Source organism: Seriola lalandi, unplaced genomic scaffold, assembly GCF_002814215.2.
Source record: "Seriola lalandi dorsalis isolate HSWRI2012SDOR001 ecotype SW California unplaced genomic scaffold, Sedor1 jcf7180002054579, whole genome shotgun sequence".
Taxonomy (NCBI): domain Eukaryota; kingdom Metazoa; phylum Chordata; class Actinopteri; order Carangiformes; family Carangidae; genus Seriola; species Seriola lalandi.
The window spans coordinates 2,030,848-2,172,914 of record NW_019525132.1 but is presented as its reverse complement, the minus strand read 5'-3'; the positions used below and the strand labels follow the sequence as shown (position 1 = coordinate 2,172,914).

The 142,067-nt window shown below is 40.8% G+C and overlaps 10 protein-coding genes across 20 annotated transcripts in view; 5 read left to right on the top strand and 5 right to left on the bottom strand.

Moving 5' to 3' along the window:
- tfec (transcription factor EC) overlaps positions 1-26,868 on the bottom strand; it is a 46,555-nt gene extending 19,687 nt beyond the window's left edge. For all 4 annotated transcript variants that reach the window (XM_087177056.1, XM_023417926.2, XM_087177057.1 and 1 more), the window contains exons 1-2: positions 26,745-26,868; positions 20,261-20,501 (exon numbers count right to left, since the gene is read on the bottom strand). In XM_087177056.1, coding sequence (XP_087033182.1) covers positions 20,261-20,488 — 228 coding nt within the window. In that variant the 5' untranslated portion in view covers positions 20,489-20,501; positions 26,745-26,868. The remainder of the gene's footprint in view (positions 1-20,260; positions 20,502-26,744) is intronic.
- Positions 26,040-37,786, top strand: LOC111663697 (aldo-keto reductase family 1 member B1-like). Of its 2 annotated transcripts, none has more exons than XM_087177062.1 (10): positions 26,040-26,129; positions 33,126-33,293; positions 33,473-33,589; positions 33,800-33,877; positions 33,981-34,103; positions 35,627-35,733; positions 36,038-36,119; positions 36,415-36,498; positions 36,610-36,692; positions 36,791-37,786. In XM_087177062.1, the coding sequence occupies exons 1-10, from the start codon at positions 26,055-26,057 to the stop codon at positions 36,831-36,833; spliced, it is 960 nt and encodes a 319-aa protein (XP_087033188.1). In that variant the 5' UTR covers positions 26,040-26,054; the 3' UTR covers positions 36,834-37,786. The 2 variants fall into 2 exon arrangements, with proteins under 2 accessions (XP_087033188.1, XP_023273774.1); XM_023418006.2 differs by lacking the exon at positions 26,040-26,129 and adding an exon at positions 32,113-32,272.
- akr1b1.1 (aldo-keto reductase family 1, member B1 (aldose reductase), tandem duplicate 1) lies at positions 37,782-42,252 on the bottom strand. 2 transcript variants are annotated; one of them, XM_087177063.1, is made up of 10 exons: positions 42,068-42,252; positions 41,368-41,535; positions 41,064-41,180; positions 40,784-40,861; positions 40,571-40,693; positions 40,374-40,480; positions 40,185-40,263; positions 39,573-39,656; positions 39,269-39,351; positions 37,782-37,916 (listed from the first exon to the last, which is right to left on the bottom strand). In XM_087177063.1, coding segments are annotated over exons 1-10 (906 nt in total). In that variant the 5' UTR covers positions 42,134-42,252; the 3' UTR covers positions 37,782-37,915. The 2 variants fall into 2 exon arrangements, with proteins under 2 accessions (XP_087033189.1, XP_023273663.1); XM_023417895.2 differs by lacking the exon at positions 37,782-37,916 and adding an exon at positions 38,311-39,175 and having other exon boundaries at positions 42,068-42,250.
- LOC111663634 (THAP domain-containing protein 5) lies at positions 40,224-50,696 on the top strand. Of its 4 annotated transcripts, none has more exons than XM_087177060.1 (5): positions 40,224-40,277; positions 40,377-40,462; positions 43,065-43,161; positions 48,410-48,596; positions 48,967-50,696. In XM_087177060.1, the coding sequence occupies exons 4-5, from the start codon at positions 48,456-48,458 to the stop codon at positions 49,729-49,731; spliced, it is 906 nt and encodes a 301-aa protein (XP_087033186.1). In that variant the 5' UTR covers positions 40,224-40,277; positions 40,377-40,462; positions 43,065-43,161; positions 48,410-48,455; the 3' UTR covers positions 49,732-50,696. The 4 variants fall into 4 exon arrangements, with proteins under 4 accessions (XP_087033186.1, XP_087033187.1, XP_023273672.1 ...); XM_087177061.1 differs by having other exon boundaries at positions 43,060-43,161; XM_023417904.2 differs by lacking the exons at positions 40,224-40,277; positions 40,377-40,462; positions 43,065-43,161 and adding an exon at positions 47,583-47,685.
- Positions 44,634-47,501, bottom strand: LOC111663708 (dnaJ homolog subfamily B member 9-like). The gene is made up of 3 exons (XM_023418019.2): positions 47,370-47,501; positions 46,777-47,018; positions 44,634-46,299 (listed from the first exon to the last, which is right to left on the bottom strand). The coding sequence occupies exons 2-3, from the start codon at positions 46,991-46,993 to the stop codon at positions 45,806-45,808; spliced, it is 711 nt and encodes a 236-aa protein (XP_023273787.1). The 5' UTR covers positions 46,994-47,018; positions 47,370-47,501; the 3' UTR covers positions 44,634-45,805.
- Positions 50,697-51,518: 822 nt separating the features above from the next.
- Positions 51,519-53,316, bottom strand: avpr2l (arginine vasopressin receptor 2, like). The gene is made up of 2 exons (XM_023417905.2): positions 52,341-53,316; positions 51,519-52,217 (listed from the first exon to the last, which is right to left on the bottom strand). Exons 1-2 carry the CDS (start codon positions 53,161-53,163, stop codon positions 52,138-52,140), a joined length of 903 nt encoding a protein of 300 aa, XP_023273673.1. The 5' UTR covers positions 53,164-53,316; the 3' UTR covers positions 51,519-52,137.
- A 1,667-nt stretch (positions 53,317-54,983) lies between these two features.
- On the top strand, positions 54,984-64,497 carry pnpla8 (patatin-like phospholipase domain containing 8). 2 transcript variants are annotated; one of them, XM_023418012.2, is made up of 10 exons: positions 54,984-55,099; positions 56,326-57,483; positions 57,722-57,871; positions 57,991-58,142; positions 58,497-58,591; positions 58,725-58,896; positions 59,036-59,093; positions 59,354-59,548; positions 62,841-63,036; positions 63,222-64,497. In XM_023418012.2, the coding sequence occupies exons 2-10, from the start codon at positions 56,509-56,511 to the stop codon at positions 63,494-63,496; spliced, it is 2,268 nt and encodes a 755-aa protein (XP_023273780.1). In that variant the 5' UTR covers positions 54,984-55,099; positions 56,326-56,508; the 3' UTR covers positions 63,497-64,497. The 2 variants fall into 2 exon arrangements, with proteins under 2 accessions (XP_023273780.1, XP_023273781.1); XM_023418013.2 differs by having other exon boundaries at positions 55,003-55,099; positions 56,498-57,483.
- akap14 (A-kinase anchoring protein 14) lies at positions 55,098-56,108 on the bottom strand. Its single transcript, XM_023418014.2, has one exon. It carries the CDS (start codon positions 56,106-56,108, stop codon positions 55,587-55,589), a length of 522 nt encoding a protein of 173 aa, XP_023273782.1. The 3' UTR covers positions 55,098-55,586.
- Positions 64,498-69,237: 4,740 nt separating the features above from the next.
- Positions 69,238-121,891, top strand: nrcama (neuronal cell adhesion molecule a). The gene is made up of 29 exons (XM_087177076.1): positions 69,238-69,454; positions 88,926-88,977; positions 102,216-102,384; positions 103,321-103,426; positions 103,987-104,180; positions 104,377-104,499; positions 104,940-105,110; positions 106,685-106,796; positions 107,001-107,185; positions 107,930-108,061; positions 108,400-108,543; positions 108,666-108,777; positions 108,861-109,027; positions 109,175-109,322; positions 109,446-109,570; positions 109,967-109,996; positions 110,737-110,838; positions 111,081-111,278; positions 111,384-111,454; positions 111,614-111,839; positions 112,069-112,184; positions 113,522-113,744; positions 113,812-113,822; positions 114,608-114,770; positions 115,607-115,729; positions 115,923-116,078; positions 116,520-116,651; positions 116,747-116,825; positions 118,475-121,891. Exons 3-29 carry the CDS (start codon positions 102,276-102,278, stop codon positions 118,707-118,709), a joined length of 3,693 nt encoding a protein of 1,230 aa, XP_087033202.1. The 5' UTR covers positions 69,238-69,454; positions 88,926-88,977; positions 102,216-102,275; the 3' UTR covers positions 118,710-121,891.
- A 1,048-nt stretch (positions 121,892-122,939) lies between these two features.
- On the top strand, positions 122,940-135,331 carry cntn1b (contactin 1b). 2 transcript variants are annotated; one of them, XM_023417991.1, is made up of 24 exons: positions 122,940-123,036; positions 126,586-126,729; positions 126,888-126,923; positions 127,052-127,178; positions 127,312-127,493; positions 128,140-128,235; positions 128,521-128,733; positions 128,820-128,919; positions 129,098-129,282; positions 129,566-129,690; positions 129,815-129,932; positions 130,089-130,239; positions 130,364-130,491; positions 130,614-130,786; positions 130,952-131,075; positions 131,326-131,493; positions 131,689-131,838; positions 131,929-131,999; positions 132,116-132,368; positions 132,490-132,611; positions 133,404-133,593; positions 133,703-133,824; positions 133,957-134,113; positions 134,210-135,331. In XM_023417991.1, the coding sequence occupies exons 2-24, from the start codon at positions 126,675-126,677 to the stop codon at positions 134,290-134,292; spliced, it is 3,129 nt and encodes a 1,042-aa protein (XP_023273759.1). In that variant the 5' UTR covers positions 122,940-123,036; positions 126,586-126,674; the 3' UTR covers positions 134,293-135,331. The 2 variants fall into 2 exon arrangements, with proteins under 2 accessions (XP_023273759.1, XP_087033181.1); XM_087177055.1 differs by lacking the exon at positions 122,940-123,036 and adding an exon at positions 125,835-125,925.
- Positions 135,332-142,067: the final 6,736 nt, after the last annotated feature.

Sequence of the window (142,067 nt, the reverse complement as noted above, 5' to 3'; positions counted from 1 at the left end):
GATATAACAGTATCTAAGATAAGCAAACAGGTGACAGGTCAGTTTGTGCAGGCTGAAGACACCATTATGGAAACATAATCAAATTAGAAAATAAGTAAGAAAAAGGTCAAACTACTAATCTTGTTAGTCACCATCAAATACAGTAAGCTAGAACAAAACAGAGTGGAAGACAGTGTGGAAGAAATGATGACACACATGAGCTAACCAGAGTAAGGCCAAGACGACTGTAGATTTAGCAATAAGATAGGATGTCATGCCTGCTGATTTCTGCTCTGCTATGAGCCAACAGCCATATCCAATGTTTTGACTCTATTTCCGCTTTGCAGACATTTATGAGAGTAAATGATTCAGCTCAGTAAAACATCAGCACTACACTTAGTGATGTATGACAAATAACTGTCAGTAATTAAGGACTTTGAGGTAAAAAAACCTTGGGTCTAATTGTACTTTTTATGAAATATTTCTGTTAATTGTTCTAACACAACATAACATAACATAACATAACATAACATAACATGATGTCACACAAGACTTTAGTAAATTGCAATTATAAAGGGTGCTTCTGTCATTAATGGGCTTTGACAATATCATTAAAAAACACTACTGGTTCTGACGTGAAATACAGTTCTTAGATAAAACCATTTATTGTAAAGTAAATACCATCTGAAGCAGATAATACGGCATGCATTAATAAAGGGTCAATAAAAGAGATGAGGTGGCCAAAAATGATCACAATAATATAACAGTGTCAGAGAGGAGAGAGATTTTCAAACAAAAAAAAATGTGGGAAAATTACCTTTTTCCAAACTCTTTAATTTAGTCCTGGGCAACTTATTAGAAACTGATCAAGTTAGACTCTAGTAAGTCAATATAAAAATATTAGACTACATGATGTAACAAGTAAGTGGATTATTGGACTATTATTGCAGATGTCTGAAGATAGCAGTCTACCGGTCTACCATTATTCTGTGTTTGGTAATTTGAGTCAATTTTCTTTATCGACATGTATATAGATTAAGGCTTTGTATTTCCTGTCTGATATGTAGCTGTTCTGTTTGAAAGAAGTCGCTGTCAGCAGTACATGAAGTGCTTCCTACTATTTTCTTTATGTTACAACTTAGTTTTAGCATTACTAAAACCGTGTCTGGGATTATCTGTTATTCACCACTCTGTATGAAGTGAATTATATGTTTATCTATATGCATAATTGTGAAACAGGTAGCAAAATCTGTTTCACAGACATTCACAAACTGTTTCAGACGTCCATGTCATTTCTTGCGACTATGGAAGTTGTTTAAATGTGCCTTAGTGCTAGCATTGTTGTGATCCTTTATACATTTTAGTCTCTTTTAAATCCACACAAAGCCACAGAATGGCAGTGCAGTTCACTACAGCAACCATTTATCCAGTACTTTTAGTTATCTATTTCAACTATTCATCCACTATTTTTTAATTACTTCAACCGTTTAGCCATTACTTTAAGCCATTTCAGCTGTTCATCCATTTAGTGTCCAGGTGTTACAGCTGACTCAATATGCGGACATATTTTATAATCAAATTATATTTTGTATTTTCTAAATGAATTAAGCTACAATGTTTCTATTTAGTCCCTGGTAACTGTCACACTACCCCATGGGGTACAAGAACCCCTGTTTGAGAATCACTGGGTTAAAATTCTATAGTGAATACAGTGTTTACATTTCCCAAAACCTACTTATCTCCGTGCATATCTTAAGAGAACTACAAAGAAAAATAGTTTTGATTAAGTTTTGATTTGATTTAACATAACTCAGGTCTCTGGCAACTCCACAGAGTGAAGATCAAAATCAGAAATATTTCAATGCAGCTCCTCTGACCTTTGAAGCTTAACATGGCATCAAAAAGAGGATAAAGTGCATTTGTGGGCTAAATTTGCAATCCACTGTTCAAAAGCTTTTGCTGGAGATATATTGATTACTCCCCCCTCCTTTAACTTGATTGTGGGAAATTAAATAATGCAATAGCTGTTTAATGAGAACTAAGGAGAAAATTAAATCAACTTTGACCTTAGCCGAACTAATGATTTGTGCTGTGGACAAAGAGCTGTTTGTTTGCTCTGTTCGGCTATCTTTGTGTCCCTGCTGTTTGAACGAGTAGGAGTGCCAGTGCTCCTCTTCCCAGAAGAGGAAGACCAAGAATGAAAGCAAGGGGAGTGAAAGCTAAACGCCAGAAGAAATCAGGTTTCTTATTACATGCAGGTCTGATCGGTTTTTATACTGACCTGTATTTAGATCATGTTGTTGGTGGGATTGCTGTATGTTCCTCTAAGCCCAAAAATGTTTATTATTCTTCCGTTCACCTAGCTAGTCCCGCACCATTTGTCATAGAAAAACATGTGGCTTGGTTGGGAGATGATTTAAATTACTTTTCTCAGCGATATGTCTCAATAATGTCTAAAATATTCAACATTGTGTCTGCAATTTTTTTTTTATTCATAGAAATTAATGTTAACTAGAGTGGATGACATTACAAACAGAGGTGGAGAAGGTGTTAAACTGTTTGGAAAATTATCCATTTATCCAGAGAAAGTTCAGAAAGGAAACGGCACACTTAGAATCATTTCCTGTATCTTTGTCACATGGATTTTGCCACTGCCCCACCCCTTTAGGAGACTAGTGGCAGGTCCTGAGTCCATTCACTCAAATGGGAGACATGAACATGAGCACCAATTATGACAGATTCTTCCATCCCGTAATATCACCCAAGTGAACACCTGACCAATTTTTCACAGGCCACATCTCTTTCATATATTCTGAAACTAAAATGGCATTTCGCAAGATCTGGCAACACATATCTCTTCTCTCTGTTGGTTCTGGTCTGGTTTCACTGCAGTGCTGCCAATGTCACTTTCCAACTGGATAAACTGAAATTTAAATACTGTATGTGAAACCATGAATGAAAGTTAAAACTGAACTGTTTTTGGAGGGAAAAAAAGAGAGAATATTATTAGACTAGCAGATAAAAACAAGCGGCAAAATAGGCGTAAATTTGTACTGTATCGAGAGTTTATTATTTTGTGATGTTGTATTGTTTTGACACGGACAAGCAATAGTCCATCAGTGAGTGTTGGCTGTATTATCAGGACAATGCAGCTTTCTTTTCCAAAGGATGCAGACAGGTAAATAATAAATTAGCTATTGCACTGCTATTGTCACATTTCATATCAGCTGACCATGCCCACTTAAGAGACAGGAAATGTATACCATTTCATACAATTGCTGCAGCTTGTAATGGGTCATCATCTTTACAGAGCATCTTTTGTTTAACTCATTCTAACGGCCACAAATTTCACTCTTCACACATTACTGAGGTCTTCTTTCACACTATGTAACTAAGCAAACGGTCTCACACATTATGTTCCATGAGCCTCTGAGTGACAGAAGTACCATCCACCTGTGACATAGACTTCAATACAAATTCTGGACTGGATTATCAGAGGAAAACAGAAACAAGCTCACTCAATTTTCCAAATTTTTGACACCACAGACAAATACTTTACATCACTGCACACAGTCTCCAGTCTCTCACATGGGAGTTACAGTCCTTGACTTAATTTGAGAGGTCACCAACATCTGAGTGCAGTTGGCCACAAACAGCTGATTCAGATCAGTTGCTTAGACTCTGATGTTTGTTGTGTTTATCAAACACTTGACTGACATTTCTGTCACCCTGCTAGATACATGGGTTTACACACATTGCAACAGTTTTCACTGTCAGTACTCTTTTAGTACAGTTTTAATCTTTTCCAGAAGCCATCAATCCCACCGTAATTTCTTCAGAAATGTTTTAGTTACTTTGGAAAATGCCTTCTACTTCAAATGTACTTCTTTCCGTAAGCTTGAATCTATTGTCTTTTGGGCATTATTGTGGTTACATTTTTCCAAAACTGTAACTCCAAATAAATCCAATGTTTTATAAATATCATGTGCAACTTGAAACATTCTAACTTATTTGTTATTTTTATGCTTTTTGGGTTATCTGTCTGTCTGATCCGTGTGTCCCATTCTCGTTAATGTGATATCTCAGAAAGGCCTTGAAGGAATTTCTTCACATTTGGCACAGATCGAATCTTTTTCTTTTTTGTTAATATAATCAATATACATTTTTCAAAATTTCTGTATTTATTTTCCAGCCCCTTTATTGGATCATCTTACTCCACCAGCCATCTTCTCATCACTCCAGCTGCCAGTCTCGGGTAGATTGAGTAATTAGCTGAGCCTGAGTTCAATTTATTTTCTCTATCATTTAGTCACTGCCAGTTCCAAGTGTGCTACAGACTCTCCGCCCATTCCTCCATTACAGACTACCATGTGCCACCTCTATTGAACATTTCACCAAATAAGGCTCACCAAAACTAAAAGGCACCACAAATCAACCCGTAGCTCATAATTCACCAACTTGAGACAAGGAATGGCTTGAACCTGCAATTGCTTTTAACCACCAACCAAGACGAAGCAACTACATATCACCTACACATTCATAAAGGCAAAGTGCTTTGTATGCCCATCCATCTACCTCAGCCTCTTTCCTCAGCATCAGGATAATGACTATGATCCTTTTAAAAGTCAGTGTTTAGGCTTATGCAGAAAAAGTGTGGACTATTATACTGTTATAACACAGCATCATGACATGCCAGTTATGTTTCTCTTTTAAAGATTTCCTGCAGACATGTTTAAATTTAATTTTAATCAAATTCAATTATTTTGTTAATTGGTTTGAATGATTAAATTTTTATTTCCCTCCGGGGATTTATAAAGTCAGCTGTATGAGATATATGCTTTACTCTTCTCTGAGTCTTTCCACAAAAAAAGTTATTATGTAGCAAAAAATGACTAAGACTCTATAGTCGTATTGAAATATCCAGAATCCAGAAAACCGCGTGACGTATCCTATTTCACTGAAAAAGTCCACTCTCAGTATACGACCAAACTAGTTGTGATGTCACAAAATCATATTGTATGAGTATGTATTAAGGTGAGATTCAAGGTGAGCTCAGGGAAAGTTTCTCCCCTAAGCAGATAAATGTCTTCTGGTATGAGACTCTGCACATACTACAGAGAAGGTCAAACATCCAAGTGAAGTAACATTAAGCAAAACACATATTTCAATGGACAGTACAGCACAGCACAGATGTTTCTGACTAAGCCCAACTCAAGCTTTCTGAGCACTGCACACTCTCCAGTGTCAGTGTTTAAGCATGCATTGCATTTATTCTACTTATGCGTTGATAATGAATGCATGAACTAAAACGAATGCTGCTTTACTGTTTTTCTTCCCTGCAGTCCGTGAAGCTTTCACGATGACCACAAGATCTAATCAGCAAACCGAAAACGACCATGAAACTGTTGTAATTCTATAATTAATGATCATGTCTGATCACTTTCATCTCAGTATTTGTGAGCGGAACAATCCAAAGTGTGCACAGTTTGCAACAGTGCAAATGCATTAGGGATTAAGGGGCCTTGCTTCTTGTTGTGTATGTTTAGCCTGTTAAATACATACTGTGTATGCTTAACATTACAGCTGACCATTTTCTGAAGCATACTGCAAGTTTTTAGATTGATTTAAACAGCCATTGGTCTCAGTCTGGTAATCCATACACAGAACATCCATCTGTCTATTTAACTCAAAGTAATATAATCATTATGGACTAATGTCTTTCTGAGTACGAAATCTGCTCCATCAGTCCTTAGCAATGCAAGAAAAAAGCCTTTTTTTTTTTCTTTTTTAGTTTTTGTTCCTGGATTACAATTTTTTCACGACATACTGTAGCTTTTGATTGTAATGCACTGAGATCTTGAATGTCAGACTGTCCTTGAACACACCACCAAGCAAGAATTCTCAAAATGCTGCTGGTCCACCCCCTTATCTGCAGTACAACATGATGATAATGTAAGTGCGTTAAAATGTTAACTCTGGTTATATATGGAAACCAGTGGCTGCCTGAAAGGCAGGAAATCAATCTAAACTTTTTTGAAATGTTGTAGTATACGTATGTCAGTATACGCATATGTATACATGTTTACGTATATGCAGATGTAAACATGATTTGTAGTTTCTGATCTAAAATATGATAATCCTTTAATCCTATATGCATTTGAGCTGTGAACAGTGTGAGTGGAGTTAGCCCACATTAACACCCCTCTTTGTTTGTGTGTGTGTGTGTGTGTGTGTGTGTGTGTGAGTGTGTGTGTTCGCGTGCGTGCAAGCGAGCATGTGTGTGCAGCATTATGAACTATGCAGAGATCTATCTATCTATCTATCTATCTATCTTTTACAACATTCTCTCTCTGTCTCTCTTTATCTATATCAGTCTCTCTCTCCATCTCTGATTATGGTAATGATCTGATGTGCAGGCAGAGAAGGCACCTGTGCGAGGCTAACGTGAGACGACACCAATCTTTTCATCACAATGGGGAGCCCCAGAGACGAAAAGACTCACTTAAAAGGCGTATTTCAGGGTATTAATTGCTTGACATGGCTCACCCAGGTATGGGAAACCTTTCGTGTGGCAATTAAAGGACGAGAGGGGGGAAAAAACTGTGCTGTAGTCGGCCAAGAGGATGGCTGAAATATTTCAGAGTGTGTAACAAGTGGTGAAGTATTTCTAACAAAATCACGTGTCGTGAGCAGACAAAGTTACGGTAATTGAGTTAACCACCCCTCCTTACCCGTCGTTCTTTCATGGTGTGTCTGGTTCTGTATGTGAGTGGGAGTAATTTCACATGACCTGGAGTTTTCGCTCCAAAACTGCACTCTTTGGCTTTGACACTAATCAGTAAATGAAGTTTGTGAGAAAAGACAAAAGAGTGAGAGCCACAGAAAGATAAAGAGAGAGACTTGGAACTTAAACAGGCGCTCTGGAGCAAACTGAACGTGAATCATAGTCATAAAGAAGTACTACACTCACAAGAAATGGCCACCTGAGTTTGTGGTGGCATTGTAACATAGCGTGAACACATGAATCTACCTGACATGGTGCTTCACAGAAAACGCCATCTGTAGGTGTGAAAAGGTGAACTCTACCAATGCCATGGAAAAGACATAGTGTAGACAAAAGTGTAGACATTATCTACACTCTGACATGTACAACAGTAAGAAATACTGTTGAGTGTTGTGCTTTGTGATTCATAAAATTTTTAGGTATCTAAAATATTCTAAAATTTTACAATAACAGCTACATTTTTGTTTCTTTAAAGTTCTCAGTTCGTATAAATCTAGGTCTTATTTGAAGAGTCTGTTTGTCTGTTAAATTTTTCTTATGATTTTCTATATTGCCCCTGAGGGAATTACACACATTTAACACTCGCAATGTGTGAAAACCATGCACTTCCAAAATGTCATCTGATCATTAACCAAGAAAAAAACCCCATCCCCATTTTCAGTGGAGTGAGAATGACTTGTCAGATAAAGTTTAGATAAAGTTTCTGAAAAGTTTCTTTACCTTAAAAAATAGAAATTTCACAGCTCATTATCATCAAATTTGGAGATTATTTTGACTGGACATCAAAAAAATTAATTTAATTAATTAATTAAAAGGCACTTTTTTTAAAGTATTTTTTGTAGTTTTAGTGACATTTTACTTAAGTTTCAAAAGTCTGTACCAATACAGACATTTAGCAAGGACAGTAATGAGTGTATATTTTTCTGTGCTCCTTACGTCATCAAACTTAGTGCCTCTGCTATGTTTTAATCAAGTCATATTCCGTTCACATTTGTGGTACAGTGCTGTGCTTTGACTCTGTTTATTTTGATATTACCATTCCAAAAGGGTTGAATTGATTTAATACCACCTTCAATTTGATTAAGTGTAATGCCATTTAAATCCACATTATTCAGCTTTATTCAAAGTTTGACCCAGGTGCCTCTTTTTATTTTATTGTCATATGAAACTGAGTTGTCACAGTCCTGCCGCGGCGATCTGAAACAAGGCCTCTCTTTATCTGCAGCATTCAAACAGGCACATGACACAAACATATTGTTTGAAAATTTGATTTTTAAGTAACGTGAATGTAGTTTGAAGTCTGTGATATCAGAAAATGATTTGATTAAGTTACATTGAATGCTGTGCATCATATCACCATCACTGATGACGGCCAGCAGTACTAATATTGTTTCATAGTATGCTACAATATTATTACTTCACTTAAGCAACTCAGATGCCATAGCACAGATTCACTACATTCAGTATCAGTCGGTTACATCAGCACTCAATTTACTTCTGAAAGCATCAGCACAGCAGTAGGTGTGTCAGTTTCACTTACCTGTCCGTACCAGTTATATTCCAGCATTGTGACGACACTTGTGGCATTCACAAACAGACACAATAAAAGCTGTGCGTGTAAGTTCTTGGCACAACCAAAAAATAAATAAAACCTGTGGCCTGTTGCTCTCTTCTCTTCTCAACACAACTATACAACCCTTACTTTCCCCTGTGTGGAAGTGATGTCGTCAGGACTTTGGGGGGCCAGGCAAAAGCTAAGCCATTACACACATTTTTGTACACACGCATTGGCAAGCATACACACACACACACCCCTGAATCTCCTGTTGAATTTTGGCACTCCCAGGGCTTACGACCTGTTGATAATGAACCTGAACCCATTATTTTGAGTCAATGAATTGAAAGAAATAGGGCAAAGAATGAAAGCCACAGGGCCAATTAACGGCATTCTTTGATGTATTACCCTCGCTCGCCACTCAACCAGACCGCTCTGCGCCTTTTGTCTTTATCCCCTCTGTTATTCATTAATTATTCTGAGCGGGGTCAGAGTTCGTGTGGCTAATTGTGCAGACCGTCTCTCTTTGAGGATGGCAAAAGATTCGCCCAACACTGACACTCCCCCTAACTGTGCCCAGCCACCTTGAATTATGCCAATTATTCCAATTCTTTGATTTTTTTTCCCCTCCTTCTCTCTGTTCTATCATTGTACTAAGCTGTACCCCCGCCCCCCCTTTCTGACTTTTCATAGTTCAGTCTCCATCACTGGAATCTCTCACACACATACACACACACACACACACACACACACACACACACACACACACACACACACACACAGAGAAACAAATACATAGTATTTTGGCAAGGATCTTGGGTATCTGAGGTGGACTCAGGACAGGTAGGGTCTTGTCAGGTTAAAGTAGCTAATCACTGTCAGGTCACCTCAGACCACTTCTTCACATTAAGAATTATCTTTTACACTCAGTTCTACACTTTGTCGCACTGTGCATCTCTAATGTTGTTATGAAGCTACTAAAAACATTAAAACAGCCTTACTACACCGCATTTATCCATTACAAGGAGTTATAAAAACACAGTTTTACTTTGTAAGGTCTTGCCTTTAAGGTCTTCACCTTTTTGACGAGAGTTAGAAGAGTTACATGAGAACACAGATGCCACTTTCATGTTTCCACACTAAATATGAAGCTATAGCATTCAGCTGATGGTTTAAACGTAGGCTAGTTCTGCATATAAGCCCCATGAAAAATACAACTTATCATTGTTACTCTTTAGTTGCTTGCACAGAATAAACAAACAAAATTTCATGTGTTAATTGGTGAGCCTATGAGGTCCTGGTAGGTTTTTTATTTTTTTTTAACCTTTTGACCTTTTGAGGTAGGTGTTTTCAATGGTTATGCTAAGATAACAGCTGCTGACTGTTGCATCATATTTAGACATGAGAGATAGCATCAGTCTTGTCATCTAACTCTCATCAAGAATACAAATAAGCATATTTCCCAAAAAGTCAAACTATGCCTTTTGCAAAAAAGTTTGATATTTGGAAAACCTCTTCTTTTTTTCAGAAACACACTCCTTTTAAAACATATGTCTTCAAACTGAATGAGGTCTTGTTTCCCATAACTGCTGAAAAGAGTTTGTGCCTCTGGATTTTTCACAGTCTGAGCCACTTGTAACGGGCCATTGGAAACGCATTACTTAGTTAAGGATGAAAATTAACTATTGTGAGTCACATCACTGTTCTTAGCTCCATTTTTACAGAATACCCAGCTCTTATCTCTAATGGAGTAGGGAATAGGTGCAGGAAATACAAAACATGGCTTTTTAATTTAGGCATATACTGTACTGTATATTCTCATTTCAGTTATGTGTCTTTTACTTTCCGTGGAAAATAACTAGTTGTGTGTCTGCTACAGAGGAAAAACACAGGAAAATACAGGAAACAAAGGCAATGCCATTCTGCAAGTGATATCAGAGGAAAATGGGCGATTAGGTAATTAGATTAGGAAAAGTCTATGAAGAAAACCCCTCTTTAACATGATTAGGAGAACTGACAGCATATAATGGTTTAATTATCTGTCAGGCAGTTTATAAGTCCCTTTATCTGAATGAATATGGAGGATTGTATCACAGATGTTTTTAAAAGGTCTCCTGAAGCAGACTCCACAGTATACTACACTGTCAAAACCAGCAAGAAAACTTACTATTGAAATACTTTTTTAAAAAAGTAAAAAATGTCACTGGTTATTTTCTTGACTGAAACTGAAGTATCATTCTCATCTCTTCATGATTCAAGAAAATGACTTGAGTAACTTATTAAAGTGGGCTTTTTTTTTTTTGTTATTTCATCTGAAGATTTATGGTCTAAATGTCTCCCAATCAACTTTCCTACAGAACAAGCTTTTTTTTTACCTGCAAGATCTTAAATAACTTTAAAACTCAAAGTGATTTATCTTAGAGCATTTGACCTTTTCTCTCTTAATTGTTGTGTTTAAGAATTCCATGAAAAATGTACATGACTGATGATAATATATACTTCAGTTAGAAATGAATAAGATGGCGCTCGCGTTATATTGGCTGACATGTATGTAGATATGTACTGTACTGATTTAATTTGTAACGTAACACACCTGCAGTTGTAATGCAGCCCACTCCATAGTACACAATACTCTTTGGCTATCATCTGTTTCTGTCCACAAAAATACTTTTTGATATTTCTTGACAACAAACGACCAAACTACATTAAAAGTAACATTTTAAAATTGATAACTATGAGCAAATTTTTCACAATTTTCATCAACTGATAAAAACAAAAAGAAAGATGGATTAATGGACCAATGAAGTAATTACTGTTTTAATACAAAGTTATATATGCATCTGTATGCATCTGCAGAATCACACATTGCATATAGAGACTAAAGCTTTACTGACAATGACTAAAATATCAAATCAAATCAAATATAAAAATATATATCAGTCTCATATAATAATAAAACCATGATTAATCTGTTAACTCAGTGCTACTACTTTAAAAACCTAGATGACATCTGCTTTGTCATTTCCAGTTAGATATCAACTGTCTCTTCAGTACCTTGGTTGCCTATTTGTCTTTCAAGAAAGGGGGCCATGTAAGATCACTGAAAGCCTATGCTAACCTTTTGTCTCTCAAACCCCTTTGGATGTGTTTTCTTCAAAGGGAGTCCCATGTAGCACCGCTGGCTATGGGCAGCCATGAAAGGTTAGGTCCTCAGGCCATGTCTGTGTCACTGACGCCACTGGCTAAACACTGTGTCCCACTCTGACCTCCTTAAATTGATGTGCGTGTGTGACTGTGTGAAGCTTTGCCTATCACAACAGCTCATCTTGTCTTTCAGCAGGGAACCAAAGGGGGGAGAGACGTTAACAAAGGGCCTCGATAAGATCATGTATTAGCCACAAGCCAAAAACAAGAAGGATTCAATGACATGACAAGCTTTTTGATTTATTTTAGGGCCTAGCCTTGCATTTCCTACTGTCTTTTGGCATGAGAACATTTCACTGTAGATCATATCTTGTGGTTGCCTTTCTTAACAGGAAGTTTTTGATGGAAGTACAGATATCTGTAAAGCAATTGAGACTGAAAGTGCTGGTTTGGCTTTCTTATGTCCCATAAAAAGTTAAGGAACGTTAGATATATTTGCAGTGCACACTATTACTACTACATTTTGTGTGTATCTGCAGTATGAAATTTCAAATTCAAAACAGCTCAGCTGCATTCCTTCCTTCATTTTACGATGACAATTTCATTGCAAAAAAAATCAGATTACCCCTGATATGCTTAATGAGTATACTATATCCCTCTAGTTTGACTATCTCAAATCCACTGCACGTGCTGACATTCAGATGAATCACAAATACATTTAAACCTCAACATTTTTGTGGGTGGTGATGAAATCAGCCCAGTCCTGGATCTTACACACGGCACGCTCTTATGTGCAACCCAAATGACAGGCACACAGGGAGGGCCAGTAGAGAGACTGACACAACAGGGCTTTGGATAGTCAATTGGCCATTTGGACTATGAAGGGTGTTGCTGTACCTGGGTGGTGGGTGGCAGTCAGAATGAATATGGCAGGAGATAATAAAAATCTATCTAACTCGATGATAGCGAGTTAAATCTACCGCTCTCTCTTCTCTTTCTTTTTTCTTCTATCTCTGCCTCCATCGCACCTCGGCCAAGTTGCAACTTCTTTCCACTTTATCCATTGTTTCAAATTAAAAGCCCTAGGCAGACTCATGTAATTGCAACATTATGACATTTTATGTATGTATATAAGGGAAACAATGGTTTATTACACATTGATCATAAACACCTACAGACACACAAACACACTAGGGGTTCCTGAATACCAATTATGTTGTTCTTGTTACCCCCTCTGAGCTTATCTAGCCTCCGGGGAGACCTCCAGCCCACCCCCTCCCTCTTCCTTAAACACAGAACCCCAAACCCAGTGGGAAACCTCCACTGGTCCCAACACACAGTCCCTGTTTACCTGCTCCCTGATACACCCTGTGCCCTTCCCCAGACACACACTAACACTACTACTCTCGACACATTGTACCTTTTTTTGCCCCCTTTTGAATCCTATTAGTGCGTGAACTTAGTTTAACTGAAAAAGACTGTCGACTTCACTCAATTAGGCCTAATAGGATTAGGTTGCTGGTATGGGCCTGGAGGTTTAAATAGGAATGGAATTTTGGCAGACACCTGTTCCATCCATTGCATTAATCTTATAAAGGCTATGGCGTATGCAGGGGCCCCGTTGATGCCCGGGGTTGAATGATTGGATGAATGGCTGAACTAGGTGCATGGTTTTCAATCCTGATGGTATTAGTACGAGAGGAAGTGTGGCCCAGTGGTGAAAGAGGACATCACTGAATCAAAAGGTTGCAGGTCTTGAAGCCAATATGTTGGTAGTTGAAATAGGCACTAAATCTACTTTAAAACACACTGTCATGATGTTCTATAAAAGTAAATACAATATTATTTAATATTATTTTAATACAATTTAGTGTCGTCATTTGACTTATTGTGCATGTTTTTGGACTGTGGGAGGAAGCCAGAGTACCTGGAGAGAACCTACGCAGGCACAGGGAGAACATGCAAACTCCACACAGAAAGGCTCCAGGCCCGGGATTCGAACTGCCAACATCTTGATGATCATCTTATATATGATTTTGCCTACATTTGGTATAGTTCTATGTATATAAATATGAGATCAATATCCTTATTGATATTGTAATATTGATTTCATTCAATCATCCAGCCCGAGCTTGGATAGGGAACATTTGCACTTTTTAAGAGGATTCAATATTTTCATTTGTCTTACTGTATGAGTATAATGCCATGTTCCCATGTATCGCACAGACTGGACAACAATAATTACCCATTAACAGATCATTACAAATACTGTATCTATTTTAGGCTTAAAATTCCATTTATCTGCTGTGACTACACAGCTGGAAATGGAGATAACCATTTTGGGATAATGTGTCAACACTCCCAAGGTGGAAAAATGTGAGGTTTCCCCATTCTTCCTATTCTGCTGAATTGTCATGAATGCAGCATTAGCTTCCATTTTTGTCAGTGATTCATAGCAGAAACACTTTATCCATACAGTCACCCTAGTCCGATGAACCTCTGTGAAAACTGTCAGAATTGCTTAAGATATAATGGTCAAAAACACTGCCACAGGACACAAACCATTTCTGAAGATGTTTAGGATGGTGGCGGAAGGGAAGGAAGGCGTAAACGTAAAGAGATGGGGACAGATAAGAGCGGGGGTAGAGAGTAGAGGGCTTGATGAGGCCTATGTTGTTAAGATAATTACTAACAGTCATTGTCTCTTAATACAGAGAGACGAATGGTCTTTTACCATGGCACTGATTTCTTTACTGCTTGATCTTGGCCTAATCACTTGAGCGCGTATCCCATCCACTTATTTGAGATATGAATAAACATTTTGGATTGTAATTTTAGGTTTTTATCCTTGTATAAAGCAGGTACGCAACTGAATATGATGGTGTATACAGACTGTATAAGTTAATATAGCATTAAAAGAATTGAGTTGCCTAACACATCATAAAAACAACAGAACAGAACAACATAAAATAGCTTAAGGAAGGTAAAAACATGAGGACAGTAAGTCTATAGAAGTGACATTAGAGAGTGGTCAAGAACAAAAAGAAAAAAGAAAAACATCCTGAAGTAATTACAAAATCTGGAAGCACTAATGGCAAAGGTGCGATCAAGTTTTCAGTCTAAACTTGGAAAATTCAATTAGGGGCCAATCTGAGGCCCCAGACAGGCTGCTGAGGTAAAAATAGTTTGTACCGCCATCTTTCCCATCTACTCAAGGTGAGGTGAAATCATGTAACAATCACTGGCCTCCACTGCCTGTGTCTATACCAACCAGAGAAGATAAGATGCAGATAATGAATCAGAATTAGGCATCAGAAAACCTCGCTCAACTTTTGCCACATTGCAAAGGGGTATCGTAAGGCGAGGAGGTGCATTTGCCAATCAAATACAAGCCAGCATGCATTGTAACATGAACACCATATTTCTAGTGTTTTCCCGGCAATCTCCCCGATGAAAGATAAAAGTTGCTGCCAGAATACTTTCCAGAGTTGTAAAATTCTGTCTCGTAGCACAACCCTGTCTCCAAGAAATTACTTTTTTATAAAGAACTAAAATAGTTTTTTCCAAATTACACTGTGGTGACAAATGCAACTGTTTTTGAGTGAAGGAAGACCTACATTTATGTACTGCACCACACTTGCTATGAGGTGGTCGGGGTTGGCGATGGCACATAAAGCACAGGACTATGACTCTAGAGCCTGTGGTTTGCTTCCAGAGAAAAAGAAACAAAAGCATTGTGGTTAAGGTTAAGATCGTGGTTAATAAACACAGTTTGTCTCAAGTCACTGTTTACATTTTCTGTATTAAACCAGACCACAATCTTTTCCAAATGCTGCCAGATCCTAATAATAAATAGTTGTTATGAGCGGATATTGTATTGCAAGACCAGATATTTAAACAAAATAAATACATTGTCAGTGAACATTTTACCGATGTGTTCGGATCTGTTAATTTCCTCATTATGTAAATAGCGAATATAATCCAGTCAGCATCACGTTTCCCTCAAAACATATTTGCTTTTGCAAATTAGTTATACTATGAATGTATTCTCTAGGAGACAGCATTGCAAAGCGTTTTAAACCGCTGTGCTGTGTGTTGGTAAAATTGGGCTGGAAAATAGTGCTGTTAAGGAAGCCATCCTTAATATTTTGTATGACTGGTGTACATCTTTCCCAAATACTTCCTTTCTACAGCAAAGAGCAGAAGAGTCAGAATCATATTTTAAATATAGAGAAGGACTGCTCATCTGTCTGCACAGGTGTAATTTTAAGATGTTCATGTGGCTGTTTTGCTCTGTATTTGTGTTATAACCTCAACATGTCAGTTTCAAACTCAGCTACAGATAGGAATTTGGATTGACCCATGAGATGTTTTAGTATATCTTCTCCAAAGTATAATTCCAGTGGCAACATGAACAAGCTAGTTTCTAAAATGCAACATCTTTACCTGTTCTCTACCATCAGCACAACCAAAAAGCATTATGGTATGCATATGTTTCCAAATGTATTACCAGATTTTAACAAATGCCCGTGAGTGTAGTCAATCCTCTTCGTTACTAATTACCATTCTTCCCAGGGGTGTCATACCAAGTCTCATACCAACACCTCACAATGTCTTTCCCGGAGGTCTCTCCATGTCGTGTTGTTTAGTGAATAGCTATCTTGGTGGCCTTGAACCCCCCCCCCCTCTAGTGCCCCCACCTCAAGGGATTATGATATGTTTTATCCAGAAGTAGTCTGTGTTCTTGTTCTGTGTGTCAATTATGGGGACAGTCTAATGGCTTTATCTCTGCTGTTGTGAGGACAATCGGCATAGGGAGGGGTCAGGGGTGAGCTGGAGGGCCGGCGGTGTCTGTGTGTATGTGTGTGTTGTGAGGATGGAGTTATGTCCAGTGTGAGGCACTAAAGAATTTAACATGAAGCATTAAGAGGGCTATTCTGTCTAATCCTATTAGTGTCCTAGATAACCCTTTCATATCAGAAGAGGTCAGGGGAAAGACCTCTGTGAAAAATCTCCCTGAAACCAGCAATTCCATCATCCAATCATATGAAAAAAAGATGACATCTCTATCTTTCTGACATCAAAAGGTAGTTGCAGATCTCTAAGTATGTATTAGGCCAGGTTCCATAAAGATACTTAGACATAGAAATCTAGCCATTAAAATAGCGATAGCATCACTTTTCACTTTTTTTAATATAGTTTTTTTTTTTTTTCTGAAAATTTAGGTTTCATTTCATTTTAAGTCGAGCATGAAGATTCCAGCACACTGTATCGGTTCTGAGCTCTACTAAAATAAAAGACTATTAGAGTATAACAAACCAATGTTTCCTTTATACATGTTAACGTCAGTTCCAAGCCAACAGCTTTTAAAAAGAAAAAAAAAAGCTGTATTCATTAGCTTCCTAACTGCAGTACATTACCTATATGTAGTTCTTCTTATATTATTAATGTTTCTAGCACATTGTTCCATCTTTCTGAATTATTACACAGGACTTCTGTCTGTCTCTATTCCTTCATTCATGCATGCACCCAGTCCAGCAGGCAAACAGCAGTCCAGCCAGCCCAGGCGCTCAGCCAGTCCAGATGGGTGGTCCAAACCAATCATCACTGCTCTCCCATGCTTTGGCCTGCTAGTGTCCCTGCTGCCCTGACACCCTCCTTCTTTTCTTTGCTCCCTCCCTGTCTCATGCATTCCTCTTATTTCCTCTCCTCTTTTTCTTCACATCAGTCCTGGCTCCTTCCCTTTTCCTTGCTGGCTGTTTTCTCTGCCACATTTTCCCTCCTCAATATGTTTTCAATCTTCCTCCTTTTGTCTTTAATTTATTCCCCTTAATATCTCAGGTTCTATTTTTCCATTTCCACCCGTGCGTTAGCAACAACATTAGCTCCTCTTCCTCACCTGTCTGTCACTGAGCTGGAGTTGACCTTGTGGATGGGCCGAGAAAGAGTTTTCCGATGTGAATCAGTCATTTGATCACGATGTTTCGTTGTAACAGGAATGAGAACAAGACAGGCAAAGTGCGCTTGTCAAACCACTGCTTTTGTCTTTGATTGCCACAGTGAGTACAAGCTGGCCAGTTCAATTTATGGAAATTTTCGCAACAGCACAGTGAAGTTATGAGTCTGTTTCCACTATGACTCACAGGCTCTGCCATGGATATTAGACAAACAAACCTTGAGTTGTAGTGTGTAAAGAGCCATTTACCCACAGTGTTGTATTTGACAGCAGTTTCAGAACACACCAGATTTAGTTTGGAACATACTACGGGTCTAACTCAACACTGTTTGTGCAACTCAAAAGAATAGACTGAAGATATTATCGACTCAAAGCAAGTTTCATCATAAAGAACCTTCAGAATATATAAGTAACTTTTCCTATGATCCTCCACAGAAAGTCATTTCAGCATTTTGAAACACTGTGGTTTTTTATCACCATATTAGGTCAATTATGAACTAAATTAATTCTCAGGAAATGGATAGGACATAGGTAGTTTAATATGCATCATTTATAGTCTGGGAAGATATGAAATTAGTATGTGAAATCTGGAGTTCAGTCATAATAGCACCAGAGAGGTAATTCTCCAGGCAAAAGTAGAGTGCCATAGTCCTTTGGGGAAGGACTCTACCCCCAACATCTCCACTTGCATCCACCTAGCCACTCTTCCTCTTGCCTTGAAGGGGGGCAGCTCATACCTCGAGGCAGATATCGACTCACAAACACTCACACGCATTTGCACATGCACACAAACACACACATCACACACAAGGCCAACTTTAGCACATGAAAGGCCTCCTACAGAAGTGAAAAACATACTGCAACAATGCTTTGAAGTCTATCAGTCATCCAACTAATGTGGGGATGTTTTCTGTTCCTCCTCCTCTAAAAGTCTGATTCATATCTCCCTTCCAGAAATTCCCTCCCTAAAGCCTAAGAGACATCCGATCTGGGAGTTATTTGGCTCTTTTCACAATAGCCCCGACGTATCCCAAACATACAAAATTCAGTCTCACTTTTGCATCAAAGCAATGCAGGAAAATAGATGTGATTTTTTTAAATCCCAAATGAGGCCTGCAATCTTTGTGAAATCTAAAAAAAAAAAAAAAAAAAAAGAACTCAACCACAAGAGAATGCAACAGTATGCATACATTGAATGGTATACAGTAATTGCAGTAGCCAGTTATGGCTCAGTGATCTGTCAGCACATTGTGTGTGTGGGGTGTTTTAGTTGCCTGGACAATAGTGCTAAAATCCCCAGAGACAGAATTCCAAAGAAATGACCCCTAAAACACAGAGTTCATTCAAATGGTTCCTGACGCATGTGAACAACAGCGATATGGTCACAATCAGGCTAGTATGTATGTAGTGGCAGATGGTTACACATATACTGTAAGAAGACATGTGTTTCCATTGTAAGCAGCATTTAAAAAGAATAATACAAATAAAATATGTAGTTTTCTAAAGCAGTGATCTCACCCCTGTTGCGTTTTTTTTTTTTTTTTTTTTTTCAAAGGCCTCTAAACAGCTGTGATGAATAGACTACACAGTATGTCATTGATGTTGTTTACAGGCGACAAGCTGGAGGAGGGTCAGCAGAGGAGGCCTGCTGAGTTTACGACCTGGTTGGGTTTCATATTTATGACAGCTGATGCATTTGATGGAGCTCTGTAATTAAACTTTTTTTTTTTAACCTGACAGTTCAGTAATTACTTGTGGTGATATACAATTTGGGCTATTAGGGGAAGCGCAGGGGCAAGAGAAAACTCACATTAACCGTGGAAAACTCACATTAACCGTGGATCTTTTAAACTGGAGCAAACTGGACAAAGATCACAGCTCTTTGTCTGCTCGCCATATAAGTGTAATGTGAAAAGATTGAGAGGAACAAAGGGAGTTTAATGCACCAAAAACAGACACAGGACATACCAGCAACAGGCATGTGGAAATATATCAAAATAAGGATTTGTTCTGATCTTTATAAAAGTGGAATTTGAATATAACATAGATGGAAACCTATATTGGTGAACCATTTATGCAAAGCCCTGAAACAAAATATGGTTAGTTATAACAGAAGTATCTGAAATGGCCCCTTTAAGTTTTGTCTTATGATATGTTACACGTCACTGTTATAAATGTTCATTTTTAGCTATGTGGCAAGGCTGCAGGGATCAGTGAGTCATCCCACCCACCTTGGTCCTGAAATATCTCAACAAATATTTGATGGCTTTTATTGATATTTTTGTTCAGATGATCATGTTCCCCGAAGGATGATTGCTACTGATTTTAGTGACCCCTTGCCTTTCCCTCTAGTGCCACCATGAGGTTGACATTTTCTGATTTTTAGTGGAATGTCTCAATAAAACCCGATTCGCACATTCATGTTCCCCTCAGGATGAATTGTACCGACTTTGATAATCCTTTCTGTATTCATCTACCACCATCATCAGAATAGAACAGTAGTAAAATAATAAAATAATATTTGCAAAACTAATGCCATTCTTATCAGCCTCAGCTGTACCTTGTGTTTAGTGCTAGTTAGCAAATGAGAGCCTGTTAACATACAAAACTAATGTAAATGAAAATGTGAACATTACATTTGCTAAGTAATAGCATGTCAGTATTGTGATAGAACGCTCTGTGCCTGCAAACAGCCACACATATCTGCTAGCATGGCTGTAGAGTCTGAGTCTTGTTCAGACATAATTAAGTTACCAATAATGGTTTGAATCTGATTTATTAATTAACTTTCAACACTCTGATTAGGACAGTGTTACCATGATGTTCTGTTGTGTCTACCTACCGTCCATGTGTTTTGGGATTGGTACCAAGCGGGGTGTTGTGCTCTGGTGTAGGCTCCACCGTAGGGACCCTGGGAGCGAGAATAATGAAGGGTGCCGCTGGGACGAGGGGGGTGGAACTCAGGCCAGCTATGTGGATGTGGTTCAGAGTTATATAATTCCTGTATGTCTCTCTGACTAATCACCCACTGGTTGTTTGGACCGGAGCACGACTGGAACATTTCTGACATCCCGAAACTGTATCTAAGCAAAAAAAAAAAAAAAAAGGAAATAACAATTAGTCAGTAAATTAACCAATTATGTAATGAAATTGTTATATTATCCTTATTAAATCATGATTTATTCTTGAATTTCTCAGTGGATAACTTATTTAGGAGAGGGAAACGAGAGGGCAGAAGGGAGATGCACGGGTGGATGTGGTTGTGTGTGTGTTTGTGCATTTGCCAGTTTGCATGCATTTCTGATCATGAGTAAAAACTGTGTTCCACTGAGTGTAACAATGGATGCCATAGTTTCCCTGGTTGCTAATCTTGAAAGCTGGACAGTTTCCTATTACAACATTAAAGGAAAACTTTGCAGCACACATCAGCACATATTAGTCACAGGGTGGTATGTGGTGGTCTGTCATGTCCACAATACACTAATGTTCTCTGAAGCCATTTAAAGCAGAATCCTTTTCTTCTGCATCCAACTGGCTTGGGCCTATTTACCATCAATGGATACCCAAAGAAGTACATTAACTGTATTGACTATGCCTTAGCTCCTATTGGAACTTTGTGCTTGGGAGCTTCACCATCTGCTGTCAAAAAATTTGAGAACTTTAAGAAATTATCAACTTTCCAAAGGAATCTTGCCCAGAACTGCAGGGGATAGGGAGAAGTCATCGACAGCCAGTGGTCCCAAGGGGAGCCAAGGGCACAAGTATGAAAGTAAGTAAGTACTTCATATCTAAATTACAATATTTGAGTGCAAATTAGCTGTCACTGCCAGTGGAGTACTAATGGAGAATACATGCAAAATAGGAGACTCATACATTTGCTACAATGCAGAACTGATTGAACACATAGAGAAGGTAGCTTAAAAAAGAAGAATGTGTGTGATTATAATCTTGGTGTCTAGTTTCTGCCTCTCTCTCTCTCCTTTCTCCTTCTCCCTCCTCAAGTGAGAGGTTAATTGGCAAGGCATATGGCCGCCTGGCTGTCCAAGCACAGTGCAAACAGCGTTTAATTGCCTTTATTCTGTCACCAACATTGCAGAATACCTCCGCTGCAGAGTTTGCCAGGCAGTTCTAGGCACTGTGTAAAAATGTGTAGATGACGTGGACCGGGCCTGAGAAAACAGGTTTTTGTAAAACGTAGAGACGGGGTTTTGTTCACCTAGCTGCATTCCTACAAGAACGGTCATTTGGAACAACTGGTTTGTTTGTGTGGGTTTAGCCTGAGTCTTTGTCTGTGATTTGTGAGCTTCACTGTTAACCCATGGGCAAGGCATCTTTCTTAAATAACAATTAACTGGCTTAACACATGGAGAGTGTTTTATGGGTTTGGGAATGTCACTCAACCAGGCTTTTGTCACCCAGTTACCCCTCCGCCATTATTAACCCATAATGGGTGTAGTCCGGTCAAATGGTTCAGGGTCAGGAATAAAATACACACCTTCAGGGATTATATTTGAATGTCCTACATTTAAATTTTACTGCCCATCCAGAACTTAATTTAGAATCGTTATTTTATTAACTGTATCAATGCAGATTTTTAGCTGTAATTTAAATTAAATTATATTCTAAATTTTCTTATTTTCGGGAGGCATAAGGGACTCTGATTGGAATAATATGACCACTGGCAATGGAGAGCAGCAAACTTCCCTGACATATGGTTTGTGGATAACTGAACACTTTTCCCTACCTGGGTTTAAGACCAGTCTGAGCTTTTGTTATGAACAATGAACACTGGTTTTTCTAATAACTCCAGGTTTAACTACTTCCTATCATTTATCATCTTCAGTGTAAAACATTGCAGTTTACTTTGGTTAACAGTTAACAGTCACATATTAACCCCAAACCAACAGTCCAGTGTGAACAGCTAAATGCAGATTGTAAACTGAACCTGTATTCATGATCTCAAGTCCTACACAGGGTTTGTGTGTGAAAGTGTTATAAGTGAGGAATGTTAATCCACTGTTGGCAGCACTGGATGAGGCAGCTGCCTTCCAACTGTCATTCAGCAAATAAAAATCCTCTTTCGTAAAATGTGTGCCTCTGGAATTTTCAAATTACAAGTTCAGTTCCTAAAATTCAGATTTTTAATCTGAATTTCACCTTATTTAGTTGTTCAATATTCACATGACACATTTAAATACAGTTTCCATTTATGCGTTAATCCTCTTGCATTTAGCTCTTCCCTGTTTGTGATCTCAACATTCCTTACACAGAATGTAAAAGTAATCCACTAGAGAGTCCGATTAATACTCTTATACTTTACTGATCAGCATAGTACTTGTAACTCGTATACTTGTAACATTTTCTTTGTGTGTGTGTGTGTGTGTGTGTGTGTGTGTGTGTGTGTGTATGTGTGTGTTTTCACTAGCGTGCTTGAGAATGTGTTTGTTTCTATTTCCATTGTTTTGTCTGTCTTTACTTCTCCATTTCCACCGAACTATAGAAGTACTACTACTAGAAGTCTGTGAAGTGTTCCTTTAATGAGCATCCTCAGGCCACGGCAGCATTGTCTCTCATTACTAAGGACTAACATTGGTTGTTGCAGTTAATCTCATTTAATTTATTCACTAATCAACATTTGGGAAGCCACTTTTTAAGACATGATCTAGATCATTTTCACATCTGGTTTAATGTAAATCTTGACCAACTCTGGTGTTCTCCTCTCCTCCTTAATTAGCTCACCTTATCCACAGTGGGTCATTATTTATTGTCCGCTGAATGACCACGTAATGCTATAAACAGTGTGACTGTGATGTCCTGAACTCAAGATACCAACACCTTATGATCACCTGGTTGTTCAACAAATGGTCCCCCTGTTTGACTTCCTTTTATTCCAACTGAGAACTGACGGTTAACTGAAGGCCTCCTGCTGCTCTGGATGTTTACAGATACACAAAGCCTTGTTGTTGCTGAAAGACAACAGACAACAGTGCTGCACTGCTTATGCTCCAGGCCTGGTTCCAGTCTCCAGTTCACCCACCTACCCACCCACCTACCTACCTACCTACCTACCTACCTTCCTACCTACCTGCCCACCTACCTACATACCCATCTTACAGACTTACAGACTTACACAAATCCTCACCCACCCACGTGGAGACAGGAAGTTTGGAGTATCATTGCTGAGGATTTTCTCAGTGTCTGTGTCACAGCTGAGAAAACACACACACACACACACACACACACACTGACGTTTGCCTCATTAAAACCTTTCCCATAGATGTACTACTTTGTACAGCTCTCCACTCATCATCACCTCCAATCCGCTCAACCCTTGCCTCCTTTTGAGCTCCACTATTTATTTTCATCAAGGCCTCTCTCTCTCTCCTTCCTTCTCTCTATGTCTCTCGCTCTCCCTCTCATCCACAGTGGACTTTGTTGCTGGGCTGTCATGTATTGAAGCACCTATTTATTTGCTTTTTTCACCGCTAATTCTCTCGTATTGTCCCTCCCGGCGTCCCATCGCGTCGGGAACAAGGCCGCGGCAAGAGTTTTGCTCCCTGCGCTGAAGACATGAGTCAGTGAGCCAAGATAATGATGAAGAGCTCAGACACACAGGAGATCCAGCCTCTATCACTGATCACACCGGCAAAGTCCTCTTAGCATACACCCCCTCACACAAGGTCATTATTCCAGAGAGTATTGGGTTCGCGTGAAGAGCTGAGGTCACCATTTAGAGCTGTGTTTCAAAACCTGCGTGGTTCAGCTGTTTCTCAACTGTTTGCTCTCATTCCTGCAACTAAAATACAACTTTGACACTATAACTTGTTAAAGAAGCCATGCAAAATGCGTGTGAGAAAAATCTAACGTAGATGCTCACAGGACAAACTTGTATATTAATGCTTATAGTTTCTTGACGCTTGCAAGGTCTGTTTAATGTCCATGTGGTCCACTGGTGCAAGCTGGTATGAAATGGCATCTCAAAAAGGGAAGCTATAGCTTTTACATGACATTTGAAGCATCTCTACAGCAGATATTATCTACATCAACAATAGAAACATTCACTTTTAATTCAATAATTTTCCTCATCACTAAGCAAGTAATATATTTGCTTGCTATAATATATTTAATTTAAAATTTGAGTGCCCCAACCTGAACTGTAAAATACAAGTGCGTATGATCATATAAGTTCATAATATATGAAACATCTTGCCCCTGTCCTGTCACATAAAGACCAAAGATCATTTATCATGTTGTTGGAAACCAATCTGTACAAAGGAGAGGCAGCACAGAGGAGCTTTTGTCTTTATGCTTAAAATATGGACGAAAACACTGATGTTGTTGTGTGTGCATGGACGAATACAATAACAATACAATACAATACAATAACTCTCTCTGGACGAGGAAAACTGAGAGATTCTATATGTGTCTACTTCACAAGTCCATCAGATCCGTTCTGTGACTTCAAAGACTGGTTTCAGGAAGAGGCTGTAGACCGTGGATGAACATTCACTTTCACTTTTCATTGGTCAAGGGTGTGTGCCACCGCTGAGAGGAGGTTACCACAGCCTGACTTTGAAGTCAGTCCTCAGAGCAGACAATGTTTACATTCTTCCAGCACATTACACCCCCCTGCCCGCAGCTTCTTCCACACATCTCTCTATTGGACTGTGCAAATGCTAAATGAAAAATGAATTAATTAGTTTTCATCTTTGTTTTTATTATTATCATTAGTAGTAGTAGTATCAAAAGCCCAGTTATTTCTTTTTAAATAATAAATGCACTTCTTTGGAAATTAGTCAAATCCTAGTTGTCGTTTCCAGGTCAACCACAAGATGGCGTTGTTTGCACCGTTCAGCTTCTTAAGAAAGACTTTTTCATTATTTCTTTCTTTGAAACTGAAACTTAAGCCCCTGCAGAAGTATGAAAAAAAGACTCCTCAATTATTTGAGAAGGCGGGTGTGTGTCATCAGCTGTTTCCAAATGACATTCCTGTCAAGTCGTGACTCAGACATGAATGATCTCTCAAAGTTGCAAAACTCTTGAAGTGCCCTGTGCATAAGCTTTAAAGGTCAAAATAATACTGCACACCTCCATCATGCTGCACATTACACTGAGTTTGCACCCCATCCTCTGAACATAGAACCAGCTCTGTGACACTGCACACGTCTCTGCTACTGCACACCAGCACCCCACAAAAAACTCAAACCCTCAACTCAGCACCTTTTGCTTTCTAGGATTATTTCTGACAGATATTTGGTTCAAAATACAATGAGAGAAAAATACTGCTTAGTCATCTTGTTGTGACTCATCGTCCCATGAGGCCTTTACACACGTCCACCTACTTTGCCTTATAGCTCAATCTGGCCACACGGTTTTCCCCCTCCCCAGCCCTGAACCTGCACACGCACAGCTCTGAAAACAACATTCCCGTGATGTAAGATTGGAGAAGTTCACAGGGTTTTTTTTTTTTTAACATTTTGTAAATAATATCAGGTGACTAAAATTGAGGAAGTTCCCCATGAGGAACTTTAAAGATTTTCCCGCTGTGTCATTATGCTGCATCAAAGCTGCACTCAAACCCAAATACAACATGCCCACGCTAGGACAAGTGATGCGAGCAAACATCAAGACCTATAATGCGGCATGACAATCTTTTACAAAGGCAATTTCATGAAATAATAAGAGCACGGAGAGGAGTAAAGGTTTTACATGTAAGTACATTTTATAATCATGCAGATAAAAATTTAGAGAAATTACATGGCAATTATTGTTTGAGAAAAAGCATGTTAGAAAAAGAAAAATAATGCAGTTACAATAATTAAAAACATTTATTTCAGATGTTTGAGAGTATACAGTAACAAAATAACAGTGTTGTTTGGTTATTTAAACATAATTATAACCAACAAACTATAACCTGGGCAAGTTATTATAGTAACATTCTCCAAAATCAACATCTCAGGAACCTAGTGTGTGTGTACCTTAAAAATTGTCCTCAGCTACACAAAGTATATATATAAATATATGTGTATATATATATTATATCTACATAACTATGAACAAGACATATATGTATTTAAGAGCCAAAAAGTAGTTATTTATATCCAAAAACATTCCAACCTGGCACTAACGAACTTCCTGTTCAAACAGGATGTTGCTTGTGATGAAGTGAGGTGATGGGCTTTTTACCATCCCTTGTAAATATCAGCAAGGGCAGCTTTTATAAACTACACATTAAGCCACATTATAGCACACCTTCAGCTACAAAGCAATATTATTTGCATGTCAAAAAAAAAAAAGAGAAAAAAAAGTGTCAAATTCTCAATTACCTGTAGTTTGGAGGTTAAGGAAGAGAGGTCCTCTTTGAACAGTAGATATCTGGTTATTTACTCCAAAGCTCACTTTCAAATGAACTTGCTTGTTGATCGACCTACTGATGTTTAATAAATTCTGGAAGCACAGACTAGTGAAAGGGCCCCACATTTAAACCAAATTGTGTTTCCTCTTTTCTAGCAGCCAGGAGCGGGGTGCAAAGGGAAGCTTTTGTGTCAGCCGCCCCACATCCAAGACAGAAATAATCGCAGATTCTTGCAAGTCATTGTGTTGCATAATCGCGCATAGTCGCCCATTAATTAATCAGATAGATTCAAAAATGGGAAAAAAAAAAAACGTCAGTATTACAATTCTGTCTGTTGTATGTAACTTAAGGGGTTTTTTTCAGGTTTTCTGCAAATTCTCAACACAATCATGGTATAACCTGGTAAATTACAAGATACTTGAGATGATCATGCAGCATTCACACTTTGATATTGTTGTCAAGGTCGATACTAAAAATAAAGGCTTGACGTTCAAGTGCAGACTGAAGGCTGTTAATTTCATATTCTTGAGACAGTTTGTCCATAACTGATCAGTGCTGCTCAACTTGTAAGAACAAAACACACAAGTGTTTTTGGTCAGCTTTACAGAACGGTGACATTTCATTCCAGAGGAAAAGGGCTCGGATATTGCATTCACGGTCACACTGTAATCTGCATAATGACAATGATGAACAACCCATCAGTGACGATTTGAGAGAAAAAGCCTCCAAATTCCCCTTCAGATGCATGTTGATTGTGTTTATTCATGGCAGTTAGGTTGATGAGGGAGCAATATGGAGGAGGCTGGATGGACACTTGTTACATGTTACCGTTAAAATAGCAGACATCTCTTGACGAAGAACAAACAGCAGAGGCAGACTGAAATCAAGGCGTCTGCGAAAGCTCTCAGGAATGCAAATTCAAAAGCACTTCATTACTTGCTTTTTCCCTGAAATCTCGTGTCTGAGAGACTGAACTAAGTGGTTAATCAAGCCAAAAACCAAACCATGTCTGAGGGGCCAGAGAGGAGACCTCTGCTCACAGACAAGGCCAACACTGTGTGTGTGTGTGTGTGTGTGTGTGTGTGTGTGTGTGTGTGTGTGTGTGTGTGTGTGTGTGTGTGTGTGTGCATGCATGCGTGCATGTGTGTTCACAGGATATATGTAAGAGCATGAGAAAATACACGTGTGTGTTCTGAGTCTATACCACACCAGGAAGATCTACATAGCTTGAAGATAAATTCCCACTCATTGTTAATGATTGTGAATTAATCACAATCACTTGTTATGATTTGGACCATACGAAGCTTCATCACAGTATGGACTCACTAGAGCAGAAAACTAAAGATACAAAGTTTCGTTCAACTTTTGAAAATGAAAGTATAACAATCCTGATGTCATGATGTCAAGTTACCTGTTAGTTACTTGCTCATTTTGTGAACCACAACAGCCAGTTAGTGACAAAAAGAATTATTTTAATAAAATCTTAACATCCGTCAGAATGTTACAGTTCATCCGGAGGAGTATATGGATCTCTGGTGTGGATTTCATGGAAATCCATCCAAAATTTGTTGAGATATTTCAGTATGGCTTAAAATCCCTGCTGATTTGCCAAATATTGGGGGCATCTCCCAGGAAATCATTTGTAACCCTTTTTTGCACAGTTCCAGTTTTTTTTTAACACTTGAAAAACTTTCTCCAAATAAAACACATGTGGAGTTTCAGCGAGTATTGATAGTGGAGTATTTCAGTTTGCTCATAGTGCGATATTCAAGAGCAGTTTGACAAGACACCAGATTTTATTGTGTACTGTGTTATTCTATAACTTCTGTTTCGTGCATTCAGGATCTGACAGCTGAGGGGAGGCACTTGAAATGCTAAGAGGAAGAAACTAGCACAAACTCCAAACATGCTGAAGGGTTTAGTTAATTTAGAGGCTGTTACACACATACAGTCTGTAACAATAATTGTCTGCATTATTCTGGTGGAGGCAGCATCTTCTCCTAACCTTTCTTTATCACATTAGCAAGGCCTGAACACAATTTGAACGCTAGGTGACCATTCACACACCAACACCAACACCATTAAAGTCCTGTGTTGTCTGTTGTTGATGGATTTCACATCTGAGTGTGCTGGTGTTGTGCATGCTTGTAGTGGCGACGCTGTTCTTCACATAAAAAGTTCATCAGAAATGTTATATTGTCCAAATTGCCTTAACTGACTTAGTGGCATAGAAACATTAGATTCAATTTCAGTAAAATGCCATAAAATTACAGTGACAGAATGGAATGAAGTCTGTCTCGTGAACTGATATTGTAATTGTGAACACGTGCCACTGCAAATAGCGGCACAAGATAAATATGTACAGTATATGTTCCACTGCAGCTAACCATTATTTTCACTCTTGATGAAATGACTGACTATATAATGTTACAAAATAATGAAAGTTTTACAGCACACCCTCTCAGAACTCAAGGTAACATTTTCGGACTGGTTTGTTTGATAAACCAAATCCCAAAAATATTAAATTTACTATTGTAGAAGATAGAAAAACTTACTTTATTGTTACTTTACTCACGATTGTTCAATTGTCAAAATTGTTGCAGATGATTGTTACCAATCAACTGATGAATGAATAGTTTTAGCTCTAAACTGTCTACCTCATCCAGATGTCAGTGGGATTATTGTAGGTTTTAAAGGATTATTTTCCATCATGTCTGCACGGCTCAAATCAGCCTGAATGATCTCCCTTGCATCAAGAACACGTAATGCACTTGACAAATGACCATGATCTACTCATGACGTAGGGATTTCTCTCCCTGATCGTGTTATTGTTCGATAGACAGAATGTGCGGAATGCAAGTGTGTGAGTGAACTCAGCAGGAGCTGACACTCGACATTAGATTTATGAGTGGAGATTATGACCCAGGGCACTCTGGAAGAAACAGAGAAAAAGACAGCAGAGCCGAGGCCAATGGGAGAGACAAGAGGTAGAGAGAGAGAGAGAGAGAGAGAGAGAGAGAGAGAGAGAGAGAGAGAGAGAGAGAGAGAGAGAGAGAGAGGCAGGGAGAATAGAGCAAAGGCCATGAAATGAAATGAGATGTTTGATCTCCCCAGGACAGGTGAGGTATTACTGGTGGAGCGTCTGATCTGATGTACAGCCTATGAAAGAATGGACACCACCAGCTGCACTGTGCATTCATTGTGGCTACACATAATGGAAAAGGAGACAGTAACTCATTGTGATCTATATATTTATTTGTCATACCACCATCCTCTCTCCCTCTGTCTGGAACCTATGAATATTTCCCCCTTTTTTTCTTCAGAGTTCTTTGAGAAACACACTCTGAAACCTCACCTAAGTCTACACTCTTTATCCAAAAGTTTCCCTGAGAGGCACTTGGTTTTACTCTGGGCCTCTGTTGTATCTTCAAATGCCTGGTCGTCTCTCTTTTCCTTCATGCTAATCGATGCACTCAGTACAGTGAAACGGTACCCGCCTGCAGACGCAAAATAAGAGTCTCTGAAATGAAAACTTTCCCCCCCTCCTCTTTTAGATGGCAATTGTATGTGGCTGTGTCTTCGTCTGGTTTACCTGTGGGTCTTTGATCATGACAGCATGCGACAGTGTTTGATTCCTGGGGTACTTTGACAGTTTGCAGGCTGGCAAAAGGCCCTCCAGTGTCTGAAGTCAGATCAGAGGAGACAGGGCCTGAAAAGCAGGAGTCCAGCTGGGAGAAGATCAGAAGAGACACAAACTTTAGCGAGAGCCATTGTGAGGTACACAGTGACTGCTGGCTCCTATAACTTTTCCCTTTGTATGTTTTTTATATCGCTCTCTTCTCCCTCTCTTATCTTCTGCTCAGAGTGTTGAATGGCTCAGTTAAAGGTCTGTCAGGTTTTATCTGATTTTGACGAAAAAAAAAAAGAAATAAAATAAGACACCTTGTATTTGTTCCCTGTCCCTCGGGGTTTAAGGCTGGTCTTTGTGTGCTCGCTCACATCAGTGCACATCTCCTTTACAGTGGAGGCATTATGCCACAGGGAATTTGTAGTTAATGTAATAAAGACTAATTAAAAAGAATGTAATAACCTACATTACATGCCACATGCTGAACCATGACCTGATGCTCAAAAGGCATGGATAAAATTAAATCAAATATTGGATGTGTTTTTGGGAGCCTTAAGTGAAATGAACAGTACTGATCAATCATTTCAGTCACTGTAATAACTGGCCAAATTAATTAATGTATGTAATTATGTTACTTTGGAGCCTGAGTTGGGCGATATGAAGAGATGCTCTCAGGTTTAGTAAGTGTGGTAAGGGTGCCCTCTGGTGGTTCAAATCTAACAAGACTAACCACACCTGAGCAAGCACACAGACCAGCCCCAGACCCCAAGGACAAGCTGAAAGAGGAAACAGATCAAACACCTGGTAGAACCAACAAAGACCTGGTGGTTCTGCCAGGTGTGTGACCTGTTTCCTCTTTCAGCTTGTCCTTGGGGTTTGGGGCTGGTCTGTGTGCTTGCTCAGGTGTGGTTAGTCTGGGAACTATTCTTTCGTCCTTGGAAACTGTCTCGGGGTCATATCACTTTACTTGCACATAGACTTTTAAAAAAACATTTAAAACAACCAACCAAAGTTATCTTTATCATGCACACTGCAGTTCTGTAATGCACAAGAGTGGAACATAATTCATTGCATTAAACGTTCTGATATTTTCATTATTGTATAGGCTCATGTGATTTTGCATGTTTATCAGTATTGTAAAATCAATATCATATTGATTTCTAACATATCACCCAGCTGTAACGTGGACTCGTTCTTATGTGGACAAGGTGTTAAAAATGGCTTAAAAATGTCTTTAAAAGCACTTCGTTTGACTCAAAAAGGTACAGAAACCAAGCGCACAACTGTGCAGTAGTTGAGTAAATGTACTTTTCATTAGCTGGGCTACAGCCATGACTATCAGCAGTCTTCTTAATACCAGTAGTAGAATACACAAAGTACATTTACCCAAGTGTTGCATTTAAGTGTATGCATGTGTTACTTGTATTTCATTTTACTTTGTACATCACATTTTAGAGGACAATATTGCATTTTTCCCTTTTCTGCTTTTTTCTTTTAGACATAAGTAGTGGCAAATTTGTTCATTAACATTTTACACAAAACATATAGTTAACAAATAAAATATGACGCGTAATTATTGATTAAACCAGCTATTTACATCTTGGACAGCCTGTCATTAGATTAAACCCAGACTGCCGGCAGTGCGTGACTCTTGCTTGTCTATGGCCTCAATTCACCTAAATAAAATAAATAAGACATGATTAATCGATTGACGATGCCAGCGCTCTGCCTGTGCTGAGCTCGGTATCTGTTGTCTCTGCTCGGCTGTACGGACCGCTCTCAGGCTCCGCTCGTCCTTTGATGAAATGGCAACAACAGTGAAACTGAACACCGGGGCACAAATCCCCATTGTGGGACTTGGGACATGGAAGGTGCGTTTTTGTTTTCACTCTGCTATCCTACCTAGCATCATTTAACAGTTAACTTGCTCAATGAGCTAGTTAGCTTGACGTGCCAACAGAAAGTATGGCTGCAGACTGCAACAAACACGCGTCGTGACAACTAGCTTTCTTTGAAACAACTGCTGATATTTTCCAACATAGATTCGCATGTAATTGCATTGTGTTTGACACATGACTGCTGGTTGACGTTTTGGTCTACGTGGCCATGTAGCACCACCCTGTAGGATTTAGTGTAATGGACTTTCCAGAAACATGACTGTCATGTGCAGTCAAGTTACGGCGGGTAGACTATGTGCACTTCATTGTTGACGGATTTCATTCACTTATAATCCACTAAAGTCACAGATACTTTAGGCTGCTGTTTGTTTAAGGCACCAATTGTGAATTGTAACCTAATCCTTATGTGCTTGCTTTGCTTTTATCAGCCGTCCTCAGGTGCTCCATTGCATATATCATTTGCTCTTGAATAGTTAAAATGGCTCAAATGCAGAGTACACATCACCCAGGGACAATGTTAAAGTGTAACCTAACTAACCTAACAGCCACCTTCAAATTTATTGTCCCAGGAACTGAAGTCAAACTTAAACTGCCTTTCAGACAAAGGACAGTTACAATTTGTAGCAGTAAAAACATACATAATGTTTAACCATTCATTATCTGTATATTGACATCACAAGAGTACAAATAAATAAGTATTTATTGTGATGTTATTGTGCTACAGTTCCTCCAGAGGACATGGAGTATGCTACAAGGTGTATAAATGTAACCGGTACTAATCAATAGCAGTTACACAGTGTATGAGTAACCGGTCCTGTCTCCTTAGTCTGCCCCTGGTAAGGTCACAGAAGCAGTGAAAGCAGCCATCTCAGCAGGTTACAGGCACATCGATGGAGCGTACATCTACCACAACGAGACGGAGGTGGGAGAAGGTGTTCAGGCCATGATCAAGGACGGCGTGGTGAAGAGAGAAGATCTTTTCATAGTGAGCAAGGTGAGTTGTTTACCTCATGTACATGTTGTTATTGTTATTTCTCCCACACACAAAAAAATCCCATTGAAACTGATGCTGCCTGTCTATAGAGCTGTACTATTTGCAAACTGTTTTTGATAATATGGGTTTCCTGAACATGCTCACTTGCTTACCATTGACTCTGTCCTTTCATCTCATAGCTGTGGTGCACTTTCCATGACAAGTCCCAGGTGAGGAAAGGCTGTGAAAAGACTCTCAGTGATCTTAAACTGGACTACGTAGACCTCTATCTAGTGCACTGGCCCATGGGTTTCCAGGTAAGTAAACTATGGCCTCTTCTTAGCCAGAGTGTCTGTGTTGTGTGTGTGTGTGTGTGTGTGTGTGTGTGTGTGTGTGTGTGTGTGTCTCAGTGTGGGCAGTTGCTATGTTAAATGCCCTTGTACTATGCTATCCGTCCTCATATTTTTGATGAAGTATGAAGTTGATTGCAACAGCCTTAGCTATTATATTCTTTTGTCATGTCACAGGCTGGCGGTGAGGACTTTCCCTTGGACAGTGCAGGAGAGACGATCGGTGATAACACTCACTTCTTGGAGACGTGGGAGGTGAGTTAAACACTCACATATCAGATGGAAGGTTCATTCTGGTAAAACAAACTGAACTCAGCCAAGGGAAACCATGTGTTTTTTTTATGGTCAATGTCCTCAGGGGATGGAAGAGCTGATGGACGCTGGTTTGGTCAAAGCTATCGGTGTGTCCAACTTCAACAAGGAGCAGATTGAAGCCATTCTCAACAAGCCAGGCCTCAAATACAAGCCTGCCAACAACCAGGTACGTTAAAGGACTTGTTTACCCGAGTAATGTCACCTCACAGTGACATTCTTGCCTCCTACACATTAGTAGAAGAAAGAGATAACACTATTTCAACTGGTAACTAGTAACGACCAAATGAAGCTTATGGTCCACTGGTTCGTCAAGAGATTGATTACTCGAAGTTTCATTCAACAACATTCACTAGTGACATCCATGGCTGAAGGTGTAGCCGCCAAATCATTCACAAGCCCTTTAATATAAAGAACAGTATAGCTCTGTTCATTCTTCTATTACTGCTGTGTTCATTGTGTCACTGACTCATTACTCATTAGATTAAATATCAGGGCTGTTAACAAAGAAGAATGACGGGATGAAATTTGTGTGGAGGGGGATGTTCTTTTTATTAAAAAACAGAACAGGCTTGAGATGGTTCCTCTTCTTACTACTACTACTATTCCTAGGAATAAGAATAATAAATACTCCGCAAAAAACTCTAGTGCAGACTGTGGTACACTTGCAACATGTGAATCAAACTACCACCGACATCCCCCAAATGATGTGCCAAGTGTTTAAGATGCTTTTATCCTAAAACTGGTGTCATGCCCCGTGCAACGCGAAGCCTGGTTCGTCATAGGTCAAGTGGTTTTCCGCAAAACGACACGAGCCACAAAGTGGGGCTTCATCTCATACACCCCTTCTTACTCAGTACACACCTTGAAGGCTTGCCTTTAGACGTCCCTCCATTACTGGCCACTATACAGACTGTGTACAATTGCAGCCATTTTGGATGTGTAATATGTCTGAGTCTTTGCTACTGAGAAGCAAGAAAACAGACCCATTACAAGAGCTCTGTTCTTAAAGGGCAAGAGGCCGTAATGGCATTATCTGTCCCCTGATATCAGGTCTAAGAAATAAATGTCATGTTTAATTGTAATGGGCCACAGCAGCTTCCCCTCAGGGTGGAACAATTAGCTGAGGAGACTTTATATTTTTGCTGTTTCTCAGAACCATCATTCACCATTAATGTCTTGTTTTGTCTGGTTGTGTTGTATATTAGATTACAGCCCTTTGTCACTGTACACACCAAATATGGAACAAAAGAGCTGAACATCGGTGAATTTGTCCCTGAAAATGATGCCAAATAAGTAAAGCAACAATACAAATGTCCTCTTGTGCTTCGTTTATGAGCCCTCTGTGGATAATCTGACACTATATTTTCCAAATCCGTTTTTTGCACTACGCAGGAAGTAATAGATTAGTGAGAATTGAAAAATTGAATTTTGGTATTATAACAATAAAGTATAAAGTGAAAAAATAGACAGGCTTTGAACAAGACACTGAACAGTGAGTTTAGATATAGAAACATATCAATAGCCTGACAGTTACACTCAGTTAAAGCACCACTGTGCCTTGACTTGTACAAAGCAAAATCATCTTTGCCCATGTTTGCATGTTGTGCAAATGTGTACCCCGCTTGGTATTTGTGATCACTCCATGGTCTCCGCGGTGCTTCTCCAAGATCTGTGTGCTTGTCTCACTAGGTGGAGTGCCACCCGTACCTGACCCAGGAGAAGCTGATCAACTACTGCCACTCTCAGGGCATCTCAGTGACGGCCTACAGCCCGCTGGGCTCCCCTGACAGACCCTGGTCCGTAAGCACGACTATCAGATTTGTCACAAAATAACAAACAATATTTTCTATAACATGTGCTCTGCTACAAAGTGGTCAATGGTCATCGCTTTGGTCAGTTTCGACTTGTGACTGTTGTTCCTCTTTATCTCTGTGTGGCACATCGTGTCATGTTTTTGACATTTTAGTACATATTTCATAACTGCCCACCTTTTGTGGCAGTGTTATTCAGATCGCTTTTCTAAAGTGTTTCCATTAGTTTGTATACTTTTGCAGAAGAATACAATGTTTGAGTCCTGTAAATTCTGTTTTTGAATTGCAGGGCTAAACCGGAAGACCCATCACTTCTACAGGATCCCAACATTAAGGCTATTGCAGAAAAGTACAAGAAGACAGCTGCTCAGGTACAGCACTCGCACTAAGCTCGAACATATTTAAAAATGTAACTGGACTGAACAAAGCTTTAAAGAAAAGCAATCCTTGCTTCGCTTCTGTCTTAAAGTAGGACATGCGTAGGTAATCAGACTTTTACTCTCAGCCATAGTAGTAGGCATTAACAGGGATGCCAGGGAGAAAAGTGTGGTTGATTTAAATACCATTCGCATGGTCCCAGCTGTTATTACACTTCAAATTGTGACCTCTGATCACGTTCACATGTTTATTCCCTTCCTCCTCCTCCTCCTCCTCCTCCCCTGCCAGGTCCTGATCCGCTTCCACATCCAGAGGAACGTGATCGCCATCCCCAAGTCCATCACGCCTCAGCGCATTCAGGAGAATTTCCAAGTAATTAGCCGTCAAATTGTTGAGATATTTTCTGGGATTATCCCTCAGCCTGCTTTACTTACTTTCCCTTTTTGGCTTGTGCATGAAAACTGTTTTTTTAAATCATTGCAGGTGTTTGACTTTGAACTTTCTGACGAGGAAATGAAAACTGTATTAGGATTCAACAGGAACTGGAGAGTCTGTCCCATGCAGTGGTGAGACAGTATATCATTGTGCACTTTTTGTGTGTTTTGTTACACTGCTCAAAAGATGATGTGTTTCAGGCAACCATTTGTTCCCTCTCTCTTTACAGGAGCACGAAGCACAAGGACTATCCCTTCAATGCTGAATTCTGAAAAGGAACGCGCTGATTCTCCACAGGTTTAAAGTGGGAGCTGGGTTTTTGCTTCTCTGCCTTCTAGACTGATTGCTTCCTGTTGTTTAGAGCAGTTGGAACTCTTGGTGTGACCTTGCAGCAGATTTTTGTTGTCATGTTACAGTTCTCAGGAAACAAAAACACAACTTCCTTTGTTACTAGTCTTGTCTCCATACAGTTTTTACACACACACCCCAAAGATGTATTTACACTCGAGAGGCTCAGTTGTCTCCATTCTGGATTTTGAGCTTTGCACAAATACAATTGACTGTTAATGTCTTTTCCTTACATGGTCATTTTCTGTTCTGTCAGTTACATAGTTTGCTTGGAAACAAGAATTGAATTGCTTTGTGTCTTAATGCAGAGTAGATTTTACTGTTTTAATTTGTGGCGTTTAAAGTTACTGAATAACTATTCGTGCCATATCCAGATTTAATATTTTCAACACTAGTAACAGTTCCGAGTTAGGTCTCAGAACAGAAGGAATAAATTACAAAGGTATCGGCCTGAGTTAGTTTTGCGTTACATGTAAGAGGAATTAACCACCTACAGTAAATTCTCATTTCAAAATATATTTTTGTAGCACATTGGTGATACATCCAATGATGTATCATACATCCAAACACTTCTCATTTATCTAAATGTTTCCTCCTAATTTCCGCCTATTTTCTGTCATAGCAGTTTTTTTAGTTTCATCACAGGGAATAGTGCCTTAGGATATAAATTGATTACAAAATTCACAGTGTTGTCTCACTAATGCAGAACATGCTTCCTCAGCTAGGATGACAAACTGTTTTCCACTATTATCTGTGAGTCATATGTGGCACATTGTGATCATGTGTGTTGATTGCGTTACAAAATAATCACTTGCACTTCCCATATCAGCTGCTTTTGTAATGTGTTACAATAAAGGCCTGTGAGAGGAAATAAAAAGGAGGCGGCGCTTGTTTTCTGCAGAGCTGAGTGGTGACGGTTCCTCTCACTTCCACTAGAGGTCAGAAAAGCTAACAGTGGGTCTGAGGGGGCTGAGTGAATGAGCTGCTGGAGCCTTCAGTGGTGTAATCTACATGACACACAGGTATACACACACACAGACACACACACATGCACACAAATAGCCACAATTAAATCATTCAGTTCAGTTTTATTTTTTGGTCCTTCATTAAATGCTCCATTTTTTAAGGGACATTAAAATCAGCCTGTATTAGCCTTCTAGTTAATGTTTAAAATGACGTGCCAAAAGCGTCCTGTACTGAACATATGAACCTTATCTAACAGTCATCTAGATGAGACTGTCCATGTTTATGACAAGCATGACTTGTAAACAGCAGTGAATCTTTATTACCCTCCTGTCCAGCAGGAAATTGAGTTTGTCCTCAAAGACAAAGCTAAAACAAACTTGTGTGCGAGTCAGCAGAAAGATCTGACATTCAAGCTAATGTCATAAAGACAATGGATTCACATTATAGGCAGGTTTATTTTATAGCAAATTTCATACAGAAAGTCAGTGTATTACACAAGGAATTAAAAATAAAAAGAGATGCATGTATAAGTAGAGGGGTTAAACACTATAATTACATAATTAAAAAGGGGCTACGAGCATAAACGTGGACTGAAATTAGGTTGAGTACCAGTATTATTTACTGTATCTGTATCTGTATTTTGTTACAGTGAGTTAGCTTTCCACTACAATGGGTTATACCATAATAACATTGTAATTGTGACTGCCATCTTTACATATAAGTATAAGTATAGTATATATAAGTTTTCTAACTGTCTTTTTAGCCAGTTTTTCTGGGCTCTAATTTATCATTTGTCTGTCAACTCTTTGCCTTCTATAGTCTCAAGGCTACATGGATGTAGATTACGTGACAGGTCCACATCCTAAAAAATATTTCTCCTGCCTATTTAGCATAGTGTAATAAAAACTTGCAGAACTGGTTTGAAATTGTGTGTAATAACCCGCCCAACGTCTGTGCGCAGAACATCACGTGACCTTTGTAAAATTACTTTGTCACACCATCAGCCCGCTGAAGTAGTTCCTTAGCATTTTTTAGTGATCACTTTCACTCCCATTTATTCCATGTGATCTCAATTATATTTGAGTAAAACAGGAGATACTCAACCTCCAGCAAACGCTTAATAATTAGAAGTCACGCCTCTGCCTCAGTCTTGATAAGCACATTAATCGGGTAGTTGTTTTAATAACACAACATGTGGAATTTGAAGAAAATAAGTGGCTGCAAAGCAGAAACTGAGAAAGTTTGTCATCTGAAGAGTTAGTATTCAGTGTTCAGGGGGAAGTCTTTGTGTTTTGAGGCCCTTGAAGGAAAAGAAGAAAGGTTAAGATGTTTAACTCATAATGACAATGTAATCTATTTCTCTCTTTTCGCAACCGTCTTCCCGTCTACTCACCAATGCATTGTGAATCCTCTCCAATTCTTGTTCAAGCTCAGCAAGGTCTTCATGTCTTCTTCACTCAACTCAAAGTCAAACAACTGAAAGAGAAAGAACAGCTAAGCGACTCACAGCCACAGAAGCCGCCTTGTGTTCCACATGGATGGAGCCCGACAAGTATCACCCACACACAAAAAAATAACGAATGTTGAAATGGAAGTATAAAGCGCATAATCAGAATTTCAAAAAGCTAAGAACCACTAGATCTGAATTATCCAGTATGAGAACACAGATCCTGCTTCTGAGATTGAGATCGATATACCTGGAAATTTTCCTTGATCCGATGGGGTGTTATTGACTTTGCAATGACAATCACATTCCTCTGGATGTGGAACCTGATGAGAACCTGTTAAGAAAACCAAAACCTTATTTAACTGTTATTCAGCCATCCTCCTGAACATAGTTGCGTGACCACATTTTTGGTGGATCATCAAACACAAGTACAATACTGTACTGTTTAATTTCCCATGTTCAGAGTTTTATAACAAACCCTTTCATCCACCACATGACGGTACTGACTTTCTCCTTGCGGACTTCTGTTATATAAGCAGTCCATAATTTCGGACAAAGCCATTATGTCAATATTGGATGTTTCCTGTGTGCACCCACTGGCCGAAACAAATATCACGACAATGCAACATCTGTTTGTTCACTAGTTTTTGCTGTGCACTCGTGCTGCTGCTGTCCGGTATGTAATCTACAACTAACCAATATAAGTATACTGTATTTAAACTTAAAGGTGCATATACTATGTGCTCACATATGACATATCATGCTTTGTAGTTATGAGAATGAAATACAATGTTAAAGTGAAGTAAATTAACCTCTTTGAAAAGACATGACAAAGATGTTTTTGTTTTTTTGTTTTTTTTACTTGTGCTGGAGTCTTGTACTTTTCAGCGATGGCCTTGATCTTAGGTTCCTCCAGCAGAGAGGGTTCATCAGATGAAGCCCTTTTTTAAAATAGGTACAGAAATAAATCAGTGACAGTTGAAATATAAAGGTGCCAACACTTTTCTATGAGCACTGTGTGTAATATGTGATATGTGACATTTCCTCTCACCAGGGTCTGTCAGGGGAGCCCAGAGGGCTGTAGGCCGTCACTGAGATGCCCTTTGAGTGGCAGTAGTTGATGAGCTTCTCCTGGGTCAGGTACGGGTGGCACTCAATCTGGGAAACACGTGCAGATGCTTTTATTTTCTTCTTGTGCTATTTTACAGTAGGTATACAACGATGCATGTTGGAAATCTTGCTTCGCACCTGGTTGGTGACGGGCTTGTACTTGAGGCCCGGCTTGTTGAGTACGGCGTCAATCTGATCTTTGTTGAAGTTAGAGATGCCGATGGCCTTGACCAACCCAGCATCCACCAGCTGTTCCATGACCTTTCAAACACATTACATACTGGTATTAGTGATGGCTTTGTTAGATCACAAGGATTGTCAGTTTAAAATTTAGCACGTCACTTAAATTACCTCCCAAGTGTCCAAGAAGTTGCTGCCGTCAGAAATGACCTGGCCATGCTCATCTACAGGAAAAATGTCATCACCTGGCTGCAGTTAAAAAAAAATGTAAAAAATGTTGAAGTCAGAACATGAAGTTGGATGGAAATGTTAAATGGGGAAACACGTCAGTCTGAATTCAGAGAGGTTCCAACATTTAACTGTTGCCTCATTCTCTCAGACAGATAAAATAGGCCAAAGGTGAGTGAGTTTGCTCTCCTCTATGGCCAGCACCGGACAGTGGCTTCCAAACCTTGGTTCCTATAGGGAAGTGCATGAGGTAGAGGTCCAGGTAGTCCAGTTTCAGGTCACTGAGAGTCTTCTCACATGCTCCCCTCACCAGAGATGGAAGGTGGAAGGTGCACCACAGCTGTTAAAAAAACAGAGTTGATGTGGGTGTGATGGTGGTGATGTTGTAGTGTTAGTCATGGATCAAATAATACATTTTAACCTGGAACAACCAAACCACAAGTTTACATACATTACACACACACACGTAGGTTATTTCTAGTGTTTAAAAAGCCCCTATGGGTGCATTGACTTCGGCTGCAGCTTACCTTACTGACGATGAATAGATCCTCCCTCTTGACCACTCCTTGATCAATCATGGCACGAACCCCGGCTCCAACCTCTTGTTCATTCTGGTACACATAAGCACCATCGATGTGTCTGTAACCAACGCTTATAGCCTCTTTCACAGCCTCAGTGACCTTCCCTGGATCTGCCTGCAGAGGTGGGGTGATACAAAGAAAGGAAATTGCAGATGAGTTACGAAATAGATAAGACACAGTGGTAGTGATGGGTGTCTGTTGTGTGTTGCTGCGGCTTCATATCAGTGAAAAGTTCTTTTTATTTAATAGTTAATGGTGAGACATGGATATAGAGGCCATGTTGTCATTGGCAGTGCAACCAGTATAACTGCTCCTACACTAATCTTTTCAGGCCTGTGGGCGGTAACGTAAATATCCATTCTCCTGGAGAGAGGAGATAATGTTGATGTCAGTCAGTGAAATTAAGCACGTCATTGTGCTGCAGTTGCAATACTTCAATACAGACATCTCTGAACTGTTGAACCTACTCTGCAAGTACGGTGGATTCAGGCAGCAAGGCAGTTGATTCAACACACAGTGCAGTTGATGCAGAGCTAAAGCTAAAATACAAAGTCCATCCAGCTGGATTTTCTGGCACATTTGGTGAGAGGCAGGGTCAACCCTTCTGCCACAGAGCTGCTTGAACGCATAACATGTTCAGCCTTACCCTCCATGTTCCCAGACCCACAATAGGCATCTTTGCTCCATTGTTAAGTGTAACTGCAGGTATCATGTTGAAGATCTTTGCAGTTCTCAGTCTTGCATGATCAATCCAAGCAGCCGTTCGTGCAAGCAGACTCTTACTGCACTACACTGAGAGAGGAGGCAGCCTGTTGTTTAAAAGAGGAGGGGTCAATGGGCAGAAAGAACGTCCTTCTGGGTTTGATTAGTCATGCCTTCTTTGAAGAACATGTGTTCAGATCATAGAGAGATTTTAGTTAGTGAGATTTTAAGAGGCACCAAGGGGGTCAGCACAGTTGGTGTGATTATATTTGTTTGTACAGCATGAAATCTGTGCAAGAGTTTCTACGAATTGGAAAATAACTGCTTTCATATTCTCAGCAGGAGTCTGACCAGTCGGAAACAAGGTTTAATCAGTTGTTGGGGCTTCTGTCTTGTGTGCAAAAGGAGGGACTTTTTTTGTTTTGTGTTGTGAATTATGTAAAACAGACACAATACATCATTACATCTATGTTTTTTATTTCAGGTTTGTTTTGTATTTTACAAATTGCACCTTTGTTGCTAAAGTTATTGTATAATTTCTGAGAGAGGAAAAAAGAAACGTTCCCCTCGTCTTACAAATGAAAAACTAGTCACTGATCTCTGCCTTAGAAAGTAAACAGTGTATGGTCAATGGTCAAACATTTGAGGTCCAAGTTAATTGCAAATCTCAGCGACTCAGTGCATGATATGACAGCTCAGGAGACACTGGATGAAACACAAGATACAGTGACGATCAATATTAGCACATATGTATAAAACATTAATGGGCCTGTGTGTTGTGTGTGTGTGTGTGTGTGTGGGGGGGGGTGACTAGGAGATCACCGACACATTGTCAAATAGAGAGGAAAAGTCATACAAAAAACAGGCATCATGTAGTGTCATAAATAAATCTTAATGTTTGTTTGATATGTTCATATCACTGTATCAATCTCTCAGTGCAGGTGTGCTCGCACCCTCACTGGATGGAACTGGACGAAAGCTCTGCTGTGGATCCTCTACCGTTGATTGAAATGGCCAAAATCCTGCAAGAACAAAGAGGCAAGTTGTGATATTGTTGTTCTGGATTGCATGAGCCTCACGTCTGTTGAGGGACGGTGTGGCATTGCAGCTTGGCAGGCCCACAGCTGGTCACATCTTAATCTTTGGACATTTAACTGTGTTAGTGATACTGCCATGAGGGACACAACACAGGGAGATACTAATCAACCAGTAACCTAGTGCTACAGTTTCTGTGCTTGATGAATGTTTGGGGTCACATCTCATAGCTAATCTGATGTATTGCTCTTGGAAAAATGTATCATCCTCTTGAGTCATGTGCTGTTTCTTAAAATGTATTTGAAAGCTGCCTAGTTGAGACACTATAAGTGAATCTATCAGGTTACACTCAAGTCTTAACTTGTTTTGAGTGTAGAAATGATTTTAAGAAAATACATATCTATCATTTTTCACGCCTTGTTACAGCAATTATCTTCAAGCACGTGTGGTTTTATTTGCCCTTTAACACTGGCACAGATGACAATGACAGTTACTGAAGAGGGCCACACATACACTGTAATACAAGCTGATTGTTTTATTTGCCTGAAACTCAGGCTCCGGTAGGGACTTCATCATGTCCTACAGAAAAAGATTGATGTCCTAATGCAATTGTATTATTGCATTTTCATTTTTACTTATTATTATAATGTTCCACATATAAATGTGTTATCTATCATGGGATTACATTTTCACGTTTAAATTATTATTCTAATAAAGTCCCCTTTTGGCTTCCATACGATGTGTACTAGTTGAAATTTATTCTCTAACTGATTTGATCAGGTTTAAGTGTGAAAAAAAAAGGAAATGATAAGTGTTTAAATAACTAACTTTTTACGTGCTTCCTACAAGTAGATATAATGAACAAACTCCCACTGCCACGTCCCAACTCATTTAGGTTCTTTTTAAAAAATATTTTTTCTTATGTTTGTCAAGTTAGTTTCTTCTCCATCATTTCCTTTTCCCTTTGCCAAGTTGTTGCGGTTACTGTTCTAAACCCTGCCCTCCTCTGTTAGGAAAGTACGCACTCTACTGGATGTTAACTTGAACAACAACTTTCTAGATTATCTCGTGGCTCTATAGTGACGAACATTGTTGTGTCTCATTGATGTGGTGCTGACAAAATAACAGGAACTTTTACTTCTTGGCATGATTCATTCAGTCCTGCAAAAAGCTGTGAACTGTTCACACTGTCAGCGACTGATTATATTATTTTATATACAGTATATTCAATATATACTGTGGTTTGAAAATTTAGAAAACTCCTACAACACCTATTTTAATGTGCTAGAAGCATGTTACCTACCTGTCTGATACTAAATTTGCATTATGGCCCAAATCTAGATATCATTCTGTTATTTACTCCTGACAATATTCTAATTTACAGGTAAACATATATTTAAAATAATATTAACATTACTTGAAACAATAAATTATATTTCTTATTGCACCAAATTCTCCAAATCAAAACAAATGGATTTGCTCATGTAACTTTTTATTCATTATTCAAACATTATGCAACCAATCAACATTCAGGGCACTCTCACTGTGCAGACACACACACACACACACACACACACACACACACACACACACACACACACACACACACACACAAAGTGCAGACATCAGACAATGACATTAACATAGCACTGTCTCTGAAAGATAGGCAACATGAAGAGCAAAGGTGCTAAATATTGCACATTATGATCAGTTCAGGAAACGTAACTTCTCAGTCCGTTCAGCTTCACTGGCAGACGACCCCAGGTTCTTTTGTAAGCATCAAAACAACTGGTTACAAAACAGCTGAGAGAACACACAAACATTCTCCGTAGCTAAGTTTACCAGTCTTTGTCATAGGCCTGATGTTATTTTCCTACCCTGACTGGGTGAAGGTAGATGCAACTCTGTAGAAAGAAATTAAAACGAGGTAACAGTTGATAATGGCCAACTCGCACACATCACAGGATGTGACGCTCCATTTTCACAGCAAAATTTGATGCAAGTGCTTTCGATCCAAATTTGTATTACTTCAGCTTTACTTGTGATTGAATCTTTTAAGCTAATGAGTAAAAACCAAGAAACAAAATGTACAAATCTAGCAGTACACAATGTTAAGCTCAGCATAGCCTGGTTTTATATTAGCGAAAAGGTTCATATTGTTGAGAGCACAATAATAGTATGGCCTAATTAGCTGCAGAATGAATGTTTCGCAATGTTACAGCTGATGTTTGAGAAATCTTATTGCCTCACTGCTCACAAGAGAAAAAATAACCTTTTTCATTCAAATGATCTGTTAGCTTTAGGCCATACCTGAGTCTAGTTAGTAGATTGTACCATCATAAAAAATGAACACAAGTAAACATAATGAACCTGGAAAGCTAAATAATGGGGAGGTATCTGAATGACTTACTACTGTGCTATGAGCAATAATGTGAGTGAGTTATTGCTTGGAAGCAGCCGTTTATCAGGCCAGCTTGGATATTTGTTCCTAGACGGAATTACACACAGAAAATTACAAAAAGCCACACAAAAACAATTTTCTATTCCACCAAGTGATAAATTAGCGATCAATTCCAAAACCACACTTAAAAGCCTAGCTGTGTCCTAAGCAGCTGCCCTCCGTAGAGCACCCATTTTTCTGCTTGTCTCAGGAACAGTCAGTGAAGGTTGTCACCATGTTGCCCCTACGCTGGGTCACTGTCCTGCACTGTTGCTTTCCCGAGCTCTGGAATCTGCTTTCAGTCCTGGAACCGTGCGAGTTAAAGGAGAACATCTTCTCCAAGTCCTCAAACATGTCATCAAAGAGTCCTCCACTAAACTGTCTCTGCTTGTTCATTGCCTCCCGGTGAGCCTTGAAGTGGCTGTCAAAGTGTCTCTTTTGATGGGCCTGACTTTGAGAATGGGAATGGGAGTGGGTGTGGGAGTGGGAGTGAAAGTGGTGTTGGTGTCGTTGTTGACCAAAAGTGTCATAGTCTTTGAAGATGTCATCAAAGTTGAAGTTGAAGGACTGGTAGTGCTGATTGAAGTTATAGTTGCCACCTCCACCTCCACCTCCTCCTCTACGGCCCTCCCCTGTTAATAGGCCATGGCCAAACTGGTCATACTCTTGCCTCATCTTATCGTCTGATAACGTCTCATATGCTGCAAGAGACAAGGAAGCATTTCATTACTTATTGTGTCGGTTGCTATGACAATGCCACACAAACATATCTGAATATTTCTACTTTAAGCAACGTGGCAATGTTTCTTGTCTACGTATTGTCAATAGTAGACAACATAAGTTTCCATTTCACATACATAAGATTAAATGTTTGACTTTTCCAGTGCAATTTTCTTTTAAGAAAGACCCATTATGTGAGAGTGTGCCTATAAATAGTTCCTTATACATCCAGTTTCACTTTTGGCTGTTGTCTTAATGGTATCACATGACAACACAAAACAGGTTATTAGCAGTAGGCTATTACTCTTAGGAATGTCTTTAACAGAAGGAACCAAAATCATAAAATGTTTTGGTTAAAAAACCTTCTGACACAGAAAAGACCTGATCTAAAAAAGAATATTGAGTCTACATTGTTACTGCTAGTCCTCTATTGTAGAAAGACACAATGACTAACTTACCCTCTGCTATTTCTCTGAACTTGGCTTCGGCGTCAGGGCCTTTGTTTCGGTCAGGGTGGTACTTCAGGGCCAGCTTATGGAAGGCCTTCTTGATCTGGCGATCAGTGACATCTTTGGTCACCCCCAGCATGTCATAGTAGTCTCTCTTGGCCAGGATGAACTCTGAGATCAGCAGAACATGCACTGCAAGCAGCAACACAGACTGTGCTGTGGCCATACTGCTGGTTTTGGCACCTTTGCGGCTGTGAAGAGAGAGAGGACAGTTTGACAGCTGCGTTAGCGACGTTTTTCACACCCCTGAGACACAGGAAGACTTTCTCAACGGTTATAAATTACAAGATTCTTGTACCAACTCTTCAAACAATTGCCAGAATAAAGCATATATAGCGTTGTTAAATAACTGTACTTTTTGCTAGCTAGTTTCAACGGAGAGACGTTAGGCTCAAGAAAATGACAACTCACTCTTAGTGGAATAAGGGAGAAGAATAAATAAGCTCTGCCTTCTTAATGACACTCTATTGTCTGTTGTGGGTTCTAGATTAACCACCCAAGACAAAAAAAACCGTTAATGCGTCGTGGAGAAGAGAGCTTACCTGGAGACAGGGTGACACAGCCGTGGGACAACTTCTATCAGCTGCCGACACCTCCAGCTGATGCGAAACGAAATCTAGCAATTGTTGACGAACTGCATTCCTAAGCTGTAACACCACGACTCGCAACACTATTGGTTCATTTCTTAACTCAGTGACTCAGTTCGCTCTGATTGGCGGAAACAGTGCGCACGTGGAGAATGTTGCATAGCCCGAAGAGACTACAACCGAAGCAAGAGGTTGAACCGCGCACCGCTCCGTTTTCGCTTAATCGATTGAGCTGTGAGATCTAAACATGTTTTCAGCCGACTAAATAAAAGTATGTTTTATATAATTTTATTCTGCATTATTTTATTATTCTCTTCTCATATAAAATAGATGCTGAATCCTTAAAGGTCACGTGTCTTAATTTATTTAATTACTTCCATATAGTTGTGCAACCGTTTGTAGTCGTGGAAGGTACGTTTACTGTCTTGAAAACAAACGTCACTTCCGCTAGGAGAACTACAACCCGGAAGTGACACTTTTACGAGCTGTTTTGTGTTGTCAAAACATTTTAACTGCAAACGTGTCTCAGTGAAGCGTTTTCATGTAGTCTCACTGCAGACATGCCACGGTACTGCGCTGTAAAAGCTTGCAGAAACCGCGGAGGAAGTGCTTCCAGACAAGACAACAAGAGAATTAGCTTCTACCCGTATGTTTTCTGTTTGCTTTCTGGAGTGGCTCCAAGTTGAAATTTCTGTTGGTTTGGCTGCAAGTGCTTATATTCTGTTAATTGTAGCATCTTAATCAATCTTAATATTGGTTATATAGGAATTGAGAAGTTAGCATTAATGTTATATTAGTGGTATACAATGTATGTCATGTTAACCTGTTTGTAGTAGTACAGGTAGAGACTGTGAGACCATTGGAATGAATGAGATGTAATGATAATGTTAGAAATGATGAGACATTCAAGTGAGACTGATGCTCCCCTACTGAAACCTGCCTGTAGTTTCAGCTTCAAAAACAGCCATTTACATTTCCCTCTCTTTACCCCTAAGGTTTCCCTTGCAAGACAAGCCCAGGCTTCAGAAATGGGTGGACAACATGAAGCGAGAGGAGTGGACCCCGAGTCGGCATCAGTGCCTATGCAGCGAGCACTTCACAGAGGACTGCTTCGATATTCGATGGGGCATCCGCTACCTGAAGAACACAGCCATCCCGACCATTTTTCCCTCCAATGAGGATGTATGTGTCTGTGTTGTTTTCCTGTCTGTCACAGTTCCATCATGAAGAAAGGGCTTGCTGGACTCCGCAAATTAGCTGTGGACCAACTTAGACATTTTTCTGCAAGAGTAAGAGCACAAGCCAAATGCCAAAAGGTGCAAGATCACATTTTCTTGCAGTAAAAGCAAAGACGTTTTGGTTTGCAGCAAGCCTGTTCTTAATGTTTTATTCTTTTCACCCATATCAATTATATTGCTCTGCGGGGAATTTCTGATTTCTTGTCCATCACAGTTCCTTTATAGACATGCAGCTTGTTACAGTATTGTGCTTTCACTTGCACTGACTTTTGCGTAATCTCATTAAATAAACATTCCTTTCCTTTTTATCTCAGGATGGTGAGAAAAAAGGGACCATCATTAAAAGGAGCCCCAAGGCCAAACCCAGGACATTAGAGATTGACATTGAGCCCACAGGATTTGACTGTCCCCTCGGTAAGAGGCCACTCATCTTAAGCAGAACATGCGAAAAGTTCCATTCAAGCACATCAAACAACACTGTTGCTGAACACACAGAGATGGTATTTGAACTGCCTCTGGTGTCAGACACTGGCATCTCCTGTCACGGGAACCAGTCAGACATACAGAGTGCTGCTTGTGAGGTACCAGGTGACAGCGGAATGCCAACAGCGTCCTGCCTCGCACTGTCCCCATGCACTGAGCCCTATTCTGAAGAGCTCGCTGACTCCACTGTGACTGTGATGTGCTGTGAATCGCTGGGCCCTTTCTCAGATGGAGAGGCCATTGTGGATGCAGCTGCCCTCCAAGCAGCACTGGGCCAGGCTATTCACCTTGTTCCTGTGGAAATGGTTAAGGACGAACCCACAGGCTGCTTTCTTGGGGAGGGGGTACCCAGTGAGGGAGAGCACATTTCTGTTTACGAGCACTCGTACTGCAGACCGGACACAGACAAAGATCAGCTTTGGAGTAAGATCTTGAGTTTGCATTCGAAGATATTGGAACTGGATCACAGAGAGGAGAGCACGGTGGCTAAAATCCATGCTCTTGAGACTGAGATAGCCCTCCTGAAGAGGGATGGGGCTGTTTTTAAAGAGAAACAGAAAGTTTTAGAAGATTATATATCATCCATGTTGCTCTGATTTTGGACCAATATTGTGGATGTGGTTGTATTTTAATTGTTACCATTGAGTCACTTTTGCAAACATCTTGCACATGCTTCTATAGATGCCATACATAAAACACAGAAATAATAATTGTGCCTGATTTTACACAACTTAATTGGTACTTGGTGTTCTCAATATTGCTCTCACATTTCCATATTACAACTGTATGTCTTCTTATGTCCACACGGTGCCACTGTACAACCATTTTTATTGGCAGCACAGATTTTCAATGGTTTGTTGCTATGCATTTTTGATAGATATTCAAGATTTTCTGTTCCATTGTGTCATCAATACCATATGCTAACTTATTAACAGCTCTTTTGCTGTTTTTATTATACAATGCCATCTGCCTGTTATGATGTTTAATCATCTGGTCAGTGTTTGACAGTTGTCTTTGTTACTCTATAATCTCTGTTGTTACTGTATAATTTAATGGAGTTGTTTGTTGTTTCACCAGAGTCAGAATTCATGATTTCATTCATGTAGTCATTCTTATTTTCTGTCTATTTACATATGAATAGGATTTGAGCTCATTTTATGATTCATGATGACGAGGGTTCAGAGAAGCAACAGGTCATGCCATGTTTTGCACGGACACATGCAGTTTGTTCTTCAATCCGCGCTTTTACTTTTGAGTTACAAGAAAGGTCCTCTTAGCGCCCTGCTGCTAAAGTGCTGTATTTTTGTTATAATTAAGTCGTCAGTTTATTTCAGCCCGGTGCTTGATTTCCAGTAGCACACTGTCATTCTACGCGATCTTCTGCAAAATGTTCAACTCTACAGAAAAATGAGCAATGGATTTACTTTGAAGTAGGGTGAGGTGTTCTTTGAATGTTTTTCTTAAAGCATGTGTGCCTCTGGGGGCTGTGGTTTTTGATTTAATCAAGCAAAGCATTCAGAAGTGCATTACATAATTGGACTAAAAAGGCAGTATACATCCATGATGTTGGCATGATGGAGTTTCTGCTTGTTCTTGCTTGTCATGGTAAATGCTATTTGATTTGATGTACTTTCGTTCTCCAAACCAGCTGTGTAGCAGAGAGAATAAGAGAGGGGCAGAGGAGAGGCTAAATTGGTTTTTGAATTAATTACAAAATGACTGATTGCATATATGAAAGGATGTGGAAAGTGCAATTTCAAATGACTCCAGGGTGTTACAAGATGACACATTTCCCTGCTCAAGAGTGATACTGGTCCCTGCCGCACCAGCAGTGAATAAGAGAATGGATTATTGAAATTAGTAATGAAATGACATTGTTGTAATCCTATTGCACCTAATCACGGAGGGAAGACAAAACGCCATCTCACTGAGATCTCCTGGCAACAAAGGAGCAAGGAACAAATCCTATAGAAGCAAGTGCAGGCCTTGATCTCAGTGTATAGTGGAATAATATTACTAATCTTTTTTCATTGTGAAAGGAGAAACGGAAATGAACAACTGATGATCAATAAAATAGGACTCAGGATAAAATTTTTTATAATAAAATAAGTATAGTAACATCAGTACATAACAGACTGACAATAAGATTAAATAAGCAAAGGCCTCATGATAAAAGTCCATTTTCAAAATTGAAAATTAAAGCTAAATCTCTTTGTGTTAATCTGTTTAGATAATGACAATGTTAAAATTCCAACAGGTGATTTACGTCTATGCTACAGAATCAGATTCAGGTTTAACTGTCAGCTGCAGGTAAACTAAAGAGGGTGACATCAGTGCCGTAAATAGTAAGTTATCATTTAATTTTTGTATTGAATATCAGGAACAGTATTTTCAGTGTTTATTTGTGATCATGCAGGAAGCAGTTTAAAAAACAGAGAGATTCAAATAGCTCGTGTGTACAGTTCACAACACCCAGCAAAGAAAACATTACAGTACATGAAATAGTTAAATATGGATGGTGTATGCTCCGTTTATCTGTACAGTCTGTATAGAATGCCTTGATTGTTTTTGAGATTGTGTTAATATTCGTCTCAGCGTCCTCCGGCACTGAATGAAAGATAGTATTGTATTATGTGCAAACATTGTTACTCCTGTTCTAAACTTATGCTTGCATACTTTTAATATGCAGTAAGTACTGTGTGTGTCATCTTGGTTCACAACTGCAAACTATTCTGCTAAAACGTGAAATATGTGTTTTTCTGTTATTCATGATGAAACGTGACAACTGACAAAATACTGTAAGATGCAAACAGAGATCAACAGAAATCCAGTCTACAAGCATGCATTGGCAGAAACTACAGATTAAAAAAAAAAAAAACAGGATCCATGATGGATTTTTAGTTCTCTGGATGTCAGATATCCTGATGAGATACTCAGGTCAGGCGTGTATCAGCTCTTGATATTAAATGTCTCACAGTTTTGGCACATGCAGGTCAACCATTTTAGCTGTAGTAGATATAAATCCAGGGGTTGGTGCAGCTGTTGAGACTGGCCAGCAGCATGATGATAGCAAACACGGGACCTGAAAGAGAAAGGATAGATGACGTATGGGCCTTCAACAAAGTGACAGTAATTACCAATTGGATATATTTGGTCCTTCAGGTTTGGGGATCTACTTTTCTTTTTTTTTTCCAAATAGACCAACCTTGACTAGGCGCACTGCTTGGACTCCATGCAGACCATAACTGTGCAACAAAAAATGGGCTCCAACACACGGTGTATGCCATTATAATAACAAATGTCATCTTCACAGTCTTGAGCATCGCGTTGGACACCCCCTTCGTGTCTGCGCGCCCTGCCTGCAGCGCCTTTCTCTTCATGTTGAAGTAGATTGTTGTGCATATTCTTATTTGACAATAGAGTAAAATGACGGCAGGTATGGCAAACACTGATAGGGTGATCCAGCTGATGTAAACCCTGCTCCCCCACGGTTCAATAAATGTCGCCCAGCAGTCGTACTGGTTCTCCCCCACCTCTTGGAGAGAGAAGATGAAGAACTGAGGAGCGCTGAAGGCGAGCGAGAGCAGCCACGCTGCGCCTATGGAGAGATATCTCCTAAATGAGCCGTTCAAGAAGGAAACCATCGGTTTGCAAACCGCATGGTACCGGTCTAAAGTCATAGCCACTATCATGTACGCGGAGGCAAACATCCCAACCACCTGCAAGTATTTTACCAACCGACACAGGAAGTCTGTGCCTCGGAACCTGTGCGTAATTTCAATGGAAAACTGCGGCAGGACTTGGAAGAAAGCCACCACCAGATCAGCCAAACACAGGTGCAAGAGGAAAAGCTGGGTCCTTGAGTTTCTTTTTCGCTTCTTCCAAAGTGTGCCTAAGAAAAAAAGATTACCAGCCGTTGCCAGCACAAAAACCAAACCCAAAATTCCTGCTCGGATGAGCGCAAAATGTTCATACACCTCTCCATCCATATCTAGTGCCATTTCAGAGATGTTGCTGCTGGAATCCATTCTAGCACGAATTCCTGATGTTTCCCGCAAGACTCGTAACTTCAAGGTTCAATCGACATTTCGGCGCATTATCAAGGTGTTGGAATATTGACAAGTTGGCGCGGGAACATCTCCACATTCTCCTCCTTTGGTGCACCACGATGCAAAGTGACTGCGGGGGCTGCGAGGAGCGAATCCATCGACTTGAAGGGGAGAGAGGGGTCAAAGTTGTCAGTGTTGACTGAATGTCAATATGATAATTGTGACATTCATATGCACACAAATATAGAAATCTAGGAAATGACTAGAATTGACCAATGTCATTTTTTAATCCTTGGACCCATAACCTAAAAATGCACTGTGAAATGGAAATCTTTTCCCCCCTGAACTGTTTAAATGTATTATTAATCTTTATTAACCTGTAACTCCTCAGAACTGACTGACTGTCTTAAGCGGTCCTCAAGGCTAAAATGTTTGTATTCTGTTATAGATTACGCTTAATCTTTTGAGTTTTTCAGATCCAGAGATTGTTTTCAGTGAGAGTGTAAGTGCATCAGGAGTACATACTGTATACCTTCCAGATGCTCAGGTGCATTACTGATGTAGCAACTGATTTAGTATTAATGCCATAATGTTTTTGCATCTTACTTGCATTGCAAATATCTGGTTTTGAAAGAGCAGCTGAGAAAACCATTGCATCAGTGGTGAAACGAAAACATTGCTATACTCCACTGATAATAGAGGCAGGCTGGACAGTAATTCACTTGGAGTTTCCATAAAAGCTCTGAAATTGAGACTGAAGAGACAGACAGGCAGAGACAGAGATGATATTGTCCTCCACAGAATACAAATGTCACAATATACAGAAGCATGAAAATTCATAAAAATGTCATGTTATATTTAAGCTTAAAAAGTCATAAAAACTACATAGTATGGCAAGGCATAAAACGTCAAAGTATAGTAATGCATGAAAAGGCATGAAAATGGACCAAGTAAATGCCTGATTCTGAGGTATAGTGAATAAAAGGTTTAAGTATAGATCCATCAGGTCATAGACACATTTTTTTTTCTCTGACCTGATTTTACTTTTTATACACACACACACCATTAGTGTTTCATTCCTCTTCATGTGAACAAGATCTTCTTGAAAAGACACCTCCACATGTATTAACCTTTAACAGGGCAGCAATCTGCCTGGATCTATCAGATAGTAGGCCTATTATTATAATTACTGACTAACACATCAATCTTCAGCCATTGTTTCACACTGTACATGATCCAACCCTCTAGGCCTCCAAGCAGTGAAACACCATGAAAATCAGGCCCACAAAAGCCATGTGATGTTATAACACAGCTCTCGCTGGCTTTGATTCACTGTTTCATTTTGACTGCAAGACATTCAGAATGTGAACTATTATTTTCAAAAAACACTGTTGCCCCACTGATTTTAAAACCGTTATGAACAATAAGTGATTGGCAACTATGTGTGCATGTTAATCTAGAAAAAGAGAGATTGGTTATTGATAGAACTTCCAAGAATGTAATTACCTCTAATATTTAATCACTGATTACTTCAAGCCAAGTACAACCCTGCCTGAAGGGCGTAAAGATTTTTTTAGGCACACATTCAGCTGTTTTCTGTTCAAGACACAAATGGTCACAGTGATAGTTAAACATGTGTTATAGTGTTGTCAGTGCATCAAAATGTCTGAAATCGATTGCATAATTCTTAACACCTGTATTTGTAATTTCTCAGTTCAGTTTTTGCAATGAAAATATTTGTTCTTTTTATTATGACGACGTTTTGTCGATATCTAGTGGCAGAAATACAGCACTGCACAATAATATAGGCCAAGTGCGTCACTTCCTCTCTTCTTCCTGTTTAGTTTTTCTAACCAGCACCACCACGTAGAATGAAACATTTCGGCGACACATTTAACGGTCTGTGTTTTGTAAGGTAAGAAGAAAACAATTTATTATGTGACATTGTGTCAAAGTGGAAAAACTGACAATACGCCGTTCATTCATTAACGTGGCTAGCAGCAGCTAATAGGTTGTAGCTAGTAAACGTTTTGCAATGTACACAGCTGTCTGCTTAGCAAGCTAGCTTTCAAACATCATGCTCATGAGGTGTTTATTCCTTTGAATAAATATATAATATAACATAAATAGTGTCGCAGTCTTGAATACGTCTGAATCAGTTTTGAACCTGGCTAACATTTAGCGTTGCAGCAACTGTGAGGTCCAACAAAACAGACAATTCAGAAGCAGTGAATGAGGACTGGCAACTAGCTTGTCATTTTCGTTTCGAGCTATTTTATTGCGAAGTGGCTAGGGTAGCAGAAAATTCAAAGCCACAATGTGGGATCTAATGACAACACTGGTATTTTTGCAAGGATTCGGGAATCTTCCGGGTGGTTCTGTGGTGTCTAATGACAGTCGATTCAAAACTGCACCGCATTTCGGAGCAAAGTCTTGCTCTCAATAACGTCCGCCAGCCACTTCTCTCTGAATCTGGTCCTCCCCGGCGTGTGTACCAGCCTATTTGACTCCACCACGAAGTGCACCTCCACGGGCAGAGTTTGGTCTCTGACTTTAGAGGTGTCCATGATGAAGTAGACACAAGCCGTCCCCTGAATAGGCTTCCGCGGTGTCGGGGTGCTAAAGCGTGCCCGGTAGTGGTAGAAGGTGTGATGCTCCTCCTCGGTCGTGAAGAGAAAATCCAGACTGTAAAGCCAGCATGGCTGCACATCCCATGTTTGAATGTATTCCCCAATCTGCTGTTTCCCCACTTCCATCGTGAAGTCTTTGTTTGCAACCCACTTAATATTCTTCAACTCACTCTCAGGAGAGTTTCCCTCCTGCTCCTTCGTGATAGTGTGGCGGTGTTTCTCCAGCAGGGTTTTTACAAGTTGAGCTGACTCCGCTGTGAGATTGACATTAGGTGAAGGTCCGTGAGTTTCCATATTGTCCCTGTAACACTGGTCAATATACAGGAAACCTATTTTGCAAAAGCTGCTGTCAGCATCTGTTGTTGTTCGAGGTGTTGCTATGGTTACCAAGGCCCTCTGTTGGCCCAGTTTTTACTTGCAGTGTTGACTCCTGCCATATAGATGGTGTTTTGTTTTACATTTTTTGTGCACACTGTCTCTTGAGATTATTTCTATTTCATCCTTTTTCCAGGAAATTGTGGAACTAGCAACATTGATACTTTCCCTTCCAAAATGGATTTTCCACAGAATCCACTGTAGTTTGTTGCAGGCAGCCCACCAGGATGCTGCATTATTTCACACAGACATTAAAGCATTATCCAGTTGCCTGATTGACTTAAATTTCCCCCCGCTACTGTTCCCAGTGAGCAGACGCATGTCGCGGATCAGGACCACGCTCGACAGTGTCACCAAGGCAGTAGGCAGCACAGACCTAATTTCCAAGTTCTCCCGTCTGAAGCCTGGCAGCTCTGCAGTCGACAGCACCCATGTGGAAAAAGCCCTGGTCAAAGCAGAGACCGTAAACTCAAACAACATAGCTACTCCGTCACCACCTGAAACCACCATGAAAGAAGACGAAGAAGGTGAGAGGAACACAGCAGAGGAAGAGTCAGAAAAGCAATTGCACAAAGTTACAGAAAAGCCTTTTGTTGTCACCAAGAAGTCAACATCCAGTTTAGCTTCAGCGGCAAGTGTGCCTGGCCCGAGCTCGTCCTCAACTGTGGCAAAACAAACTATGCAGCTGTTTCACCCAGCAGCTCTTTCAACCAATATGGATGAGACCCACAAAACTCTGGCTCAGCACATCAATAATTACTTTGGCACCAACACACAGGTAGAAGATGGAGAGAACAGGCCACTGCAGCAGCACAGAGGAGGGGATGATCCTGCTTGTGAGCCTGTTCCTCACCTTACCCCTCAGAGAACAGGGGAATACATTCCTATTTTGTCTCCAGTGGCAGAGTCTAAGAGTATTGAAGTGCCAGCTACCTCTCCTGTCCCTCCTTCACCATCAGAAAAGCTCAGTCCTCCAGTAGGAACGCCCTCTTCTGACACCCCTGCAACAGAAAATGCAGCTCAGTCCATCCCTGTACCCACTACCTCAACTAAAAAAGGCTTCACCCACTATCTATCCTACCCTCGTCCCAGCGTTCAGGCTTTTGTTGGTAGTTACATAGCTCCACTGGTCCCCAAATTCAGAGGTGACTCCAAAAGCATCGCACCTGAGAAGGAGAAGGAGAAGGCAGTCGCTGGGGAAGAGCCCACTGCAGACAAAGCAGGAGAGAAGACAGACAGTGAAGAGGAGAAAGTCGATAAAGTGAAGCAACAGCAGTTGACTCAAAGGCAGAAGGTAAAGTGCTCAGTATTGCTCTAAGGATCATTGAATGCTCAAGGGAGTCCAAAAAGCAAAATGAGAAAAAACATCAATGTTGTCAAATGAATATGTTTTCTGTGTTTTCTGCCAGTATTATATAAAACTGCATTACTAGGTTGTTAAATTTCAACATAGATCAAAAGACCTTTAAAAAGACCTTATATTTTATTAGACGGTTCTAATTTTTTGTTCCTGCTGCCTATTTGTCATGCAGATAATAGCCAGGGTGAGTGTGGACAATAGGACCAGAGCTCTGGTGAAAGGCCTGCAGAGGGTCACTGATGTCAAACTTCTTGCTTCTCGAGTGGAGGAGCTCAGCTATCACCTCCTGGAGTTCCCAGAGACCCGAGGTGTCGCTATCAAGGTTAGTGGGTTTTTTGTTTGTTTTTTGTTTTTAAGTTAGAGGAGTCGCACAGTCCTTAAATGTTTTTGTATCTGGGAAATGTAGTAGTCAGTATGTTTGTGTGTAATTGTGACCTTTAGGAGAGTGTGCTGCCCTGCCTGCTTCGTTTGCGCCAGGCCAGAGACCTTCCTCTTCAAGCCGCTGTGAGAGAAGCGCTGGCCCTGGTTGGCTACACCGAACCTGTCAAAGGAAGAGGAATTCGGGTCCTGGCCATAGATGGAGGGGGAACACGGTACAGTTTTTAAGGAAATGTGATATTTTCTGTATTAAAAAAACAGCTCTCTGCTGATTAATATAAAATGATACAACCTGCTTTTTGCTGTTCTTACAAGCAAATGTTACTGTGGCTAAAGAAAGGAGTCATACTGACAGAAACTACAGTTCTCAGTACTTGCTCCACTGTTTGACTGACAACTAACAAAATATTAAAACTAATTTAGTTAAATTGCACCAGAGAAAAATATAAACAAAAAACTACTATGACAGGCCAAATGGCTATGACTATCTTTATATGTTTAGTGATTTAAATACAATAAGCTGCATTTTTTACTAGTCTAGCTGTGTAAGGTTTGTGACTTTGTTACAGGGGACTGTTGGCCCTGCAGACTCTCCATAAATTGCAGACCCTGACTGGGAAACGAGTCCACCAGCTCTTTGACTACATCTGTGGAGTCAGCACAGGTACATTGTTACCACTTTTTAGTGTTAGTCATTTGTTGTCCTTCAACTCTTCTGTAAGCTTGACTGTCATTGATTCCACATTTGATTTTATGTAAACTGCCCTTTTCACATCATTCTTGTTCCTTTGCTTTAGGTGCCATCTTGGCTTTCATGTTGGGGATTTTTCAAATCCCCCTAGAAGAGTGCGAGGAGATGTACAGGAAGTTGGGCTCAGATGTGTTCAAACAGAATGTCATCGTTGGAACTGTCAAGATGGGCTGGAGCCATGCTTTCTATGACAGCGAAATCTGGGAAAACATCCTCAAGTTAGTCTGCGCGACTCTTTCATCCTTTGTTTTTCATATAATCATATCTCCTCCCTCCTGCCCACCAATTGAATTAAAGACCGGTGCAGAGGTAATTTAATTTGTCCTTTCCTTAAATCCATTTTTGTGTTTCCTCCAGGGAACGGATGGGTGAGGGATGTATGATTGAGAGTGCCAGGGACCCACACTGTCCTAAAGTTAGTCACATCCTTATATGTGTGTACTGTTAATAATACTGCACCTATTTGTGCATGGGTTAATTCTATTTGTATATGTATAAATGCACATACAGAGACACAAAAATGCTCATATTTCAGATGACAAAATGTGTTGTTTTATTTAAGTTTTCCTTCATTACAGAAAAGTGGGAAGAAAAAGACCAAAGTCAAAGTGTTGTAAAAATTATGACTAGGCATGCTTTTATTTACATAACCTTTTTTTTTTTTATGTCCACCAGGTGTCAGCAGTGAGCACTATTGTGAACAGGGGTTTACCTCTGAAGGCCTATGTGTTCAGGAACTACAGACTCATGCCAGGAGTGAGATCCCACTACCCTGGAGACTGCCATCACAAAATGTGGCAGGCTATCAGGGCCTCGTCTGCCGCCCCAGGCTACTTCCAGGAATTTGTCCTGGGAAAAGACCTTCATCAGGTATGACATGAAACCAAGAGAGCTGGGAGAGGCATCGCCAGGTTTAGATCAGTTCAGTTTAGTTTAGTTAGTTGAATTTAAATATTTGAGGCTTTGAATGAATGAGTAATATATAAAAATAGATAAAAAGCAGTGTAGCAACATGGTTTTTAATGGTCTGAAATTGCCATGCACACCGCCTTGGTAATGTACAAAGTCACAGCTCTCTGAGAGCCCTAGATTAGTGCGAGAGGGTCATTTCCTTGAAATCTTACCAATCAATACACTTCCGCTACGATGCTGCATCTCTTAAAAGACTGGTGCCAAGGACAGAGGCGCTGTGGACTGTACTGTACTCTGTGTGAGTGTTCATTAAGGATGTGTGTGTAGATTTGTGTCACTCTTCCAAACGCATAACCTTGAAGGTGGTCCCCTAATTGATTCATCTTCTCTTCTGGCTGTCAAGTGTCTGAGGATTAGAGAGAAAGTGAACAGAATGAGATGGAGGTAGAGAGAGAGAGAGAGTTAGAGGTAGAGAGAGAGTCCGGTCTGTGCCCCGAAACATCAAAAGGCCTTGTCCTCTGACTTAAGCCTGCTGTCCTACAGGGAAATGGAAAGAGGTTTTGATCCCTCATGAAAGACAAAATTTAACAGGGCTCCTGTCCGCCACCATTAGTGTCTGAGAGGATCTTCAAGGTCCAAAATGGGGAAAAATACACTCAATATAATGAGCTTCACATCACTCCTTTGCATCCTCACACTGAGTAATGACTGATTATTACTTAGCTCTTTTTCCTCTTGAGTCACAGACAGACAGGAATAGTGGAGAGGATAAAGTATTAGGTTCCTGAATGGTAGATCAAGTTTAAGTAGCAGGTCAGTGACTGAAAATCAGACCGTTAAGCTTCCTGTACAGTCGCAGTGATTATAAGTCATTCTAGATAAAAGGCATCTGATAAATGACTAGAATGTAGGAAGTTTTTAATGCCTTTTATTGACGACCACTGCGATCTTTTATACTGCTTGGTTGTGCCTTTTGGGTGCTGTTCAAATAGAGTTGTTTAACGTGTTATTTCATGAAATTTGATTATTAGGCCAGATATCTTTAGATGTCTTTATGGGCAGCAATTATGCTCAGGGCTTAGCTTCATTTTGATAACCTACTTAGGCAAAATTAGTCTTATCCCTGCTTCTAACAAGTATTTCTCTCCCCTGCCATTTGCTAATGTAAGACCCATGGTAGACAGGCCTTTACTATGTTTTAAACAATAACACATCCTAATCTAAGCTTTGATTCTCTGAGGCATTTTTAATTAAACCAAATGACCTACTGGTCTTTTTTTTTTTTTGTCTAAAATGCCAATAAGTTTAGTAATGCAACCATTGTGAATGCAACTCCAGAAATCCATGTGACCTTTTCTAGTTTTGATTCTGTGTTAAGCAGACTGTAATGTTCTTTGATTAGTAAGCTAACTAACAAGCCGATATTGTCTGTGCATGATCAGTTTTCCAGCTATAATGTTGTTCCAGACAGCGAGAGATTGGAGTCATTCTTTTAGAAATCAATCAGCTGAGGACCTCTTTCTCCTCACCTCTAACATTGTGATGATAATATGTATTTTTGATTATTTCCATTTTCTTGTATAACAGGCTTTTGTCTGTGTGTTTGTGCTTATACTCCCGCTGACATCTCTGCAGAAAGTATGACAGCAGGGATGGAAAGATGGAGAGTGAATGAGTTGTGTGTGTGTGTGAGTTGTTCTCCACATTCCTCTTGGAGCTGCATAGTTTTTTTTATTATTTTTTTTTATCCACAGTTTGAGGTACCGTTGCCACCCACCGGTCTCACTCCTACTCTAGTTTTCAGCACTAGCAGCGGTATTTCTCAGGAGAATTCTGTCATTGCACAGCATCAAAAATATGTACACACACACACACACATTGAAGAGACACATTAACACAATCAAAGGTAAAATGTAAAGGTAAAACCTAAATATTTCCCCTTGAGCTGCAGGTATTTGTTATACCACTTAACTGTTATTAAACTATACACTAATACCCAATGATTTTCCAGCATTTGGTTGTTGAATTGTATCAGTGTTTTGTTTATGTGCTCATTCAGTTAGGTGAGACCCATGGGTGAGAGGTTGAGGGTCAGAGCTGAGGAGCAGCTGTGTAATTAACCTTCTGTCTCAAGAGTGCAAACTGTGCTCCACTGTTTCAATAGCTCACACCTGAGGGTAAACAGCTTCATAATCAGGCTCAGAATGATGTTTAATTTATGTATTGTCACATATTAATAATGAGACCAGGGCAGCAGAGTGCACCGAAGGAAAGCACCAGTCACTCATAGACGGGTATTTGAATCCAAAATAATTTTTTTAGAGCTATTCAGGTATTTTTTTTTTTTTTAGCTAGGTTAGGTTAAGAATACAAGTTTGAGTTTGAGTGTTTTTATTGTATTGGTTGTTGGTGACTGATATTTACTAACTAAGTTTTTTTTAAAAAATACCTTTCTACTGCCCACCCCCTCTAGAAGCGTGGAAATGACCTTTACCCCTGCTCTGCTAGGGAGTATCGGACCTCTTGTGTGCCACACTCTCCGTCTCTATTAATCCTTGCCAAAAGCACTTCAGTGGTTGGATAAAGTCCAGGACTGGACTAGGGGAAAGACTTAGAAAGAGTGTTCAGCACTAAATCGGTCCAGGCAGCCATTCAGCCTGATTGTCTCTCTTTCTCTTATTGTCGGCATCATTTAGGTCAGCAGCTCTTTCATGAAGCTGGTAACATTATTTAGTGAAAGTGACAACACATGCCTCTTGAAAAAGCAGGGAAATAATTAATGATTAGCTTCTAAATGAACTCAGTCAGGTTTAGAATACTAAAAATGCAACATTATGCATCACTCATGCTAAATTCAGTATTCAATACTAATAATACAATACTAATCATGTATTGCAGCCATTAGACTCATTATATAGGTCAATTCTAGTCCAAATGACAAAGAATTGCTTATTTTAGCTGCTGATAGCTGCTAAAAACTATTTTTCCTACTTGTTTACCTCTGAATAAACAGTGCTGTTTGCCAGTGCAGCACGTCTCTGACGCAGGAGCTTCTTTTTCTTCAGCTTAAAGCTGTGTAGCTCTGGGACAGCTTGTCCTCCTCACCTCATTTGTCCCCTACCGGCTGTCACATCAAATATATTCAAACTAGAGGTACATGTCAGAGATACAAAGTTTCCTTTATGTGATTTTGAGTAAACATATTTGACTGCAGAGATGCTGACTGTGTCTCTCCTCTCTTCTCCTTTAGGATGGAGGACTTCTGATAAACAACCCCACAGCGCTGGCCATCCATGAGTGTAAGTGTCTGTGGCCAAACACACCTCTGCAGTGTGTGTTGTCTCTTGGCACTGGACGGTATGAGGCGGCGGGCAAGAACAGCACGACCTACACAAGCCTGAAGACCAAGCTCACCAACGTCATCAGCAGTGCCACAGACACCGAGGGTAGGACAAGACAAAATGTTGTTCGTATATATCTGATGTCCCACATTGCTTATAAACCACAGATGAGAGGTGTGCGATGCACTGCAGTTCTTCTCGATTTCAGTTGAAATCAAAATCAAAGATGAAAATGTAAAATTGCCTGCAGCTAGCATCAGATTTTGATTCCTTCTCCATCCTTGTTTCAGAGGTGCACACCATGCTGGACGCCCTGCTGCCCCCTGACACCTACTTCCGCTTCAACCCCTACATGAGCGAGGACATCCCATTGAACGAGAGCCGCGTGGAGAAGCTGAACTTCCTCAAGAGCGAGGGGGAGCGCTACCTGGAGCGCAACGAGGCCAAGCTGAGGAAGGCTGCTAGCGTGCTGGGCCAGGAGAAGAGCACCATCCAAAGACTGGCCGAGTGGGCCAAGCTCAAGGCCGACATGTACGAGGGTCTTCCCTTTGTCTCCAAGCTGTAGATGTTAGCCTGGTAACAGTGTGACCACGAAGAGGTTGTTAAGGTAAGAAGGGAACAAACTGGACACATTTTTTAAGCATCTAGGGAAGCGATACTAAATGTTTACATGGTTTGGTCATCATCCATCTAACACTGAAGGATGATTATTCATAAAAAAAGACAGTACTATAAATATTAGTATGAAATTACAAATGTGATGTAATTTATTCTTTGTGAGATAATATGTCGGATGGAGACTGAAAGAATTCAGCAGGTTTTGATACGAGGTTGAGATCAATCACTTGACTGATCAGACAAAGGAAGTAAATGTAAATGTATGAATTTTAAACTGGCTGAAAGCCTTGGTTTGCTGATTGGTGTTGACCGTACTACAAAAACGGTATTAAGAATGAATGCCAACATGATAGGATAACTGTGTAACAGACATGTACAGACATAAGACTGATGTTCTTTTGCATTTTCGGTAACTTGAATACATTAAAATATAATAAATACATGATTGCTTAGTGAGAGCATAAACATGACTGCCTATTTCTAACACTGTACAGGAGAAAGACCTCATGCACTTTGTAAAATAGAATTCTTAACTGAGAATATGTAAATAATATTTGAAGTACAAATTATCTCTTTGAGTGTTATTGCCAGAATTTAGAAATGAGATAAAAGAAATACACTATACTACACTATATACTGGTACCCACACTGACATCTGTTCTCATACTTAAAATAAAGTATTAGAATGTGATCAGCGTTATCCTTGTGGTACAAAGCATGTTCTTTTTTGTTCCTCTGAATTGTGGCCCATTAGTTAGTGTGAAACTTTTGCCTTTAACCTCACTTAAGCCTGAATTCCTCGGCCCCGGCTTTTGTTGCTTTTCAATTTATAAATCTGACATTTCTCATTATCCCCTGATTCCTCCCTTCCTCATTCATTTGTGGAATGCGAAAATTAAGAAAGTGTCATGAAATAATAAAACTTGGTTTTCAAAACCTTGATATAAACTCTGTTCTTTTGACCTTTGACCTCTGGATGACTTATTTGAAATTCCGCTCTTATAAAATGGATGATTATACATACCACAGATATATATGTCATGTTATTTGATTTTAATGATGTTTATCTGTTTTTCCATTCTGCTGCCTCATACTTAACACAAACACACACACACACACACACACACACACACACACATCACAAAGAGCCCCACATAGGCTTGCTACAAAGGAATGCCAAGTGTCTTCCTATGATGAATTGCTTTTTTTCTCCCAATTGTACACATTGATTTTCTGCTTTATTGTTTTGATCCCATTTAACATCAACTGAAATTCCATAGTGTCATTCCTCCCAGTCACACTGTCGTTACCCCAATCAACATGAACAATAAGCCACAAGGATTCATGCATGTGAGCCTCCACAACAATGACACATGCCAGAAACAAAAGAAATAATATGTCACGTATTTCACTTGACTGATACCTCATTCCTGTCAATCTTATAACTGATTTGACTGATAGATTGATGGCCCATTTTTTTATTTTTTCCCCAAATGCCAGATTTAGCTTCACCATGGTACATTTCATGCCGACATCAAGGCCTGATTTATGGTTGTGTTGCCTACATTTGGCCTTGCTCTAGAAGGGTCTTTCCAGTGGGTAAGCAGATCCTACAAGAATATCTGTGCTAAAACCTGGCAGTATGGCTAAAAATGTGTTGTCATCTCAGTTTATTGTTACTTCTTAGAGAGAGATGGGACTGCTATAAAAATCATGGTAGTTTATGAAATTGTAAAAAAAAATCTCCAAATATCTAATTTTCCATAAAAACCGCTGCTGATGAATGACTGAATTCCCTAAAAAGTCTGGACACACTGTCAAGTACAAATATTAAGCCTTTATTATAGTGATTATGTGATTAAAAACGAGGCTTGCTGGAGCACACTACTCTTTAAAAACATATTTACCCAACCCTGCTACCAATTTCTATGCTTGATCAACTAGCAGCACAATACAAGTTCCCTTCACCTCTATTATTTTGGGTGGTGTAAGACGTTTCACAGGTGGATACATCAGAACCTATGTACATAAGACTATTTACACCCTTAGATTCCACTTGGAGTTAACAGGAAATGTTTTTTTGTGCTTTGAGTGAACTGACCCCCCAGTTTTGTCTACTATGATACATACACCAATGCATAATCATATCAACAGTTTTCAAATGTGTGCCCGAGCAGCCTGACAGACAGAGTTGTTCCAGTCAAGATGTATTCCAGTTATATATTCCATGTTTTGATTTAAATTACAAAACAAATATTGCTAGAAAATGCCACTTTTAATTTGTGTGTTTCGATAGCGGACCTGACTTAATGTTCATCTGCGACTCTGAAAGCTTCGAATGCAGAGGTTCTGTTGATATCTGCGAGAGTCCACCGTCAAACACGGCACAGAGTATTATTCAAGTCTCCTGTCAGACTGTGTGGAGACCGAGTGTCATGGACAAGACAGACAAATGAGGTGAACATGAGATTAACACACTGTGGCGATGTTCATCCTGCTGGCAACTTCCTTGAGTATGAAGTAGGGCGGAGTGCCAAAGTAAAGTGAAGTCTGCCAGACTCTGTTTACGTGAAGGAGTGGAAAACATATATTATTATAGTTCATACCAATACTATTGTGTTATTATCCTATGTTGCTTATTGTGGCAGGAGCTGTCCGTCTCCCCTCCTCCTCAAACTCGATTGGATTGTTTGGCCTTATGTTGTTCCCTAGCAACCGTTATAGTTCCCCTTCTCATTTACAGACTGCTCAATGTATGTGTGCCCACGTTTGCCTAAATTTGTCCCTGATCTTGCAGACATGTTACACAATCGGCCTCTTTTATTTTGCTGATATAAGAAGGGTTTTGTGGATAAAAAAAAAGTGATCACATTTAAGTTTGCTATCAATATCCAGTGCTGCGCTCTTTTCCTTCTCTTGTCTTCAAGCTCCCACAGCTGACACATACTGTCTATCAGCCTGACGTCTGTCATTATCTTACACAAACAGTGCAGCATGTGAGAAGAAGTTTGTACAAGGTGTCTTACCTTGTTTTGTCATGGCTGTGCTTCATATTTCTAGTATCTGCCCCCTGCCGTATGGGTTGTAGCCGCAAATGTATAAACACGATTACATAACAAGAGCCATCCAATGTGTTATCACAATCTATGGGTTTACAGTGGCTCCAACAATGCAAGTGAAGCAACAAATAGGCCCCCGAGGGGTTAGAAGTGTGTGCGTGAAGGCCACACAGGAATAGAAATGAGGTAGAAGGGATTGATTCATGCATCCAATCTGTCGCTGCAGAGGGCAAAAATCACCCAAAGGGCTTGAGGAGGATTCATATACAGTCACTTATACTCATCCCCACCTGGGTCGTCTCAGGATAAGGAGTGTGAGGAAGCTTGTACATATCAGTGAGAGGAAGACCCCAGCAGCTTCACATCAGTGTTTGTCAGATGTAGCTCAGTGACCAAGTTAGGAAGGCTGCTATGTAAACAGTATGGAAGCAGGTACCTGGTAGCTGTCAGAGACATTGTCTCAGTATAATATATCCTAGCCTGTATAAACTGATTTTAAATTACACAGTGCACCAGAGAGGCTTTGGAGAGGATCCTAAAAATGTAAACTGTTACTTGCAAATGATTTTTAGCACAAATCTAATCCAAAAAAAAAAAAAAAAAAAATTTTAAATGATGCTTGTTATTCAGTTTTCAGAGCTGTTTGTTTTCATACAGAGAGACAGTAAACTCGCAGTTCGAGAGACGTTAATGAAAATGTTGAAAGCGCAGGAGTATTTCACACTCGGCAGTGGCATGTCAATAATGTCACACTGTAAAAAAAAAAAAGAAAAGGAAAAAAATCTGTCGTCATGTCTCATTGAAAAGAAACGGCAGAGCAGTTTACACAGTGGTGTTGCTCTCCACATGGCTTTGCCAGTCGGTTAGCGTGAGGACACACCTACACACACATCCTATTTGTCCAACAGCTCTGCATGGATGTCTGTGTCTGTGCAACGGCAGTCCAGTGAAAACTAAATCCTCTGTGTCAACATTAATCACCTTGACTGTTTTCTAGGTCACACCCATGGAGAGTAATTTTGCATTTAAAATAAGTGAGATGGTGCATAACTTTGGTTGGTGCAAACCCATGTACAGAAACACCAACTCATTCATGAGCAGAGTTCCATTGCTAAAACGCCTCTTTGTTTTGGTCCCAGCCTCCCCCCAGGACATGTCACCATTATTATAGTAGAAACAGCACATGATTCAGTTGTGAATGCTTATGCCCCTCGGCCTGGATGAGTGTTACTGCATGCGTTTGTCATGTGAAGAAGCTGTACATGTATACCCACACAGTGCTGATGAACCTGTACATGCTTTACAGTGAGCTACACGTGAGTAAACCATGGCTGTGAGAGCCCAGCTCACAGGTTTGACTTTTATTTTTTTTACACTTATTCATTAAAAATAATGGTGAAAATGTGCGGCCACTGTTTAACCATGAGTCAAGTTAAGTGAAACAACAGTGTGGTCATTACTGATATTGATGACAAGGTCTTAATGGTTGTGAGACATGCCTGGTCTGTCCCAGGTTGGAATTGAGTGATGTGGGAGGGGGTTCGCGTACACACACACACACACACACACACACACACACACACACACACACACACACACACACACAGCTGTCATGTGAGAAGAAGGATCTGCAGTTCAAATTGTGATGCAGATAGGTGGGCCAGTAATGATAATGTAAATGTGCAGTCAGGTGTGTGACACCAGCGCTGCTGTGTGTGTGTGTGTGTGTGTGTGTGTGTGTTTGTGTGTGTGTGTGTGTGTACACATAGGCCACCTGTCCTGTGCTCATGGCAGAGACACCTGTGCCCTACATTATCATTGAGAAACATCTAGAACTACCTATAACAAATTAATGGAAGTGCAAGTGATTAAGCTACTAAATAATAAAATACAATTCTAGCAATCAAATAAGTGAAGTACAAAATTATATCAGTAGTATCAAAAAAACCTAGGATAACCTATTTTTTTAAATAACAAATTAAACTTAAAGATATTTACCACATGCTAGAAGTTCCTTTTATTTTGTTAATATAATTGGATTTTTATTTTATTTGACACAATAAGATGCTAACAGTGCTCTGCAGGGTTATTGTTTATCTCTCTGTCTGCAGGTCTCTCTGCTGCCGCTCATTAAAACGGGGTCGCTGCAGCTGGGATTTTTTTCTTTCCTTTCTTCCTGCACATTGGCAGCCAGAAGATAGTAGATGGAAAACGAAGAGGTCTCACTCTGATATGATCCATTCTTAGAAATATCCTTATATAGTTCTAGAGCTGTAATGAATTGTTGATTTTATTAAACACAGAAAGTAAGTCGACAATTATTTCGTTTGTCGGTTTTAGTTATTTAAAAGCAAAGATGCCGAAGGGTCACTGATTTCAGCATCTCAAATGTGTTGCAATTATTTGTCATAACACAGCAAAGTGAATATCTTTGGTTTTTTAAAGGTTTTCATGCCAAACATATCTGCAAGCCATTGAAGACAGCGCATGCGTAGGGGTTAAGGACGCCCACGCTCGCAGAGCTGGAGGATAGACCAGGTTTTCCGCGGGTGAGTGTGTCCTCTTTTCGAAAGCATAGGCGATCTTCGGACGCTGCTGGTTTTTGACAGCAGCGGGGGAGCTGGTGAGGAGGAGAGCGGAGGATCCGTGCGGACCACAGCTTGCTGCTGCAGCGGCTGAGGGGGACGGACACACACATACCCTACATACAGTCATTGGCCGGGCACGGTCCCTCAACCACACACACGCACACGCACGCACGCAAACATACACATACACATCATTTTCTACAGCATCACCTCACACACTCACAGCCGGGGGAGGAAACAGGAGCCGGATTGCAGACGGTGAGTTTGAATATACCTCTCTGTCTCTCTCTCATTTTTCTTTCTCTTTATGAAGACGGGGATAGTTATCTTCAGTGTCATCGTATGTGGCTTGAGAATAATGGTGCAGTGCATGTGTCAAATCGGAGCTTCTTTTTTTTCATCTACCACGGCATCCCGGTGATGCTGGTTGACTAGGATGACCAGGTGCAAATAATATAGCAATATGGAGGCGCCTGACGCCGACTGTCGTTTTTTTTTTCTTCTTCTTCTTCTCTTTTTTTAAAATAAATCTGGATTCTGCTGAGCTTCAAAGGCAGACCATTGCAGTCTGTGCACTCACCGCACTGCATGCGCTGCATCTTGAGGAGGAACCATCAAAGCAAGCAGAGGGGAGGGAAAGCAATGTGTTGATCGGCCGTTGTGTTGAATGAATTTATTCAGCGGTGGTTGCAGCAGCAGCAGCAGCAGCGCGGTTATTGTTGCTGGTGCCGGCCGGTGCAGGCAGGCCCTTCAGCGCTGAGAGGATTATTTGATGTCTGCCAGTGATGCTGCCAGCTGTAAGCTCAGCTCCTCTAACTAACCTTTCAAAAGGTTTGGGAGCAAGCCCACTAAGGCCTTGTTTTCACGTATCAGATTTAGAGATGTAGATAGGCCAGTCAGCAGGTGACTATTGATCAACAGGAAACCAGCAGCCTCCCATTCTTTATTATTGATCAACATTTCTCATTGATTTTTACATAAAAATAAAACTCAGGGCTCCATGAATGAGAGTTATTGGTGTTATTTGCACTGGGGTTTCCCCCCCCCCTCAAAGTGTTGCCAAATGCTCAACAGCTGTTTGTCACAGAATGGAAAATATGTGTACTGATGTACAGACAGTATGACAAGAGATTCAGTTGACTTTCGATTGGTCACATTCAGTGGAAGAAGACAAATGTTATAGGTGAATTGACTGATTTCAGGACTATTAATAAAAGAGCTAATTTAAATCCTGTTTGTAAAGGATTTAATTATAAGCCTCATGAGGTCAGGAAGAGAGCTAAAATAATTCTTCTATTAATGGATTAATCAATCTGACAATAAATCTAATCACTGATGAAACATTTCAGTTGATTTTCTAAGCAAATGTGCCACCTGTTCTCTCGTTTTTGCTTCTTTAATGTGAGGATTTCCTGCTTTTCCTTGTCACATACGATAGTGATATGGACATTTTTCCCATCTTCAGACATTTGAGGCAAAATGATGAGTCGAATAATTGAGCAAATAACGTGCAGATGGAGCAGCCACAGTCAAGATTACAGTGAGCTGTATGCATCCTCATATGAATGATGTGTGATAAATGGAAAAACAGGGTGATTGTATCTGATATGATGCTATCTACAGTATGGTGGAGATGTTGAAATTCTTTGTGTGTGTCTGTGTGTCTGCGAGGGAAGATAGGTGATCAACATTTTCACATGTCTGGATTTGAGGTGAGAAAATGTGTTCGTAGTGCAGCTATTCCAGTGTCTTACTCCCCTATTGCTGAATAACAAGCTCTTTTAAAAGGCCTTTATTGTTGCCACATTGTGATTTCAGTGAAATGATGGATGCAGAGTTGTCCTGTGTAGCCCGTGTTATTTTGTTGCAAGGATCTTTGCATATATATCACGTTGTATGAATGGTGATACATACAACAGATGCCTTGTAATAATGTTTGCAGTATTCAGTATGTAACCAGTGGGTATCACACCTGACAACACGACAAGCCACGAGTAGGAAGAGTCATTGTGATGATAATACGAGTGTGAGTTATTTCATGCACATCTGCTGTTGTTGTAACACAGGATGGGGTGAGTTCAGTCTGAGCCTCAACCATACGTCATGCCCCATACAGAGATCTTGTATGGATCTTGTATTTTCCATGTAAATTCCAAGTCAAGTTTTGCTGTGGATCTGCAAGCTCTGTCATCGTTTGGTGAATGTAATCAGTTGCTGTGAATTGGAAAGCCTGTACTGTTGTACTCTGCAAACCTGAAGCTGCACCAGAATGCTAATATCAGCCTGTTAACCTACATTTCGAAAGCTCTAGTCAGCATTTCATACTGTATTCTTGTGTTCAGCGACATAGTGAGAGCTGAGGCAATAGACTATGTCCCAGTGTCTCCCTCTTATTTCTGTGTTGTCCTCTCTGAATAACTGCCAACCCTCAGCAACATGCGACAGTGAAACTCCACAGTAAAACAGGCCTTTTTAACAGTGCACATGTTGACACTTGACAGTGGGGAGAGAACAGGTTTAAAACAATGAAATTAAATGATGGCCACTTGTTCCATTAATTCGAGCATCATTTATCAGATACAAAAATACAAAACTTAATCTTTCCACATATTTAAAATATTGAACATCTGGCTTGTTAAAGTGATCATTTTGTCAAGTATGCTACCATGTAGCTGTGGCATGTCATGGCCTGGCAGGTACTGTGTGTGGGCACCAATAACCACTGTTGCAAGATCTCCCCCCTTGAGACATGACTTGAGTTTCCTGCGACACCCCCCCCCCGCCATTACTCATGGTGGACGGGGTGTCGCCGTCGCTCTCCCGTTTATCCATGGCCCATTAGACACGAGTCAGGTAATGGAGCTCATGGCTGCTTTAGGTGCATTGTCATTCAAGTGATGACACAATATTGAGACGAGGGAGATGCATAATATTGTTTTCAGGCTGATTGGGGATCAGGGTTCAGGTCAGCTCCCTTTCATTTCACTCAGGTGAGACTCAAACTGACTTGTGAGGGTTATAGCTTTTATTCTCTATACCTTTTTTTTTAATATGGATTATAGCTTTTAACAGTTGAATAGTTTCTGTTGATTTTATATAAATTAAGATGGCCAATATCAGCATTAAAAACATGATCAATATCAATCTAATTCAATTTTTACTGCCGATATTTGACTGTTGCATCCCTAATATTCTGAGGAAATGTTTGCGCATCCACATCTGTCCAGCTGCATAATGTTGCTTATATTTTGTGTTTCTGTAACTGCATGCTATACTGCAGTGATGCCTTGGATTCTTGGTCCCTGCACTGCTTCAGGCTCTGCCACAACAAGAAAACAATGCTTCTTTAAAAAAAAAAAAAAAAAAGAATTCTCTGAGGCTACATAAGCAGCCGCCAGAGAAGTATGCAGGTGCACATGTTATGAAATCCTAGCAGGAGCATCCTGATGTCTCAACATCTATGAGACTGTGAGCCAATGAATACAGTTAGCACTATGGATTCTTCCGTATGCTTTGAGTTAATAGCATCAGCAGCACCCTGCAGCGATGATGGTGCCCCCCCGCCCCCCCACCCCCCACCCAGACATATATAGATACACACACACACACACACACACACACACCCTTGGCTCACAGCTGGACATGTTTGGGTGGCTGTTTTCATTAAGGTACGGGACACATTAAATTAGCATGACTGGCTAAAGATTGATGAATTGGAAAATGGGGGAGAGTTAAAGCCGGGGCTGGAGTGTGTGACATTCTGCTGCTGCTGGTGGATTTCTCAGAGAGCAGATGCTGTTGTTTCTCCCTGCTTTCCTCAGAAGACAGATGGTTTTTTTGTTGTGTGTGTGTTTGTCTGTGTGTATTTTTCCTTTTTTGGAGGATGGTGTTATAGTTGGAAGATGGGAGACACCCAGTTCTTTGCACAGTGAAACACTGTGAGAAATCTTGCGTAAGTCAAACAAGTCTGATTTCAGACAGTTTAATCTCAGGTGTCACATCATCCTGGTACTTTCCTACATCACAGCCACTTAGGTGATACCGTATTCCAGTTTACTATGAATAAACACACTCAGTGCATTATTCTGGGAAGAGGTCTGCTACCAGTGATGTGATTTCTTAAACACTAAGCTTGGACGATTAGTTGATTAGTCGATCACAGTTTATTTGATTAATGAGTTTTAACCTGTTTGACCTGAGCAATTTAAATGTCACTTTGGACTCTGGGAAATAAAGCTATTTTTAATTTTTAATTTTAATTTTGTAGACATAATGATGATTCAGAAAATAATTGCCACTTTAATTGATAATGAAAATAATTGTTATTTGCAGGCCAGCACAAATCAACTCACACAGTGTATCACGTGAGAGCACAGAGGGAGAAGGAAGGGGAGGAAAGGAGAGGAGAGGAGAGGAAAGGATAGAAGAGAAGAGAAGAGGAGAGAAAGAAGACTGAGCAGAACTGGGGGAAGAGAGCAGTGGCGAGAAACACAATGTTGGAGAGCAGACAAGGGGAATGAGTTAGTAGGAGGAAACTAGATCTGCAGTGAATAGTGGAGAGGAGAGGAGAGGAGAGGAGCGAGGTGCTGCTGTGATCACCAGCTGTGCAAGGCCACATCTTCAGTGCAGCAAGACACTTGAGATTAACAAAAGGAGACATAGCATGCCGCTCCTGCGCAGGCACGCACGCATGCACATAAATAAGCTTAAAGGCTCAGTAATGACACTTTTATCCATCAGACATTCATCTTTTGTCTTCTATTTTTTTTTTATTAAAAACGTCACCTGTAGGTTTGAGTCTGCTCGGAGGCTGCAGGTGATGTTGTTTGTGTGGATCAGGTGGGCAACAGATGGGAGAGTGGGTGAGAGCACAGAAGTTGCCAGACTGATGGCGGCTGTCATTTCGCTGAGTGTGAAGACACATCGGCATCTCTGTCTGAACAGCCGATTTCATTACATACACCGAGCCATATGCAGGCGAGGATTATCTGTGTCTCGCTGCAGGTGCATTGGACGTTTGCGACACAGTTGTTTCACAGCCTCGTCAGGTTTTCTCTTTGGAGGAGAAAATCATATCTATACGCATATGGTCATGTACAGTATATCCTCTTTTTTTTTTTAGCTAGTGTTAGGGAAACAAAGATGTATGTTCAAATCCCAGCGGTGGGAGCTTAATTCATTGTACAGTAGGCTTAAAAATAATATTACCCCCATCCACCAGAATCTTTGTCACAGCTCTAAAATGATTAGTGAGGATTTAGGTCAAAGAAGCCATTAAAGAGCTCCTCTTATCACACCAGACATCCAATTGGTTCAAGGCACCGGCATCACATGGTGGGTGTGAACCAACGAGCCTTAACAATGATTATTAAAGTTGTTTTTACAGGGTATAATTGAATCTGTTGGCTATGAGTGATTTTTTTTTTTTTTTTTTTTTTAAGATTTATATGCTGCTTTGGAAAACTGCATCATTACTTTATATGGGAGGATGAATGTTTGAGCTTGTTTTCTCATACGTATCTTTTCTTACCCCCAGCACCGAGGAGAGATTAGTTTAATGGGAAATGTATCTTAGGGGCCTTCACACATGATTTGTAGAGTGTGTAATTATGTATTGCTCTTTTTAGGCCAGAAGCTGACAATGTTCACACTACACCTACACAGGAGCCTAATACTCCACCTTATGGTAAATCGCTAAAGAACATTCTGCTAACATTTGTAAGAAAAAATACTTAACAAGTACGAGCCCAGTCGGTCAGTAGATATTTTAGGCTGAGCATCTGCTTATCATCAATATGTGTATGGTGTGGGAAAGGCGGCTCCGGTTCAATGGAGCCTGCATGTGTCCTCGATCCTACTCGTCTGACCCCCCGAGAGAAGGCCTTTCTGTGGCCAGCCCGCCTTCAATGAGAGCCCTCCGCTCGCACTGAAAGAATGCCTTTGTAGAAAAAGATAAACTGTCCAGAAAGCTGAGGAGCATGGAGAACAGAAGCGGTTCTCAGTGTGGAAAAGTCATCTATCAGTTTAAGATGCATCTGCTAACTGATAAACTAATTAAAAGCGGACAGATGCCGCGTTTATGGGCCTTGAAGAGAGAATGGGAGACACATAACATCTGCCTTGTTAATCATGTTTAATACTTTGTTTATTGCAACTTTTAATTTCATTTGAACTGTGTGATCCACATGCCCCCAACTGTGGAAAACCCCCATATGAAACAACTCATATCTCCGGCCGTCAACACCATAACACACATAAGAGCATTTTAATTTGTAGCAAAACTACACACACTTCACATTTTATCGGTCATGCCATTTGGGAAAATGTGTCAGATTTATGTGTCAGATTTTGACAGCCACTGGGTTGGTGGATAATGACACATTCTGGATGAGAATGACAGAAATTACAAGTTTTCTATCCGCTGATTTGATGATAATTTGCCCCTCAGTTGTAAACAGCACATAAACCTATTTAAATGTGGTCTCATCACATGTCCATGTCAACAGACCTGACGCAGACCGGGCTGTTGGGACTATGATTTAAGAGTAAGTCATTTCCTGTTGGTTCTTACTCAGCATCATTTGATGCTTCTGAATGTCGGCCCATAAAAGTCAATGCAGTTTCACATCAGTGATAACACCCCACCCTGTCACTCTAGCTCTGTCCTCTCTCACTCTCTCTTTCACCCTTAAATCTGCTGAGCTGGCTGGTTTTTAGGCTGCCAGATACTCTGCATTGTCCGATCAGAGCCGTGCTGCTTTACTCACCTTGCCTTTTCGCTCCCTGACATAGCTCAACCGTGGCTGCCGCTGCTGCTCTAGCACTTTAGTTTATTGCAGTTGGATGTGAGATATTCTAACCACCCTTCAGAAGAAGAGCACTCCTCTGTAGTTTTGCACTTGTGTGCAACAGGAACTCTTTTCATCTACTCGAGTTGATTGTTCTCATTAAAGATAATTCATATCGGCGGAAAGTTTCGGTGATTCTCTGTGGCTGGTTCACATCAAACAGAGAAACAGATAGTGGTCAGGCCTTTTTCTGCCAAATTAGCCGCTCTAGCGGCCTGACTGGTCTCTGTTCTGACGGGAAGAGATAACCCTGATGTCCCTGCTCAGATTGCTAAGATACACAGTGATGATACACAGACTGCAAGACTGAAATCAGACAGACTCCCTGCACAAAGAGAGATGTAGAGCCATAGAGGATTTCATTTCTGACACATACTGTATATTCAGTTAAAAAAAGATGATAAATAAAGAAGATGCTGAGAAAAATGAACATCTTTTTTGTGATTATGGATCAGTTCAAAACATATAATGGATATTTCTAAAATAATAATAAAACGTATATGTCATTATGCATACTGTATTATTAAGAGCTATTAATCTTTTGGATGACGAATAATCATTTATCACCAGAAAGCAAAAACTTTACGGCGCTTCAAAATCTCAATTAATGTTGCAATCCATAATGCAAAAATGAACCGTCTCTCTTACTAAAGATGTTCTACTTAACCTTTTTCTAGATGATAATAGAACAGTTTCCTGGCGGCACACTGATGATTAACTGTTTTAATGACTTGGCTGGGAGCCAGTAGATGAAGTTTTGGCGAGAAGGCCATATGTTTCAATGATGAATGTGCAGTGTTGTTCCTCCTCTCGTTGAAGAGGTGTGTTATGCTATGAAATGTCTTATCGACATTTTTGCCCCTCCGATATCACCATGATTACCTTTTGGCACATGATATTTGAAAAGCAAGCATTTCTTTGCTAATTGTTTCACATGGAAAAGCTCGTTGTGCCATAAAATCACATGATGAAACATGACATTTGAACACATCCACGTTTTTTAAAATTGTAATCACTTCCATGCCTGCGAGGGCTACACACAGCTTTGCTCCCACTTCGCCTGTTTGCCCAGTTTTTTTTTTTTTTCCCACCCTGTGTCTTCCCAGCATTTTCCCACCATATGCACACTGCTGGTATTGACCCTCAACCCACTCCATCTCTCCTCCACTCTCCGCTCTGATCCGTGACTCACAAAGCCCATTTAACCTTTACCCAGCTAAATGCAAGCCAGCATTCGGCTGCTACCCACTGGCTGCAAGAACCACACATCACTTTTCTTTTTTTATTGTTTCTGCTAGTTTTTACTGGAGTGTTGGGGAATAAGGCTCTTGGCTGACTTTGTCGATTCGGCCTATTCACCTGATATCTTCAACTAGAGGCAAGTCCGTGTATGTTTTTCTGCACTACACATCATGTGCAGTAAATGGCACACCTCTTAAACCTCAAGACGAAACAGAATGAAGAGGAAACTGGCTCCCAGACCCCTGGCATTGACTATAATGTATCAGCCTGTCCTTTCTAAAGCACAGGAAACCCCTCTGCTTTGTTATATATTCATTCGAGCCAGTCATCCATTACAGCTATGTGATATATTACCTGCAAGATGTTCACTCTACAAAAGATCCATTAATAAGTGGAAGAGCAGCTAGTTTTCTAAAATGGGTATCACATACTTTTCCCACGGTGGTTTCCTCTGTGTACGCACTCACATAACCAGGTAACACGAGCTATCAGGTGTCAAGGCAAGGGAGTGTCCCTTACTGTTGGATCACATTAACAGTAACTTGTTTGGTCAGCAATTATACAGTTAATACAGTCACTCTCTCGGGTATTGTCCCACACTTTAAATTTAACTTGGCTTAGTCAGCTGTGAAAATACAATATGTATTGGTTTTCTTAGCCTTCTAGCATAATAAACTTTTTAAAATTTTTAATTGTTAGTCAAACAAAACAAGCAATATAAATGAGTGTACTTGGGCTTTTTTTTCTATTTTCAGACATTTTTTAACCAAATGATTAATGGATTCCTTGAGAAAATAATAAGCAAATTATTTGATAATAGAAATAATCTTTGGGGCGCCTCATGGCTCACTTTGTAGAGTGCGTTTGAGTGCGACCTATGGCCCTCTGCTGCGTGTCATCCCCCTCTCTCTCTCTCTCCCTGACTTTCCTGTCTATTTCTCACTATACTATCTTAAATAAAAGGCAATAAAATGGTGTGGGTGAGATCAAGCCAGTGTAGGCTGTTTATTCTGTCTGAACTATATGGCTGTTAGTTATATGGCAAGGTTGGCTGTAGGGTCCCTTTAGCCATGAGAGATTAATCGCGTTTGAATAATTGATATCCTCACACATATAGATATGCAAAAATATGTCTCCTATCTTCTTCCTTAGAAGCACCACCACTGCTTTGGTGTATCAAAGCCAGGCCACTAAATGCTATAGACAGTGATGAATTATTGAGTGCTTTGCTCTTCATCACTTGCACTCACAATCCTCCATGTAGGTCGAATTTGGGAGGATTGGGGATGTAGCATCCTTGTTCTGTCAGAGAAATGGGAGAGTTGCGCAGGCTTTCAAAAAATCAGGTTTTGGATTTGTTGGTTGTTCCATCATCTTTTTTCTCCATCCGACTTCTCCTGTCATCTTTTTGTAATTTAGAATTTACTCAATCATGGGTTTTTCCTCAGCCTAGACCCAAACATTCGCCTTCACATTAACACACTGATTGATAATGTGTATCAGGTATCACAAATCCATAAGTGTCAGCACATGGGGTTGTACTGACACAAAGGTTATTGATCTTGGGATTAGGGCTGGGGACCCCGAGGGCGTCAGTGTTGCTGAGAGCAGAAGCCCCTGTTTTTAGACAGCTGTGTGATATCTCACAAGCTCATTAACACAGGCTGGATGGAGTCGAGTGGGTTAACTCAGTTTACCTTTGTTAGCCAAAATCCCTGCGGTCAGATAGGCACTTTTTTCTGACGCAGTCTCTTCCAGCCAAAAGGAAGGGGATTCAGTTCTCATTACAGCCTTATGATTTTCACGGTAAGTCATGTTTTAATGTGCAAGAGACACAGAGCTGCTATCCTGCTCAATACCTCCTCTCTTTTTGTTGACTCTCCTTCCAATTCATCTTTTGACTAAGAGTGGAATAATTGTATGACCAACAAACAAAATGCACCAAGTGACGCTATAAAGATTTAGTTTTACTCAAATGAACAATAAAAATTTTGTTCTGTAGAGACCAGAATGTAATTATTCCTCAAACAGGGTATAACCTTTAATAGGCTGGTAAACATAACAGAGGGCGCATTTGCACAGATGGAGTTGTACTCGACTGTCCCAATGTAAACCCTGGGCTGCTTTGCTGCGAGGTACACTCATTAGCTCAGACAGCATCTGTTTTTAGAGTACCAAAGTGCTGACTGGGGCCTTTGTATAGAGATAGCTACAGCCTCTCTTTTACAGCTGGGTCCGTGCTGTCTGGCCTGCCATGAGCTCAACACCGCTGGCCAACAAGGCAGCAGAGCCCTGTGGGCAGCAGTGAATAAGCGTAGGTGTGTGTGTGTGCGCGTGCATGCGTGCGTGCAATGAGAGATTGAGTGATAGCAAGCTGCTAGGGTCTGCTACTTTTTTAGCGCCATTACAGAGCCTAGGCTTTAGGTCCATGTGTGAAGTTTTCCTCCCAGTGTTATTGATCTTGCTTCAGATTTCTTTCTTTTCTCTTTTTCTATCGTACTGAGGCCGAAGAGGTGATGCACTTTCCTTTAAGGAAGTGTGTCAGGAAAACTTTCCATATGTTGACAAGGACATTTTATGAAAATACTTGGAGTTGGCTCAAGGACAGATCATGTAGACCTGTGGTTACGCTCGTTTGTTGATTCCTTTTTCTATTGATCACCTCGAATGGGTTTGACTTTCCTCTAAGTCATATTGTCCTGCAGGTTTAGAGCCTGGCTGTATGGGAAAAAATGCTCTACATCTATAATGATTCAGGTCATCATCCATGTTGGCTATTAGCCTTGTAGTAGCAGAGGTTGGTTTCACTCGTTGGACATGATCCAATGAAGCTAAAACCAGGATAACTGTATAATAGAAACAGTTGCTTTGAAAATACAACAGCATTGTTGTATTAAACCTAACTATCACTGTCACTTGGGGACAGCACAACAAAGGCAACATCAACATATTCTCATCTTATAAAGTTGATGTGATTCGCATTCATTTGGACTCTTATTTGTTTCCACATGATGAATTGAAGTCCAGTATTCACTTTTTTTTTAGCTCTGTTTTGCTTCCCATTAACTCCCATAAGAAATATCCGACTCCTTAGCTGCTGAATGCTGCACTATGTTCATTAGTCAGCTGCTAACTACCAGTAAAGTTGAGAGCAATAAAACCAAAACAATGAATTGAAAGATGCTAAAATGCTCCGAGAAGAGGAGGGCTAGAGGACTTTATTAGAGCCTTACTTCATTTAAACTCATTTTAAATCAAACAAGTTTCAGACGATCTAGTTTACTTTAGACACTGTGATTTTCTGAAGAAGAGACGAAGGAAGGAAGAGGTGTTGATTATAGGGATTTGGGAAACAGTCAGAGATTGGCAGGTGTGAAAGGAACACCTCTTCAAATATTGATTTCTTCTGCTCCAAAAGCCAAGCTAACGGTGTCAAAGGATAGATATAGTCAATCCTGCTCACTTCCAAGATTGGTGTCAAATAATGAGGTTATTGGGACACACACAGTGAATCTTTTCTCAATGGATTGTCAGCTACGGTGACACTATTGTATCAAATTAGCAAAAGAGCGGATGTTTGTGTCCAAAGAGTTTTAAAACGGTGGGAGTGTGATATTAGCGTGTTGTAAACCTGTGATCTTCGATGCTTTCAGACTGACGCGGCTGATTCTGTGGTTTGTTTTGTCTGAGTGCTGGCCAGTGTTGTTGTTTCACTGGGAATTTGTTTAATGAAAATCAGGGCAAAAGGTGGGAGGCAAATGAAGTAGGTTTGTGTGTGCGCTCGTGGGCTCATGCGTATGTATGTGTGAATCCATGTGTGCAAACTGCAGCAGATAGATTAACGTGTGTCCGGTTCACGCTACAGCAACCCTATGTGCCCACTGCGGGAGGGAAGCAGCAGCAGCGTCACTGCATGACTGAACCATGACAGCATCCAAATAAGTCCAGCCGTGCTCTTTCATTTTCAGGTGAGGTCATGAATCATGGCCTTCACATGATTTAGGATGGCCTCAGGAACTTGTGCATGTGGCTGCCACCGATTCATTGGGGCTTCTTTTGTTAGCCCACAAAATGTAGCCACATTAACAAAAGCTGAGAGCTACAGAGGCTAAAGCCATGCGATGGGCTATTGAGTGTTTATTTGACCGCGAGGGCCATAAACAAATATAGCACTTATAAGTAAAAAAAAAAAAAAAAAAAGCAAAGCATGCAAGCGCAGTCATTCAGCTAACACAAGAGCTCTGGCTAGTGCATGAATCTGTTGTTGGGATAGCGCTGTGTTTTGTTTGCTCGTAGCCTCAAGTTCTTACAGAAGTGGACTGTTAATGTCAGGTCTAGCCAGTCTAGTGAAGTGTATGCTTTTGAGCTTTCACATTCAATCTAGTAGCAATGCTGAGTGGAGTGTAATTAGTCATTTTGTGTTAGTCAAACACACACACACACAAACACACACACAGCACAGCACAGATTATCACATCTCACTCCAATCCTGCACACACTACATATTAGCAATTCACTGTTCGCACTGTCACCTTATAATGTTCCTGCTGTCCCTTTTGAAATGTTTGAGCAGGTATTCCAAACCTTTCTTCTACAAAGTACATATATATAGCACTAATTTGCTTTGCCAGATGGACCTTCCTCATCCTGTCTTGTGCTTCAAATCTCTCTGTTGATTTGTTCCATGTTTAACAAGACCACAATCTTTCCCTACAAAAAGGTAGAGATGGCTACGGTAAGCCAGTGTTTAGTGAGCAGGGCCTATTTACGGCAATCTTGAATTTTTGTAGCAATGCAATGAAGCACCTTGATTTGTCAGGTATTTGATTTGACGGATTAGCCAAAAACAGGCATTCCTAACAGTTTCTCGGTTTATTATTCCGTTAACCCTCATAAGGATTTTATCCACTTTCCCCACTCGTAATCATGCTTTGGTTGGCAGGGTCGATATTTGTTTTGTCTCTTTTGATACAAAACCGAAATTTACTGAACATAATTTTCAGAAGGCAATATTTTTTTTTAGGTTTAACAGGTTAATGTATAAATGAATATAAATATACATTGAGTTGTAGTTGCTATAATGAGATTCTTGGTGCGATAAGACCTTGATCAAGATCAGGAGCCCATTGACTTTAATTGGAAATGTACTGTCTTGGTACTCGGTCCACAGAAAGGCCATACTGTATGTGAAAAATCACCCTTTTCTGTGGCTGGGGCTCACCTTGGGGTTATCAGTGTCAGGTGCCATCACACTGATGGTAAAACCACGCCTCTAATAAGTTTGATCAAAATCCTGATTTGGGGCTGACGCATCTTCAATCTGTTCTGATCCATACCCACGCATCTGCACGGAAACCCTGAGGGACCCTGAGGAGGGGCTTGTAAATGGGAAAACAAGATGAAACTCCAGTTCGCATGTTCCTTGATATTTTCTAAAAATAGCAAACTCAGTAATGTCATCTCCTGCTATTGCTCATTTCCAGTTTTGATCTTCCTTCAAAGAGTTTTCTGTCGCACGATTGCTGCAGGATATACCAATTACACAGCTGTGCCGTGCTGCGTCTGTGTGGTGTGAGACTGGCAGAGCAGTAGAGTGCGTATGATAAAAAAAAAACTACAATCTGGCATCACTCCTCGTGCTGTGGCTTTGTCGAACCATTAAGAAAAAAAGTGATATCCGATTTACAGTCATCTCACTGTGTAACGGCTACGCTGCCAAACGGAATGTAGTGAGTGTAATATCTGCACGTCTGAGCAGCCTTTTGTGTCAGCTTGTCGCTCCCTCATCAAAGCTTTTAAGCCTGAGAACAAGGTTTTTTTTTGTGAGGAGTCCTAAATTAATGAGCTCACATACAGAAATCCCTCTCCACTTGTGTTACTTATATTAGAAGGCCTCAATCCTCTGCCCCTCTTCTTCTCTCCTTCTGTGGTAGGTGGAAGACATGCAGTCAATATTAGATGTCTCCCAGGCATCCTATAGGTCCATACCCTCCACTGTTTGCCCTCCCTTGTCAACAGCCCCCTTTTTGTTCCTCACACTCTCATTTCCACTTTTCCGTTTCTTATTGCGTTCCCTCTACATCTGTCTCCATCTTTGTCTTTCCCTCGCCGCCCTTTTGTGTTGTTCCTTTAGATAAGACGGTCTCTAGGCTGCCGGTTACATGGGCATTTTTCAGGGTGTTTCTGACATGTCATGTCGCTGACAGCCAAGTGCTCCGGATGTCATTCTGCTCGACTCTCTCCACGCTAGTTAGAGCCTCTCACATCTTGGTGTTTCTTCAACAGTGTAGGCTACCCTCGGGTCGTTTTGTAAAAAGAGGGTCAGAGGCCAGTTGCTGCTATAAGAGTTTAATTATGAATGTTCTGTAGAGGAAGTCATAATGTAAGCTGGACAGGTCTTTTTTTGCATCCGTGTGCAGGAGTGCATGTTTGTGTTAAATGGGGTTTCCAAGTCCCCGCCCCCCCTCCCAATCGTAGCCTTGGGGGTCATCCCCCTGCACAAATCCTGCATTAACATAGAAATCACACTCTGTGGCTGACCTCTCTCTCTCTCTCTCTCTCTCTCTCTCTCTCTCTCTCTCGCTGTGACCGATTTAATGGAGCTCAGCATCATATGGCGAAGCATTTCATCTGCATCACTCTGGCTAAACGGCCCATCTTTCTCAGTCATATTACAAATCTTATTTTTCTACAGTCAGTCTGTTTTTCCTCTGTTCCTCCCGGCCTCCCCGCTCTTCTGTTGCTTGCTGTCACTCTAATGTTTCCTCTCTCCCTCTCTGCCCTACTCTCTCTCTCTTTCATACACTCCCTCTGTTGGAGCTGTAAAATGAGTCTGATGATTGGATCCAATCCCCATAGAGCATTCATACCTGATACATTTTTACAATACCCCCCTACCCCCCCCCAGCTTTCAGTTGTAGAAACCTTAGCAGAGGCTCAGAAGCAAAGGAATGCTACTTCCTACTGTTCCTTAATCTTGATTTATCTTTCGTGCTCTTACCGTCCGTGTGTACGTGTGACATTCTTGATCATTGTGTGCATTGTGTGGTGTCGAGTGGGAACAGCGTGGTTGGGAGGACGTTCCCTTTAACCTCTGGAGGGAGGGGAGAAACTAACTTTCAGGAGGCAGTAAATCTCTCTGATTAAACCCAGCTCTCTCTGACTGCTCTTTTTGTGTGGGACTAGACTGTGTGTGTTGTCTGTCATCTGAAGGATGCTCACAGACAAAATTAGAAAAAAAAAAATCCTTCGAAAAGCCATGGTAACCCTCCCCCCTCCCTCCCCTCCTCTCAATCTCTGTCACACAGACACACACATACAAACATTACAAGGGAATGTATGGGTTGGAGACGCTCAGTGGAGACTTCAAAAGCAGCCGTAAAAAGGCCAACCTGAAACAGGCCGGTGGCATTTTTCAGTTCCTTTTATACAATTTTTACTGTTTGAATGGACACCCTTAAACTGTTTTCACAGTTTAGTCAAAGTGTGAAAACTAGTAAGTGCACTAGTGTAAGAGAGCAGCTGAAGGCCAGTGATACAGCCCCTTTCAGCTGCAGTAACATTTCCAGGAACCGAGGAAAGTTGTAAAAGTGCCCACAGACTGTAGAATTTCAACCGCAGTCATTAAAGTTCCTGTTTTATTCTGTGATCTTTAGCTTCAGCCTCCGAAACGTTCTCTGCTCCAGAGGATAGTTTGTAAAAAAAAAAAAAAAAAGACTCAATTATTGTTATCTTCACACGGTCATTTTTTTAATATCTTATTTGTCTACTGTGAAATACAAAAACCGTATGCACAATGACACGGTGCACTAAACCCAACCTGGCGACCATCTTAATTAGGTCATTTGTCATTCTCTGTGACTACAGGAACATGTAGACAGATGTAGACGAGCACAGAAAACACACACACATACACAGTGATAAATAACCCTAAGGCCTGATCCAAAACCTCTTCACACACAGATGTTATGTCTGATACTTGACAACAAACAAGCTTCAGGCTCCTTGTTGCCCAGGTGTTACCGTCTCCATTTATGAGAGCCATGTTAGTGTGGATACAGATCTTACAGTCGGATTGTGTTGCTTGGCAATATGGCAGAAAATGGATGCGTTTCTGCTCTGTCAACCACAAGCTAGTTGTGTGCGTCCTTTTTTTGTTGTTGTTGATGTGTTGCTTTGGTATTGTGTTTATCTGCTGTTTGCCCTGCCCAGCTCCAGGGCAACTGGTATCTGGGAATCCAGACTAGAGAAAGTCAGACCTCATTCGTGGCAGTCTGGACCACCTTACCCTGTGTTTCCTGTGTTATGAGCGGGACAGAATGGACGGAGCCATTTGGACGACAGCTAGCACCTGCTAATTATTATGAAGTGCAGGAAAACATGACTGTTTAAAAGCAACTCCCCTCGGTGATGGCAGTATTACCATCAAAGTTACAGTCCACAGAAGAAATCCTTTTTTTCCACATTGACTTGCGCATGTTTGATATTTATCATAAATTCATACATTGAGGATTTTGACTCTGTTTTAATATAACTTTTCTTCATAGCAGTCTTATTAGACATGTTTTATTGTGAAAGGCAGTTAAATATTGAGACTTGGCCATACTGGGTTCCCATACTGAAATGTCCACTCCTGAGATGGTAGGGGATGACAATACATTACTTTTATTTCCCAAAACTACATACTGCATCTGCTTCTTCTGCTGGGGATTAAATATTTGATGATGACTTTCAAGTGGTTTTTTTTTTTTTTTTTCCTGGTCTGAATGTGGATATCAAACAACTTGAAATTACATTTTGGCCACTAATGGCCTTTTCAACCCACATTCAAAGTGTTGTTTGATCATGTGCGTGGGTTTATGAGGATGTGTGTTAACCCGCTAATGGGGAGCTGACATAGGGGTTGTTTTAATTTACTCATATGTGTGTGTATATGTACGTATGTGTGTATGTGTGTGTGGTAATACTGTGTAGGAATCAGATGAAGATAGAAGTGGGTGTTGGCGCCCGGCTGTCAGGTTAAGTGTGTTTTTCATGCAGCTCCCTCTGCCGCTGATTGCTGAGGCCCCCCTCAGCCTAGGGGATTACGACACACACACACACACACACACACAGACACAGGTGCACCCACATTTCTATTCATGCCTGAGGTCAGTTATTCTATCATAGTCTGCAACCCCCCCCCGTCACAGACACATGCCGTGTACTGGTTCCCAATGGATCTGTAAACTCAGGCAGCTAATTGAAACGGGAGATAGATAGTAAATCAAAGTGGGATTGCACCAGGCTTTAATCAGACATAGTGATCACACTGTAGTTGGCATGAGGACATCTAGAGAAGCCAGTGAACGTTCACAAAACTTCACATTCACACCCTTGTTTCAGAGATATTTTAGTCTCTTACCGAAAGTTTGAACAAATCATCTATTTGTGCCACAAGAATTGCTTCTTTAAAAAGCCATTATCTTATCCAATAATATTTAGTGTGGGAATCTGAAATACAGGGCTCGTCAGGTCACCCCTGTCCTGTCCACATTATGCCATTGTTCAGTGTGCTTGAGTCAATATGTACCACACAGTGTTTCTAATGCATCAAAATTAACTAACAAGCCCGTTAATTTAACCCTTCGCTAGCCCGCGGATTGAGTTTTTGCAATGACTGGTTCAAATAAACAGCAGGCCACCCCGCATTTGTTTTACATAACGTTTTATATGTTGTCATGTGTGTCGATACTGTTCACCCTCTTCTGACCAATGCATCTACTATTTGGGTAAAGATATTGTGGCTTTCTGATAATGGGCGCAGAGAGTTATCCATCACTGACAGAGCGCTGTTGAGATAATGACCAGCGTTGTTTGAATAGATTATAGGGGAGACCATATTTGGGAGACCAAAATGAGGCCAGATAATTTCAGTGGCACCATTTAGTTAAAATCCACATAATATTTTGAAGTCTCATTCCCTTTCTTGCTGTGAATGAGATGAGAAGATTGTGTTATCCGTACAAAAACTGACATGAGAGTGCTATCAGATAAGCAAACCCTCTCCGGGCTTATCGTCTTATCACCTAACTCTTAGCAAGAAAGCAAATGAGCATATTTATAAAAAAAAAAAAAAAAAAAAAAAAAGTTAAACTATTCTTTTTAATAATGGAAATAGCGTTCTTTGTGTCTCTTTTTTCGTCTCCATGGTAATGTGCTAGAGTTTGGGGTCAGCTCTGCTAAGCTTCTCTCCTCTGCCACCTCCCAGCACTCTTCTTCTCTCTCTCTTTTTCCCACTGTCTCTGTAGCTCTCTCCACCCCATTCTCTTGCGCTCTGATGATGAAGCACTTTTAGATTTGCCCGTTAATAATGCATGTTTCTGATCCCCATCGCCCGTCATTTTTTCATGTGTTCTCTCTCGCTCTCTTTCTCCTTCGCTCTGCCTCTCCTGCTGGAGATTTCTGATGTCTTGTTGCATTCCCGTCTCCTTTCGTTAACACCCCCCCCCCCGCCTTTCCCCTCATCTGTGTCTGCCCTCTCTCTGTTCTCAGTTCAAATGAGATCATTCAATTCAGCTCCATATATTTCAAACCATTCAGTCAATATTCTTCATTTCAGTCGTGTTCAGTTCAGGTGAACAGTCTTCAAACGGTGCTCCCTTCTTTCCTTGCCTCTCTCTATCTACATCATTGCGTTTCCATGGTAACGGGTCACGGCTTGGGCTTGGGTTGGCGTTCCTCCAATCTCTCTCTCTCTCTCTCTCTCTGTGTGTGACAGCAGCTACTCACCCACATCACCGCCGGGAGATCAGTGGAAAGACCCCTCTGTCATCTTTTGCATTACCCAATGAGTTCAAACAGCTCGACCTCGCCTTATTAATGGCCGCTCACACGATCCACTGTCTTTCTCCTCCGAGCTAACTATGACCGTAATGGCTTCACGTCTAAATGGGCCGGCGTTCTTTGTCCGTCACATTTGTTTTGCTAATGTGAGATGAATGGAGAGTCTCTCTGGAGATTATGATAATAACATTCACGGACACGAAGTGAAGCCTGTTTAGTGTGTGTGTGTGTGTGGCATGTGTCTGTGTGCGTGGGGTGGGGTGGGATAACCTTTCATTTGTGTGCGTGTCCCCTGCTGGAGGTAAAAGTAATAAAAGTGACTGGAGACATTTTGGTTATTGATTGAAGGCCTTGTGTTCAGCTAGACTGGGTATTCCCTGGAGAGTTGGGAGGTGTGTGTGTGTGTGTGTGTGTGTGTGTGTGTCTTTTTTTTTTTCAACCAAAGACAACAGTTTCAAATATTAAACCTTTACACCACCAGTCATTTAAAGTGAGTGTGTCATTTATCTGCTTGTCCATTTTCTTCCATCTTATCTGATGCTGATTAACCACTGGAAGGACACTGAGCCATGTTTGCATAAATGTAAGCTGTGCAGGTCTTTGACTGAGCATTTCTTTGCCAAACGAGTTGCAATAAAAACATCATAGCTACATAATGTCACAGGGGACAAAAGGAGTAGAAACGCTGCTCTGATAATATTAGATTATTCTTTCATCCTTAAACCTTTATAATAGCATGAGCTTCAGAACCGGTTTTTCTAATTTTAGCTGGAAAACAGCCCCATTAATGCCTCATGTTCTTCTCGCACACGCAGGTTTGAACGACCTTCTGAGGACGAGACGGTGGCTGAAGTTGAATCCTCACAGGTAAGTGAAAGATTTCTAATGAATCTACTTTGTCTGCTTTACTAATTTAACCATTATTTCACTGTTGGTAACCCCTGATGTCTCGCTGGATGAGGGTGGCGTCCCAGTGATATTCTGTATATGTGCACTCTCTGCTAAATGGTCTTCATCGTATCCGTTTCTGACAGAACCGTAAATATCCTTGCGTTTGAAATGGCACTCGAAAGGCCCTTTTGTGAATTTTCGAATCTTTTCAAACCATGGCTGAATTTCAAATAAGAAATGTCAAGTTAGCATGGATGGAAAGTGCTGAGTGTTAAGGAGTGACTCACAGTGGCAGTGACTGATTTATACCCTTTGCAGTCTTGGCTGTGCCCTCTTGGTATAACTGCAGCATGTACTGTATTCTCACCAGGTGGCAAGTCAACAAACAGTTGCATAGTGCTCGTTGCAACCTCTGTGTGGCTGTTTAGGGGTCACCTTTTTTTCGCTGCTTTTAGTTGCTATGTGAAATTCCCTGATGCAGAAAAATAATGTTAGTGAGTAGATGTGAAAACATTGACAGGCTAGAAGCTGGGAGTGAAATTAACAGTATGGCCACACCCAGCAAGGCGAGAGGTGTTTGAGTGGAAAAATAGGAGCCACATATTCTGGCATCACCTGCTGCTGAACACACACTTCTATCCACACACACACACACACAAAAACAGGGAGAGGATGCAGACAGTGCACAGATGCCATTTAACACACTCAAATGAACAATTTATGAAAAAAAAAAAGAAAAATCCAGTTTCATTTCATATTTTATGCACATCGAGATAAAAATAGAGTCATTTTCCAGAGGTCTAAAAAAAAAAAAGTCTGACTACTGTATTAGACAGTATTTCTGTGTCAATGCTGAGCAGCAACAATATAAAGATTGTGTACTACAGGCCTGTGTGAACATTAATACACACGTGCTGCGTCTGCCTCGTGGAAAACCCATAAAAACATATTTGTCAGCAGGGAGCAATGTCTTCGTAAGTAGAGCAAGCGAGCAAGTGCTGCAGCACAGTATTACATAACACTCCACTACGATATTTCCGCCTCCCATTACTATCATTGGAACCTGAATAGCGCCATAAGAGCACTCCACTATATTGCTCTGATCCATAATTTTAACAGTGAGTCATTATCCTGGCAGTTTATTTTACTGAAAAGACGACATGGACAAGTGGTTTGGATTCAGTTATTGTAGGTCGTGCTGACGGATCTCCTCTCCTCTCACAGTCTTTGCCCTCCTACAGTTCCCTCTTTCCTCCTCTCCATCCTTCTGTTTGAGTAATCCTGATGAACAGATGGGTGGAGGAGAAAAAAAGAAAACACAAAAAGGGTTCATGCCAGCTTGTTGCGCTGCTATAACACCGTCAATCAGTCCCCCCTCCGCCCCCCCTCTCACCTCCTGCCCCTTTCCAATCATGCCCTGTTCTCGCCTGTCAACATTTCAGCCTGCTCTACCTCCGCTCCGTCCTTTATCATTACGTGCTTATATTTGCACCGCCCGACCCTGATGGCGTTTGTCGCTCAGTCCATCGATCGATCTGACCATCTGTCTGTCTGGCCATCCATCACGACCAGCAGCCACTGCCCAGACTGCCACGGAATGAACTTTGATACTCTCCAGACAACACAACATTACCAGGGTTGACACTCCATGAGAAATAAAACCTGAAAAATGAGCCTCCTGTTCAACAGCTTTGGAAAGGTACGATGAACCTTCTACAAGCGAGGTCTCCAGAGATGGATCAGGCCTAGTAATATGCAAAAGGATCTTGTGGGAACTTCAGCCATAAAAGTTGCAACACTCTCTCTCTCTTTCTCTTTCCCTCTCAGAGACGTGCGCAGTAACTCGTGTCGTAGTAAAGCCCAGAGTCACGTACCGAGGACACGTGCATCTATCTGCACATCAATACATTTTACCTAGCAATAGCACCCAGGAATACCAATGAGACTTGGCCCTCTTACAAGCCCGGCTGGATTTATGTAGCCACTGTCACATTGTCACATTGTATTAGAATGAAACTGACTATTGATTTTAGGTCCTTTTTTAAATTTTTTTTTATCATAACACGCGTCGTCTTTGTCCGCTTCATTCCAAGCACGCCTTTTGCAGCAGCTCGGCAACCAATCTCTGTCATCTGGTTTCTCCCTTGATCCCGATTTAGATTTTAAATAGATGGCTTGGAAACTGAAAACAACCAGATTGGATAGATGAGTAAATAGAGAGGAATACAGTAATTGGATGGAGGGTTTGGAAGCCAAAGAGAGCTGACTGGATAGGCAATAAATGTCATTAAATACAAGGCTATGGAGAAATAATATGAGTGTGAGTGTGTGTGTGTGTGTGTGTGTGTGTGTGTGTGTGTGTGTGTGTGTGGAGCTGCATTTCTTGTAAATCCTGTTATTAAATGATGTTTTTTATTTAAAGCATTGATTATTACTTGAATCAGCATGAGCCACTTATTTTCTACACTCTTCATTGAGTATGTATGACCATATGGGCTATAAAATGATTAGCCACGGGCCACCTTTGTTACACACCAAGATACATTTTTAAAGGATATTATATCTGCCTTGGTTTTCCTTCATTTTTGTATCATTTTACTTTTATATATGCACAAATTTACACAAACACAATCACACGGAGAAACACGTTCCCTTATGGATTTAACCAGCATGTCCCTCTTCTCTGGCTGAGCCCACAGCTTTTGATGAGATGACCTTAGACAGGCGAGACGTGCACGCGCACACACACGCACACACACACACACACACACACACACATGCACGCACACGGGCACACACCCAACACCCAGCCAAGCCCCCGGCAGCCGACAAACCGGTCCATACGCCTGGTAAAATGTGTGCAATTGTCCAAATATCACAGCACTGTAATTGGACATCAGATGAAGCGAATTTTAATGGCAGCTATCACTAATGGCTTTTGATGAGTTACACATGAATGGGTGCAGTGCTTTGTTTTTCAGCAATTATCATTTTCCATAGCCTCTCCGGTCTAATCGTGTACTCTTCTGGAGGCCTTCAACACAACCACAACCTGCAGTTTGAGAGGATAGATCATACTGAAGGTTGATTTCCTACATTTCAAATACAATACAAGTCAGTATTTTTGTTGTCCGTGGTTTAAAATAGGTGAAGCACACTCAAAAAGCCTTTTCTTTTCAAAGCAGGTGTTCATTTTTTCCCCACTAGGCCAACACGGCAGCTAGTGTTAACAGTCCTTTATCAGGCAGCGGGTGTGACACCTCCTCTGTCTGAGCTGTCCTACCCTTCCCGTTTTTTCTCACCTTCTGACAGAGGATCGCTCCGTTACCTGATTGTGCCCGGAGCAAAGCTGTTAAGATTCAGTTCACAGAGAGGCAGGGATGCTCGCCTTCCCTGAATAGGAAGAAAAGGAGAAAGGAAATGACAATAACTCTTTTTGTGTGTGTGTCAGGGTCGAGCTATTCATATCAGGGATTCAAGAAAGCGTGGAGATGCATGGGAATTCACTGCAGCAGGGTTAAATATTGAGTTGGATTATAAACTATACTATATTTGAGTTAGCACCATTGCACGAGTATCGAAAAGTACAACTGCTTTTCTATCATTTCTCTTATGCAGTACAGATCTATACCTAGTCTTTTATAACTCGAAGTGTCACCTTGTGCCCTAGAACACCCCTGCCGTTTCAGTGTTATCCCGGTGGTAAACAACATGAAGGACAATAGCCCCCGTGGGGTGGTTTGTAGAGGTGCGGATGGGGGAGAGGCACGGCCTGGCGCATGCTGACCATCAGCACTTCACAAAGCCTCAGAGAAAAGCAGGCGCTGGGGGATTCTGCGGATGGTGCTAGAACAACTGACCCCAAAAAAGGGAAGGCCCTGCGTGTTTGTGTGTGTGCAAAAAGAGGCTGAGAGAGTTTGTTTTGATTAGGTGGCTGTGTGTGATCCGGTTTGGAGACAAAGAGGCTGCCAGTTCTGTGTTTTCATTGCAAAGAAGTGGTGTTAGTGTAGGGAAAGCTCCTCTTACAATAACTTCCAACGTAGTGGGCAGCTTCTGTTGAAGTCAACAGTTAAATCATGACGCTTTCCAAAAAAAAAAAAAAAAAAAAGTCAAGCAGTTGTCACTCGCAGCTGGAGAGTTGCTGGTTCCACTTTCGGGCAAAGGCAGTTGAAGTGCTATTTAGCAACCGTCAAGTGTACAAGAATGTAGTGGCCAAGAGTGTAACATTTCCCTGGAAAGAACACCAGTAACACAAGTATTCCATTACCTCATCCTCACTACTACTTTATTGTCTCTCTTACAACAAACTCCACACCTCTCCTCTGCATTTCCCAGTCTCAAGTATTTGTTTGACACAAAATACACCCTGTACGACACCCTGCATAGCTTCACTTTAGCTTGAGAGCGAGTGCTTTACCGCCTTACCTTCCAAGGGAACGAACCGCGCAACAGTATCCATCTATTGTCTGCACTCTAAATGTTGCTTTAGTAAATAATACTTAACCCTGTAAAAAGATATGAAACGTGCATGAATAGCGCCACATCTCTTAAAGCGGATTAGCCAGGCAGCGCCGCCTCTTGTTTTCCTTCCAGATCGAAAAGTGCTTTGGCCCAAAGAAGTCGGGCCATTTTCTCACCTTACAATGGGCTTTGTTGATGGCAGACTTGGCCGCCTGACGCAGGTTCGTCAAGGAGGGAGAGAGGAAGAGAGATGGGGGGGCGACAAGGGACGGAGCCAGTAAAGTTATCAAATGGACAGACACATTGGGGCGTTCTGTCTCAGGGTCAGCTGCTTCCTCCAGAGGGCTGTTAAATTAAAACAGTGTTTTAAAAATGAAAAACAATCTCCGTAAACACATATCACATGACCATTCACGTACACTGGGCGTGCGTGTTGCCAGTGTAAACAGGAAACGGATCGTCTACTCTGTAGTTGGTCAGTTGCGAGGAACAGCAAAGGAAGTTGCAGTGTTAAAATGCAGAATTTCACTGCACAACAGCTGCTAGCAAAGAAAACAGGGTCAGCAATACTTGAGTAAGTCGCTATTCATGTTGCATTCACTACTGGTAGTCTTGACTGATAAGACCCAAACCAGTGGAGCAAATGTGGGTGTCTGTTTGCAAGGGCCCTTTTTTTGGGGGGGGGGTCCAAAGGTCTCCTGCGTCGTCCAGTGTGAAAAAGCAACCCCAGAGTTTTCAAACTAAAACGAGGGCCAGCAGCGTTTCCGAAATTCTCCGTTTTAGAGGCTCAAAAACTCAGTAAGAAAAAACAAAACAGCGTAGATACAGCAAAAATGATGTTACGTAGTAGTGCGGCCGTAGTCTCCCGGTGCGATCTTCTTGGTATCCACTGGCAGTGCTTTACATTCCTTCTCTCTTTGTGTTCAGCTCCAAGCTCAGCCCATGTCTGAGGAAAAAGTCTCAGCTCTAATGAACTCACTGTGCGCTGCCTCGCCCAGAAACAAACAACAGTCAAAGTTAGCAAACTAGCTGGTGCAGGTAGTTGAGAATTTGGCAGCTAAAGAGCCAGATTTGTATCATTGGTTTCCACAACAGCGTGAGACAGTTAGCTAGAAGTCCTAACCTCAGGTGTTTGTCATATGTGTCATATCAGCAGTGGTCTTTGTGTGTGGTCTGCACTCAGTGCTAACATGTATTTGTTTACATTTTTCTTCCCCACCATCTGCTCAGTTTCAGGGAGTGCGGCTTCTCGTTTCAGCTACTTGGTATCATTTCCGTTCAGCAAAGAAGCTCGAATGCGCATCCCCCCCCCCCCCCGTGGAAACACGCAGCAGAACAGCACATGTGTAAAGTGCGCTTTTCTAAAATGTCAGCGGTGGAGTGGTCGTTACGGTTATGTTCACATTTATGCTGCAGTTCCTCTCCATGTGTTTGTGGGGACTCTCCGGGCTCAGAAGCTCCTATTCTAGTGACCTGGTTACTGGAGACGGTCAAATTGTTAGACGGCAACTGCAGACCAGTGTAGTCCGGGCAGATTCTTATGATTCATGTTGCTTTGAACGAGAAGATAATTGTCTGCAAATTCTATTATGCATAACTCATTGTGGCATCAGTGTTTTCATGTACAAAGAGTGATCAGTGTGTGTGTGTGCCGAGATGCAACAAAAAGCACACACACTCCAGTCTAGTCTAGCTGAAAGCAGTGCAACTCAGTCTATTGTCTCCAAAATATCTCTGTCACCGTGATGTGATGTGACTGCAGATGACTGTGTTTTCATCCCTCCTCCCTAATTCTCTCCCTGCCTCCCCTTTGCCTCGTCCCTCATCCGTCTAGTCAGGCTGTCATCCCTCAGCGTCTCTCAGTGTGACTGAAGGCTGTGGAGTGACCAACTTAGCACATTGCTTCAGGGTTTTGCGAAACTGAAGGGCAGGGGAGACTGTTAGGTTTGTGTCAGCGAACTTCACGTCATTCTTTGTTATTGTTATTGGGAAACGCGAGATCTGGGTATAGTGACCGCTTTTATCCGTGCAGAGCAAAAAATCAGGGGTTCAGTGTTTTGGTCAGACTCTCACGGAATTGCTCGTGACTAATCATATTTTCCAAAATGTCAAAATCTATTCCTGTATTCTGTGATGAGACAGGATCCGGTGTTTGCGGTTTCAAATGTAAAGAGAAGCTGTGTGCATGAGATAAGTAACGGGAAGGTTGTTTAAATCGAAAGGAAACAGATAAAAGTATGTGGTTACATAGCAGTACAAAACGCCATATCTGTCAAATCCTTTCAAACAACTAACAGAAAGGCGCACTCGTGTCCAACAAAAGCTTCCTTTTACAGCTCTGGTTTCTTTAAACACAGACACCGTCACACGTACAGCACAATGAAATATAAGTATTTCATGGTTTGACTCAGGTTCAATAGCCCCTCAGTTGTTTAATGTTCATCTTCAGTCCACATGCACAAAGGGAATAGATCCAGGCAACAGGAAAGGTCAGTGTGTGGTGTGAACAGGCACACAAAGTGGATTAACCCCTGAATTACATTTTTATAGGCCTGCACTTATGTAATGGTAGTGTGCGGCAGTGGTCAGGCTTTCTGTGAGGAACTGTGGACTATCGATTCATCCATTAATGAAGACTCCTAGTATATCACTGCAAACTCACATCAGACATCATCTGGGAGAATGTTATGAGTAAATGAAGGCTTGCATTGACTTCCTGAGGGCAGAGATGTAGGATGGGCAAGCCATTACGATCCATTAACATGTCCTTTTAAAAAGATACACTGAACACCTTCCCGATCACTCTGCAAGAGATGAGTGTCAGCTACAGTAAATGCTCTAAATGTACCGTAACCTTGAAGACCTCATGGGCTCGGTTTAAGGATGATTTGCAAAACACAAAATGACTAAGTGAAATAGAAGAAGGGAGGCAGGAAGTGAAAGATGGAGAAATACAGGGATATAGTTGTCGAGACGGAAAGGCAGGGCTGCAGGGCGGCGTGTTGACCTCTGGGCTTTGACCCCTGAGTCAGTGAGAAGAAGGCAGGGGAGGATGAGAGATGTCCTGCCCACTAGCAAAAGTCATCCCACTCGTCTTCCTTTGAGTCTTCTTTGTCATCATCATCTTCCGGTTCTCGTCTGTGCCCTGCGAGAAAATGAGCAATGGGAAATTATTTTGTTCACATTGCGCTTTAGGATGAATGTCGGGCTGTGTGTGTGTGTGTGTGTGTGTGTGTGTGTGTGTGTGTGTGTGTGTGTGTGTGTGTGTGTGTGTGTGTATAATTTGTGCTTCTGTGACACCCATATTGCTGCCAGAGAAATGTCTTCCTGCCCACTGCACAGTACAGGCTCGTAGCATCACCTTGAACTATGGTAAATTCACTCAACAGGCTTCAAAAACACATTAACACTTTTTTTATTTATTTATTTATTTATTTTGACCGTGCTACAACAGGTACGAAAGAGTGTTTGTCCTCGCTTAAAGGTTAAAGGTTCAGTGTTATGCTGTATGATCATGCAAATTTGAAAAGGTGCTGATGTATTTCCGACGCCAATGTCTGAACAATTTATGCCTCTTAACACAGTGACATTCTCGCTGTTGAAATATGGAGATGTCGACATTTGCACATGGCAGCTAATTTTATGTCTGTGTGTCTGTTTTCTGTTTGTGTCTGTGTGTTTCGTGCTGTGTTTTTAACCCTTAATCCCCCCCCCCGCCTCTCTGGAGATGTGAACCAGGTCAGACATTAAAACCGAGACACAGGATAAGAACAGATGACAGAGATGCATGCTGGGGGATTTTTTTTTATTTATTTTTTTTTTACGTTTATATATCAAATATGGTGTTAAATAGATTGTTTAATTCCCTTATTTTCTTTTTTGGTGAAGGGTTAGATTAGATGATTGAAACTTATCACAAAGATTGTAAACAGGGAAAGAGCGCTATAGTAGCCTGGCTAATTAAAAATGGCTGGCCAGTCCAAAAGTATCAAAATCAGCTGACCAGCCCATGAAAATCTCACCAATAAACATGTTTTATCGTGTTTGTTTAATCCATACAAAGCCCAAAGTGTAACAGACTCAATTCTCCTCCAGAAAACGAACAGACACATTCCCCAAAACTTTGAACTTTTGCTTTAAGGGTAATTTTACAAATCAGTGATTTAAATCACAATGTTTCCTTTGATAGGAACCATTTGAGGCAATGTCTCCTTTATAGTAGCGCCTGACCACATTTAGGCTATCATATATTTGTCGCTAGATGACGTCATGCGCTAATATTTCCATATTTCCGAAAACCTTGAAATAAGTCAGCATCTTTGCACCTCGTCCTGAATTCAATGGCTTTTTTTTTTTGGGTGAGATGCCTGAAATAAGGCCTGTGGTGACGTTTTCAGGTTTTATTCTACAACATAAAATCAGTCTGTAAATACCCCAGCTGTGATTTTTTTTTTTAAGCTCTTACGAGTCTTAAAAAAGATGGTTGCTAATAAGTGTCTAAATGAGACAGAGGTTGTTTGGGACATTAAATATCGTCATACCAAACATGAACACAGATCCACTCAACAGTGCACCTTCATAACCGTGTTGTGTTCATACTCACGCTCTTGCTAAATTTCTAGGAAAGGTTTCTGTAGAAGACCGAAAACCGAATGACAAGGTGGAAGCTTAGTGGTGGTGACTACGCAATGTGACCGTGGTGTAGTTCGTTTATAGCCTGACATTAGCTTTTTACTTCTGGCAACTGTCCTTAGGCTTCAAAAATCAAATATGTGGTGTTAATTTCTAAGGATTATCTTGCTGAACAAAATCTGTTCATCAAAGAGCTTCTTCTTTTCTGCAATAATCCAAAAGCTAATTCTATGCAGAGGACTATATAGTGAGCACATCGGTGAAATGGAAAAACACTTTCTGACACTACTCAGGTAATTTTCTCCACACTTTTGCTCCGTCTCTCAGCACGAGCGCAATGCATGATGGTATTGCTTGGTTAGCGACCATCGGTTGTACACTGCTTTTCATGATGCACTGTGGGAAACTATGAGTATATACTGTATATAGGGTATAATAATTCTCATTATACATTCGGACAGCACCACAAAATGGCGAACTCACCATATAGTGGACTATAAAGGGAGTGGTGAGTGATTTTGGAACTCCCAAAAATTTGATTGGCCAATAAAAATATGTCATCCCTGCAGCACTCTATTCTGCCTTGTGTCAGATGCATAGGTCAGACGTGTCAGCCCTTTACATCAGTCTGCTTCTCTCCTACTCACTGTGCTCACATACAGAATTCCCAATCAAGCTGTTCTCATATACATCATGTTTTTGTTTTTTTCTGTTGTCGGATGACGGAACAAGTATGAAATAGTGACTAAAGCGCGGCCAATTAAGATGTTAACCAGCTGCTCTGCAGTGCTAAAGAAAGTTAAAAGCAAAAGAATACCCCTCTTATTTTATCCGTCACACGTTGCACAGCTTGCACATGCGCAGCTCGTTCAAGTCTACGACAGCTGCCATGCGAAACAGACGTAGACACAGACAGGTGGACGTTTGCGTTTGTTGTTACGTGCTTTTTTTATTAATTTTTTTAAGTTGCTAAAAGGGGTCTGAAAAGTTGCTAAAGTTGGCAACACTGTATATTTGGGTTGTGACGTTGTGACCATCAATCTAGAATGAATTTGAACTAAAATGGTACTTTGAACGCAGCCCATGTTTTCTAAACATTTCCAAACCTCTTTGTAGGATTTAAGTTCTGTTGATTCTGGTGCCTCTGCTGCTTTTCTTACTCTTTATACTCTTATTGACAATAATGTTACTGTGGTTACATTTTACAAACTCATCAAACAACCTTACATTTATGAAAGATTTGTGGTGTTGATTCCAAAATACTTCATTTCGTTTGGTGTCATGATTATCTTTTCAAGGCTCACTAGTTTTCTGTATTTGACAGTACAAGGAGAACAGTATCCTCTGTTACTGACAGGGCGACAGGCCAATGCACTGGAGGTCAACACACTGTTCCATGTGGAAATTTCTGAATTGTACAGATCATTACAAATCAAATAGTTGCCCCTTGTTTGAGCAGTATTTCGAAATAAAACATGACACCACATATTTATCCAAATAGTGTGTATGTTGGCAGATATGTAATGAAAAGTGAGTGAACTTAAGTGTTTTATTGGCAGCATTTTTATATACTTATGTTAGTCTTAATGTTCAATATGGTTGTCTTTTCCGGTGTTTTTACATACTATTATACTTACATTTGATAAATATTTATTGTTCAGCTGTAAAATGGCATTTCTCAGACATGTCTGTGACAAAATACTTGTTAAAAAGTTTGACTGCATATTTTTCATCAGATTTTTATTATTTTCAATAATTATATAGGCCTAAAAAAATTCTGTCAGTCAGGTTCTATTTTAAATCAGAAGACCAGTAAAGTAATTGATGCTGCATTTGAATTTTCACACGTCCCCTATCATCATCATCTTCCCTCCGGCTGTAGAATTCCTTTTTCCTTTCCTCCCCTCCCCCATCCTCTGTACTTTCTTTGGATGTCTTCATTTTTAACCATTTGCACATTCTCTTGAACTTCCATCATCCGTCTCCCAAAAGTCGCACTTATTCCCAACCAGGTGAATGGGCTTCACTGTCTGTGAGAAAATGGCCTGAGGTCCAGCAAGGCTTAATATGGCCACTGTCGCCATGGGGGAGGCTTCTTCTTCTTTTTTTCTTTTTTTTTTTGCTGCAGCAGCACAGAGCGTTATAGTAATTAATCAGAAGATGGGCCATTACATTTGCATGATATCACATTGCCTTTTCCACAATGTGATTAGAAGATTTAGCATGCATGGCCTTCATCTAATGCATTCAGTTGTGTTGCTCTCTTCTCTCGCTCTTTCTCTCCATCGTCTTCCTTCTCGATTAACTAATGAGAGTAATATCCAGTAGGACGTGTCGGCGTAATTAGCTGTGTCCTGGGGTTGTATTAGCTCACACTCTGCCTAGCTCAGCTGGATAAAATCTGACACACTACTTTCTGAGTGTGTGTTCATTACCACACTCTCCCTATGTCATCAGACATGGATCTTCTCCAGCAGAGTAGAGACTGGCCTGTGTTTAGCAGTGAGCCTGATAATTTCACCTTTGAAATGCCTCTGAACACTTCAACCTCCTGTGTATATGTAGACCTCTGTATGCGCACGTGTGTGTGTGTGTGTCTACAATGTATGTGCAAAGATGCATGTGCGAGTCATGAATAATGAAGATGTCAGGATGGACTGAGCCATGTACCTGACAGCAGCACACGGCTCCACCTTGAATTCCATCTCAGGCTGCTGACAGGAGTTACTATCACCCTTTGGCGACTTTGCTCCGTTCACATAACACCAGGGGAAAAATGTATTTTCTTGAATAAAATTAAACATTAATAGTGGTGCTTGAATCTTGCAAACATTTTAAGACTGTATATCATTAGATATTATGCCCATCTTCCTGAATTAGGCAGGCTAACATGTATATTATATTGTGCAGCAGACAGACATTAATCAAAACCAGCATATGCAGGGGAGGGTCTGAATGCCATTAGGTGCTGTGATATATTACCAATTTGCTAATAAATGAAAGCCTGCAAATGCACGTGACAGAGGCCTATACACACTGAAAGACAGAGGACATAAAAGGGAAAAACAAAGACAGTCAGAATTTTCCAGCTCCCCATGGTGCAGTTTACAAGAGCCCGTTAATGCCAACACGATTTTGTGTGTGTGATGGCTGTACATATTAATCTGCGTCTCTTTGTTATGTTATATTATGCTATAGCGCTTGTGGGTGTGCACTCATGTGTAACTCGATTCATATAACACACTGCACTGGCAAGAATGTTTTGGTCCCCCCCACTGATGTGCATTTGTGCGTGCACGTGCCAATCTGTGCGCAGGCTATATCTGCGGCGGAGCTGTAATTGTTCCGGCCGAGTGCACTCACATGCCATATGTTTACAGGCAGACACGTGGTGTCAGGCGGGACACCTCAGCGGTGCACACGGGATGTTCCAGTAAGCAGTTGGCCATCTTTGTCAATAACAATGCCAATGTGAACACAGCTAGCACCAAATATCTCCACAGAGGCTTCCTAAACACACGAGTGTGTGTCTTCTCTCAATCTAAGGTGCAATGGATGTTGGCAGCTCCCACACATAAAAAGCCTAGTATTACAAAATGAAGTGTGCTTGAGTCTAAACTAATGCTTATGTGAAGCTGCTGTGTCTCTATATATGTTCTCCAACACTCGAAGGTAAATAACGGGAGATGGACAGATAAGTGCACAGTGCATAGGTTCTTCAAATAAAGACTGAAATCAAGTTTGTTTTGACTTCTCCTCCTGCCAAAGTCTATATGTTGGCAGAATGACAGGCTATCTAACTGACAAGCCACTTGCAATGCTCTACTTAAACACCCTGCTTTGGATGTTGGACCCTGTGAATGTCAGTAAACTGCATAGAAAAAGGCGACAAAGTGAAGTTTCCATTGCAGTTCAGACTAAATATTTATATCTCTGTACCCTTGTCTGTCATTTTTATGGACTAATATTGTATACACATTGCACTTACACCCCTTTTAACACCCTTGCAACTATGTATGTGTGTGTGTGTGAGAGTATACTTTACCAAAAATAACCCATATAGTAAAATGTTTTGTTTTTTTTTTTATCATTTTTTCTACCACTCTGTTGTGTGGATCCAGACTTCTTCACCGTGTTGACCACCTGAACTGCTGTTGAACCTGGATAAGAAGGTTTTCACCATGACGCACCCATCCATGGACTGGAATAGGAAGTGGACGCCTGGCTTCGGAGCTGTGCTGCTCATACTCTTGAGTCGCATGACATCAGCGCTAGAGGTGCCTCTAGATCGTAAGTATCTTCTTTACCGATATCACGTTTATACATAGTAATATTGCAATACAGGACATGGTATTCCACTTCCGTAAATTAAGGAAACTTTTCATGCTCTAATGGAAATTACATTCAGCAGAGCTTAATGAATTATAGCTTCTACGAGCCGCAAAAAGAGCTTTAGATGAGCTCCACTCGGCAGTTCTTGTAATTCATATTTGCATGTTTCAGCATGGAGTTGTGGTTTTCAGTTATGAAATGCAATTCAAATTTTGGAGGAACTCTTTTTCCCTTCATATCACATATCCTGTGTTGAAATTGTAATATTTTCAGCTGCCTCTGTTGCATTTATTGCACCTGCCTCACAAAAACTGAAGCAAGTAGGAAAGCTTGTCCTTAACCAAACTTCAGGCAGGCTCAATCAAATGCTTAAAAGTACCTGAAAGCGCAACTATTTCACCTGAACCTGCTGTTTACTCCTTGCAAAAACTAACACCTTTCCTCACTATTCTACTACTACTGTGGTACGGCGTGTCATGGTGGACAAAAAGCTAAAGTACTGGAAGGATGTAAGTTGGCTCAAACACTGCTGTGACTTCTAGTGTGGAGTTTTTGCTCTTAAACTTAAATTGTCTTTGTGTGGGTTTGGGCAATGTTAGATGTGCATGCAGTTATTTTAGCACTGTTACCATATAAAGTGGCTTGCTTGTCTTGGAGTGGTGCTCCATGGTAAGTTGTCTGTCTTCAGATTGGAGTGAGATAGCTATTGTGGCTTTATTGTTTGCAGAGAGAGTTTTCCGCTCCAGACTTGATTGTCAGGTCGGACTGAATGTTAATGTTTGTTGCATGCTGCCTGCGCCTCCTCTGCTTGAATATTGAAGTTCCAGTCTGCAATGCTTACATTGCGCTGTTTGTGCGTGTGTCTCAACTGTGCTTCTACTGATGTATCTCCAGTGCCTCAACCCCCAACTATAACACTACAGTCCCCAAAGGATTACATCTTTGATCCGCGGGAGAACATCGTCATCCACTGTGAGGCCAAGGGGAAGCCAAATCCCAGGTGAGACAATCACTCCTCCCACTGCCACTGGGGCTTGTTTATTAGAACATGTGCAACGTGCAAGAAAAAGTATGCAGGTATCCATCCCAGTTCAACACTGCGTTAGCATATTTCACTGGTTTCCTCTCTCCTGAAATGTTATTGTAAAGATACAACCTGAGAGTTTCAGAAATCAAGAGCAAACTGATTTCCATTCAGTTTTATGGTTCCTCTGTGAAATATAGACCTGTTCCTGAGGGCAACTTAACCTGGAGCAGTGTGGAAATATGGATCACCATAGCAACTGTTGTCATGGCGAGCAAATCGCTTGAGAGACACCTGGCAGAGAGAATTAGCCACAGTTTAGATTTTGCCAGCAGTCTCTGAATCAAATGAGTTACAATCAGCCAAACTCCCCGCCATGAAAACAATAATTCAAATCAATCTGCATAATGAAGCAGAATGCATGTTGATGATTTGAACACATGGGTTGTATCGTGTCATTTCCACTCATTTGTATGTTTCCTTGTTGCTGCTGGCCTGGAAAATAAAATGTTATTTATTGTTCCGCTTGATCCTAGCTTTTCATGGACGAGAAATGGAACCCACTTTGACGTCGAGAAAGACTCCAAAGTCCTGATGAAACCCGGTTCAGGAACTCTGGTTATTGACATCAGCGGGGAGAAGGCGGAGGCCTACGAAGGAACGTACCAGTGTACAGCTCACAATGAGCACGGCACCGCAGTTTCCAACAACATTGTCATCAGGCAGTCCAGTAAGACTCCTTCTTATACTCCATTCCATTTTTTTCCCCCATTTTTGTAAATTAAAACTGATCCTAATGGCTTCAGCACCAACTACAGTTTGATAAGTTATGTTTTACACTTTGTTCAAAACATTTAATGAACATTTATATGATCTTAAGTTCTGGGAAGCCTTCAGAACCTTTGTTTGATGCTTGCGACTCGCAGGGTCCCCCTTGTGGTCGAAGGAAAGAAATGAAGCCATCACCGTGCAGATGGGGGTCTCCCTGGTGCTGCAGTGCCGACCCCCTGCCGGGCTACCCCCTCCTGTCATCTTCTGGATGGATAACAGTGAGTCGTTTGCATGTGTGCATATCTGCGCTCATTATACAAGGACATAAGGATTTAACATTCACAAACAAAAGGATTGTACATTTAAAATATGTATCCAGCATTCTATATCTATTCTATCTTTTTTGCTGCCTTTTTGAACATGACAGTGGATGATGATATAAATCATGAGGTATTTGGATAGATTTGATAAATAGGTGTGGAAAATAGGTGTTTTTACCAACTCATTTACCAATGAAAAAGTAAAGATGTAGTACTTACACCAAGGTCTCACTGCAGTGAAGCTTTTGTGATGACCCTCACTTGTAAGTCACTTTGGATAAAAGCGTCTGCCAAATGAGTAAATGTAAACGTCCTTTTCTAGAAAAACTAAGTCCAACAAGCTCATTACATTGATAAATTGTTCCTTTTTTAGCGTTTTAACACGCCATGTCCTTCAGACTTTCAGAGGCTGCCGCTGGATCAGCGAGTGTCCCAGGCCCTGAACGGAGACTTGTACTTTTCAAATGTTCTCCTAGAAGACACCAGGAGTGACTACATCTGCTATGCTCGCTTCCCCCACACACAGACCATCCAGCAGAAACAGCCCATTTCAGTCACCGTGCTCAACAGTAAGTCAAGACACTGAACAGGCCTATATCAGTTGAAATAAACCATTGCTTTTTGATTATGGTTGCATGCATTTTCTAGATGTACTTTTTCCCCATGTTTGTGATACATTAGGGTCTTGCATTACTGTGTTGCTTGTGACACAATTTGATATGTTACTCATGCAAAACTGTCTTAGAAGAATTTTGGTTGCTGGTCTTCCTGTATTGTACATTTGCTGTGCTTTAAAAAGCACATATAGCAATATTTGATTTTATAATGGCCATATGTCACCTGTTAGAATGACATAACGGTATTTTATATTATGTTACACCCATAATTTGACAACGCTTTTGCAGCAATGCAAAATTATTCTGTACTTACACTGCACAGTCAAGTGCATTTGTTTAAACACATGGGGGAAAAGTGATTGTAAAATAAAGCATTGCCTGTTTATTTCCTAGTTTTGCATGCTTATGATTTTCTGTTATATTACAGTGGAAACAATGAATGAGACTGTGGCCGCTTTATACAATGTCACTGATTTCTTTAGTGGTGAGTGCTGCTGGTTTATTCCCATTCAGCCCCCCCTCAGTGTGAACCCAGCCCCGTTTTTACTCCCTCGCATAACTGTACCCGACATACACACTCACCTTTAACTTGGTCTCAATCCCCTCCTCTGTGATTATATTAACATGTACTCTTCCATTAGGTGTCTCGCATTTTATCTGATTAGTTTTATGTGGAGTTCATTCTAATGCAAATTATAGGTTTAAGGGTAGAGTGTCAGTCAAACCATTGATTTTGATCAATACAAATAAAACTGAATTGACTGTGATGCATGATACAATATTTATTATAAGACAAAATCAACAGTATCTGTTTATTGCCTGTGTGTAGATAACATTATATCCTAACAAGCTCTGAACTACCTAATACTTTCAAAGCATGCAAACATTACATATCAGCTAAATACATCTCCCCTGGAATCACAAATACCCACACAAATCCAGACTGATTTCTTCATCTGCTCCATCACTGGTTATCCAAGATGGCCACATGTAAACGCAACACATTTGAACACGGCATTGCTCTTCTTCTACCTTCTAAAGTGGAAGAGGCTCATTCATTATATTAGTGACTGTTTTGGCAGAGTAATTAGAAAGAAATCTAGATCCTTCCACGAGGACTTTCTGAGGAATGTGCATACTGTATATATGTGTGTGGCTGGAGGGTTGCTTTCTGCCAAGATCCTCCCACGTTGCCATAGCAACAAACCCATGGCTACCCCTCTCAGGGAGATTCCTCTCGCTCGCTTATTCTGTCAGTGCTCGTACTGTATGAAATGAGGAAAAACAAAGATGTCTTCTTCATGCATTGTGTTGGGTCATCATTCACTCATTTTCTATCCCTTCTATCCACTTTGGCAAATCACTTTTCATAGTGTATATTTGACTCTACCTCTGTCCTTCATGACAATGTGAATTGCTCCCTGAGCTTATAGTTTCACTTCCTATACTCCTCTTGGATAACTCAAACCTCCAAGTCTAAAGTTGCCGCCTGGTTCTGATTTAGTCTTGTGTTCTCGTATGTTCAGACAGCCCAGAGGGGGAGCGTCGCCCTGGTTTCATGACACCTCAGGGTGCCACCAGCACCAAGATGGTTCTGAGAGGGGAGACCCTGGAGCTGGAATGCATTGCTGAGGGCTTGTAAGTTGGCATCTGGAGCGATTTTGCATCACAGTTTCTCTCATCTTAAGAGTTTGTGTTTACTTTATCAAATGTTAGTGATAAACAACGAAAAAAAACCTCTGTGGGAAAGAATGTATTATACATGAATGTGCTTTAATACTAAAAATCAAAATGCAGAAATATCAAACAAACAGAACTGATTTGTAAGGGTTTCTATGATAGGCCTACGCCAGAGATCTCCTGGAAGAAGAATGGAAGTGAAATGCCAAGCAGCAGGATGTCCTTCCGTAACTTCAAGAAAACGTTGAAGATTTCGGATGTGAATGAAGCCGATGCGGGAGACTACCGCTGTACGGCTACAAACAGCCTGGGCACTGCAGACCACGTCATCAAGGTCACTGTCAAAGGTATGCAAATCAGTTCAGGTATTTTCTTTTTGCATTTCTTCATTGCATCATTTTATGCATCACATGTCATTTAATACCGTTGACATTTTTTTGTCCTTGTCCTTTTTAAAGTGCATTAATTCAAGTAGGGATGCACTCAAGTATTATTTTCATTCTCAACTCTCCAATTTGTGTCTTGATTCATCATTTAGTCGATAAAGTGTCAAAAAGTCTGTCTCAAATTACGATAAGTCCAAAGTGATGTTATCAAGTTGCATATTTTGTCTGACACAGCCCAAAAAAAAAAATAAGATGATTAAAATGCAAAGGCCCAGAATACCATTGATGGTAGACTGGGCCAGACCTCTATGGCCATAGACACCAAGTTTCTGGGACAAAGTCATCAGATTACAGGTTAGGGTTTAAATAGGGATTAGGGTTTGGATTAGGGTTAGGGTTAGTTGAAAACCAGGGAATATAAAGATATTCATTCTTGGTTTGCTGGCAAAACAAAGTAATGAACTAAAAGCTTCTAGAGCTGTCGACCCAAGTGTTGATTCACAGTGAGATCGGTAGTACTAGTAACACTTTACGATTACAGGGGAGTGATTAGGTGAAGTAAATCACCTTTATTTGTTTTAGTCTTACAATTACATAAATGCAACCATTCATACCAAGTATATCGTGTAGGCTACGTAAAGTTTATTTTGTCATATTCTCTCAAGGATCTTGCTCTGTATCTTCTTTATTCTTGTTCATCCCCAGCGGCTCCTTTCTGGGTCAGTGCTCCCAGGAACCTGATCCTCGCTCCGAATGAGACTGGCATCCTGACTTGTCGAGTCAATGGAGAACCCAAACCGAAGATTAGCTGGTTTGTGAATGGAGTCCCCATAGAGAGTGAGTGAAAATGAGACCATGCTTTCAAAAATAGAATGTACTACATTACACACACACACACACACACACACACACACTTCTGTCTAAAGCACACAGCAGCAACAGAGTGTATAAATTAGATGTGGAGTGGCATTGGGAATTTAATTTTCAGTCCCAACCGTGTTTTTTCCTCCTTTTTGTTGTTTTTTCTTTCCTTCTGCATGGTATTCTATAAAATACATGCTGATTTCTACATACACTGAACTCTTACAGTGCAGTTGAAGTTACCAGAAACATGATGATTAGAGATGTTCTTTCTGTAATTTGATCAATATATTCCGTCTCTGGTCCTGTGCTAGATGCTCCTGAGGACCACAGCCGCAAGGTGGAGGACGACACTGTGATTCTCAGCAACGTGCAGTCAGGATCCAGTGCTGTCTACCAGTGCCATGCGTCCAATGAGTTTGGCTACGTGATGGCGAATGCTTTTGTCAATGTTCTTGGTGAGTTAAAACATGTGTAGATGGAAATGTATTAAATGTTTATGGTACGATTTTGATATGCAGGCCATTGTGAGAGACATATTGAGTGCTGATTTAGATAAACATTTGGCTTCTCCACACAGCTGAACCACCAAGGGTGCTCACTCCACCCAACCGAGTGTACCAGGTCATCACCAACAACCCTGCACTACTTCACTGTTCCTCCTTTGGCTCTCCAATACCGACCATCACATGGTAAGATAACAGATCAGGTTGTCTGTGACATTGAATCCATTTTGTCTTCATTATGAAAAAAATGCGTTATTGTTTCTGTGCAGGTTCAAAGACAGTCAGACCAGTATTAAGAATGGTGACCCATACGTGATCTATGAGAATGGTACACTGGAGATCAACGTGGCCCAGCCACTAAACAGCGGAAAGTACACCTGCATTGCCAGCAACAACCTGGGGATCAAGGAGAACCACGTCTTCCTGGAGGTTAAAGGTCAGATATGGCCCAATCACATTTCAGACAATGAGATTGATGGTTTAACTTTTAGCCTCATGGAATTGATATTTTAGGCCCCTATAGCCATTAAGTCATGTGGCCATCAAGCTGTACTCTGTATTGCCTTTCTCCTCCGTCCTCCAGAGCCCACCCGTATCCTGAGGCAGCCGGAGTACATGATGGTGCAGAAAGGAATGAGCGCTGTGTTCGAGTGCAAAGTCAAACATGACCCTTCCCTTATTCCCACCATGACCTGGCTCAAAGACAGTGGAGAACTGCCAGATGACGAGAGGTACAAGAGACCTTGAGATTGGCACTCACTTAATCTGATTAATTTGTTTAATCACTTCCTCCGCCTGTGGAAAGAATAGGATATAATTTAGGTAAAAAATCTCACATGGTGTAATGCTTTCAGGTTTGAGGTGGACACAGACAGTCTGACCATTAAAGATGTGACAAATGAAGATGAGGGCACCTACACCTGCATCATGAACACAACCCTGGACCAGGACTCAGCCAGCGCTATGCTGACTGTCGTCGGTATGTTCACATCCTAATACGCATGAAAAGGGGTTCATGCGCTCAGCATGTTGACAGGTTATTTTGATTTTGGAAGTCACAGAAGTGACTTTCAGGATCCAACCACGAGTTTATGTTTTTCTCTTCTTCAAAACAATTGAGTGAAACATGGTAAATTACTGTATTGACAGGGGTTTTATGAATGCAAAATAGAAGAAACAAATGAGTCCTTGTGTCGTCTGTCCCGTTTCTGTCAAAAACTTTATTCTGGTTGGTCATGAACTATAACTTCCGTTATATTCTAACAAAGAATCATATTGCTATAGAAATGTTCCTGCTTTTCTGCCGTTTCTAAAATGTCTGTCCCTAACATCTAACCTTCTTCCTGCACTTTACTTTTGCTTCTCGCCGTCACAGAGGCAACTCCTACTCCGGCTATTGCCTACGGTAAACAAACAGTGTAGCATCTTGTGACTTTTCATTGTCTTCAGTCATCAGTTTCGTCTGCAAAACCTTTAGCCTCCATTTTGTCTCGACATTTATTTTGTGTGGTTTGCTCTTGTTCTCTGTGTTACATATTGCATCATTGTATTCATTTAGCTTTGTTTTAATGTAGAGGACGGTTTTAAAAGTTTGGTTTCACCATGCATGATCACGTCGCACCCACACAGGTGTTTTCACTTAACCTGCCTGATTGGCCTCAGCCCCAACCTGCGCAGAGGTCTAATCAACCACAACTGACAACACCTGAGTTTCCTGATCAAGCTCTTTTTTTACAAACTTCTTCCTGTATATTACTGAATGAAGATAAAAGTAATATCTTTTTTCCCCACAGAGTTCATACAACACTTCCAACGTTTTACTTTTCTGTCATGAAATATTAAAAAAAGTGTAAAAATAAACTAGCCCTGCTTTCAAGGCAGCATACTGTCTGCTTTTGGTTTGTTGCATTGATTCTAATTTTAGATGCACTTTCATGAAAAAAACTAAAAAACCTAATGTTAAATCCCTGACAACAAAAAGCCAATCTTAAGCTCAAAAGCTACAGTATGCTTCAAAGTCTATTACTCCTCATTTACTGCACAACGGTGTGTTTTTAATACTACTGCAAAAAGTGTCAGTAGCAAGTTCTAGATGAGAGCGTTTCAATTTTTTGGGTGTTCCTGAGCTCCTCGTTGTGTTTGCAGAACAACCCGACCCTCCGACCGACCTGGAGCTGACTGACCAGACTGAGAGGAGCGTTCAGCTCACCTGGATCCCTGGAGATGAACACAACAGTCCCACGCAGAGTATGACGTGTTCATCTTTGCTGCTTAGTTGTTTAGTACACTCCATTTGTCCACTGCCGAACTCAAAACGAGACACTGCACAGTCAGTATCAACAAGAACAAATAAATGAATCTCCATGGTAGCTGGCGCAATGAGCCACCATGGCTAGATATACACAGAATTAAATACAGTGACTTAACCCACAGACATTATCTGGGTTTTTTTTTTTTTTTTTTTTTTAATTTTTAATTATCTTCCCCAGGTTTTTTGATCCAATATGAGGATCTGCTCCACATGCCAGGAATTTGGATCAACCTGACAGAAGTTGTCGGCACCAGCACCACAGCACAGTTAAACCTCTCCCCGTACGTCTACTACTCTTTCCGAGTGCTGGCTCAGAATCGTGTGGGCTACAGCCAGCCCAGCCAGCCCTCGCGCCAATACAGGACCAACCCCGCAGGTAGTGAACACGGTCATCTCCCAGAAAATATAATCATGTAGAGTTATGTTGAAAAAGGTATTCAGAGATTAAGCCTTCATTTTTTGGTCGCCCCCCCCTCCCAAGCTCCTGATGAAAATCCATCAGATGTTCATGGAGAAGGAACTGAGCCTGACAACTTGGTCATCTACTGGACAGTAAGCTCTCTTTGAATGGTTTGATTTCTGGTTGCTGTGGGTTGACTGGGAACATAAGTTCTAAGAAGACACACTTTTGGAGTATTTTCATTCATTGTGTCTGAATTTCTCACTGTTCTGTTGTTGCAAACGCACTAATTGATATTACTCTCTGTACAGCCACTGACAGGATTCCAGTCCAACGGGCCTGGTTTGGAGTACAAAGTGCAGTGGAGACAGAAGGACACGGACGAGGATTGGTCATCAGAGAACGTGGTCAACGCCACCCACTTCGTCGTGACTGGAACCCCCACCTTTGTGCCATTCGAAATTAAAGTTCAAGCTGTGAACAACTACGGCAGCGGACCAGACCCTGAAGTAGTGACTGGGTACTCTGGAGAAGACTGTGAGTGAACTGATGATAACACATCATTGGTCAAATTTAGTCAAAATAGGAATATGCTACAAGGTTAAATTCTGCATAAACATTATAGTCGGTTCAGTCAATATGTTGCCGTTTTGTTTCTTCAACCATCATTTGAATCTGATTCTTTTTAGTCTTCTTAACTTTATTAATGACTGGTGTTTTGAAACTCGACGTTAACTAACTGCTTCTGTTTCTTAATGTTTCCCAGTGCCTTCGTCTGCTCCTGACAGTGTGAAGATCATGGTTCATAACAGTATGCTAGCAGAGGTACACTGGGAGCCTGTACCTTCCCCTTCAGTAAGGGGAAAACTACAGGGATACAAGGTATTGTTTGATAAAGGGTTATTGGTCTTTGTTGTTATTGCTTTGTGTGAGTGACAAAACTCAATTGAAGAGCGCTGAACAAACGTGGAAGCCTTTGCATTTTGTAGCATGCGCACCTACATGCTAAACAAGCCAGCAACACTTAAACTAAAGACTCTCCCCTCTCTTCAACCCCACATGGCCCCCATCAGAGTTTTTTTTTTTTTTTTTTTACAGACTGAGTGAAAGCACAGTCTATATATCACACACCCCACAAAATGTCTGACTCGTCTATTATCCAATGAGGAGTAGACACATAGAGGCCAGCCTCTCAGGATGTCAAAATAAAAGCTCAAAGCATGAGGCTACAATACAAACTGTGAATGCAACCAACTATACACAGTCAAACGGTACAAGCAAATCAAACTAACCAAAGAAAAACACAAATTTATCAGCTTAGATGAGTGAACACGCGAATTCCATTAAAAGAGAATACTTAGAAACAGGGAATGGGGGAGTGGTTTATTTTGGCATTTCAGTGTTGTAACTTCAGCTTCCTTAGAGGCTGGTCATCTATGTGTCTGCTCCTCATTGGATAATTGATAAAGAGGCAGTCATTTTCAGGTGTGTATATATGGGCAGTGTTTTCACTCATTCTGTAAAATGTTTGCTGAGGGATGTGTGTGTGAGGGAGGGAGATGCAGAGTTTTCACGTCATTATTTAGAGATGGGTGGTCAAGGCTGTGTGAAGCCTTTGAAATGTCTTCCACATTTTGTTGGAAAAAGACTACAAGTTAAGCCAGGTGTACTTCACCAGCTCTCTTATTTTCAGGGAATTCTGTACCTTTTTAAATACATCTAAGTCCGACTGAAGTTTCAAGTGCCGCACTCTGAAGTCAGTTAAATGGCAGCACGTGTCAAATGGTATCACTTGACACACTGTAGGCAGATGTTAATGCAAAAAGCAGAAAAATAATTGGAAAGAGGAAAAATAAACTAAGTTTGACCCCCAGCTGTAGCCCCATTGTGAAAGATGCATTTTCACCATTTACCTTCAATATAAATGGCAATAACATTAAAGGAATTAAACAGACAGTCTGTATTTCGAAATCATCAAATCAGCTCTTAAGCCAGGCTTGAATTAGTCTCGTCATATTAGCTTGAAGGGTATTATCAAGCTCACTCGAGGCAGGTTTTCATGATGAACACTGCGTTTGTGGGGCTTCTTTATGAAAAACCCCTCTGCTCAGCCACCTGAATCTGTGTGCTACAATCTTAGCAGGGCAAACTATAAGGAAAACAAACAGTAAAACAGCAACCCATGAAGACTGCACATTAACTCTTGGTGCGTCTCCTAGGTATACTATCGGCGTGAGCGCGGCTTGGAGGAGACGGAGGCGAACATGGATGAGGAGACGCAGCTTTTGACGTTCAGTGGGAACCGTACCGAGGGGCGTCTGCCAGGCCTCAAGCCTTACAGCCTCTACAGCCTCTTCATCAGGGTCATTAATTACAAAGGAGAAGGGCCTGCGAGCCCCAGCACGACATTTGAGACACCTGAAGGAGGTGTGTTTTCCTGGAGTTGACCGACATGGTTCTAGCGCATCATGCATATTGAAAACTGATGATTTTCTTGTCTTCCCATTAGTTGGCCTCCCAGTAGTTTTTCTAGATATGATCTCACATGCTCACTCACCTTAAACTATTGTAGAGCAGCATTTTAATACATTAAATGTATGTGTGTGTTGTATCTGTTTATTAATACCTACTAGTAATACCGCTGCTGCTGCTGCTAGTACTAGCACTATGATAACACCCTCGCAGTAGTTGCTCCAGTAACCGACCATAAATGCCATAGCAACCACTTAAGCTATGCTAGCAACCACCAAGAGCATCCATGGAGCACAACCCAAACACCCTAGCAAGTATAACACAGTAGTACCACACAGGACACCATACAACTGGTTATGGTGAGATGAAGCTCTGAGCCATTCCTGCAAAACGGTTTGAGAAATGGTTTCTTCAGGCCTCATGTTAACAGCGCGACATCTACTGGTTGGAATGTAACAGACATACAAACATTTCTATATTGCAAATGAAATGTCAATATAAGGGAAACCCTGATTCTATTTCTTTTATTCAAGGCATACCTTTTTTGTAGTAATTGCTGTATTAATCAAGTTAGGACCAACATCTGTGTTTCAACCATCTATCTCTACCCTCATCTGATGGAAAACCCTAGCAATGATGTGAAAAAGCCCTACCAATCATACAGGTCCATGAACCACTATTAACCATTGGTACAGTATGTCCTGTGAATGGTCCTGTTTGCAGCAGGCCCTGACTTTGGTTCTGTTTTTTTTTTTTTTTTTTTTTTTTTTGGGGGGGGGGGGGGTATAACACTGAACCAGGTGCTGAATTTAACTTTGAACCTCAGGATTTAGAGGCGTTGTGTTTTCACTCGGCATGTTGTGCACGGCTCTGCAGTTGGCTATTGTGATCTGTACATGTGTTGTCTCACTCTTTTCCATGTTCTTTCAGGCCCCACAGAGCCCCCTCACCCAACTTCCCCCATCACTCAGTCTCTGCATCCCCCGATTCACAAGGGTACAAGCACTCCCTGTGTCCCCCACTACTGTAGCTCCCTAGATATCTACCTACACAGTCATTGCAGCAGAAATGATCCATCTCGGCGAATGTTTAAATCGAGCACCAAAAAAGGGAAAAAAAAAAAAAAGGTCAAAATGAGGACAATGATACACACTCTCAGGAACCAACTCTTATTAGTTGAGATATTATGATGATACTTTCAGAATATTTTACTATTTCCACTTATTGTAAGTTCAGAAAAGGATTCATTTGCTACATTTCTCTCACCTGAGTGCTGCTTGTTTTAAGAGGACTACTATACAGTAAAATTGAAGTCCTCACTGAGATGGGCATTTCTGTTGCAACTATACTTTATAAGTGTTCTATTTTTGTATGTCTAAGACTACTCTAATGGTTCTCTTGTTATGTAACAAAAATGATGTAGCCCTTTTGTTACAACTGACGGTATATACAAGGTGGCAATGGAAACTTTAAGCTGTGGCTTATTCTCTAACTGGTAAAACAGATGCTGGGGTCCTTTTGTAATTCTTGACTTGAATTCAGCTGCTACAGCAGTTTATGAATTTTTGTTTTCCTATAATAATGAATTAATTTCCAGGAATGATTGCTCATATTTCATGTCAAAATAAAACTGGAGGGAACTGTTATGTCCTACACACTGGCATATTGTCAGAGCGAGATGTTATGGACGTTTATTTGATATTTTAGCACTGTAGCCATATTTGAAAGGTTTTATTCCGTATTAAGTTTCTTTTTTTGAAAATTCAGGTGACGTTGTGAATTGGTATGTTTCTCATTTTGAATAAACACTTTTTTCTCCCTTGTGTGCTCAGCGCCTCCTGTAGGCCCTGCGTTTGGCACAGTTAACACGTCTATATTGGAGGATGGTGCGGTGATCAGTTGGGAATACTTTGGACACCATAAGAATGTATATGTGGAATATATTGTAGAAAACAGTAAGGCTTCACTCTGTATTCCAGTCATCTCCGCACTTAACATTTAATCGACCTGATCATTAACAATGATTTTAACTTTCAAACTGGTGACTAAATATCATTATGCAAATAATGATTTTTATTTATTTATTTTTTCCCGAAAACCTCTTTTCCCCTGATTTTCATTCCTCTCCATCCACAACTCCAATTCTAGGTAAAGAGGACTGGAAAAAGGAGTTGGTAAACGGTTCGCACTCACATATGATAAAAGGTTTAAAACCGGGGACGACCTATAAGGTGCGTCTGGTAGCTAGAGACCCGGTTGACCCGACGGTCCACAGCACAGGCGAAGTGGACGTTACGGTGCCAGGTGAGGCGGCATGCCTCAGGATAGATGGTCTTCGTGTTTAATTTTTTTTTTTGCCTGTCTCATTTTTGTGTCGGAACTGTCTCGTCATCAGACATGCAGTGATACATTCAGACATGAATGTATGGTAGTATAGTTTCCTAGATAGTGTACAAGCATGGTAGAAGTTGCCATCAAGTTGGTGCGATGCATGCCACTTAAAAACATCACTAAGAGGTCCATTATTTTTCTAATGTTCATTTTTTCTTTTTCATGTTTTCAGTGCCTGAATGTTCATTGCATATTAACCCGTTTTTAAAAAAAAAAAAATCCATTTCAGTATTTACAGCCTCTGATAATCTCACATTCCTCCATCTGAACAGCCTGGATTTAAATTTGGACTGACACCTAAGCTTACTGTGTGTCTCCATCTTTCTGTCCCTTCCTCTTTTTCTGTATGTCCAGCCGCACCCAACCGGCAGGTAGACATTGCCACCCAGGGCTGGTTTATTGGACTGATGTGTGCCATCGCTCTTCTCATCTTGGTCCTTCTCATTGTGTGCTTCATCAAGAGGAACAAGGGTGGCAAATATCCAGGTAATGCACATAATTAGTGTGTAATGTAATTTCAAGCATTTTTACATGGATGGATGCGGCAGTTTAAAAAAACAAACAAACTGTGTAATCCGCAGTGAAAGAGAAAGAAGATGCTCACCAAGACCCTGAGATCCAGCCCATGAAGGAGGATGATGGGACATTTGGAGAATACAGGTGATAAATAAAAACAAGGCATTCTTTAAGTCCGAAAAGTCTAACCACATGGCTTACAGCATCTTTTCCTCGTTCATTGTTTCCTGACTTGACTATTTGTATATAGAACATTTTACCAGGCCGCAGAGACACTCTCCCCACCAGACTCCATTACCAAACACTCCATAGAGGCAAGGCAAAATCCACACCGTCTATGCTGATCCTTATAACGACCAACTCACATTGTAACCTGGCCTTCTAATCAACAAAAACTTTATACAGCGCAAAATATGTCCACGTTAACAAGTAATCCCATCTCCTGCAAAGTCAACTCTATACTACCTCAAAATAAGTGGGAAAATTTTCCACTAGTTTATAGTTTTTCATCACATTTTCACCATTTTTCTAGCAATATTAATTCTAATTTTAACAATTCTCCATTTAATAATATAGGATAATATATAGGATGTTTTTTGTTTTTTTTAGTTATTAATGTGGATGCCATTGTGCTTTAAGTGTTTCCATGTACATGCTTTGCCTTGTAAAACTGTGAAATCATTGTCTATGAAAAGCTCATAAAAGACTAGACTCATTATGGCTCATGAATTGCTTTTCATGTGTCCCTCCATTTTTATCTTTGTTTTTTTTTTTTTTTTGGGTGGGGGGGGTTTAGGTCCATGGAGAGGTAAGACGAGATGCGGTAAAACCAGCATGCAATTCACGCAACCTGTAAAACATCTTTGAGCTACGTGTCTGACTTAAGTGAAACTAAAAGCGAGGAGAAAGCACATCAACTTATACTCATCACTGTGACATAGTCAGAACCATAACCGCAGTTAGAACATTAAAACTAAAATCTAACATTAAATGTCACTGCTTTTACTTCTCTGGCTTCCTTCATTTAATCATATTATCTCTTATTTAATTAAATCAGATTTTAAACGCATTAAGCAGAGTTGAAATTAACTATATGATCCGAACTGTAGAGCTTCCATGCTGCAGTATTGAATAGAAGAGTGGCGTTTTTTTTTTTTTTTTTTTTTTTTTTTTTTTAAACAAATGGAGCATAAGAACAGGATGTAAATGCTAATAATGACTTCATTGTCCGAAAAATAATGAATTGCATTTTTGATGACTGCATGTAAACTGAAAGCATATTGACTGAAATCGCATTCTGATGCAGGTACATTGTTGCAAAGGACTGAACAGCACGTGTTTGCAAAATCCTCTTTAGCAGTGGTCACTAACCCTGAATCTTAGCACCCAGGCCTAAAGCAATACAGCACTAACACTATAGATCGTACTGTACTGTATAGGCTACGTAGCTGAGCTGCTCCACTGTACAGTACCATGAAGCATAATGTACCAGACTTTCCATTTTAAGAACCCGTTCATTTTGAATGGAAACAGTGAGTACTCGTGTACATTTGTACACTTGTAGCGCACCTGAGCTAAACTGAACTTTAGACAAAAGAGTGCATAAAAACATGCTGCTGTGACACGTGTGGCAGGGTACACTTGTGCAGTGGAAAAGCCAGACTCATTGCTTGAATAAGAGCCTGTCCTCTGTGTTGGGGCCCCTCAGGTTTCTGACCACTGCAGAATAAACTGCATGAATTATTTTCTCAATAACCTTCCCTCCAACCTTTCCCTGGCTTTTTTTTTTATAGTGACACAGAGGACCACAAGCCGCTGAAGGGCAGCCGGACGCCGTCCAATGGGACGGTGCGCCGCGACGAGAGTGACGACAGCCTGGTGGACTACGGGGAGGGCGGGGACGGACAGTTCAATGAGGACGGCTCCTTCATCGGCCAGTACAGCGGCAAGAAAGAGAAAGACACACACGAAGGCAACGAGAGTTCGGAGGCCCCGTCGCCTGTCAACGCCATGAACTCGTTTGTCTAACGAAGGGCCGCCGCCCGGCTGCGACGATTGCTGTGGCCACTCCTCGTCACCCTGGCAAATGTGACCATCTCTGTGGTGACAGTTGCTAGGGTGACAGTCGTTGTGGACACCCTATTTTTTTACCGTGGTGGCCGTCACTTCGGTGGCCATGGCTACCTTTCACCAAGACTTGCTGACACGCCCTCATCTCCACACCCGCCAGCCCCTGTCACACTGTGACCTCCTGATCAACACACACTCCACCTGGCGAAGACCGACACCCCCACCCCACCCCACCCCCCTGACGGTTGAAAGAAGGCGTGAAACGAGGGATGTGAGGACTTCGAGAAGAGGGAGGGAGAGAGGAAGCAATACAGAAAAGCAGAAGGAATGTACAAGGTGTATTACCACTCAGACTGAGCAGGAGTGTGGCCAAGTGTATGTGTGTGTGTGTGTGTGTGCGCGTGTGTGTGTGTGTGTGTATGTTAGTGTCATTTGATCTCCTTTGCAAACATACTAAACATGATGTATCCAAATATATATTTTATCAAAGTACAGTACATGACCCGCAGGCAGGCAAATATGCATCGAATCACATTCATGAACATCTGCATGGAGTAAATCATGATTCTATGAAGCATTTTACCATCGTTGTGTCAGTTGTTGCAGAGGTGAGCTGCGTGTTGAGACTGTATATGGTGCACACCTACTAGCGACTGGGTATGAATTTTATTGTTTTCTTTTTTGTTTTCTTTTTTTGTCAAAGTGTTAAATGGCGTTTGATATATATATAGAAAAAATGGCAGCAGTGCCTTTGTGGGCATTGCTGTGAAATGTGCGACTCAAAGTAGAAGCTAGCCTATTTCTTTTTTGAGACAGATGTTTTGTACATATGTAAGAGAATAAGAAGAAAGCTATATTTCAAGGTCAGGGATGTCAATTCGCAGTCATTGGAAACCTGTCTAAAAACATCTTTGAACTCAGCGTTCAGTCACTCCTTATGACGCCAGCCAGGACTCGCACTGATTTGGTCTATTTTTAGCCTCATGTTTTCTCAAGCTTGTTCATTTTTATTTACTTTTTTTTGCTTTTTCTTTCCCGATCTGTTCCCTTACACCGAGCCTATATGCTTCTTGTTACCGAGCACTAACTGAACACAAGTGGAGATGTGATTGATCCCAGTGTCATTGTCAAGCGCTTCCACCCCGAAATCATGGCCACTTTGCAAGCCTTTGTTTGAGGCCATCATGGTATTTTCAGAACTAACTGCTTATCCCAGCATTGTCTCCAATAGCATTCCCACTTCCGTGTCTGCTACGTATACTGGCCGCAAAGAGAAAAGCTGTTGCATGAAGAGGTTTACTGAGTACACACGACCTCTTAGCATGGTTTCTAGTGCCTTTGTAGAGAAGTGTTTTTTTAGATCCATAGTTGCATCCCTCTTCATGCACAGGACAGACCTGGGCTCAGTGCAGTCCGTGAATACAGTACATCCAAAATGCCACCTCGATTTATTTATATAACAACTGCAGATGCTGTGTGAGTATTCAAAACTGCATTAAACATTCATGGAAAAATAAGCTCCACAGGTTTGATGATGTTGTAGAGTTTGTTCATAAGGGCACATTAAATCTACAGCCCTTTATTGTGAGCTATATGGTCACTGAGTATTGTGAACCATCCATGTGGGCTTATTAATTTAAGATGGCCTCTTCGAGTCTCATTATAGGGTCCAGGTTTCCTACACAGGGCTGAAAATTATTTTAAAAATGCATTTTAAAAAAAAAAGAGCTTTTTCACAGTTGTGCACTGGTGTTAGATGTGAGGAATAATCTTCAACTATAGATTGTTATGGCCTTGTTGACAATCATGTTATCGAGCTATCATCAGCCCATTTGGTATAGAAACAGACAAATCATACCATTCCAGCTATGAATTGCAGACTGAGCAAATGTGTAGGAAGCCACGAGGTCACAGCATGGACGCCTGATGACACGTCATCACGTCTCATTTATTCATTTCAACCCATTCTCCTCCTAACCCATTCATCTTGAGGAGGAGCCGCTGCTCAGCAGCACTAAACTACTGCCAACCTACTCACCAGGTAACTGCCAACGGGGACCGGACTCTATAAGAATGGGACTTACTGTTACTGGTTGCACTTAGAAGAGAAGGGGTCGGAAAATTGTGTAATGATACTGAATGTGGAAACAAGTGTATCTGTTTATGTGAATGAAAATATTGCTTGTTTCACTGCAAATGGTAAACACACTGGTGACTTTGGTTTATGCATTTAACCTTATATCTGTGTATGTTGTCACGATCCGAGCGCAGCACTCAGTGAGTTTTATATTACTGTAAATGAATGAAGCTTGTGTGTGACTGTCCGGGTGCATGGGTGTGTGTGAATGTTTGGGTGCGTGTGTGTGTGCGCAGCACATGCATGGTACTATAATAAAGCGTGCGTGATGTATAGTATCGCTTTCTATTTCCATGGATAACAGTCTATAATTCTGTGTCAAGCAGTCTGCGCCTACTCTCAACAGGAGATACAAGACTTTTTTTTTCTTTCTTTCTTTCTTTCTTTCTTTTCCCCAAGAGAACATTTCCATGTTTTAGGTTTATCATAACTTGCATCAAGTTTTTAGGTTGCATTGTGTCAGCTTTTCACATGTAGATATTTTTGTTGTATTTTGTAAATAACAGCTTGAGCTGAGCGTAGATGTGTTGAGGTCAGAGGTGAGAGCTTGGCCTCTGCTGCATTATGGGTAAGGGAGGGTGCAAAATGGCTTTGTGTGAGATGAGACTATTTGCAGTTTTCACTCTTTTTATTTGCTGTGAAATTTATAATCTTATTTCTTTTCTTTTTATTTTTTTCTAACTTGTCAGGTGAATTTGCTCAAACATTTAGCCTATCAGGTATCAAAGGAGATTATTTAACTTGTGACTGAGCTCTTGTGACACCTGTATTGTTTGTCTCTGACTGTTCATGCACCTTTTTTTTCTGTATTTTTTTATATAAAAATACAGCACACACTTAAACAGGATTTATCACTTCAAACAAATTCATGCATCTAATTTAGGACAACGTGCAGTGTCTGAACGCAGCATGCTGGAAAACTGTTGTTCTAAACTAGACACCTCCTGAAACTGACGCATCTTTTTTAAGAGTGTGCATTTAAAAACAAAAAAAAAACCCAAAACTGTAATTTGGAGCATACAGAGCCGGCATGGACAGATAAATGGACTGGCGCACTGGAGTGTGAATACCCTGGAGACAATGTTCTAGTGACTGGTGAACATACAGTAGGATATACAGTATATGATATGATTATAATCTGACATTCTGGTTAATGTTGAAGCTACATGAGAAGCATGAAAGGCTGTCAAAATGGTTTACTCTACAGTATAATATTGCAAAATATTTTGTATTTTAAATGAATTTAAAAAAAAAAAAATGAAATAAATGTTGGTTTCAGGATTTCAAATCAGTCCTGTCTTCCTTTTGTGCCGTGTGCAACAAGCGTGTGTGTGTGTGGCTCCATCTAGTGTGTTAAATAAAGACATGTAAAATAAACCTACAAAAGTTATTCCTTGAAAGATTAACACACATCTGGTGTGTGCATATGCATCTATTATTATCTACAGGGAGAATTTTACTGCAGCTTTCTATGTGCTTTCATTCTTTTAGGACATTCATCTGAAAGTATTACACATGACTGCTGAGATGCAGATTAAAAAGACTATTTGAAATGCTATGCTATAGTGCAATTAATGAGAAATAGAATAAGATTAAAAAATAAGAATTAGAAGAAAAAAAAAAGAAATTCAAAGATAGATTATAAACATGGGTAAGTTTAAAAATGCTCAAGCCCCGGTGCAGACTCTTTTTACTGCAACCAACCTTCAACCATCTTTTTCAAAACCCTCGCATCATAAGGGATTTAGTAATTGTTTCATTTCCACATGCATATCATGATATACCAGACAAACTGCAGTCTGCCATTAATAATTGATCTGAAGGTCATTTATGATGCGCAGCACATGGTGTATGGGAGTATAATGTAGACTTATTCTTATGAAGACCGTATCTCCTCTGTCTGGGATGCGCAGTAGCATGATGCTCCCATCCTCCCTCTCTCGTGGACCAATCACAGCCGCATCCTTGCTTCCACCTCGAGGTGCTGCTCACCCTCTCTCCTCCAATAGAAAAGTTGAGCTGAACGGGACGCTCCGGCGGGTGGTGGATGAGGGGGAGGAGGTGGTGGTGGGTTGTGGGACGATGCGGTTCGGGTCCAGGTGTGCCATGCGGACAGTGAACTGAGATTTCCCCCGTTCTGCCTCAAAGGTAAGAGCGACAACACACGAGGGGGGTTGCGTGCATTACCGAACTGGCTCTGGTGTCTGGACTTAGCGAGAATGTGTTAGCTCTGTGGTGCAGGAATGGACCGGCACTGGAGTACCGCAATGCAGAGCTGTGAATTACCGGTGCCGCTCAGTCGTCACTGGGGTGAAGTGATGTAAGGGGCTGCGCAGTTACTTTTTTAGAGGATGGAAAGAATGCGACAAAGTGAGCAGTGTGATTAAAGGATTTAGCTTCTCTCTCTCTCACACATGCTAAAAAGAAGAAAAGTGCGTCTGTGGATGCAGGGAGCAGAGGCACGGTGAAAGGTGTCAGATAGGTGCTGCTGTATGCGTCAAGGGCGCAGTGAGCTGCTGGAGGCACCATGGCATCTATTTGGTAAAGGACTAACTGTCCTCCATGGGAGAGAGGGCAACTCCTTGATTACTCAAACTGCTTTAACATTGTTTTCTGTACTGTACAGTCATCAAATCTATAGCTGCTGAGTCTAAAATCGTTGCATTTATCAGTCTGTCCAAAAAATATTTTGGTCTAAGACAAAGCTAAATATTGTAATACTGTAGCATTTTATGATATAAATCCACATATATCCTCTGAATATCAACTTAAAAATCCTTTAAGTTGCAAATTTATGTTGCAAATGTGGTGATCTGCAGAATTTGTGAAACAAGAGGGAAATAAGACTAGATGACAAACATGGATAATGTCCTCCATCTAATAGAATTGTCTCCCTTCCATTAGACCCCACACCCCCCCACCCCCTGCTCCCCATCCTGAACAGTAGGCCTGCTTTTGGTTATGCCCTTGTTTTGTCATATTCCTGTTCTTGTGATCCAGGAAAGAAATCTACGAGCAGCACATTCACTGAAACTAATCAGATGTGGTCCACCGAAATCAATCCACCACTAAACCAGAACAAAAAGTGCAAAATATCGTTGGGGGATGCCCTCTTGCAGAATCCAAACATGACTTTCTCTGCAGCCACAAAGCCGCAGCAAACATGATTATTCAGACAGTCACTAAGACACAGGGCTTAATACGCGTCCTGACCTAAATTTTGTTGGTCTGTCCAAAGAGGATCTGTGATGGGATTACTGCCAGGGGAAACACATGAAAACACACTCTGATGAATTGATCAGAATTAGTGGAGGAACAGATTGCTGCCACTGTAATCTATAAAGCCAAAGCTATATATATATGTCATAGAAGCAATTGTGCATGATTTGAATTTGGCCTGTGTTGCAGTGCAATTTCAGACGCCCTCCTTCCCATTCATCTTGAGGATGTTGCAGATGCAGAAGAGGACTCACACTCTGCTGCTGTTACTCCATGTCAAAGTCAAATAGTTTAAACACAGCTGTAACAATGCAGGAGAGAGGCGGTCAACTACCAGTATACTCTTGTGAGATTTGTGTTGAGTCATCAGGAGTCCAGGATGGGAGGATTCAGTGCAGCAGTCTCTGCATGAGAATGTGCTGTATGCTGGGTGTCTCTCTCTCTCTCTCTCTCTCTCTCTCTCTCTCTCTCTCTCTCTCTCTCTCTCTCTCTCTCTCTCTCAGGGCAGCACACCACACGGGAGGGGCCTGGTTTTTCTTCCTACACTGTGCTTTCTTTTTCTTACATTCAGAATGTCTCAGAAAAGGACCTTGAGACTGTGGCTGCATTTGTCAGATGATGGCTACTGCAGATGGCCACAAGATTTTTTTTTATTTTTTTTTAAATTGAAATTTATATTACATAATGAACTTTAGTTTTTGTTGATTGGAATAAAGCACAGTCGATAGGTGTGAATGTGAGTGTGACTGGTTGTTTGTCTCTATATGTCAGCCCTGTGATAGACTGGCGACCTATCCAGGCTGTACCTCGCCCACTGTCAGCTGGGATTATGCTTTATACTTATTCATCATAGTGTATTGTTATAGCAGATAGTATAAAATGGTAAAGAATGTTATTTTTCTATACTAACAGGGAATGATACAATGCATTTGACATCAGAGGTCAATCAAACTGCTACCCTGGAAAGCTACTGCCAATTGAACTTCACTTGTTTTTCTAGTTTGTTTTTTGGCTTTGGGAGCAGTTTCTCAATTTCCTGTGTCGGTTGAATTGTGGGGGAATAGTGTCCAGCACACACAAAAGTCGACTGTTTGAGTGCTTTGAGTTCACTCTGTTTTTTTCCAGTGTGAAACACCATTGCTTAGAAACAGTGGGTAGTAGTCTGAATCTGGAACATGGGCCAAGTGGAAAACATCTGATGGCTACAAAGAGTTTAACTCATTAGAATTCCCCCCATCAAAATCAAACAATGCATATCCTCCCTCTGTCTCTCCTGTGTATGACAGTTGGAGTTGAAACACTGCAGTTCCTCGCAGCTTTTCCTCCAGCAGAAGTGATGTGTAAGCATGTGTGACGGCACAGCAGGAGCTGTCGAGGTGCTGCAGAGCTACCTCGCGTTTTGTTTACAGCAAAGTGTGCACACATGCAGTATGTAATGGGCTAAAAAAAAAAAAGAGTGTACAAGACATAAATATTCATATAGAGTGTAAAAGAGTAAAATGGACAAATACAGAAGAAACTTAAGAAAGTAATTTAGACTATTGCAGTTGGTTTTGGGTAAGTTGGATAAGTTAATGTGCTTCAAAAGAGACACCCTTCTATATTTTTAAAGTTATTGTGTGAAATCCTGTTTTCAGTGTTCTTTTTGTTGCTTTGTTGGTGAAATATCCGAACAGGACAATAGATGGCGCATAGTGCCTGTGAGGAAGCTTTTTTTGTTTGTTTGTTTTTTTTCATCATTAAAACTTGGAAAACAGTTTACATCCTGTACGCGAGCGGGACACAAGCTATAGTTTTTGGCCTTTTTATCACACAGAGGTCGGTCAATATTCCTCAAAAGTAGATGCTCATGCCCTCCGAGTGTTGTGGAGCCCCAGTGAAGTTGTGTAGTGTGCAGTGTTAAACAGATTTTGTTGTCATGTAGCGAAAATGAAGCTGAAACGATACATGCTACAATGCTAAGGCTAGCAGGACCAATACACAAAGCTACTGTGATGCTAATGCGTGAGCTCTGCTGTCTTAGTGGACTGACACGCAGTGATACTAATGTTTATATGTTTTATTTTGATGTATGTTGCAATATTGTCCTGTACAAGACGTTTTGAAATACTGTCAGTTTTTTTTAATCAGCAGTTACAGTGAATTTGGTAACAATTGACACCCACCAGTACAAGAACAGGCTTGTGTGTCTCTGGAGATGCATGGATGTGTATATGATTTTGTTCTGCTGAGTCACTCACATCTTGAATCATTTATTTGGCACAGGAAGATTCCAGCTAGTTCTGTGCTCACTCTGTTTCTGGGATGGAAAGTCTATATATCACTCTGGTTTTATATCTTATGGGTCACATACATTTTTAATAATGCACTGTTGACACAGGGGAAGATAATGTTAAACAGAATAATGGCTTATGATGTTGTATAAAAAAAAAGATTCTTTTTCTGTCTGTCTCAAATCTTTTCTTTTTGTCTCTCCAGTTCATGTCCTGTTCATCCACTTTTTGTTTGTGTCCATCTGCCCACCCGCCTGACTCGTGCGGCTGCAGTAAATCCGTCTGTTGACCAACATGGCGTCCACTGCTTTACTGCTCCTGGCCCTCGCTTCGTCAGTCTCCCTCACAGGTACACAGCACACAGTAATGCCTGAAAATATAACACCTGCCCCTTCAATGTGATGTCGTGAAAAACTATTATTGTGATCAGGTGTAATCCTGGCACCCTATCAGCTGAAGTAATATATATATTTTCTTCTCTTTTTTTTTTTTTTTTTTGTTTTGCAGTGGCGGTCCTGTTTGGTGAGCCCAGAATTTTTGGAGGTGTGTTTAGTTTCTTGGAAATTTGAAAACCACAGCACGTTGCACATAAACCATTACACATGAAAATTATTTTATTTTTATTTTTTTTCAATTAGTACATCCATTAACTGTTATGTTAAATTTGTCAGAGGATGCAACTGGGTATGGTCCCATCTTTGAGGAGGAGCCTGTGGATGTGGTATACACTGAGGGCTCACCTGATGAGAGGATCTCCATGAACTGCAGGGCACGGGCAAACCCACCAGCTTCATACAGGTTACACACCCTCAACTGAAGGCTGCAATATACTGTGCCTTTCATATGATGATGTTGCACTGCCACAAAAATATATCATGTGGTACAGCATGGCATGGTTTGATAGCATACGTTGTAATTGTATGACTGGTAGGTGGCGCCGTGATAACTGGGAGATCAAGCTGATGGAGCAGCCAGATGAGCACTACAGCCTCGTGGGGGGGAACCTGGTTATCACCAACCCCAGGCAGAAGAAGCACGCCGGGACTTACGTCTGCGTGGCCAAGAATATCTATGGCACCGTCATCAGCAAGGAGGCCAGGGTCAAGTTTGGATGTGAGCGTATAAACCCTGCTGCTGTGGCTGACTTTAGCTAACAGGGTGGTAGGACTTCGGTCCTGTTTTCCCCCATCCTCGTCTGTTTTTTGATGCCTCATTTTGCCTCTCTTTCTTTCAACTTATTTTAACTTTGAATGTATTATACAATGATCCAAATCTGCTCCCTTTTATTTTAATATTTATGTTTTTATATTTTAGATTCTCTTTAGATTCTCCAAAAGCAGCTGGAAAAAAATTTAAATGTTTAGTCGCCTAACCCTTTACAAATCAAAATTGTGTGTATAAATGAGTTGGCTGTTGATATAGCGGTATTGTACGACACACAGTATACTGTAGAGCTACCTTCTGTCAACAGAAAAAAAACATTACATGTAAACCACCTGTTAGTTCTGACTTAGATTAAGGCTTCAGTTAGTTTTATTTTTGTCTTGACCTGAACTGGTAAATAAATGTGTACATATAAATATATATAATTTTTACACTTGCCACTTGTTATTATGTACTGTAATATTCTATAGAGAAAATGATAGTTAGCATCAGAGAGAATTTCAAAGCTCTCCTTCCTGTTCAGTGTTTGTGTATGCTTCAACATGTATTGTTGTTGTTTTATTCTTTTTATTAATTTTCATCCTCTGCTGTGTAGTTGTGGAGGAGTTTTCTGACGAGGAGAGAGATCCAGTGTATGTTAAGGAAGGACAGGGAGCAGTTCTGCTGTGTGCGTCTCCAAAAGCCTGGCCCGGTGTGTACAGGTTTTTCCTGACGTCGCCGTTGTCGTCGTCGTCATCATCACACAGCTCCATCTTTTCACTGCATTCTCTCTGGATAATCAGTTTTGAAATGTCTAGGAATAAAAGATAATAACAAAGTTATACATATATATTTGTTTAAGAACAATTTGCACTAATTATTTATTTCAAAAAATGCACATTTTAAACATTTACCAATACAAACATGAACTTTACCCACAAACATCAAACATTTTGGAGAACAGCCACATGATTTTATTGTCCTTCCTCTCTTTCAGAGGCGGTGACGTACCGCTGGATCTACAATGAGTTTCCAGTTTTCCTGCACACAGATCGCCGCAGATTTGTCTCCCAGAGGACAGGGAACCTGTACATCTCCAAGGTGGAAGCTCAGGATGCAGGAAACTACTCCTGTTACGTCTCCAGTCCCATCATAGGGAAGAGCGTCTTCTCCAAGTTCATCCCCCTCATCCCTTTACCCCCTGACGAGGGTGGGTAGATAGTAGCTGCAACTAAATAAGAAAAAAAGTCTTGAAGTCTTTGGTTTTTATGTAATTTACTCTTATTTTTGCCCCAGGTGAGGAGAAGAAGTACCCAGCAGACATCAGGGTCAAGTTCCCAGACACTACTGCCATGCTGGCCTCTAATATTACATTAGAGTGCTTTGCTCTGGGAAAGTAAGTTTTTGTTAATTTAGTCATTTAAGGATAAATTAAATACAAGGGTACGTTAGAAGGTACGTCTATGCTTTCACATAGAGTAGGTACTGATTTATGTCACAAAAAGGTACGGATGTACATAACACTTATAAACATGACTTTATCATTACAAAAAACTATTCTTGTGTCCGTTCAGTCCCATCCCTCATATCGTTTGGAGGAAGGTGGACGCCACAGACCTCCCAGCTAATCACGAGATCAGCGAATCAGGAGCCGTGCTTCATTTGTACAATGTACAGTATGAAGATGTGGGAGGATATGAGTGTGAAGCCATCAACACTAAAGGGAAGGACTGGCACAAGTCCTGGCTCTATGTAGAGTGTAAGTGAAGTTATTGAAGTGTACATCACCAACATTAGATTGTTGAGCGTACTCTGCAAAAACAAGTACTAGAACATTATTTCTAACAATAAAATCCAGTTGTAGGAGACTGTTTCCCTCGTTCCTAATAAATCACATCAATTCCTTTAAATAGTAATTGTACAGAGCGACATAAGGGATATGGCAGAAAATATCAACATCATCAAAACAGCAGCAATAATCAGAATGTATTTTAATACATTCATGATTAAAATTATATCAATGCCCATTTTCTTTTTTCCAGCCGCCCCGGAGTGGGCTGAAACTATCAACAACACTCAGATCGACATTGGCTCAGAGCACACCATGCGATGTGTGGCGTCAGGGAAGCCCTTCCCTTTCATCCGCTGGTACAAAGACGGATATATGGTGAAAACTTTTTGCCACCTACTTTTGATAATATTCTCAGCTTGGCTTTTGTTGTGTGGATAGGTTTTCTTTAAAATTATATTCAAGTATACATTTGGGTTGTGTGTGTGTGGTTTATTAACAGTATGGCAAAGGTGAGCTGAGGTTTTCCAGTCTGACTTTTGATGACTCCGGGATGTACCAGTGTATTGCTGAGAATTACTGGGGCATCAAATACGCCAACGCTGAGCTGCGAGTCATTGGTGAGTCCCCTTGAGAAAAAAAAAAAAAGTCACATATTAAATACAAGAAAACAAAATAGGGTTTTTTTACGAATAATTCAACGACTCCATGATCCTTACTGCTACAATATGTCATAAAACAGTTCCTAAACACAAAATGATATAATCTCCCTCCAGCCTGTGCTCCTACATTTGAGTTTAACCCCGTGAAGAAGCAGCTTCTTGGAGCTAAAGACGGACGTGTGGTGATTGAGTGTAAACCCCGAGCTGCTCCTAGACCTCGATACACCTGGAAAAAGGGCAAAGAGCTGCTCTTCAACAATTCACGGTCAGAACAAGTCATAAGAAAAGGAACCGGACACAATGACACTGCAATAACCAGGACGGTGTAGCAGTGGAAGGCCTTCTACTGACAGACAGCTTACGTTTGTTGATTGTTTGTTTGTTTTTAGCATTTCCATACTGTTTGATGGGAGTCTGCAGATCCTCAATGCTACGAAAAATGATGAGGGCACTTACACCTGCTTTGCCGAGAATGACAGAGGAAAGGCCAACAGCTCTGGTGATCTCACCATTACAGGTTAATGTGGATTTGTTATTTATGTGGCATTTTTTTTTCATTTCCCCAACACCAATATTTGTTGGACAGTTTAGATGGACACAGTATTGGTGATGTTCGTTTGTTTTTTTTTTAACACCTAGAGGCGACCAGCATCACCGTGGCTCCTGAAGACAGTGAGGTTAAAGTTGGTGATGAGGTTATTCTGAGTTGCACTGCGTCATTCGACCCCATGCTGGACATCACCTTCATCTGGGCCATAGACTTCAGAGTCATTGACTTTGACTTTGAGTGGCAACACTACGAACGTGATATAGTAGGTTGATGGTTCATCCTAGCTTCGTTTTACATCTTACAGATGTCTCACAACTGGTCGCTTGACATTCCACTGCTACTGTCAGCTAATGAATGATATTTTTCCTTCTTCCTTTTTTTTCCCGCCTCCCCTTTTATCGCCTTCTTTTGCTCTTGGGATTTCCAGAGTGAAGATGGCAGTGGTGACCTTAAAATAAAGAACGCCCAGATTTGGCAGGAGGGTCGTTACACCTGCACGGCTCAGACCGTGGTGGACAGTGATACAGCGTATGCTGACCTCAAGGTTGTAGGTCAGTACCAACATGGTTTGCCTCAGATGACTACATACCCCAAGACTAAGTTTAATTTTTGATCACTTTTTAGGTGCTTGGCTGAAATTGTTATCCAAAGCAAACGAGTAGATCAAAAAACTGCAAGTGATTAGTACTAGTCTTGTTAAAAGCTGCAACTATTGCTATCATTACTTTATTTCTTGATCATTTATACCACTCTATCTCATTAGTCTACCTTCTTTCCATGCATCTTTCCTTCCACATCCAGGTGTTCCCGGGCCTCCTGGTGTGCTCCGGGTGGAGGAGATCGGGGACACATGGGTGAAGCTATTGTGGAGTAAAGCAGCGGAGCATAACAGCCCCATTGTCTCCTACACCATTCAGACGAGGCATTACTGGGCTCTGTATGAAGATGACTGGAGGGACGCCAGCACCTGTGAGTACCGCTCTCCATCAGCAGGGGGCCAGCTCGCTCCACATTTGTGATGAAGTGGAAAATCCTGACCTTATGTGCTCTGATCACTTCAAGGTTGTGGATAGACAGAGTCCCTACACAACAAACAACCAATGTAATTGAATTTTTAGCATAGATTTGAGGGTTGATTTGGGGTGCCCTTCGTGTCTCTCTCAGCTCCAACTATTATTGACGGCAGTATGGAGAAGGCAGAGGTGACAGACCTGTACCCCTGGATGGAGTATCAGTTCAGGGTCATCGCCACCAATGAGTATGGTTCTGGAGAGGCCAGTATCCCCTCCCTCAAGATCAAAACCTGGGATGCCGGTAGGGAGAGAATGCAAATTTTTTGACATCTTTTAGTCAGGACTATTGAGGATGAAGAACTCCTTTTTTTTTTTTTTTCTATCTTCTCAGCTCCAGTGGTAGCGCCCACTGATGTGGCAGGTTATGGAGGTAGAAATGGCGAAATTGTCATCACATGGACAGTAAGAAAGCCATCAGTTCCTTGGACACTATTAAGATTCCGACTTTATCGTATTTGAAAACTAAATGAACACATCTTAACATTAAAAGAAGTATTTCTTCTTTCTATTTCTCTTAGCCTGTGCAGCCTTGGTATTTCTACGGCAAGAAGTTTGGTTACATCGTTGCATTCAAGCCTCACGATGCTTATGACTGGTGGTACGAGACCATCTCAGACCCCGAGACGAGGCGTTATGTTCACAGGGAACCCTACTTCATTCCCACTGAAGAAGATTTCCAGGTGCGAGAGTTTCAGGTGAAGGTCAAAACGTTTAACGTGAAAGGAGACGGACCATACAGCCTCACCAAGGTCATCTACTACCCACGAGATGGTGAGGAATTGTTTTGTAACAAGACAAATCAGGGAACTCCCTTGGAAAATGAAAGGGTGTGAAACTACAGCAGTTTACTAACTTTTTTTTCTTTTCTCATGTATTCCCCCGACCTCTCCAGTACCTACAGAGTCTCCGACAGACGTCTATGCCAGACCGGTGTCCTCCACTGAAGCTCTGGTGTGGTGGTTGCCAGTAGTCGACACTGGGACAGGCCTGCAGCAGTATATTGAGGGATACCAGGTATAAATCACTCTTTACATTTATACATTGAGATAAACACACTTCCAATAAAGGTTGAAGGCAGCAGCTAGCAGTGACAAAAACGTAAAAATGAATTGGTACAGTAACAAGGAAACTGGATTCACATATGTATCAACTAGCTAAGCTAAGAAACAAATTATCACCAGAGAGAGAGCAACATTATGTCCCTTTTAGGAAGTACCCTACAACCCAGTAATTAATATAGCTAGTAATCATATACATGAATAATGTAAAAAGAGTAAAATATAAAGTAATCTCAACAGGAAATGAAGTTATTTAGACTATTGTATGAGTAACGCATTAGCCCCAAATGGCTAGTACAGTGGCTAGCTTGGTTAGCAGTAAACCGATCACACCTAAAACCAAATTAACAAATCATAAATCAGTAATCACAATGGGGGAGTAGATCAAACACACCTGCCAATTTTTGCTTGGTCACAGATCTGATGAAAGTTAGCTGTAACAATGTCAGTTAGCTAAACTGCAACTGCTGTGAAACTGCTAAATGTTCGACCAAAACCAATTTGAAAATTAGCTAGTGACTAAATATTTTGCCCTTTTAACCTTCATCATGCCGGATATCCATTTTTATTTTTCTTGTGAATTACATTGTAACAATTCTCACCACCTCACCGTCACCATATTGTGATCTCAATGTTAGCTAGCTAGCAATGTAATGAAAACGCCATAGCTTCATCCAGTGATTACCATATCATCTGACCAATAAACTGTCAACGCTTCATTTCAAATACTCATTTTTTCCGTTACCAGGTCAAATACTGGCGAAAGTACGATGACCCGGAGCCAGGAGCCAACCGTATATTCGTTCCAGGCACAGTCAATCAGACCAGGCTGGAGAATATGCTGCCAGACTCACACTACCTCATCGAGGTCCGTGCCTTCAATGGAGCCGGCCTCGGGCCCCCCGGTGAACACTGTGAGATGTTCACAAAGAGACCACGTAAGACTCATTACCCACAAATCTATGGACAATTAACACCTACAATGAGAGTTATCTTATAATGATATACAGATATAGATGTGGTCTTAAAAAATTACTTTGTTTACAGCACCACCAGATCCTCCAAGGATGTGGCGCTACATCAGCTGGACAGGAAAGTGGCTGTATGTGTGGTGGGATCATATCCAGTACGACTGGTTTGGCAATGTTTCATTCCCACTGTACTATAAGGTGGGTGTGGAAAGTTTCGCTAATATATTTGGCCTAATAGTATGTGTTTTCAATTAAATCTAACACTAATTCACAGGGGTACATGGCAATAACAGAAATGCTGAAAACCTCCCATGTTTTGTTGTTCCCTAGGTCATGTTCAGAAAGACAGGTTACATCTACGGGAAAGTCTACATCACTGGCTGGCACTTCATGGACTTCCCCATGCCTCAGGTTGGCGACTATGAGCTGATGGTGCGCGGCCGTTATGAAGGAGGAGATGGACCAGTCAGGAAGATTAGTATTAAGGGTAAGACTACAAATACTCAAATGACTGATTACAGATTTTTTTATCCTGTTGTTTTTTTTTTTTTTTTTTAATCTCATGATGTTTCTGCTTCTTCAGGTAAAGCATCTATGATCTTGCCCACTCTAAGCCTGGTATCTTTGGTGCTGCTGGCGCTGTGCATTGTGGGATTGGAAATTTAAGCCTACCACAAGTCACATGTATATAATAGACTCTGGGAAGACTCAGATACGTGGACCTTAAAATAAGAAATCCAGTCTTCACCTCCGAACACTCTTCACACTGATAGTCATTGGTTAAAATCCTACATCATGCATCTGTCCTGCATTTGTTCTGCTGTAACGGCACATTTGAAGCCGTTGTTTCACAAATTTAGAATTGATTATTGAGTCTTGCATTTTTTATAGACCATTAACTGTATCAGAGGAACTGCAGGATACACACAGTACAACATGGAACTCCTGCATCCGTGACATCTGTATTCCACTGAAACAAAAGATCTAAAATGTCTGTGTCAAAACCAGATGTTTTACTCAAGTCACCCCCAAATCGAAACAAATGAAGACAGATAACTGTTGGATGATTTTCTAATTGCTTTTACCTGTTTGGAGTTGAAATGAGCTGGACAAACAGTACCAAGGTAGAATATAACCCAGAGTGTGTATTTTATTATTTACAGCGAGCACTATCAATCTCTCAGATGGTCAAAACAATAAATAGTATGTAAAGAACTGTATAATAACCACTGCATTTAGTTTGGAATGAACAACGACTGATGTCTTTATTTTTGTGTATGTTTTTTGCCTATTAAATATGTTTTCTCCATGGAGCACATGTAGTATATCACACCTCATAATCACTAGGACACCGCACTAGATTCTAAAAGTTGGGTTCATTTTTGTTAAACCTTTTTAGATTTATTTTCTAAATTTTTAATGGTGCTGGACGATGGTACAGTGGATGCTTGCTCAATGTGAGTTTTTTTTTTTTTATTATGCATCCTCACCAGAATCGTGTGTTGCCAATTTGAGTTCTAGCTGTGAAAGCCATATCATTTTGACAACTTCCTTTGAGACCAGTGATGATTTTTGACAGTGAAAATGTGATATTTGAATGAACTGTGATGCCAGGGTTGGGCAAAAACTACTGTATATCATATGTATCAATATGCTAGTTTTCTTTTTGTGAGACTGCAAAACCATTAAACGGAGTATAACAACATATTGTCTCCTTGACTTTTTGAGCTTTTTTGGAGCCTGCAGATTCGATGTGTGATTTCAATCAGCAGATGGCAGTATATCCACACTCGGATAACTGAAATGATGGTTAACAATCAGTCCAGTCATACAATGCAATATACTATAAGACACTGGCTTTATATCTAATCTAATTATATGTATGTATATAATGTGTGTATATAAATATATCCCCTATTATCTATACTTCCAATAAGAGTTAGCAGTACTGCAAGTTCTGCTGATTCATTAGAGAAATTTGTCTTTGCCTTGAATTTGTGTAGCAGTACAGTAATATTATTCACATCTGCCATCAGTTTTTTTTTGTTTTGTTTTGTTTTTTTACATTTAATGCTGTTGTGGTATTGGTGTACTCTGGTGCATTCCAAGTCTGATATACATATTTTTTTGTGTGGCTTCAAAAAAGAGGAGGGATTTTTTTTTTTGTCCGTGTGCTTTTTGTTTTTGCTTTAAAGCAGGCTTCCTTGTAAACAGAAAAGCAGTCTCTGTGTGGGTGGCTTTTATCTCTCCTGTTTCCACCTCCATCATTAGTATTTCTCCAATTTTACCTCCTTCCCCTCAAACAAATTACACCGACACAGAAAATCCTGTGTGGGACTGAAATCAATGCTGCCGTCATTTACAAACAATCACAGCAGATGCACAAGGTGAGTCTCTAAGGCAGGGGAGTGAGTCTTCCTCTAGAGGAAGATATTGAAGGGCCTGTTGTTGTGATGCATGGGTCCGTCTGCTTTTATTTACATGCTCAGTGCGGCTCTTCTGTGAACAATGAACAACAGCAACATACTGTATGTGCCTTTAGCGTCTCTGTGGCTTTGACAGCAGTGGACTCTCCAGATCTCTTTTGTATGGCATGAAATCTCACATTTTCTTCCAATTCTGCTGAATCTTTGAATAGATTGTATTGTCTTGATGCATCTTATAAATCAGGCTGATCTGAAAAACAAGTCTGGGAATTTCATCACATCTCCGGAGGTACGTGACTGTGCAAATATATTTTACACGAATGAAGGTGGAAGTGCCCAGCTGACCACACATTTGTCAAGGTGACTCTTGAAAATGTGATGTAAAATATCACTTCTTTTTACAGCAATAGTGCAAGGTGACATTTAGCCAGGCAGTGAACCACAGGAGTTTTAGAGTCTGAACGCTGTAGAGCCCTATTGAGTTTGTACCGGTTTTAGGGTTCAAACCCTGAAGGGGTTTTATTTATTTATTTATTTATATAAAACCCCTTCCGAAGCAACTTTCCCTGATTTTCATGCAAAAAGATACTGTTTCAATCACTAGTGACATTATAGGGTTCTGCGTCATCACTGTTGTGTCATTTATTGAGGAAGGAATTTCACATCAAAATATAGTGGACAAGATAAGATGTTGTTTACTACATGAAAACTTTGTCGAGGGAATTTTTTTCTGCATAAATTGAGATGATGAAACAAATGTGTGGATCAGTCTCACTCCTTTAAACAGAATTAATCTGGCTGAAGTGACTTTGCTCGGCTTTGTCAAGCCTGAAAATGACTGGCTGATACTCACGCTGTTGATTCCTGCTGTTGAGCAAAAAGGTTTTAATCTGCAAATTTCCACATGCAGCTGAATTTTGTTTCCTGTTATTAGCTTTTAAAAACGTACTGTTTCTGAGAGACACCGGATAAACTAATCCCAAGTGTCAGATACAGTAGATTAACTCCCACGATGCAATGGAATGCACCTGATTATTTACGTATTAGATATTCCCTTTGCTGCCTTCCATTTGATCAGAAGAAGCTCTCAGACTGTCAGGTTGGACCTGTGATGGTGGGAGCATATAAATAGATTTAATAATAGAGCTGCTGGGGTCCTTAGTGCTCAAAGCAGGTTCAGCCTGTGTGATTTCCTGCCTCTCACATGCACTCATTGCATTTTTATCAAATCCTCTCAACCCTTTTAGCCCCATTTCCATTCTCTGAATTATCCCCATCCTTTCCTATATACCAGTGGCTGTATTTTTGCACAACAGCACACGATAAATTTAAATAGAGAACACATTTTCTATAATTTAGCAGCAGTGTTGCAGCACAAAGGGTGATTCTGTGAATGCTAAAAGCATGAGGTATGGGAGGTCTCAGAATAAAGTCTGTGTAGCCAGCAAAGAGCCAAACCAGGACATATGCAAAGCAGCCTACATTAGCCTTCACACTGGCCCATAAATCACATACATTTGGCAGGGCCCCCCTGGTTTGCGAGCTAGTTAGCCCAGGCTAGAGAAGCCACTCCTGCTGGCCCCACAGTGCAGAGGAGCCTACTGAGCAACATCAGATGGCTCCCGGGGTTTGGAAAGAGCCACACTAAATCTCTAAGACCAATTTGGCATGGCAGAGCTGGCCTGTGTTAGCAGCATGGCTAACCTGGTTAGCAGCCTGTAAGACCACGGTTGGAGGCCCCTCCCGCTGTTCGATTGGCTGAAATGGGTTGCAGTGTCAGATCAGGAAGCAATTGCCTCTTCTATGGATGGTTTATGACCCTGTTTACCCCGAGAAGAATCACTCCTTCACACAGCCCTCTTTCTGGTGGTGGCACTACATCAGGCTGATGGTTGATTTAGGTGCTCTCTCACTATTAGTGAACAAAAAGAATGTGCACCTTGAGGCCGAAGGAAACAATTTTAGCTGTATTGTGTTCCTTTTGAGGCGGGATTGATTGCTTACTGTGCATTGTATACTCTCACAGAAAGGCTTTTCCTCTCCATTGGCTAAATTGGGAAACTTCATTGTGGAAATATTCCCTAGATACCCAGTAATTGACAGCGCTGTCTAAATTCAGAAACAACAACAGACAGGTTGTATTGTTGTGTGACTTAGTTTTGTGCAGCTCATCAGCCCCCCTGCCAGATTTGTGCTCACTCTGCACCAGGACCCCCTAGTCTGCTTTGGCAATCACACCAAATCCTCTCTCTTCCTCTGTGTCTTGTGCTGGCAGACCTGATGCTCGCTGATGCAGATGCCAGAAAAACAGTTTACAATCCTCTTTGAGTCCAATTAAAGATTAACAGCACTACGTCCACAGAGCCAGGAACCTTTCTTGCTGTAAATACCCTTTTCGGCTTTTGTTTAAGAGATGTTCTTCCAGAGTTATTGCTGAAACAGGGAAATGGGCAGTTCACACAAAACACACAATTAAGTGTCATTGTTTGACAACTGTTGTAGCACTGGTAAACAGGAAGGACAAGGTCATGTTGTACTGCCGGGTTACATTTCTTCCAAGGTCCAGATAAAATACTTCACTGAAGGAAAACAAGGACCTTAATGGAGTAAAACTGAGAACTCTCTCTCTCTCTCTCTGTCTGTAAAAGTCAGGACATTTCCTCACTTTTTAGCCGTCCAAGGAATATGGTTTTATGGCAATGTCCGTCAGTTGGTATGTTGGTCCAACACTTTGGTCCAGACTGAAATTTCTCCACAGCTATTGGAATGATTAAAAATAACAGACATTCATGGTACCCAGAGGATGTATCCTGATGAAACTGGTGATCCCTTAACTTGTTATCTTGCACCACCATGAAGTTTTTTTTTTTTTGTTATTTCTTTTAAAAATCTATTAACAAATATTGGATTGATTAATCACAATCCCCAGAAAATGAATCCTAATGATTTAATTATCCTGTGACTTTTCACCTAGCGCTTCCAGCAAGTCAAAGTTTCCTCTTATGCAGTGAAATATCTCAACGTCTGCTGGACGGATTGGCCAAACATTTTGAACAGACAGCTTCCTGGATGATGGACTTTTGGTGATCCTCTGTCTTGATCGCCATGAGGTCAAAATTTGACTTTGTCCATTACTTTGGTTAATTCCTAGCATGCTATAGCACACTGAGCTGAAATGGCAAACATGAACATTAAACCTGCGAAAACCGGCAGCGTAACGTCACTGTTACAATTTTGTGATGCTAGCATTAGCACTTAGCTCAAAGCAATGGCTGTGCCTAAGTATAACCTCACGGGGCTGCTAGCAGTCCTTTATTTACTCCTTATTATCGGTGGAATAGCGTATGCCAGCTGTATTTTGGTTTATTCCATCCCTAATGGATGAAGCAGTACAAGGTTGTCTGTACTTCTAATTACTGCTAGGCATGACTATCAGTCTCCAGTATTTATAATTATCTAGTAAATCAGGCAGAGAGTTAGGGAGAGCACACTGGTTTCACCTCTCTTCTTGTCTTCACTTTCAGTATTTCTTAACAAGTGAAACAAGATGTATTAATTAAATTATTTTTCTTATTTATCCATAATTCATACAACTGAAAGTTTAATTTCTGGTGGAGACGAATGGGAAGGACTTTGTTAGATCACTTTAAGTGTTAAGTATGCATGTAAAGAACTATTTAGTTTTTAAATTACTTGGTATCAATAAGTGAAAAAGTATCTTACAAAAGAGTGAAAAGAGAGAGAAAATCCTTGCAAAGAAAAAAGTAAAAGAATCAAGATTTAATGATTTGATAGTGCAGTAACCTTGATCTTGAAACTCTCTGAGGGTGAATAATACTCAGATTTATAGATTAAGACAAACAAGAAGGCTAAGATGAATGTGTTTTTGCAAAGACTGATACATCTGCTCAATGCAGCACTTGTTTCTGGTGTAGACAAGAGAGAAGAGCTTCTTCAGCCATTAGTGTGGCGCACTCTAAGCTGTCACACAGGCGGCCATGCAATGAAGGATGGATGTCAGGCTGATGACAGAGGAATTGGATACCTGTGCCGTCAGGAAGGAAAAGCTAGAAGGATGGAAGCATAGAAAGGCAGGAAACAACCTGGCAGAAAAAAAAAAAAAAAAAACAGAAGTCAGAGAGGAAGAGAGGGAAAGAAGATAGACTTTGAAAGACTCCACAAAATGATGTGGAATCACTCAGTGCCCGTGAGGCGAAATCATCACCTCCATCCCTCCTCACACCCTCAGAATAATGGCAGGATTTATCACGCATTCCCTGTTCATAGGAAAGATTTCTCCAACAGGGAGATGACATGAAAGTAGAATTCAAGTTCGAGTTTAGAAGCGGCTCTATAGCATGAAAATAGGTACACATACCCACCATATCTTGTTCAAACAACCCTCTTTATTCCGAAAGATGTCTGTCTGGCAGCCATGACGAAAATGTCAACTTGAAGTCTTTTTTCATACTTAAACATCGTCTTCATCTGAATCTCAAGTGGGAACAGATGCAGAACAAGATGGGCCCTCTGTGTATGTCTGCATATTTTGTTTATGCATCAGCTTGTCCTTTGTCTCAGTTTTAAAGGCAATTCTTTTGGGGAATTTGCCCCTTTTTTTTCTCCCTGACAGCAAGCTACATGAAATCCTTTTTGTGCAGGATCATCTGACTGGTGTCAGCAAGGCAAACAGATTGCATCAGGTGTCGCAGGCACAAACGGGCTCAGGTTCAGCCAACAGAGACGCGCTCTATTGTCAACATAGCAGTTACATAAAGCGTCATTAGTTGTGTTACATTGTTAAAGCAACGGATCCAGCCTGTTGTGTGTTGTCTCGTGTTACATGTACATCTGTACACAGCAGACATTGTCCATCTTAACAAGAAATTTTATCCTTTGTCAGTCATAAAATTTTATTTCCACAGAAAAACACAACACAGCAGTAAACATGTCATCCTCTATAAATGATGACTTCTCTGTGTGGGCCAAACAGAAAACAAACATGCCACATTGCAGGTTTTAATAATGGCTCCCCCTCCTTTGTCCGAGTATGTGACATTGAAAGCAAACAGTTCTGCTTGGGTTGATAAGTGCAATGTGGGAATACATGGTGTGATGTTGCAATGTTTAATTTCTTTTGCAAAAAATATGTTACTGCCCTCATTAGGCTGAATGCACTTTTGAAAATATTGGAACAGAAGCCCCATTTCACAGATTTTGATCATTTTATCTGCGTGGACACCTTATCTAGGTAGGGGCATCCGTGATGCAAGTGAAGGATAGAGGTTCATATCAATTCATATATCATTTATGACCCAAATTCATCACAGATAACAAAAAAACAATGCAATAAATACAGATTACAATATAAGTCCAGCTATTCAGAATTGCACATTTAAACAAGAATAAGATTCTCAGTCGTCCAGGTCACAGTTATCCAGGAAAAGTTGAATCGAGGACAACTGGGCTTGGTTGTAGATACTGAACTGAAGAAGCCTGGGTTTCCTCAATATATACCAGATGTTCCAGATGTGTTTATATTAATGTGAAAAGCCACCCACAGACAGAACCATTGTCACCTTTAATCCCTACTATGAACCAAGCTCCAAACACTGGAGGTTACACTCTTTATATGCACCTTGACAGCCTCTTTTGTTAAACGCCCACTGCCACCCCTGACTCTTTCAAGCTCCACACCCCTAGTTAACAGCTGCAACAGCGTGGCTGGTATTGTTTTTCACCTCGTGAGTCTGTGTGTGTGTGTGTGTGTGTGTGTGTGTGTGTGTGTGTGTGTGTGTGTGTGTGTGTGTGTGTGTGTCATCGTAGAAAAATGAGGTCCAACCGTAGCGGGAACTACCGCAGATGTTTAAACTGTATGTGTGTGGACAGATTTTGTCAACGCAATAGTGTCACAGCAAGATACAGTCATGAAACTTTACAGGTGACTGGTTGACATCAAAATGAAGGCAGGGCCTCTAATTTGTAACACTGAGTTTCTCTTAAAAAGAATTTGTA

Excerpts from the sequence above, each read along its gene's own strand:
- cntn1b (XM_023417991.1), top strand. The coding sequence starts at position 126,675 with ATGGCGTCCACTGCTTTACTGCTCCTGGCCCTCGCTTCGTCAGTCTCC. Across the intron at positions 128,236-128,520 it reads GTCTCCAAAAGCCTGGCCCG|AGGCGGTGACGTACCGCTGG; the intron begins GTGTGTACAGGT and ends CCTCTCTTTCAG. Across the intron at positions 128,920-129,097 it reads GAGTGCTTTGCTCTGGGAAA|TCCCATCCCTCATATCGTTT; the intron begins GTAAGTTTTTGT and ends GTGTCCGTTCAG.
- LOC111663634 (XM_023417903.2), top strand. The coding sequence starts at position 47,975 with ATGCCACGGTACTGCGCTGTAAAAGCTTGCAGAAACCGCGGAGGAAGT. Across the intron at positions 48,061-48,409 it reads AAGAGAATTAGCTTCTACCC|GTTTCCCTTGCAAGACAAGC; the intron begins GTATGTTTTCTG and ends TTTACCCCTAAG. Across the intron at positions 48,597-48,966 it reads TTTTTCCCTCCAATGAGGAT|GATGGTGAGAAAAAAGGGAC; the intron begins GTATGTGTCTGT and ends TTTTTATCTCAG.
- LOC111663708 (XM_023418019.2), bottom strand. The coding sequence starts at position 46,993 with ATGGCCACAGCACAGTCTGTGTTGCTGCTTGCAGTGCATGTTCTGCTG. Across the intron at positions 46,300-46,776 it reads GTTCAGAGAAATAGCAGAGG|CATATGAGACGTTATCAGAC; the intron begins GTAAGTTAGTCA and ends TGTCTCTTGCAG.
- avpr2l (XM_023417905.2), bottom strand. The coding sequence starts at position 53,163 with ATGGATTCCAGCAGCAACATCTCTGAAATGGCACTAGATATGGATGGA. Across the intron at positions 52,218-52,340 it reads AAGCAGTGCGCCTAGTCAAG|GTCCCGTGTTTGCTATCATC; the intron begins GTTGGTCTATTT and ends TTTCTCTTTCAG.
- LOC111663697 (XM_087177062.1), top strand. The coding sequence starts at position 26,055 with ATGCGGCATGACAATCTTTTACAAAGGCAATTTCATGAAATAATAAGA. Across the intron at positions 33,590-33,799 it reads ACTGGCCCATGGGTTTCCAG|GCTGGCGGTGAGGACTTTCC; the intron begins GTAAGTAAACTA and ends GTCATGTCACAG. Across the intron at positions 36,120-36,414 it reads ACAAGAAGACAGCTGCTCAG|GTCCTGATCCGCTTCCACAT; the intron begins GTACAGCACTCG and ends CTCCCCTGCCAG.
- akr1b1.1 (XM_023417895.2), bottom strand. The coding sequence starts at position 42,133 with ATGATACCTGCAGTTACACTTAACAATGGAGCAAAGATGCCTATTGTG. Across the intron at positions 41,181-41,367 it reads ATCTATTCATCGTCAGTAAG|CTGTGGTGCACCTTCCACCT; the intron begins GTAAGCTGCAGC and ends TTTTTTTAACAG. Across the intron at positions 39,352-39,572 it reads GGATCAAGGAAAATTTCCAG|TTGTTTGACTTTGAGTTGAG; the intron begins GTATATCGATCT and ends TTTCTCTTTCAG.
- nrcama (XM_087177076.1), top strand. The coding sequence starts at position 102,276 with ATGACGCACCCATCCATGGACTGGAATAGGAAGTGGACGCCTGGCTTC. Across the intron at positions 109,997-110,736 it reads TACTCCGGCTATTGCCTACG|AACAACCCGACCCTCCGACC; the intron begins GTAAACAAACAG and ends TTGTGTTTGCAG. Across the intron at positions 114,771-115,606 it reads GCATCCCCCGATTCACAAGG|CGCCTCCTGTAGGCCCTGCG; the intron begins GTACAAGCACTC and ends TTGTGTGCTCAG.
- pnpla8 (XM_023418012.2), top strand. The coding sequence starts at position 56,509 with ATGTCGCGGATCAGGACCACGCTCGACAGTGTCACCAAGGCAGTAGGC. Across the intron at positions 58,592-58,724 it reads CATCTGTGGAGTCAGCACAG|GTGCCATCTTGGCTTTCATG; the intron begins GTACATTGTTAC and ends CCTTTGCTTTAG. Across the intron at positions 59,094-59,353 it reads GGGACCCACACTGTCCTAAA|GTGTCAGCAGTGAGCACTAT; the intron begins GTTAGTCACATC and ends TATGTCCACCAG.
- akap14 (XM_023418014.2), bottom strand. The coding sequence starts at position 56,108 with ATGGAAACTCACGGACCTTCACCTAATGTCAATCTCACAGCGGAGTCA.